The 144,179-nt window shown below is 39.7% G+C and overlaps 3 long non-coding RNA genes across 7 annotated transcripts; 2 read left to right on the top strand and 1 right to left on the bottom strand.

The window, feature by feature from the left end:
- Positions 1–61,440: 61,440 nt before the first annotated feature.
- LOC310893803 lies at positions 61,441–103,101 on the bottom strand. 5 transcript variants are annotated; one of them, XR_014579312.1, is made up of 5 exons: positions 102,453–103,101; positions 79,157–79,485; positions 75,149–75,290; positions 71,097–74,042; positions 61,441–66,235 (listed from the first exon to the last, which is right to left on the bottom strand). It is a non-coding gene; the product is annotated as an uncharacterized lncRNA (long non-coding RNA). The 5 variants fall into 5 exon arrangements; XR_014579314.1 differs by lacking the exon at positions 61,441–66,235 and adding an exon at positions 69,393–70,142; XR_014579315.1 differs by lacking the exon at positions 61,441–66,235 and having other exon boundaries at positions 69,393–72,124; positions 72,760–74,042.
- A 9,628-nt stretch (positions 103,102–112,729) lies between these two features.
- Positions 112,730–121,312, top strand: LOC310893804. The gene is made up of 3 exons (XR_014579317.1): positions 112,730–113,126; positions 113,683–113,770; positions 120,842–121,312. It is a non-coding gene; the product is annotated as an uncharacterized lncRNA (long non-coding RNA).
- Positions 121,313–121,533: 221 nt separating this feature from the next.
- LOC310893805 lies at positions 121,534–126,433 on the top strand. Its single transcript, XR_014579318.1, has 3 exons — positions 121,534–121,763; positions 123,532–123,735; positions 124,719–126,433. It is a non-coding gene; the product is annotated as an uncharacterized lncRNA (long non-coding RNA).
- Positions 126,434–144,179: the final 17,746 nt, after the last annotated feature.

Here is a 144,179-nt window from a genome sequence, read left to right as displayed (position 1 = left end):
GCTTAGATTGTAAATAGCAAGGGCTGTGTTGGAGAGTTGTTGGGGAGGCCATGAGGATCACCCTGAGACAGCTTACCCTGAGGTAGATGGAAACAATGGAGAAAACACACTTTGCAGCAAAATTCAGCCATTGCATGCCAAAGCTCTACCTTATCAGAGAAGCACATGGTGAATATTCTCAAACATATTTGAGGAAAAAAAAAAAATGATGGCCACACTCTTGGTCAGCGGTACTCAACACCAAAACCAGGGGCAGGGACACCCTCAAAGGACTGCAGCCCATGGGTGATCCACAATGCAGGAGGGACACCCCCAAGTTCCCAAGACACTGTGGCCTGTGAGTCACCCATACAGGAGGAGGAACACCAAGGAATAGATCAACAGAAACTTTGTGGTGTAGAGCAACAGGAACAGTTAAACACCAGCTTGGCCTGCTATATGGCTATCGTGTTTTTGGGGGTAATTGACAGAGCATACCCTGAGGTGAATATTAGCGAATCTGAGGTTAGGGAGGAGTTAAGACTGATGTTAATGCAAGCATTTGTGAAACTGTTTGTATCCTCCTCCCTCTAAATTCTTGAATCAGTGATTAGAAGTTATTACTGGCTGACAATAAATTAACTGACGTCAAATTTCCCACCTCTAGACTGCTTTTCCCACAACAGTGACATGTCAAAGAGAAACTGTCTCGCATTCACACTTGGACACTATGAAACAAGAAAGTGCACTCAGGGAGTTTCCTCCAGATATCTAATACACTGCACACCCACACCTTTGCTTACACTGCAGCAATGCAGTCATGGGCCAGGATACCTGTGCCCTGACAGGGGCCAGATGGGTTTTCTCTGCAATAATGCTTTAACCATTAGGATGAAGTGGATGAAGTCTTTTTTTTTATTTTTTATTTTATTTTTTTTCTGTGTGCATACTCTCATTTAAATTCACCATCCAGTAATGTTTGAACAAATAAAGCAGGGCTTTCTGTCTCTTTGTTCTTAAAGAAAGGGAAAAAACAGCCTCTCTTAACCCATGGACAGCAAATTGCAAAATGAGATCTAGTGTTTAAAGATATTTCTATAGTTATTATGAGATTTATAGACCTCCGGCTATATCAGTACCCAGATATCAGTGGTAGGGTCAGTGCTGTGTTGCTTATCCTGCTTAAGAAACATTCTTTTTAGCTAATAAAGTTTTCTGCAGTTCTTCTATTGTTCATCCCTGTGCTCTTCTGTTCCATTTAAACCATACTAGATTTACAGTAAGCTGCCATTGAGATGACATCCAGTGACCTATTTGCATTGGCTATCTCTCTCATGCTGATGTAATGGTGCATGACCTATCAGCAGGACATTCTAAAATGAATGATTGATTGAACTAAGTGTTAATTGTTCTATTAAAGGGGAAAGGAAATACCCCACAACCTCCTTCCCTTAACCTCAACTCTGATCCCTGATACTCTCTGTCATAACCCAACACATCCTTTCTACTTCCACACCTGTACAATTAACCCTAAATAGTTATAATCTCTAATGGACCCAACATGTCAAGTTAAAATCTGATTCTCCAAAGAGAATTGATAAAGTGGGCTGAGGTAATTCTATTTCAATGTGGAAAATGAAACATACATTACTACTAGAATATAAGAGATGATTCTGTACATTTATAAGGCCCCTCTGTCTGGGAGAAGTGGACATAATAAGTCACCAGGAATAAAAGCAGTGTGATAATACCTTCGATGTAAAAAAAAAAAATAAAAAAATTAAAGTATGACTATGAGACAGAACAATTGCCTAGCTCACAAGACATAATGAATTGGCAGCAGATGATGAGACCTTTGCAAAAGGCTTGTTGAGAAAGTGAGTTGCACTTAAAATACACCCAAACCTTTCCTCTGGTGGGTAGAAAAAACACTGTGTGTATGATTCTGCTTAGTAAAACACCAAAACTAGTATCAGAAGAAGCAGAAATGTTATGAAGTACATTGTGAAGTACTATATGTTATGAGAGAAAATCAGACAACTTGCAGAGTGAGAAGTGACAGTCTGCAATTTCTAATTGACTATCTGCTTTTCCTGAGTGTTCAGAAGTTGTCATGCTAAGCCTTGCAAGAGGTGTACAAAATAATAAATATCTACCCAAGTAGTTAAACACTGCAATAGTACTATGAATAACATGGGAGATCCTGACCAAATAACCATGTAAACCTCTGATCACTTCCAAACTAAGCCAGAGATTTCCGGACACCTGATCATAGTCTCAACTGAGCCTAGTATTCAAGTGTTTCGCTCTACTGTAAAAACAAACAAACAAAAACAAAACAACAACAACAGAAAAACTGTTTCCATGGCACTGTTCTCCAGATGTGCTTGGTGACTTTGCTGTCGAACAGTGGTCTATTCATAGGCACTAAATTTGGTACAATTATATCGTCTGAAAACAGTGAAAGGCTCCTTAATAGTAGATATCAAAGGTGAGTAAAAGAAAATCAGTAAGTGGGTGTTGTGAGTGTTGGCATCAAAATGCATGTATAGCTAGAGTTCGCATTATATGAATTTCAGTTCTTCTGCAAAAAGGGGCTGCAGAGGAGTTCCTTTCCTGTCTCCTAAATTTGAGTAATTTAAGGCTTTTACAGTATCTCCCAGACTACAGTATCACTTGGTAAAGGGCAGGTGTAGGCAACTGTTAGCCACTCTTAACGAGTGCATAACTGGTGCGTTCATTCATTTCCTAAATTACCCACTTGAATCTCATACTATTCAATAGATGTCAAAAATTCTCACAGATTCAGCCATACTGCTGACCACGTAACCAGAGTCTGCCATTATTTATCATCTCTGTGCAACAGCTTTTCAAATAGCTTCAACATACACCAAAATTCCTGTCTGTGAATCTAAACAATAAGGTGTAACAGAAATAAAAGTAGTTGCTTGAAGAGACATTTTGTGCAAGAGTAACATGAAATGTATCTTTGAAACTGTATCCAATTTTCTAAACTTTTCCATGGGATAAAAGTATGGGGACATGAATAATATTTTACCTTGGCATGTGCATGGTGGTAGTGTTGGTTTGTAATAGTGACTAGTGTGCAAGCTTTCTTAAATTAAATAGCTAAGTGATAGATCTTAAAAGATGTCCAGTAATCTTTAGGGGGATACTTTAACTCACTGACTTTATTCAGGATGTGAAGGGATGTAAGTGCTCCAGGAATAAAGTCTTAGTCTCTGCTGCAATGATGTATCATGGAAAAGAATTTTTCAGAAGAATAAAACTTTAAAAGCACTAAAAGGACTCAGGATGATGAATTCCAATGTCTGTCAGTGGCATAGGTTCTTAAACACTTGACGACCCAATTTGCAAAAGTATTTAGAAATCTAAAACTTAGATAAGCACCTCCTGGCATTTCAAAAAACATCCATTCCACTGTCACTAAAATCTGCATCTTTAAGTGACAAAAACCTTTGAAAGCATGTCTGAAGTTGCTTTAGAAAGGATTAGACTCTTGCCAGATAGACACTTGAAGGGTTTACCGAATCATGCATCCTGAGAGTGAGGAAAGAAAGCCTCCCAATTCCTCACCGGCTCCTCCCAAAAATTAAAGGAAAATAAAATATTATTCCTAAGCCTTTTAAAGTCACTATTGAAAAGCACACTGTGCTCAGATTGAGTTCAAATGTGACTTTTTAATGTTGACAGTGTCTATTTAAGGTAAATACTTCCAAATGGAACAACTGCCTATTCACGGAATTTTTAATACTTAACAACCTTGACAGTGTCCCTTTGATTAGTGGGCAAAAATGAAGTTGCTTTGGATAGAAAAGTCCATTAACTTAATTAAAATTCTCTACATATTAGCATGGACAATCCGAATATCAAAATTTTTTTCACTATAAATATTTGGTAGTACTTAAAATTTTGCACCAAAACTTGACCATGAGAAACAAATATCTAAGTTTTTTTTCTTTCTTATGCTATTCTAAAAGATGTGTAGAACCACGTTAAGTTTTTTATGTTAACACAGCAAAAATTGAACAGAAAGATAAATGTGATGGCCCGGTTTGAATCGCAGGTAAATAACCTCTTGCAAGAAGGGAAGGATTCCATTGGTTTAAGGATATAAAATTAATTTCATTACATTAAAATCATGTATTTCATTAGGTCCTGTGATTCTAAACAAAATTATCCAAGTGTGAAAGTTACTAACTATAAAACATCATATATACTTAGGCATAATTTGGTCAAAATAAATGAACGATAATTACAGAGGGAGGATATAATAGCAGGATAAACTGTTAAGATCTGATCTCCCTAACAAGTGAAGAGGTGTCTGGTGGATATGAAGAGATGATATGTGACAATAAAATAAATCCAAGATCAGTGTTCTACCTTCACTGATTTATGTATTTATTTATTTTGTCAGCAGTTGCATTTAATACTTAAAATCTGATCTTTATTTTGGCTTCGCTGCCCAGGAGCTACCATAAGGAAATCTCAATCTTGTCAGGACCAGGGAAGTGAATACTGAGTGACTGTGAGAGAACAGGATTTTTTGTCTGACATTTTAGGTTTTAGCTTGCTTCTTCTTTACTGATTTTGCTGACAAACTAGCTGTCTCACTTGAATAAGTGGTAGTTTGCAGGCTAGGGCTCCAAGTCTGAATTGAAACCCTGCTAACAGATCATAGTGGGACATTGTAGAAGCATGGCTGGGACTAACAGAATAAGAACATTTCCTTCTACTTCTAGATCTCTTGAATTGTTCTCCACACTCCATACTCCATTAAAAATTAAAAAAAAAAAAAGAAATCAGAATTTTGAGCAGAGTTTTGGCACCCCCAAAGAGAGGAGATATCACTTCCCCAGAGTGTAAGGGACTTGCTACAAGTCCTTCCACCTTGCTCTTGGAAGGTACTCTGGTGGTATGCATTAGGATAAAAACTTCATGGTCATTTCTGTTAACTTATCATCTCCCAGTTTCCTCTTTCTTTTCAGAAGGAGAGCTGTTTCTATAAAATGAAGCAAAGACCACAGTCTTTCTTGTTCTTACTCTCCCACTTTTCTACCCTATTTGCTTTCTACTCTATTTATTCCTTTGCTAGCACCTTCCTCTTGACAGTTATCTGCCCCTGTTGTCCTTTCCCTGTCCCACGGTTGTATGCAGCCCAGGGACATCACTGAGCACACCAGCAATGCAAGGCTATTTGTTATCATCACTGCAAGCTGTGCTGAGGGCCCATGGGACAAGAGGGACATCTGACCCAGAGGGCTGCAGCTGGACTTGTTTCTCTCAATGGTTAAGTTACACCTCTTTAACATGCACAAAGAACCACCAGAGGAGAAGGGAACCAAGGAAGAAAAGAAATAGAGAAGATAAAGCTATGGGTTGCAGGATTGTTTTTGCAGTTGTTAGTAGCTTGAAATGCTGCAGTGACTAACAGCAACAACAAAATAAGATGGATGGGCTACAATACCTAATGTCCAGATGTGAAGCATCCTCACAAAAATCTTTTGTAGGCTCCTGACCTGATCTTGGAGCCTGTTGGTAGAACAGAGGTGGCATCAAAATAGGTTATAGCTGCTGGAAACTGTATTATAGATAAGACTGTGACACTCTGATCCTTATCTAGCACTGCTAATACAAGATCTGATTTTTTAAGCTATTTATCATGCTCTTTTCAAATATTTTTCTCCAATTTGGATTCAAAGACTTATTTTTCTCATGATTGGCAATATGTCAAATTTAGAAGTCTTTGGATCTGCTGTTATTCTTTTATTGCTTCACCAATAGTAGCTTAAGTTAGGTTAAAACTGGAAAAAAAAAAAAACACAATTTAAAAGAGAAGAAAGGATTTCTCCTTAAGAAAAAATGTTTTAATGTAAGCATAGAGATTATCAAGTCCACAGGGTCATTTTCCAAAAAAATTATGAATGAGGGAAAACAATAAATTATAATAGAGGCCTGACTGAAATATTAAGTACAATTTTTTTTTTTCTGCCATGAACACTATAAAATGAAACTGTGCACTTGTCTGCCTAGCATATATAGCTCTTTTCTGAATAACATTTTCAAGGAGAATAAAAGTAGCAACATTCACAAAGTGAGAGTACAAAAAAACTTAAGCTGACTGGAATTTCAAACTGAAACAAAACATTAAATATAAAGATGAAAATATGGTCAACGTGTAAAATTCTAGTGAAGAGAGTTAACCATGCACTCAGCTGAGCACGTTTATGCTGCTCTGATGAGACAGGCTGGTAGGGTAGAAGATTTTCAGCATTTGTTCATTTAAAGATAAGGATAACTCTGTGCACAGAGCACTGCAAGCAGAATGCAAAGAGATTCCCTTCAAAGTCTGCTCAAGTCAGTAAACAGACTTCTTCAGCATTATAAGAATTCTTGCCCATCCTCTTGTAATTCCACAGGCAAACTCTGCCAAGGCAGCTACTTCTAATTTCTGTTAAATGAATGATGTCTTTTTCAACTCAGACTGATAAATAATTCTCTCAACTATAGGTCTGAACTTGCTATCTCACAGACACTCTGATGCGTTTAGTATAAGAATCAACATTATGACTCATCTGAATTATGCTACAGTAAAAACCTCATCTGGTTGATACAGATTTTTTTCTACCAAAAAGAAAAACAAAGTAGCTCTTCTGATTTCTCTCTCCCCCTCTGTCATTCATTTTCTCATCCACAATTTTAATACAGAAACTGATTTTCCGAGAATGATATGTTCTCCAAAGGCTCAAAAAGTGTCAGATGACCTTACCTGTTTTCGTTATTTCCTTTACGGAGTTTTTGTCCAAATATTGTTTCAAAACATGTGCTCACAAAATAAACATAGCAATATCAATACTTACCATTAAGGCAATCATTTCAGATGGGAGGAAAATGAGGTCTAGGATCTAAGAAAACAAAGTGGAATATATTCCTTTTGCCTGTAGCTTTGAAAGCTTTGAAAGTCCTATTATCCTAAGAATTAAATTGGCTTACTCTAATGCATACAAATGGCAATGCCCTGTGCTAGGTACAGCTGCTTTTCTTTCTTTCTTTCTTTTTTTTTTTTTGGTTCTCAAAGGAGACAGGGAAATGTCTAATCTGTCCACCTGCAACAAACAATGAGTTTTCGTAACAGAAAGGTGAGCTTGAGGGTTTATTCTATGTATGCATGTTCTGAGACATCTTTTTGTGCAACTAATAATATTTTCAACAAAGTTATTCTGGAAATGACATTTCTTGGAAGGAAAACAGAATTAAAATGTGATGCCTGCTGAAATGTTAAGGAAATAGCTGCTGAACCCTGTGGTCAACAAATAATATTTGCAAAGAAACCCAGCAAAATTATTTCTGGAACATATATATATATATATATAATATAAAAAGAGAGTCATTGTAATCTTCATTAGGTAATCTTTGGTAAGCCTTATACATCAAAACTGGAATTTTCATTTCTGGTCATTGACTATTCATGCAAATACATTTCTAACTTGTCTTTTTTTTTCTTTTTTTTCTTTTTTTTTGTGCATGACGGTCGGTGATTTTGCTTAAATTGCTATTTTCCACTCTCAAGGCAAACTCAGCATCATTTTCAGGCTCAGTGTTGACTGCAAAAACTGCTTATGAATAAAAATTTCAGGCTTTCAACTCTGATACTCACAACCTTTATTTCCAGTGAAAATGTGTAGGCTAAAGTAAATACTCACAAGAATGATTGTAGAAAACAAAAGTTTTACGATACTTGTGAATAGCTGCAGACAAAATTGAACATCTGTCTGAAACTCCCATGACGTCTCTCTCAATTTTGGTAATATAAATAATTGTCATCCAGTTAGAGGGCTGAATTAGTGGGTGTGACTGAGGTGAAGGTATTTATTCTTAGAAAATATGGGTATATGACTTGAGTAGCTCATAAGCTACATTAAGATGGTGGTTGCAAAAAATATTGCACTATTTCAAATATAAACTGGTTTTATAATATGTATATATATTGTCTCATTTACATGAAACTTTAAAGTTTTGTACAATAAGGGAATGTCCTTATCCTAGTTCCATTCATGTACAATAAACATGGATCATCATTTCTTCCTCAGAAAACTTTGGAATTATTACACATATATATGTGATTCACTGGAAGAAAAACAACCCAAAGAGAAATAATAGAGTTTGATAAAATAAAATAAAATAAAATAAAATAAAATAAAATAAAATAAAATAAATGTTAAATAAGGAAAGATACTCTTTTCTTTAACGTGTAATGAATACCAAGATGAATTCCAAATCATGAATTGTCTGAGCTGTGGGGTTCAAAGTTTGTTTGCTTGGGTAAGGTTTACTTAGAGCTCAATACTCAGAGGATGGACTTTGGGAAACAAAACAAAAGAGGAACATTTTATTGTCACTGGACCTAGGAACTTCAGGAGTTCTGAATGTCAAATTTCTTAGGATTGAAAGAGACTTCTTTCAACAATCTGTTGCTAGCCTGATTTTAAAACAACTTTGCATAATTTCTCCTGCCTTTTAAAGTGCGTACTCATACTTCCTACATGTTGTGAATGAACTAGCCATCCTCCAAACAAAGGTTACCCTCTGCTCTTAAATCTTTCTGGTCCCTTGACATTTCTGACTGATGGAAATTGGATGTAGAGGCAAGGCAAAGTACTCTGGCTAAATGCTTCTGAATAGGATGATGGTCTGCTGCTACATAAATCCTCTGTGCTGTCAGGTCCCTGGAGCATTCTTTGTTCTGGCCTTGGAGAGATTTCATGTCAGCCCACCAGGCAGTAAGAAGAAAACTGCAGTTGATTCTGTCAGAACATCACACTAAATGAACAAAATGATGATTCTCCCTACGTGTACATTCAAAATTCTTTTTTTTTTCAGAGCTCCCCCCAATTCTAGCTCAGTTACAACAGACTCCAGAACAAAGAAAAGTCACTTTTTAATTATCCAAATGTTCTTTTCAGAGAACATCTATGAGAATAATTTCCTTAAATGACATATATTTTTTCTCTGCAGAGTATTGCAAACAGGGAGAACATAGGACAGATGGGAAGAGGAAAAGGTGATAAAAGGAATAGAAATATTGTGCAATAATTCTTCTAAATCTTTCCTTCCTGATGTACTGTGTTGTAATCATACACAACTCATGCCACTTAACACTTGAAACTGCAAGCAGTAGGGATTAAACAATAAGCAGTTATTGAGAAAGTAAAGAATGGGGTGATAAAGCCTGTAGATGGGACTGTTTTTCAGGGTAGTAGAAATGACAGCCAACATGGATAAAGTGTTGTAGAAGGGCCTTATGATACTGAATGATTAGACAATATAATGGCACGTGCTTTCAATATCTTTAATGCAAAGAAATACACAGAGAAAAAAATATTCTAACTTTATAAAATGATGATCTCTGAGCTGATGAGGAATTTAGGAATGAAATTATGGGATTATAATAGACAGTTCTGTGAGAACATCAGCTTAGTGATCATTAGTAGTCAAGAAAAAAGAAAAAGATAAAAATCGAGTGTTAAGAATTGCCAGGAAAGAGATAGAAAATAAACCTGAAAATATTAACTGCTTTATAAATTCATGATTTATCTGCACCTTGAATAATATGGCCACAGCTCCTACACTAAAAAAAAAAAAAAAACAAAAAAAAAAACAATAGACCTGGAACAGATGCTGAGAAGGTGATAGGGACACCACATACACAGCCTGTATGAAAAGCAACTAAGCATATAGTTCAAATAACTCTTTGGACTGAAATAAAACCAGGCAAGAAGGGCTATGTCAAATGTGTACAAAACCATGAAAGGCATGGAGAAGGTGAGAATGGATCCCTTTCAGCAAAAGAACTAGGAGACCAGCTATACCTACAAGCGAGTAGTCAAAATTTCAACATAAAAGAAGACAAGATGCTTCATGTGGCATGTAAGCAAGCCGGGGAATTTCTTGCTACCGGATATTGCAGATGCTAAAAGTTTATGGAGTTCAGAAAATAACTACAAAAATATATAGTATGAAGGCTAATAGGTCCAAAGACCTCATCTTTAGCTAGGGAAGCTGTGCTGTAAATTGCTGAAGCTGGGACTGTACCTTGGGAAAGTGTCACTTTGTGCTTGCCTTCTTGTTACACTGCTAGAGAAAAGATGCTGAGCTAAAATGAACCACCAGTTTGGTCCAGCACAAACTTTTTATGACAAATGAGGGGTTACAAAAGTGAAAAAGAATGAAAAACCAACTCTGCTGAAACAAAAAAATCTATATTGCCTTCAGCAGGAGTATGAAAGAAGTTTCACTCAAAAGCTCTCTCTTCACAAAAAGACCTAATTCAAATACAAATATATTTGCAACTGAAATGTACATGTGGTAGTCAGTACGGATTTACATAGAGATTTCAGATCTCCCAGAAATGGAAGTACAGTTAAATTGATTCGTTGCATTATAGAGATGGAGGAGAAGTGTGTGAAGTCAGGCACAGATGTACTTTGATTCAGTGGCTTAAGCTCTGGAATGCCACTTAAACAAATTTGTTTCTGTTTTTGGCAGAACCAGGACCATGTTGTGAAATCAAGACCAGGTAATTTTAATTCCTTACTATTGAAGTTGGGATATGGATTCAAATTGTCTGTAAAGAAAAGCATTTGTAGGTGTATGTATCTGTAACTAAAGTTTACCACTTCTGTATTGTCCAGTCATATGCTCTCTCTGTTTTATTTCTTCAAGTTAATTTACTGCACCTCAGTAAGTCTAAGATACGTGGCGGGTTTTTATTTTTTATTTTTATTTTTTTTCCTGACATTTTAGCAAGTAAAATGTGATTCTGAGAACTCTGAGAAAAATCATGACCTAACCTTTCCCAGCATAATGATAATAATGATACCATTTACAGGAAAAATTGCTTAAATTGGATTGAAAACACATTAAAAGACACCTTACCAATGCAAGAGAAGAAAATTCAGAGTACATTTTCATAGTTAATTTTGGTTAAATAGGCTAACGAATGCTTTCCACATGGCAGCCAATATTGCCATGTGTCTGCAATCAGAACAAGGCTGCTGGGAGAAAATGCTGTTGTTTTTTCACTTAGATTTTGTGTCTGTCTTTTTATGGATCCTGTGCATGATATCAACGAATCTGAAAATGACTTTTTTGATGCCTAAGAAATAGAAATCTTAATATGGTGGGTGCCATGATTCTGGCTTCTTGAGATGATATATTTGCATTTACTTCACAGATTTTTACATGCCATTTGAGCAGAGAGTTAAAGCACAACATCTCCCTCATCCACCTAAGCAAATACTGGGTTCTGAACAACAAAGATCTGGGCTGAGATTAAACCTGGTGCTTCACCCAGAGTACCCAGTGCTGCCTCAGCTTTGCTGCTGGGCAGAAATTAAACTCTGAGCAGGCTAAACAGTGCATCAATCTGCTGTGACTGCACCAGCACCTGTGCCAACACCTCTGTCTTCAGCACTAATGGGGTGACTCTCCCTGCTCTGAAACTCTTTTAGGCATGAAATTTATTCTTTATTTTGTTCCTTGTAGATGTCTATTTACAGTCCAAAGGCCTTCCAAATCCTTGAGTTTCGCGTAAAATCATGATTTCAGACAAATAACTGCTAAACTCTTGTCCCTTGCCTCCTTCTAGAGACCTGCAGAAAAACTTCCCTCATGTTTTCATGACTTTTCTCTGTACTTGCCAGCGCTAATAACTTTTTTTTTTTAAAAAAAAGAAAAAGTGAATCTGGTCTTTATAATCAATTGACAGCAGGAGCTGGGATTTCTGAAAAAGCACCAGAGACAATGAAATTCATGGCAAAAATCTGCCTCAGGAGAGCTGCTTTCATCTTTTACTCATTCCATTCCTTTCCTTGCTCACGGGTTGCAGCACTGGAGCCCTGAGTAAACCTCAACTAATGTATTAAAAAACAAAACAAAACTTTCAAATCATCCCGTTATTATGGCAAATAATACTATTGGGGTGGCAGCAGTTTGTCTATTCTTGTTGCAGCACTTCCACATTTCAGCTATCCTGAAATACAAGCTGCACGTGGTGTGAAACAGACTTTGGTCTGAAACTACAGGGGCTGTAATTAAACTTAATTGAAACCATGTCTGTGAGACAGAGAGACTAATGTCTTTAGGAGCATCACCACAGCTGCATCTTTTCTGAGTAAAGACAGCACTAGTGAGGGGAAAATAAATATCAGATACTATGGCTGTATAACACCCCTGACTGTACTGCAAGAAGAATATCTGATAGAACAGGTTTTTTTCCCCCCTGTGAGTACAAAAAAAGTAAATGATGAATATTAGCTTGAAATACACGTATTTTCTTGCTGTTTGTTCTTTACGGGTTATTTAATTATATTTGTGTTTTTTGTGTCTGGACAGAGGGAAAACCTGATTAAGTGGTCTAATTTTTCCTTATCTTTTATCTTCCCTGCTTGACCTTCTTGTTTGAGGGTATTGGGTATTTCCAGCTGTGTTCTATTATAAAATCCAGATTACTTTCTGGAAGTATGTTGTTTTTGATGAACTACAACAGACACACAGGTGGGTTTCTGACAGCAACACTGAGTTCCTGCTAGCTCATTTTATGGACTTTTAGGGGCTTCAAAGCAATTGTGTTGTGTAGTATCTGCCATTTTGAGAAACCCTCAGGCTAAATTTTCTGCAGGTCTGCAGATTCCCTGCCATATATGCATGAGCCAAGGGAGCTCTGGATCAGTTTTGCAGGTGGATCTGAAGTTTTTGGGCTCATCTTCTTCTTCAACTGATATTCTTCAGTCTGCAGAGTCTTCTAACATGGAGTGCGGATGTAAGGAACCCCAGAAGCATCACGTCATCATAAGTGATGCTCTCCCATGCTAGACTGACAGTCAACAACCAAGCTCAGAGACACTGCATTGCCCATGGGATCTTCTGATATTCTTGCAGCCAGAGGGAAAAGATGAAAATGAGACTAATGGGGAGAGTTTGCACAATTTTTGTACAGACTTAGTATGATGAGCAGGGAAAGGCAAACCTCACTGCTTTAGTCTCCTTCCTCTGCAGCAAAGAGCCTGGAAGCCCTAAGGACTTCAGCCTTATTATTCAGTTTCTGGCTTTGTAACACTGTGTCTAGCATCCTTGGATGTCCTTTTCTGAGCCAGAAATCTCAGGGCTTCAGACCCATTGCTGCGGCAAAGCAGAAAGAAGTTTTCCAAACTCAGCTGCAAATTTCTAGCACTCTTAACTTCCCTCATTCAAAGGAGCCATTTCTGGTACCTCACAGCTTGTGCTTGTATCAATCGAATGAAATATTTTGATTCTTTCAAACAGAATCTCACTAAACTTCATTTTCAAATGAGATTTCTGCTTTCTACTAACCCTTTCATTCTGAAACTAAAGGTCATTTTTCTCAGAATTTCTGAAATTCTCATAAACTGGAAATGCTTCCTTTAGACCATGTAAGCTTTGGCTTTTGACCAAAAGGGACCTGGGTCTCTTCTGACTGCTTCAAACCTCTGCTGATAAAATATCCTTCTTTGTTACTCCCAGAGCATCTCTCAGCATACTGATGCTCAAATACTGTGTCTCATACTCAATTAATGTATTTCACTCCACAAATTATTGTAATGTTGCCATTTTCATTCAAAAAGTATTATATTTAATTCTGCTAACACTGCAGCATTGGTTTTACTGATGATATCAGCTCCTATCTGATTCATTTGGATTAATTTCTCTCAAATACCATCCCAAGTTTTCTCTTTGGGATGAAAGCCCTCAATGGTTCAATCATCTCCCCTTGTCATTTACTTCGACCCTGCTGTTGCTCACTTCCATTGCTTATCAACTTTTACCATAATTATCCTATAGTGTGTGCTTATAAAATACACATAAGGTCTCTAGTTGTGTAAATATTTGGCTAATTTAAATGCAAGTCATAACTACTGTTTTTTTTCTTCTTTCTATTTCTTTGTGTCACACTTGTGCTGCTTCTAGGAGTAATCAGACTCCAAGTTTTTCAGGACAGGGAATGCATTTTCTGGGTTGGCACAGTGGGTGTCAATATTGACCAAAACCAGGAGACACTGGTATGGCATAAATAAATAATAGCATCTCTACAAATCTTTTCATCACCTTAATGGCTATGCAATTTCTGTGCATTTTTGCTATTGCAGTAAGTAGCTGTAGAAAGCATTGTGATAAAGTCAATAGAAGCATGGTATGGTAATGTAAAATTAATGAGCTAGATGGTAATCTTTTTAGGCAAATCGTATTCTGTAATACAGCACACCCTCTCAATTAGTCTGTTCTCAGGAGCCAAGGAATCAGTGTATTTGAAGTGCACAGTAAAACTGACTGCATTACTCGGGAAGATCAGTGTATCTGATAGTCAAAGTACAATAACCTCATATGAAAACTAATCTTATAGTGAAGAGCATTATAGAGGCAATTCATGGTACTTTCAGGTTTGTGTTTTTAATGTCTCACAGGTATTTGTTATTAAAGGAAAGGAGACATCAGTGATTTTTGTTATGAAAATCAACATAAGGAAGCTGGCTTGATCTCTTCTGCAAGCCTGCACAGTGCCAAAGCACTGATCAAGTCATTAAGGAAAGGTATCAGCAGGAGAGGGCATGAAGATCTGTTTCTTATTCTCCATGGCAATTACCCTTCAAATCACTAACACAAGGATTCAGACTTCGTCACCTTGTGCAATTGATAACTGAATCATATTTCCTCTCAGAAAGAGCAGTCAGGCATTGTAACTGGTTGCCCAGGGAAGTGATGGAGTCACCGTCCCTGAGGGTTTTTAAGGAAAGGTTGGACATGGTGCTTAGGGACATGGTTTAGCGGGTGACATTGGTAGTAGGGGGATGGTTGGACCAGATGATCTTGAAGGTCTTTTACAACCTTAATGATTCTATGATTCAGAGTCATTACTCCATAATAAATACTATGGAGCAGGATAGCACATAGAAAAGGGAGGTGACACGCACTCATTGCAATCGCTCTTCCAGAAGACTCTATCAGCACAAAAGAGCTGGAGAAAAAGGGTCCTTGGCAGAAGGAAACCAGGGGGTTGTGCAACCATGGCAAGGAAAAAATGGTTCTGCCTTATCTGATACTTGCTGGACACCAAGCACAGTTTCTTTCAGGTTTACATGTCATTTTTGCTTGTTTATGGTAGGCTCTGAACAACATGGCCACACACATATAATCAGTTCAGCTTAATTTATCATTAACACTGAGAGCTACAGGCTGATTTATAAAACTTGCTACAGTAGCAGTGATATAAAGAATATATTTGATGCTATAGTTCACTCAGAGAAACTTCCAATGTCTTTAATGAGCTCCATGAGAGTTTGATTAAAGATTGTCAGACTGGGTTCGTTATTTGTGATGAAGGGATAGGAAAGAAATTCATTAATGGAACAGTTTCTGGAGGCTAGGACTTAAATCTGGTTTACATCATGAGACAGATTCATTTGGTCTCAAACTATAGCTCAGTGGACATTAATCTATATTACAGCTCCATAACCAGTGAAAGTAGCAATTTGTGTTTGGGATTAGAATACTGACAATGCAGCCAGCTGTGGGTCAAACAAGAACTAGTACAAAATTTTGCAGTTTTCAGAAAATTTTGACCAGATGTCAATTTTCTGAAGTGTTTAACTTAAAATAGCAACTCAAATTCGGAAAGAGGTTGAAGAAGTTGAAAGAAGTTCTATTTTATAAACAAACTTTAAATATGTCCTGATTCATTTGAATGTTTGTGGAAAGAAACTCAAAGTTAATGAAACGAGGGATTGATGTTGACTGTATAGGAAGATGCAGCTTATCTTGTTTTGTTTTGTTCTTTTTAAACCACTGCCAGCTAAGACGTTGTTTAAACGTCTCTCACAGAAGAAGCAGTTCCAGAAAGCCAAAATAGTAATCATGGTACAATAATGTTAAAGGCATTTCAATCCATATTTTTCATTCCATGTCCCCAAAAGGTTAAAAGAAAAAATACATGTTCTTATTGAAAATTGCCAAAGAGGCTAAAATAATATTTTATACTTTCTCTTCTACTCTTATGATTTTTATTGTTGTTATTCTGTTTTCTTTTGTGGGAGATGATTAACTCAAAACCTTGTGCTTCTACACTGATGAAATACAATTTAGTACAGAGGCATTACTTGGAGAATATCCAGTATTGGCCATTCAGGAATGTGCTTTCATTCATTTCAAATAGCAGGCATCCCTTTACGTCATAAGCAATTGTAGTCTACAGTGTTAATGGTGTCTACATTGATAAAGTTCACTGTATGAAAAAGCTAGTGGAGTATGGTTTATTTTATTTATTAACAGTTTTGTGTAGTCTATTCTCATTCAGGTCTTAAGCAGTGGGCAAAAAAGGAGCTATTGATTATATACTAAAAAGTTTCTGACAAGTTCAATTAGATATATCCTCCTTTGTTCAAATGGCAAAGCATATTCCTGGAAAATATCCTGCCTCTTTGAGTTTTGTCTGAAAGTTAATTTATCAGTTGGCATACCACTGGGTCCAAACCTGCTTTTACTGAAATAAGTGGGAACATTGCCATTGGCTTTGACAGGAGCAGGTGCACGCCCCTAATGAGGTGTATAATGGAAACAGCGTACACACAAAAAACCTGGACACAGTCAGCATGAGAAACATTGGAGAAGGATTTCTCAGAATCCCAGAGCATGTGAACAACGTATTGCATTGACATTTAAGCACTGACAAGAAAAGTGAAGAGATCAAGTGGAAGAATAGAACTAGACAAGAAGATATTGTCACACCAGAACAGTTCACCTCGTGCTTGGAAAAGTTTATAAAAACCTTGAATAGGGAGGGAAAGGGCATCATGATAAATGAGAGCACCTAAACCACATTAGATCAGTTGATAATGTAGTCATCTTTGCCAAAATCCCTGAAGACCTTGAAGCACTGATGAAAGAATTAATCATGAAGAGTATGGCTTGGGCAATTAGAACAGGAAGAGCTGAGTTATCCCCAGTGAAACCTGACCCCAAGCCTTCACCCTGCATTGAAATCAAGAATGACCCAAACCTTTGCAGAAGTATGGAGAAAAAGAAAAAAAAAAAAAAAAAGGAAATTTTTTCACCTCATTATTTCTCATTTTCTTTCACCAGAGCTAAGAGAGTGTGCTGTGGATAATCTCAGACTAGTAACAACTAAAATAGCACCAGACCAGCAAGACACTATGACTTTATCAGCCAGTATTGCATCCATGGTAATTAGCCCTGCTTGTAAGCAGTGAAGGAGGGCTTGTTAATGAGGCTGAGCACAGTGCTGTGCTAATCCTATGGAACCAACTCTGTGAACCAAGTGCGGCACTCGCTTTGTGCTAGTCTGTCATGGAGAAGTGCCAGATCCCATGGCATTAACTGGGGTGCCTCCAGCATAGCAAAGTCTAGCACACAGTAAGGCCAAAGTGTGCATATCCTGGGCAATACGCGTGCCAGGATGCTGCAGGAGAGGTTGAGCTTGGAGGAGCTCCATGGTATCCCTTGCTTAGGAGAAGATGGGCCAAGGCAGGGAGGAGACATTGTGTAGCTTCATGCTGCAGTCTTATTGCAATCTGCATGTTTCACTCTCAGATGAAAGAAAGACCTTATGTGGAAGACCCAGGAAGTTCACAGGGCGGAACTGCTGATGGGTGCTCCACTGTTTCTCCTGTTGATAGGCATAAAGTTTTTTTCCCATCCATGGTGAATGGATATAGCTTGTTTTGTCAAAAAGGGCTAATGACTTGTGTGATGAGTACAGGGAGTACTCATGTCCCAAATCCCTGTCTGTCTGAGTCACGGGTGGGTGTTTGATCTCCCAGAGCCAGTCTTTGCTTTGTGCAAAGAAAAAAATAAGCATTCTGTGGTCTGGAGTTGGAAAGTTTTTTTTTGTTGTTGTTTGTTTGTTTGTTTGTTTTCATACGTTTGATGGTGTGTAGTTTTTTTTGCCAAATCTGGCTCTGAGTCTGGAAGGAATCCTAAAGGGGCATCTTTGTTGGACATAACTACTGTTTTCCTATCCACTTTGTGTTTAATCTTGGCCACAAACTGAAGTACACATAAAGAGGAAAGGAACATCACTCATTATTTGTCTTCTTGATTGGCAGAGTTGTATGGGTGAAGGCAGACTTAGATCTCTTGGGATACTACAGCTATCATGGCAAGAAATTTTTCCAGTCAGATATTCGAATGAGATCTGAGAGACCAATGTAATTTGCCTGTAGTTTTATTTTTAGTGATTTCATTTTTCTGGCTTAAGTATTTCATTCCCTTTTACTGTCAAGATTTATTACCAGCACTGTTGTGAAGTGCAGCCAGTTCCAGTTTTCTGACTCCTTCCTAAACTTAATTTTTGTCAATGGAATAGTTTCCTGTAAAACGTCTAATTGTTGGCTTATAGACAGATTAAGTCCAAGAGCTTTTTTAAAACTAAGGCCAGCACCAATTAAGTGGCTCCTGCCAAGTCCCTTAGTTGCTGATGGAATAAATGAGAATTTCAGTTGTTTCAGAGCTGGCTGCGTTTTTTTGGACAGTGACAAACTTAGGAAACTAAGTCCCTGGTTCCTAGCCACAGTATTGGTATTTGTGTTCCTATAGCTCCATTCTTTGATATCTTTAACACATTTATTTACACTATCTTTCTGTTGGGTGGGAAATGTTGTTAAAATTATTTTGCAAATGGTAAACCACAACCCCAAGAAACTACAGCCACGTAAATAGTAGAAAGTACCTTACATGCAACAGAAACAAGCTTCCCTAGAAGGTACAGTAGGCTATACAGGAGTGCTTTTTTGACAAAACTTATACTGGGTCCCCCAAGAGATAGGTTAGACTGAAAAAAGGGAAGTCCATGTTGTATTTTTTGCATCTATACCTGGAGATTTTTTTCACAACAAATTCTCGGAGAAAATCATACTTCTAACTCCTTTGGCTTAAATGGCTTGCTCCAGCAATGTTATCTGGGATGGAGAATGAGGCAGAGCTTCCAGGGCTCTATTGTGAGATGTGTTTAGATCTCATTTGAGGATCTCCAGTGCTGAGAGCTCTCTCCTGTAGCCCTACTGAACTAGCACTTCCCTTGCTGCGGGCAAAAAGAGCTGGAAAAACAATTACTGCAAACAGTTTTTATGGGAGCAGTGACTTCCACTGAGTAGTATTTGCGTTCAAAATGATGATAGGAGCATTTCTCCTCCGTTTTCTGCTTCACCAAAATAACATTTCCAGCACCTCTGTATTTGGGTTTCTATCAGCTGCCATGTAGTTCTTCTGCACGTATTCTTTGAAAGTAAATTAGGAAACACACCACACTGTGAATGAATGAGCTGTGATGAACATCTTAACTCCAGATACACAGAGTTTCTCTGTAATGAAAGAAAATTATAAAAAAATCCCATGTCCCAAACTATACCTTAGGGAGAGGTTCAGCTCCTTACCCATGCCTACAATTTATTGCTCAAATTTGTGTTTTATCTCAACTTTATTTTATTCTCTACTCTGAAAGAAAAGAATAAAGAATCGAGAAATAGGGAAAAACATATGGGTTATATTTTAGCTCTGAGTTATGTCACAAAGATAACTTCTGTGGAAGTTATCTATTTTGAACTTCTATTTTCTTTGTGGAAAATGCCATCTACTTCTTTGATGAAAGTTAATTTTTAAGTATTTATTTTCCTTTAATTTTTTTTCTTCCCTTCCAAAATGCAAACAACAAGGTTAAGAAGTGAAGTTAGACTTCTGCATTCCTGAGTTTTCTTTGAAAGTCATGATACAGCTGCCAGGATGATGAGTTATTGGTTGTCAATACAGTAACTATTGATCATAATCTTCTAGAATTCATCCTTCATATGTGTGTAAAAACAGAATATGCTGTGAACTGCAGAACAGAATTAATTACTTTGTCCCTCAGGGAAGAGCATATAATTACCAAATAACATTTCTATCAAAGCTGTAGCTAAGTCCTGAGTGTTACGTGAGGCAAATTCCACACTCCTACAAAATGAATAAACTTGTCAGTACTTTCACACAAATTAAACCTTGTAACTTTTCGGTAAAAATCTTATTAGGAATGTCCTCATTTTTTATAATTAATCTCAATTTCTTTAAGGGAAAAATTAAAAAGATGTTGGAAAGAGTAAGCAAATATTCAGAAATCTTACGTTCACCTGTGGATATTTTTAACAGATCGGATTTATAGTGTTAAGTTTTAAGGGTTATTTTAGCAGTTGTTAATCAACATAGTTTCAAAGACTTTCATATTTGTGCAGTCTGTCTTAGAATGCTAAAAATACGCATTTTGGAAGCAGTATTGTAGTGAAAAGATAATTCATGCTTTCCATTAATCCCCTCCTACCTATTGACATAAATTACAGTTTTGAGACAAGGAAATGATTGAAGCCCTCATTATTTTATGTACCAGCCTATGCTCAAAGAGCAGTGGAGATTTTGCAGCTAACAGTATTTTTGCAGGACATCCCAACTATTTTGGTGAAGATTATGTTACTCTCCAGAATTCAGTGGCTCTGATTCTGGATTCCATGAATGCACTCATTATTCAGAAGTCTTTTCCAATGAAATGAAATATTCTACTGTGAAAACTGTCTACTGGTTGCTTGTGGTACAGGACTGGTCATCCCATGCCACATGGCTTAATTACCACACCACTATAACTCCCTGAATGGGTGTGTAAATGCAATGTTCAATCCACCTATCTCAATGTGCCTAAATAATAGGAAATCAGACCCCTTGTCAAGAAAATCAAACTTCACTCACTCTTTCATAATATGAACTTTCATTTAAGTGCTTTAATGAACAGAGAAATTGGAATCATACAATATCCCGGGTTGGAAGGGACCCACAAGGATCATTGAGTCCCACTCCTGGCTTCACACAGGACCACCCAAAAATCAGACCCTATGTCTGAAAGCATTATCCAAACACTTCTTGAACTCCGGCAGGCCCAGTGCCATGACCACTGCCCTGGGGAGCCTGTCCTAGTGCCCAACCACCCTCTTGGTGCAGAACCTTTTCCTAACACCAGCCTGACCCTCCCCTGTCCCAGCTCCATGCCGTCCCCTCGGGTCCTGTCGCTGTCCCCAGAGAGCAGAGCTCAGCGCCTGCCCCTCCGCTCCCCTCGTGAGGGAGCTGCAGGCCGCCATGAGGCCTCCCCTCAGCCTGCTCTGCCCTAGGCTGAACAAACCCAGGGCCCTCAGCCGCTCCTCATACGCCTTCCCCTCTAGACCCTTCACCACCTTTGTTGTTCTTCTTTGAAATCAGTCTGAAAGTTTTATATTTTTCCTATAGGAAAATAGGTGCCTATCATGGCACCCAAAAATTTGCTAACAATGCAAACATCTGAAGTAGTATTCACTTGTCATTTGAATGACCACCTCACGGTTAGGTTATAGGGATATTGTTTTTGTCTTGCTTCATGCATCCTTCCTCAGCAACTCCTTCCCACTGTTTCAACTGATGAGGATTTGTGGTGAACAGGCTGAAAATGCATCTTGAGGTGAAAATAAGAGGACAACGGATCCAATTGCTTCTTGCTGCTGCAAAGGGGCAGTTATTTCCCTGCCCTCTCACCTGTTCTCTCTGCTTCTGACTCCTGAGTCTTGTGGTGTTGGGTGCCTCACCTTGTGCCTTGTGCCCTTCCTCCTCCCTAGTTTGCACCAGTTTTGGCACCCATTTGGCTCTTCACTGAGATGATTTAGCTCACTAGGCCTGCACAAAACTATTGATGTTCTTTGGCTAACTTCATTTTCTGCTGAGTTAGTGAGTTACGTCAGTGCTTGCAAGAGATGGTTGAATGCCAGTGCTAGTGCAAGAGTGAGACGAGCGTGACCTCCCATTTTAGACAGTGGTGAGCTCCCTGATATGAAATATCTCTTAACAGACTGGCTATGCATGAATAGTGAACTTAAGTGTGTAAGAAATGACTGGAGAGAATTCCATCCCACATCTAAAAAGGAAGATCAATAAATGCCCAAGTAAATTAAGCACCTTCTAAATAGGAGTGTATATTAGAAGTAATATTCACAAGAAGTGGCAATACTCATAAGCAGAGAAAAATGAGGAAAGGCTTAATTTCCTGTTTTCAGAGCCTTACTCTTCCCTAAACCAGAGGACTCCAAGCACCCTGCAAGGGTCTTTCAAGCTCTAGGTGGCGTAAAAAGTGTCCTTTACAGGTCTAGAAAGGAGTATGGTGTTAAGATATGAAGGGGCCATACACACCATGCATACCAGGAGTGTGATGCTACTGGATTAACAGAAAAAGAAAACATCTGAAAGGGAGAAGAACATATATAGGCACAGATAAAGGTGCAGGAATCTCAGACTCCTGGGAATGGCAGAAGCTGAGGATGTGACAGACTTCTAAACAGGGGATATAACTTCTTAGGGTTAGTTCCTTGCTTTTCTTTAAAAGAAAGGAAGAATGTGCCAGGAGTACACTGAGGCTATTGTCGCTGAAATGCTCTGAAATACTCAGCACTGGTGCAGTTCCAGTGGGTAATGGCTTTTATTTATTGTATCTTACCTTGAGTGAGGAGATGCAGAAAGTCTTTGGACTTTCAAAAACCTATTTACTGTGGCATGGATTTGTACAGTGTCTGGGAAAAACAGTGGACTTGGAATCAGGGTCTCAGAACTTGGGAGGTTTCCCAATTGAAGGTTATGAAACTGTCAGGAAAAAAATAAAGACAGAGGAAAACAGCATGGGAGAAAGAGTAGAACAGAAGGATATTTCCAAAATATCTTTTCCAAGTCTATGGGAATATGCTCTGCTTTTGCTCCAACATGACTATAAGCTTTGAGGATGTGGATAGTCCAGTGCTGAAGCCAAACAAATACATTCTGCTGTAAAAAAGACGGTAGCAGCAGCAGCTGTCTTGGAGTACAGACAGCATGAGCTCATATCTGATCTCAAAAGACTGCAGAAAAGGACCACGGGAGCAGTAACAGTGTCTCTACAGTGTATGCAGAGACTTAGATCTGAATGTGCTTTCCTGTGTATGTGCTGGAAAGATGATCTTTCATATTGGATGAGAGAAAGAGGATCTGAGAGAAAGAGGATCTAAGAAATGAAGATTGGCCCATTGTTTTTGAGATCTTAGAGAGGCTTGAGGAAGAGAACATCTTTTTAGTCCCCTGGATCCGACTCCTATGTTAGAATAGAATTATATTTCTGTACACACGTAGCCTTGGTGCAGAGGCCTCCAGAGGAACGAGAAAGGTCTAGCAGCTGGTTCTGTTGCCTCAATCAGAAGCATGAAAGTGCTGTTGAAACAAGAAGAGTGGGTTATGGGATGGCGTTAAGTGAAGGGAGGGATCCAGCAAAGGTTGCCTTCCTTTTTACTTTTGTCTTCTGGGTACAAGCGTGAGCCAACAAGAAAAAGCACTGTCTGCCCATCTGAACATGGGTGGTTCCTGGGAGAAGAAGGGGCAGAGGCTGCAGTAGTTTGCTGGAGGCAGTTTTCACAGTCAGTTCAACCAAACTGCCTGGAGCACAGCTCTGCAGTGAGATTTTTTGTGCAACCATCCTAATGTGACAGGATATGAGAAAGCAGCTATTTATAGGAAAGTATTCTTTTCCTATGGACAGCTTGGCAGCTATTTCTTCTGGGAGTTAGTAATTGTTTAGCCATAATTCATGGTGCACTAACATAACCTAACCTAAAGGCATTGAGTTTTGCGACAACAGATATGTTTTAGACCTCTATGTCTCAGAGGGATTTGAGAAGGGGAGCATATAACCAAACAGACATATCCTCTGAAAGCTGCAGCAATGGTCAGATGTTGTAGTGTGGCCTTCTCAGGCCACTGTTCAGCCCAAGCTCAACCAAGAGTATATGGGATAGTTATTTTTGGCTGGGATTTTTGGCAATGAGGCACTTGTTTACTCAGTAGCACAGCTACAGTTAGGAAGACTAGGAAGACTGAAAGTATCTTTAGGCAACAAAACATAATGTTGAGGAGTTTTATGTATCCCAGATGAAACAGTGGATGTTGAGCAAGCAGATCCTGGTGGCCTCCTGCTCTCTGTCTCAGGGTATTTGTGTACAGCAGATTACAGTCAAGTATCATGTGAGAGATCTTTGTAGCCAGGGTCTGCTAGCCAGGAATGTGTGAATGTGACGGTGTTTAAGGGAATAAGGAAGGAAATAATTCTGTGTTGAAGGAGAAAACTTGGAATTGGACAGATTTGCAAAAAAACTTGAAGACAAAAACAAGGGCATTCTTCTCTGCTGTACCTGAAGTGTGTAACAGAAGGCATCATGGAGGGGATATTGAAGCTAATGTGTGGCAAGAATACACCATTTCATGAAACCCAATAGGCCAGAGGGACCAAGCCAGAGAAAAGGGTGGTGAGCCTAGGTGTTAGCTAAACATGGAGATAATTTCCCTCCTCGTCTTAGAGCCCTGATCAGTACTGCTGATACAGTATTGCTGATAGCATCAGTGGTCTGGCTGACCCATAAAGGCTCTGTAGGAATGCAGAGGATGCTTTAGGATTATAACAGCAATGTGTTTTAGGAGTAAACCAACTCAATTTTCTGCAACCGTTTCTTGCAGTACCACAGGACTGACAGAGGATCAGGACTCCAGTGCATGACTGACAGAGATTCCTACAGCTCTCTTGTTGGTGAAGGACACAACTTCCCTTGGGGCAAACAATTGACAGCAGAATTACATTTTCAGGTTTATTGAGCCCCTCTGTATGGTTTTCAGTTATGTCTTGAACAGTAGCATCTTATCTTGAGTTTCTATTACAATATAATAATAGTTGATGTGACTTAGAAATGCTTCTTTGCTTAAACTCATAAAGAATGAGATTTTCATGGACTTACTCTGGCAGAATGAGACTCTATTTGCAGATTGATCGGAAACTATTGTAAAGCTCAGTGAGTATACATATAATTATTCACACTTTGTTTTTAACTGTCATTTGGAAAATCTCTACCTTATTCTAAACTAATAATTAATTAAACAGGATTATTATTATCATTAATATTATTGGTCGGTTTACAAATGGGAAATACAAATGCTCCCACTATATAAATCTTTGCCCATACAGTGGAGAACATAAACAAATGCTATCAGCCTCAGGTGATCATTCCTATTGTATAAATAATATGATAAATTCACTGGGTATGTTATCTCTAATAAATAATTCAGGCAGCTGAAGCTATAATGAAGAATGTAGTGGAAACTCATCTTCCAAGCATGTATTTTGGGGTGTCTATTACAACATCCTTTACCAATCAGGTTTTATTCCTGGGGGCTCTCTTTGATGTCATAGAATCTTCAGCATTTATTTATATGGGGAAGATGGAAATGGAATTTTTTTTTTCTTCAGTGTACATTACTCTGCTTCATTTACTTTGACAGTGCAACATTGTGAAGAAAGATACACTTGAAATATTAAACATTTGCTAGATGCCTGATCTTATAGTCCCTCTCTGCGCTGAACTAATTCACTTTGATGTCCATGTGATTTTTGCACACAAAATAATTACATGATCCAGCCCTAAATTTTTAACAATTTGTTATACCAACAACAGAAAAAAGTACAGAGATAATTGACCTTGAGTTCTCATACATGCCTGCTTCTTTATCTTACCGCATATAATGTGCAAGATGGTTAAGTCTGTTCTCTTGCAATACCAACAAGAACTGATACTTGAGCCGTGATGCTGGAAGCAAAGTGATTGCAGCACCAAACATGAGCTGTAAGTCATTTGATAATGAACAAACTATGATAAGAAAGGCACGCTTGTCTTATTAATTATTTATATATTTGGATTGTACTTATTCTAGTGGAGGCAAGGTTTGTAGGGATATATAATTGGGAATCAATTGGGATAATAAAAAATACACCAAAATTATTTTTAATTAGATTTGAATATTATTTCAGAGAAGCTGTATTAAAGAAGAAAATGAATAAACACACACCTTCTCAACTATTCTTTTTCAGAATGTTAGGTAGATAATGGATAGTAAGTAGCTATTAGTGTCCACGTAGTAAGATGCTTCTGCACAAACATGGATCTAACATTCAGGCTTTAGGACAGCCCTTTGCAAATTCACAGCCTTGGAAAGTTTTAATACAAGTGAGAATCCTAAGTTATGTTTTGCATGTCCACTGTTTCCAGAAAAAAAATCTGTGCTAAAAAATGAATGAGAGAATAAAAAACTGAAAACTTTTTTTTTTCCTACTACCGTAGAAACATTGCAAAGTCCACTCGTGCTCATAATGGCATTCCAAAGCGGTCTAGAAAATGTGTGCTGGCTTCAACTGTCAATCACCGTTTAGAAATGTCACCAATAATTTGTACTCTGGAAGTACTCAATGTGCGGACCCCTGGCTCTAATTGGATCCACTGATTTCAGCTAAATCTTGTCCTGTCAGCAGCTCAGCAGTAGGTAGGATACTGGAGCTTTAATGAATCCAGTAATAACTTTAAATTGCCAACCTGGATTATTATTATTATTATTATTTATTATTTTTTCTGGTGAAAATAGTTATGCTTTTCTGGCAAAAAAAGAAAAATCTTGAATTAGGTCTTAAATAACTATGCTAAATTACTGACCAAGCAGATGGGACATATGCATTTTATATGCGTGTGTATCTGTATAGTTCCTTCAGTAGAGAAAAAGATTAGGGGAGAATGATGTCCAGGTATGTTGGATCAGAGGAATATGGTTTCATACAACCATACTGTCTAGCAAACACAGAAATAATTATGAAATAAAATCTTTCTTCTGATAAATAGGGATGAGAGGCAGAAATCTTCAGCAGCCTCCTGTATTGTTTCAGTAGCTGCTTCCATGAGGTAAAGGCAGTGCTGCTGTTTCATCTCCTGAATTTCTTACCCTTGTTGTCTAAGGAAACGAGGCTTATGTGACAGTGCTATTTGTCTGTTTGTCTGTCTGTCTGTCTGACTGTCTGTTTATCTCTTCCCCCAGTAATTTTAGAAGCTGCGAGAAAAGCTTAGCAAATTTATCAATGCATTAAATGCTTCACACATATCAAGTGCCTACAAATTTTATGATTATCAAAGTCTGTAGACAGATCCTATCTGGGAGAGAGCATTCACTCCCTGCTATCCCAGTCATCCCAGTCAACATGCTCACAGCAATGCCATGGCAGCCAGAAGACCAACTTGCCTGTCCAGGCCACTGACCACAGAGGTGGTGAAAGTGAATGTGTATGATGGACTGTCCATCTCTCCATCCCCTGTCTGCTGGCTAGGTGTGGCAAAGGCCTTTTTGTGGGAACAAGAAATATCTCAGGTTGCTGTGCTAGGGGTGACAAAAGTGATCCCCACTCGTGAAGAAGGGCAGAGAGACACAGCAACATCACGGGGGACAGAGAGGATGAGGAAAACTGGAGGAGAGATCAGTGGGTGCTGGGAAGTGGAAGGCAGCTACAGCTAATACAGGGACTTGATTTGAAGACGCTGGGAGTACTACAGTACAGTACAGTACAGTAACCTTACAGTACTGGTTTGGGCTGGGACACATGGGCAAGATTTAGGGACCTGTGGGTGGGTGATTACAATGAAATGTAGAGTTACTTGTGATGCTGGTGAATGTAGGATACAAATCCAAATGCAAACAGCCTTCACTAGCTCTGGAACACATGGAACGGTTGGGTCCAGTGTTTGTTTTGTTTTTTAGATTTGACTCATATCTTTGTTGCTGTATCTGTGCTGAAATGACACTGCCTTAATATCTAAAGCAGCAGGAGCTCTCAATCAGATGCAGCACGAATACTTGCAAAAGCACCTAAAAGAATGCACTTGTGAAACTTTCTTAGCTAAAGTAAAAGGTGTTGTTCACAAATATGATGCATCTTTTTATTATTCAACTTACATAAGTGTATATTGAGTAACATAAAGCTGAATAAGGTTTACACAATCTATAGCTACAATATCATCATAGCTTCCTTGTCCTGGGAGCTGAACATATATATCTAAAAAATATATGCTCTGTCTGAAGACATAAGTCTCAGCTATTTTTGCCCCAACTATTACCCAGTCATAACAAAATCAATGAACTAGAGCTAAGAACAACTTTTAAGACATTTACTTTGTCCTCGATTATGATTATGGGCCTTATTCTGTATTGCATATGAAGTAGTCATTTACATGATCATTTTGACCTGTTGTACTTTTCCACCCTATCCTCTCTTTGTTCCAATAAAAACAATAATAATTGTAAAGTAATAGGAAATCCTGACATATTTTTAGTTCCATTTTTCCTATTTTAAAGTTTTATTTTTTAAATAATTTCATGACAAACTATAGCTTTGCTTGATGATTATCTCATTATTAAGATTTGTTTTTCCGGTATTCTCATGAGATATTTCTTTCCTTTAATCTAGCCCCAGCTATAAGTTCATTTATTACTTTCAATACTCATTCTCCCTGTTGAATGTCTGCAATATTCAAATGCCAATATACTTCATCTCCCGTAGTCTCAAACAGTCTGAATTTGTTGACCTTCTGGCCATATTGAAGAAGACCTGCTTGACAGGATTTTTAAAGAGAGATAAGCATGTGCTTCCTAGACACCAGAGAAACAGAAGGAAGGTTTTGTATGTGCTTGGCTGACTGAACTACTCCCAAACCGATTGTTTGAGTGCATCTGTCATTCAGTTGTACTGCTTATAGCATGCTAAGACACTGAGAGCCTAGGATAGCATCTTTAATTACTGCTTCATGCCAAATAAATGTATAAAATGTTATTGGACTGATATCATATTCTTATGTCATAATTTACCCGGATTTTAATGTGACTTCATTCAGACTCTCAATTCCTTTAGCTTGTTTTCTCTCAGTTCCCTTTGATTTGCCCACATCCTCCTGGTGTTGAAGTATCCAAAAGAGAGGAGAGGAAAGCGATTGCAGAAGCAAGATAAACTTGGAATGTAGGAAGCTGCGGTTGAATTATTTTATGTGTAAGCTGGGTCAGAAACTGCAAGCACAGTACAGAAAGAACATATTCAGATTCTGGCTTGCAAGAAAAGGAAGCAACTCATATGAAAAATGACCACAAAAGGAAATGGGTAGCTGAAGAACAGGAGGACGTAAGCCTGCCACCTGCCTCCTTTGGAACGAAGTAGCTGCTGTATGCATGTTTTGCTTGGATTCATTTCAGTCCAGCTTTCTAAACTTCTGCTTTCCTTAATCTTGGCTCCTTTCATGGTGGGATCTCCCCAAAGATCTGTTATTATTTTGCTTCAGGTAAGTTACTTTACACTGCTGCCTCAGCCAGAGCTGCACTCCTGTGAGCAAATGTTGCATAAATTATGAACAGGGGAAAAGAGAAGGAGGAAAAAAAAATCCATTAGTAACACTTAGATTGTAAGTGTCTGATAACTGTTTTAATAACCGTACATTTGTCTTAAGGATCAAAGAGTCCAAAGGCAAGTATGTGGATTTCCAGCTTGTTTTCATTGCTTTGCATATCTGTAGGTGGAAAAACAAAAATAAACATAGATAAAACCAAATGGAATGAGTGATTGGGAATTGAAACTCCTTAGCCCTTTGAGATATTTTATCCAGCTAGCAAAGTTTTGCTAGAGATATGCAGTAAATGGTAAAGAAGTGCTGTTATTTAATTAGCTAATATTTGCAATGTAAATATTGAGAAATTAGTTAATGGGCTGAATTCCTTCCCTGTGGAGGGCTGCCAAAAGGGACAGTGCATGGAGGAAAGGAGAGATTGCAGCAGAAGGTGCCTGCAGCTTCCCTCATGCCTTTGCTGGGGATCCAGGGGACAGCTGACACAGCAGCAGCACTGGCTGCAGGAAGAGCAAACGAGCAGAATCATCTGGTGCTCTACTTTGCTGCTGCTGTCAGTTTTCCTGCTGACTTACCCTAACAGGGAATTTAAGGAAAATGGGAAGGGAAAGTGGAGAGAAAGCTTCCTCAAGGTGTGCGTGAGGTGCATGCACCTAGTCTTAACTAAGGATTTAGAAAGTGTAAAAAACATGTCAAGAGCTGGATTTTGTGAGCACACTACAAGGTTCTTCAGCTCAGGGGGATCTGGACACAAAACACTCCCACAGTCATGGCTGAGCTCTTGGCTGGGGATTTTGCTGTCTGGGGAACTGGAGCAGGGAGGTAAGGCTGAAGGCAAGATCCTATTATGGCCATGGCAGAAAACCAAAGCAAAATAGCAGTTAGGACTAAGTGAATGATGACCCCGATATCTGCAGTCTCAATGTCTGTGTGTTTTTAGGGCCCATAAAAAATGTCTGACCTGATTTCTTCTGCTGTGCTATAGCAGAATTTCCATTTTAGAGCAAAACGTGTGCAGGTGCCTCATCCAAAATGCAAGTGCAAAAAAGCAAGGCCAACACTGCAACAGAGAAATGTTTGGGAAATACTAACTGGAACATTCATTACTAATTTTTCTAAGGTCAGATTTTCAGTATTGAATTTTCTTGCAGATAAAATTTCAAATTTGTAAATAATTACAAAACCTTTTTTTCATATAAACATTCATGTTTTCATTCAAGTTTTAGAAGCTAAATACAAATGTTTACAACTGCAAATGAGGGGTCAAACCTACAGGTACTTTTACTGGACTTTCAGGTCTACTTTGCTTTGGTAAAGAATCAAACCCTAGGACATTTGCTTGTCCCATTTAAGTAGTGACAATAATTCCCACTGGTGACTAGGGTAGAAAAGATCACATAAATCATTTTCTGACTAAAAGTACCAATTATTTGAATACAAAGATCTAAGCTGGACAAAAATTAGAACAGTTTCATGAAAAGATATGTTCTCCAAATATATATATTTTTTGCAAGATTTTTGGCTTGTAGGCGTGCCTCAAAAGATTTGTCCTAACATTTAATTCAGTGTTCTTTCTTTCAAGCTTATTCCCCTGGTCTCACCTGTTCTTGACAAAGATTAATCTGAGACTCTTTGGCGCCCCTCATACACTCAGGAACAACTACTACACTGTCTCTCCTACATATATTTCTTTTTTAGTGAGGGATAATTCTATACCCCACTTTTACACACATGCCATGATAAGACGGCATCATTTTTACCTCATGGTGAATACATAAGCATGTGAGAAACAGATTTTTGGCTAGCTGATTGCTCAGTAAAGCCCTCTATAACTGGGGGTACTGTGATAACTTTTTTTTTTGAGTTCAGAGTCATAGAATCATAGAATGGCCTGGGTTGGAAAGGACCTTAAAGATCATCTAGTTTCAACCCCCCTGCTCTGGGCAGGGTTGCGAACCACTAGAGCAGGCTGCCCAGAGCCGCATCCAGCCTGGGAGTCCCCACCAAAGGTTAGCACCTACAACAAGCGATGTCAACAAGTTCACCATACCGAGCTGCAGAACCACATGCCTCAGAAAGACCTTTATCTCCTTATAACCCTTTTGTAAGGTGAACAAAATTTCTCCTGTGTGTTATGGTGTGGAGCTGAGGCTATAGCTCTTCTGTCATTTGAGCTATTACAAAACCCCGAACCTCCCCTCCAGCTTTTCGGTCGCTGGAGTTTCAGAACCCACTTTTCCCCTGGACAGCTGCCTGAGGCAGCAGGGCTGTGCCGCTGGAAGGGCTAAGCTGTTTGTCGAGCTCTCGCTCTCCTTCCTTGCCTGGCTGCCTCGGCTGGGATTTTTCTCTGCTCTCCTGCCAGTTGCTTTTCCCTGTGGACAACAAGCAGTCCTCTGCATTTGCAGTGCTCACCTGCCACTTCACGCATTCACAAATGACTGCTCAAGCACTGGAAAAACCCAAAGCGGCTGCAGAGTTTTAATTCAAGTGTTCACAGGTAGCTGGCAATTAGCAATAACCTGCCTACCCCTGCCTGTACAAAGATGATGAGAACTAACACTCCTTCTGCTTGATTGTGATTGCTAAGAAAGGCTGGCTAAAAACTGTCCTGGCTGTTCCCTCCCTCTCCCTCACCCAGCTGGCTCTATAATCACCAGCCCTTGCCACTCAGCCTGCAAAACAGCAGTTAGTTGAAGAACAGAGGTTGAAAAATGCCATTCACTTTCATAACCATATGGTAACTACATTCACTGGGTAGTTGTGAAGGGTTGTGATGTTGCCACGCATCTGTAATTTTTCTGTTATAATGTGGACAACACCAGGTACAAATTTAGCTTAAGCTATAAGCAGGTTAGAGCCCTTCCTCTGTCTTGGGTTGCACTGTGCAGCAGGGAAATGCAGATCTATTCTCACTTGTAAAGCAGTGTTGTGAGTACCTGCAGAAAGATGAGACTAATGTAGGAAAAGGTTCTGATATTCAAATCATACAAGGAGTTCTCCAGAAGTTCTCCTTTTTCCTGTTTCTTTTTAATTAATATGAAGTTTAGTATATGCAGTAAGAAGAATAATGCATAAAATGAGACAGAAGCATTCAGCTTTTCCTCTGGCCTTTCCCAAACCTCTCATCTTGGACTGATAAGTCAGACATCATCCATCATATAGGACTCCTTAGAAAACCAAGGATGTTGCTCTTGGCCTGAAAGGAAAGGTGCCCTCTGCCCCACTTCCCCCTAAGTTAGCACACTTACTCCTGCTGCTTGCCTGTTGTTGCTACCAGCACCTGTGTGGTGGCAAGGTGAGCTGAGCCATGAGAAAATTAACCCTGCAAGCAAGAGTCAGTTCTCAGGGTAGCTACAGAGTTGTGCAGACAGGCACATGGGATGGGGCAGGAAGAGCTAGGACTCTGTGGGTCCTCTCCCTGCCAGCAGCAGCACAGCCCCAGGTGGCTTAACGCTGGTTCTGTACCCTGACCTCCCACACTGGACACAAGGAGCAGATGATTAGACATGAGAAGCAGGGAGTCTACAGAGGCATGATATTTTTAAGTCACCTCCTGTATTCAGTGACCTCACAGTCATCAATAAGGTATCGCGGTTCAGAAAGAATATTTCATCTGCCATGTTTCAGAAGTATTTATCGTTATGTGGGCATTCAAAGACAGTGTAATTAGTAAACAACATGTTTTCCAACTGTTAGACTTGAACAGAAGCAGTAGGCTGGACATATGATCCCTTCCCTTCCCTTCCCTTCCCTTCCCTTCCCTTCCCTTCCCTTCCCTTCCCTTCCCTTCCCTTCCCTTCCCTTCCCTTCCCTTCCCTTCCCTTCCCTTCCCTTCCCTTCCCTTCCCTTCCCTTCCCTTCCCTTCCCTTCCCTTCCCTTCCCTGTTCTTTCTTTAAAAAAGAAATAGGTATGAACAATCTACTTTGCAATAGAAAACTGTATTGTTGTTGTGGTTAAACTGTCCACGATACATGTGAGTAGTAGAACAAAAAATGCTTGCCTATCCCTCATCCTGGACTAAACAGTTGAGGTTTTGGCAAAGTCAGTGGTTAGCTGGAAGCACAGAGATACATAAGCAGAGATTCTCAAGCTGATATGTGCAGCGTACGTGGTTTGAGAGGTTTTGGGAGAAAACACACTGTTTTAGAATTCTTTCTGGTTAAAAATGACTAACAATGAGGTAATGGTGGCTCAGAAACATGTTGTAGTTAAGGTTGCACTCTAGAGACTGTGGTTAGCTTCCCAGGCTCTGCAATGGGGCCAAGAAAAGTAATTACAGTGATTAATAATAATGTTTGATTTGCCAGTCACACAGTCCATTCCTCAGAGTGGGTTGGGCTGGGGGAGGGGGCGGTAAATTGGAGGAAGGAAATTAGAGCAACAAAGTACAGTTCTTGCAATCTATAATCCAAACACTGCTGGAGCCAGCGCAGCCTGGCATCAGCTATTTTTATACAGCTGTATGCTACAGCTATGGTTTTGTGCTGTACAGCAGGAGTTAATTTATGTATCTGTATATTACTGCTCTGGATGTATGCAGTACAGTACGGGATAATTCACACACTGTACACTACAGCTGTGGTATTGTGCTGTGCAGAAGAGGCTGCTTTGTGTAACTGAACACCACGCAGATGATGCTGTGCTTTGTAGACTGCCTATTTTGTAGGTTTGGACACTACGGCGAGGATAATGTTTTGGATTTCGGAGCTACAAGAACCTCACCTTACTGATGGAAATTTGCTGGGAATGTAGCAGCAGCCATTGATGTGCAGCAGGGCTCGAGAAGGGAGCTTTGGCTGTAGCAGCAACCATAAAAGATTTATAGCGTCCCGTTGTGGGTTTCCTGCCCTTGCCTTGGGTGTGACAGCGGGGAAGGTTGGGCAGGCAGGAGGAAGCAGTGGTGCTGCCAGGGTCTGCCGCAGCAGAGCTGGAGGGAAAAAGGCAAAACCAATCCCTTGGCAAAGTTGGGCTTCCTGATTACAGGAGTCCTTGGTGGCACCACAATGAAGAGGAGTTGCCATGGAAACCATTGCAAAAGATTAAGCATATCAAGGAAACCTGATTGTGAGAGAATGGGTGGAAGTAAGAGAATTAAATTAAAGTAGAAACGGTGTTTTTGTTTCATTCCACAAGTCATGGTAGAAACCTTTACATTCACAAACATCCAATTAAGAGAGAAGTTATAGTGAAATCTGCAAGCCCTGCTTCAGAGGAGCATGATTGCTCTATAATTAAAGGAAAATAAATAGTATTTTACTATCCAAAATGAAAATCCAGTGGTGCAGACTCTGTTATTCTTCACTTTCCCACTGTATAATCTGCCGAGTTTTTTTGACATTTTGAAGCAGACAGGCCACAGTGACCCCCTGGGATGTACTCACAGGTGCAGTGGCTTCCAGCCATGGAGTGGCCAAATGAATTTCAGATATTTGAGAGAGGAAAGGAACACTTAACTCCTCATTCTCTTTTGTCACATGCTAGCCAGGCTCCTGGACCAGCTAAGCTGTGCTCATTTGCAAGTTATGAGAACAGAATGGCAAAGGTCAGCAGTTTGTTCTGCCTGTGCTGGGCACTGCCTACGTCAGTCCTTGGCATAAAGGACTTCAGGCTGTTTTAGAGTGACGAGCAATAACTAGCACAGCTGGCTTGGGCAACAAGCAAGAAGGTGGGCATGACATCCACAGCCACTCCTCCCCCTTCTGGTAATGCACTGGGGTCAACCGGGGGTTGGTATCAGGACCATACAAAGGGGACATAAGCCAAATAAGCAGTTAAAGCTTTCATTCAGTGCCAAAATGACACAGAATAGCGTCAATACCTTGGAGAATCCAAACCACTGTTTGCTGTCCTTGGACCAGTGCTTCAACATGCCACCGTCAGCACAGGATTCCTCTTTTAAAGATAGATGTCCAGTGTAGTATGAAATCAATGACCCTGTGTTCACCCTACTGATATGGGAATGTTTCCGGGAAGAGTGGAGATTATACTCCATTCATGCAAGCACCATATCCCTTGTCAAGAAAAAAGAGTCAAATATTTTGCAGTAACACCAGACACCCCAAGAATCAGAGAGTAAGTGTGTGCAGAGGTTCTTTCTTAATTTGGAAAGGATGCTTTAGACAGACAGTGCAATTCGGGCGGTTTTGCACAGCTGAGTCTCTGAAATAATGACACTGGAACATCTTAGGAACACAGTTCCTCCATCTCCTACTTGGACTGGGTTGTATCCATGCATCTGTATAGCTGGCCACAGCCAGGGAGCTGAGGTTTTGTCCAATAGATCTTCATTCACTTTAAGCAGCTGTCCACTGACTAATCACAATCCCATTTATGTAAACACAGTTGAAATTGCTTAAACAGTGCTACTTTTAAATGAAAATGCATAGAGTGATAATGGAACCATTAAGCTGTCCTGTCATCAGTCAGGAAATATAGAGTTGCACTTCTTTGGTATTGAACCTATGTGATGACCAATGCCTACCTTTTCCATTTGCTTAAGAATTGCCTGACATGACAGAAACTCATGCCAGACAAACACAATCCTTTCTGATTCATTTTTTGTTACTGAACCCCAAGAATTTTATCCAGACACAGTGTTCTGCACTGTACTATCCCCTGTATCTTCAAGAAAAGTGCCCAAAGTCACTGCCATGAGGTGTTTATGGTAACCATACCATACCAGTAGGTGCTAGGTGATTCATCTTCATGAGGGTGTCAATGAATGACAAGAGTGTTGGTTGTTCCTGTCACTGACATATCAGGTCCCAAAGGTCACATGTTGAAGATGGTTTTGATGCTGCAGCTGACTTAGTTTAAACTCTCACGTTATAAATGTGGCTCTGGGCAGCAGTCACCTTGATTTTGCACGACCCCAGAGCTGATTACTGCATGGTGCTTTTCCTGCGATACCTCTGAGAGCCCTCTGGAAACTTGAGTTGGTGCAGATGATTGCTTTAGGTGCCGTGAGTAGAGGTGCATTGATACCAGGGTGACAAACGTAGAATAAAACCCCAGATAAAGAAAATAACTACACCAGCAGATACAAACAGCTGTACTGGTTTCCTGTTTGCATCTGGCTTCAAGTCAAGCTGCTGAGACAGCTCTCTAAAATCCCGCATGGCTGAAGTCCTGCTCTGCTGTGACTGCCTCAACCTCACGGTAACACGTTTGCACTGATATTAAAAGCCAACAGAGAAACCTGTGCTCGTATCTTGTCGCTGGGGGCAGCCAGGCAGGGTGGAGGGCTTGCAGTCTCATCTTCGCTGTTCAACAACAACAAATAATATGTTTTTAGGATCTGGCATCCAATACAGCTTTCCTCCTAGGCTTTGTCAGAAAGGGCTTGGCATTTAGTTTATTGTCTCGGTGAGATTATGCGCTGGCCCTGATCAATAGTGTGACATGTAGTTTTTGTCACTGCTGCACATGGATTCTGATTCTTGTACTTATCAGGAAAAAAATACAATGAAATTAATTCTTTAAAGTGTGCTTTCTTTTTGATTATTATAGACAAGAGAAATGTATAGAAAAGAAGTAATTCTTTAACATTATAGCTTGATGCAAATGTCTATGTCAAGAATATACAGTGCTGTAATTTTTTCTTTCTTCTGCCTTTTCCCACACTGTTGTAACTGCACACTTTATTATTGCTGTCACAATCTGCTCTCTGTCCAATATGATTGCTATCCCCAAAGGTTTATTCTACATAGCAAACATCCTGTAATAGTGACCTACTCTAATAACAGGAAATTTATTTTTAAACTGCATAATGCCTGCTCCATATTAATCTGTTTCTTTTCCAGAAAAAGTTTGACATGAAAATCTACTAATATTGCCCAGTGTCTCATTGGTCTTCACAAAACCTCACATCTTCTGGAGTCCACAGTGCTCACAAATCTGAGATGGCAACCATGCAAATTTTCTCTCCTATTCTGATCAGTAATGCTAAATAATAAATATCAGCAAACAATACCAAATCAGTCAAACAACAAAGGTCAGTGCTCATCTGTCACAGTCTTTTGGAAGCAACTTCATTCTCCTTATTCCAACCAGTAGCGACAGAAAGAAGTTAACCCTTGATGGGCATAGATGATGGTCTAAAATGTCTTGTAACTATGTGTTCCAGAATGGGTTAATTTTTTTCCTAACTGCATGCCTCTTTCTTCGTTTATGTAGCTTTGCCTTTGTGCTATCACTTTGGGGTCAATGACACTGTTATCTGGTGGGTGATAAGACATCAATGTTGATTTTTCTGTCTGTAAATGATTTTCTTGGGGAGGAAGAAAACTCATCATGTCAGATGCTTCTTCAAAGGGCCTGGTGAGTTTGCATTCATTACATCTGCTGGAATATCTAATGAATAGGTGTAAGCCTTTGGAGTTTGCTAACACAAAGAACTAATACATCTTAGACCATATTTTAATACCCTTAAGCCTGAAGGGTCACATTATCAAATCTCTGTTCCATCAAACTATTTTCAATTGTATCTTTGTATTTTTTTTTTTTTGAGTCGTTTAAGCTTGGTTTGACAGTACTTCTTCCAGATCCATTATACTCTATATTGCCTGCCTCAAGGATATCATATGCATCTCTGTCTTAATGAGGTCGAGTTCTACATCTACTACCTGGCTACTTTCTCCCAGATAAATCATTATGTCTGGTTCTGTCAGTGCATCTAAAGTAATGCATAGATGAGAACACCAGCTGACTTCCACTGGTCTGTCTCTTTTCCCCCTCTATCACAGTACTCTGTAATGCATAACTAGCCCCTAGTGCTTCCAGCATCACCACTCTGACATTGATCACCTTCATGCTTCACGATTTTCCCTTTTAGGTCATTAGAAGGGCCTCATGAACTCAGACATGTTTGCAGGAAAGAAAACTTGCCCTGTGTGTTAGGCCCTCTGAGAATTAAAATGAAAAATAAAACAAAATTTAGCAAAACTTCAACACAGTTTTCCTTCCCAATTTGGCTAAGCCCTTCTTCAAATAAAATACTCACAAAGCTGTCATTGATTCTGACAGGAAGGATGTGCTTAATGCTTCTCATTGGTGCTTTCCCATGTTAGTATTTGACTTGGACAACATTTAATAAAAAGCCTAACTAGTCAAGTCTTAATACTAGAACTGAGACAGAGTAGAGTGCAAAGCCATTAATTTTTGCATCTGGGGCCAAAATATCCTGGGGATGAGTACATTGCTACCAGATATATTTGCTAAAACATGTATGCTGTCCACTCTGTGATGGGATGCTCTATTTTTTTTAAGGGTTTTGGTTTATCAAAATAAAACAGTTACAATATACATGATTCTTTGTGCTTCCAGTCCTCTAGATGGGTAGTGATTTTATTTGACTTGTTTCTAATTAAACTTCTAGATACATACCAAATGTCTTTTCCAGTTCTCTGATGTATTTATTTTTGACATCTTGGTTGCATTTATGGAATCCTTGTTGTGGATTGGATATGGCTGAAGTTGTGTTATGTGTAAAGAGGATTCACAGCCTGTCCTTCCATGCTGTCATGGTCATAACTGGGAACCAGTGCATTAAGTCCTTCACACTGGAAAACAGTGCTTCTTAGCCCTCACACTTCCATGGACACAAGCGATAATGCTAGGTAAGCTGATCTTTACTTAAGATCAGCTTCATTACTTTTTCTCTTTTCCTCCTCTCTGGCTAGGTAGGATTTAAAAAAAAAAAAAAAAAGTCACATTTTACACTAATTTTAGTGGAAGCCACCTTTACTTTTTTTGTTTTATGATTCAAAATTTCTACTAAATGTAATAAAAATGAAAAGTAGAAACACATCAGAACACTGTGTGCTTTCTAATCCATGTTGCATATGCACCCAAAAGGAGAATATCTGTATACATGGGTTTTGCGAAAGACAAAAAATGTATAAACTACAAAATTTCTCAGACTTCTGTAAACAAACAGGGACTGTAGAATTACTGCCACGTGGACTGCTGTGGCAATGTCCTATGCAATTTCTTTACGATTATTTTCCAGATAAACAAGCTCTCTTTGATATTTTATTTAAAAAATAAAAATAAAAAACCACACCAGTTCCATATATATTTGCAGTAGATGAGCAACTGACTTCTAGAGAAAGGCCTCTCCTGCTGGAATCACCACAATATTTGTGTAAAGATTGCATCTGTTATAATCATTGGTTTACACCCTTTTTAAATAACACAGCATTTTTCCTATTAGATCTAGTTTGTGCATTTGAAATCTTTACAAAGAAAGATAGCTGAATAGCGGGGTCAAATTCCGTGGGGTGGAGCTTCCCACTTTCTGGCATGAGAGTGTTCTGAATTTTTATAATGAACAAGCCAAAGCTTGAAAAAGTAATTTATGTGCTTGGATAGGAATCTGTGCTTGAAGAGAAAACAGTGTGATTATGGACAATAATGAGAAAGGTGCCAGGATGTTCTTGAGTTTCCACTGAAAACTTATAATGAATGAGTAGAAAATGAAATTTCAAAGAGAACTTTCCTTGCCAATTTGCATTATCAAAACTGCTTTGGCTTTTACTTGATACATCCAGCACCTTTGCCTGTATCTGGGGTATATTTTGCTAACAAGGATGACCCAGTATTAAAAGCAACTACACACTACAGCCTTCTCTTGACCAATATTTGGAGCACATAAAATATTAGAGAAATATATCAAAGAAAAAACTGTGGATTCCAAAGACAAATAATGTATTGTTAGAAGAGCAGCAATAATTGGGTGGAGGAAATAAAGGCAACCACAGCAGTTTAGAGTCATAGAACAGTCTGGGTTGGAAGGGAGCTCTGGAGGTCATCTGGCCCCATTTTCCACTCAAAGCAGACAGCAGGGAGCATCCAGCTACAGATTAAGAAGACTGAAGTTCATTTGCAAAGCGAAAATTTGGAGAAGGTATTTTCATATAGTAAGCTGCTTGCTTTCTCTTTATCTGAGTCATAATGAGGTACACAAGACACACCTAAACCCCTCTGTGATACTGCTCAATGCCCAGAACACCGCATTAAGCAGCCTTCTGTATCAGCTGCTTTTACTTCCAATTACTGCTTCCTATCCCAGCTCCTGCTCTCCACAAAGACTAACTGACTGCTGAAGTCATATAAGTGCTGATAATACCAAGAATTTGGCCTGCACTTTATCAGCAGCCTTCAAATCTCATTACCAGGTGGGTAGACATCATTATCTCTTTATCCCATTGGGAATAACAGTGTGCAGAAGTTCCTTGCTCAAGGTCATACAGCAAGTCACTGGAAGAGTCTGAAAGTAGAATTGAGGTCAGTTGTATCCTCATCACGGACACTCACACATTGATAAAGCTGCTGGCATTGGACCCACACAGTTATCAAAACCATTAACCGAGCCTCCTTGCACTGGGTATGAGAGGGCTAGTGACTAAGATATGTCAAAAGTACCTGTCTAGGATGATGCTCTATTTGTCCTGAAAGATAAGAACCAAACTAATAATTACCTTATGTTTAAAATTATTTTTTTTCTAGTGTTTCATTCTGAAGTCACATTTTACATTTTGTTATATAGTGGGCCTCCACAAAATATTTCTTTTTCTTTAGAAACATCAAAAGAGTACAATACACCTAAAACAGGAACTACTGCTAAAGCCAGTACATATAACCTGAACTAAAAGAAGCTTTTCATGTGTGTCCGCTATGGAAAATTCATGGTGATACTAAGAGGGGTTGCTGAGGCTTACCTCTGCTATGATGTTTTGCCAGTGATCTAGCAAAATCTGGTAATATTTTGCTGCTGTTTCCATTGGTGAGTTTTGTTTCATTTCTTTGCCCTTGCTTTGTAAGATTAGGAAGATCTTTCTGCTTATCTATGCAATCATTTTATTTTTTAACTCTTTCTTTTCTTTGTTTCTTTCCCAGGAGACATCTACATTCATTAGATCTCTAAGACTCTTTCTTTAAATTCTTTAGTTATGAAATCCAAGATATAATCCCTCAATTTATCCCAATTTAGGAGTGAAAATCAACAGAAGAGAAGCTCAGGTTGTCTCATAAGATTTATTTCCACTTCAGTATTTTAGACAACTGATGATCCATTTATATAGCAGTGATCTGTGTCCAAGACTGGACTTTCCTGACAAATGGACATACAAGGCAAAGTTACACATTCTGAGCATGATTTCTGCTTACATATGACAGGTACCTGAGGGTGTCTGTCTCTTTTATGGTCTGAGAATCTTTGTATGGCTCTCTACATAAAAATAAAGTCTTGCTGAGTTGAACTGAACTGATAAACTCCAGGGATGAAATGAGTTCCTGACTTTTGCCAAGAAAATGGTATGATATTCAGTTATGTTATTAATCTTGAGAAAATGCTTTAGGGTACAGTATTATTGTTTCAAATACATGCAAGTATTTTAGAAAATAAGAAGAAGAGGAAGAAGAGGAAGAAGAAGAAGAAGAAGAAGAAGAAGAAGAGGAAGAAGAGGAAGAAGAGGAAGAAGAGGAAGAAGAGGAAGAAGAGCTGAGAATACTAGAAGAGAGGCAAATTGAAAAAGAATAAAAGACTTTTTTTTTTTTAATTCAAGCTGCTTAAAATAAGTTTAAATGTCTGTTCCTAGCGTCTAGAATAAGCTACACATATGCACTGTTACCAAGAAGGTGAAGGTGCAGTGAAAACACCACTGGGAGAATTAATTTCAACCTATTATTCTTCAGCATGGTATATTGTTCACAAGTATAATTCTATTGCCAGATACTATACTGAAATGGAGCAGGCAGAGCCAACTGAAGAGTGGGTATCTTGAATAGATGCTCACAATAGCACATTCATATTCACTCGCTATGCAATATGTAAATGTATTCACTGTGATTTATAATTGACCTTAAAACTTACCATCTATGTGCTACAATTCCCATATGGCAAGTGCAGTTCTCAGTTTTCCTACCAGGTTGACAATAAAGCATCTCATAATAAAAGTTTCCCCAAACCAGAATTCAGTCAGAAGTACCTTGAAATTCTTTTTCCTTGCTATTTCAGAATTAGCCTTATTTCAAGCTAATAATTATATGGTGCTTGTGGCATTCTTCAGCTCAGGATACAGCAATGACTTAATATATAGAAAACATTTATTTTTATGGTGTATAGAAATTCAACCTATTTAGCCCGTCAACCAATTTGACAGGGTAAATGAGATTCCTTTGACGCACATCTGATGTACATAGTGTTTTGTCATAGTGGGACAAAAGTAAACTGAATTCTACTTCACCAGCACTTCAGGTTCTGGTGAGATGCAGAAAGGGACAAGGATGGAGAAATCTGTTGCCATAGTCCATGGGGTGATAGTACAGTAAGTGCTTGAAATGCTCATTGCTGAAGGTGATTGATTCAGGAGGTAATAGTTGACTGACTGCCCTAATTTAACCAGGGAAGTAGTTCAGGTGCATGGCCATGATGCAATACTCTGCAGAAACACAGGCTACATGGATCCGTAAGGACTAAAGGACAGGGCTACACTCTACCTCCGACCTGCTGTATGTATGTCTAGCCTAGAAGGAATATCATGATGGATTTCCTGCTCTGATGCTCCACCTTCTCCCATCCCTAAAATAATTGTTTTTCAACTCAACAGTACCAATGGGAGTAGTAGAGGACATGGAAATGGCACTGAGCCATGCAACCAAGATACTCCCTGACCATATTGAGAGCTGGAGTGGTGATTAGCTCTATCATGCACCTACTGAATACTGTTGTCCTTCTCTGCCTCTTTTCCTCATCACTGAGTACAGTTATTGAAGATACCTGCACCAACAGGCTGAATGTACCTTTTACAAAATGTGGGTATTTTCCTATTTTGTGAGGGTCTTACAATCTGGAAGTGCCTCTGCTCATTTTATTCAAGGGAGTGTTTTTCACAGTCTTTCCTTCAGATTTCACATTTTTAATCTGAGAAGTTCTGCTTGACATAGAGAACTTCTTAATGGCCAAGATAAATAGTATTCTATTAAGCAAAACTATTCTGTGGAACTAGGAAACCTACTCAGCTTACCAGGAGGCTCAGTAAGGGATAATAGGAATGGAGATTTAAATTAACTACGACGTTTGTAAGCTGAGATCTAGCCAACATTTCTAGAAAATTAAAAATAAAGAAAATAAGGCCAGCTATCCAAATATTCTTATCCCAGTTATTTAATTTGCTAAGCATACTTGCATTGTGTTTGTATTGCATGGTGCATTGTATATTACAGGGGCCTGGAATATTGTCTCTTGGTAGAAAGGAAGTTGTTAAACAATTGTCCTTTTACATCTGTCAACTCAAGGCTATTCAGATTTATTCTAGTGGAAGCTGAACCTTTCAACTATTTCCTCACATTCATCTGTCTTATCCCTCCCACGACAGACAGAGAGTCCTCCAAAACAAAATCTGTGACTTTCGTGAATGACAGGTTACTATATGCAATTGTGAACTCCCCACACTCTATTCAATACAAATAAATAGATTAGTTGTTCTCTGATTACAGGAAACCTTGTCTGAAAAATAGTGTTATACATTTCTCTCATTCTAAATACTCTCAGGCAACCAGATGATGATGTATTACACATTTTGAACAGGCTAGTTCGTGCCTAACGTAAGATCCACTTGAACATTGTAGTTTTCAAAGTTTGATTCAGGCTGATAATAAATGACTTCATATTCTGCTAATAAAAGATTGTGAGAAAGGAGGAGAGAACAGAGAAGACAAAAGTTAATGAAGACTGAAAATACAGTCTCTGAGAAATGAAGGGAAGCAGGTTCATCCATCCTTATTACTTACACAAAAGTTAAAATAGGATAGGAATAACTGTTGAAATGTAGACCAAAAAAATTGGTTTCTGGCATCTCTCAGCTCTGCAGAAACATTCCCGATAATTTGTACTTCACACAGGAAATCATAGCCACATATGTCACTTTGAGAAATTCAGACTTCTGAGATTTGAAAAGTTCCTCTATTTTTCCAGCACAATACAGCTACAGTGCTTTAAATTATAAGGGAGTAAATCAAGAATAAAAGACTTGACTTCAGTGGAGTTTGTCTGGATTTACATTCTTGTAATTGAAAGCCTTGTTGGTGAAAAGCCATTAGATGTTACGTATACTTGTTCCAAAATGCAAGAGGGCTGATCAGTTATCTCCACAGCTCAAGTAATGAGACCATTCCTTGAATTACTCAGGGGAACAAATAATTTGTATGGGTTTTTCTTTCATTTATTCAAAGTAACAATGAACAAACTCTCTGAAAATGGCAGGAAGGAGGAACAGCAGCAGGGCTCTGGCAAAGGCATTGCATTTAGTGGGTCTATTAATAAACTTATCAAGGCCAAAGCATGGGCGCAGGCCCTGGCCTGAGACAGCATGGCCTGTTCCTGCCTTCATGTCCTCTGCCAAGCCCAGCATGGGCCAGGGCCAGATCCTGACGCTCAGGAGGGTCAAGGCCAACCTGCTTTGCAGGGAAGGAGAGTTTAGCTGTGTGGGTTTGGCTGGGCCATGCTACTTTCTGCAAAGCTCAGAGAACAGGCCGCAGCTTGTTCCACTACAGAAGTGGTCAGTGAAGCTTCAGGAGGGTTGGGGAAGGAAACGAAAAACTTTGGGAAGGGAGCAGTGGTTGGTAACAGCTCATTCTCTGTGTCAGTAAGCAGCTGGAAACAATTTGATGAAGGAATGAAGAAGGTTCAGGCCAGATTTCACTTTTTTTTTATTATTATTTTTTTACTTCTTCATTTTCCTCCTCTCTTTAAGGTGTGAACACAACAGGCTCAGAGAAACCCTGCTGTCACTGCAGTTTTGGAGGATAGGTGTGAAGGTTAAAACTGATATGCTGATATGCTGTACATACTGGCAGACTTCTTATACACCCAGATCCAAGGAGATGTATCTGTCACGGATGCCTGGATGTGAACACCTGTGTGGCCGTGGTAGAAAAGCACAAAGGAAATGCAGATATGCTGGCCTTGACTCCCTTCCATACAGCCTTTCCATACCTGCCTTACCTCACCTTTCTGCTCTGCTCCCTTCAGCCCTCTCGTCTTCTCGCTTAGCCTGACTCCACCAATGGAGAAACAAGCCTGTATGGAAGCTAAGTCGTCCCCAGCTATTTGCTTCACCAGTGAGCTCTCTCTTCCCTTTTAGGTCCGTAGGGTTCCTTCAGTTTGTAAACTTTTGGGGGCAGCAACTGCTTGTCTGCATGCAGCAACAGAGGACACTCTTCTCGGCTGGCCCCAAGGCACAATTGGAATAAATGTGAATAACAACAATAGCGACAAACAACATCAACATTAGTAATGACAATAATAATTATTATTGTTATTATTACAGAGTCAACCAGAATGACTTGGTAATTATTTGCATAATTTGTATATATAATTTGCATAAGCAGAATAAAAGACTGTTCTCATATCCAGAGACGATCTCAACCATAATGTTTTGTTCCCTGTGTGTGCCCAGGATTCCCACTGGTGTCAGTGGGAGATTTTTTTCCTTACTTATTCTCAAAACCAATTGCTCTGATGACAGAAATCAGTGGGAGTCCCAATAACACATGGCTTCATCCAGTGGGGTGCTGAAGGTGCTTTACTACCTTTATCTCCAATTAATCTCTTTACATATTAAGGTGCTTAGCACTTTTCAGAAGCTTCCCATGACATGCAGGATTTAGCCCCTCAAGACAGCTGTCTTTGGGCTCTGACTATGCAAAGCTGAGCAGAGATTTTTTTTCTTCTTCTTCATTTTAATTGTCTATTTACAAAACAGATTCCAGCAGCTCAAGAGCATTTATGGCCTAATGGAGAAAGCCGCAGTGGGTGGCTTTTTGGCTCTCAAAGAGTGAGAGCCTCATCAGTGGCAAAGGGAAGAAAGTATAGATTATGCTCACAAAACAGGACAAGGAACACAGGGGAAGCAGAGATGACTTACAGGGGTGTTTGCAGAGAGCTCTTCCAAAGAGCCTGGCAGTGCCTCCAAGCTGCCAGGCTCAGGAGGACAAACACAGTATTTCGTTTTTGTACAGAGAAACATGTTGAATAGACTGAGAGGTACCAAATGACTGCAGCAGCGTGTGCTGTCATTTCAAGGATGTAGTTTCTTGGACATCTTGCACAGCTTTTTAGTTCAGAAGCTCTTGCAGGCTGTTACTGGGCCTCAATGAAAGAGGTATAGTCCAGGGTGCATGGTGTCGGGGCACTTAGCTCAAAAAGTAGTGTGAAAATTGAGTTAGAAGGATGTTAAGGGGCTGAAATATACAAAACTGACATTATATGGGATGGCAGGGCTGAAACCTCAGGATGTCGCAGAACCATTCCAGGCAAAGGATCTGCAGATTAATGATGTGATAACTCTCATACTCTGAGACAGCTTGATTTCTCTTGCAAACAAAGAAGAAGAGCCAGCCTGACAGCTTAAAGATGGCAAAGCTAACTCTCCATTGCTTGGAAGCTGAGAGGGCCTCTCTCTGCTTCCCCATCAGCATTGCTGTGCTGGGAGCAGGGCCGCTGTGTGTTACTGTCTTCCTGCCAGGCAGCCCGGCAGAGCCAGATGAACGCACTGTGTAAACCCTCTTCATCTGCCTCAGTACCAGCCGTGTTAGATTATATGGCAGACAAAGACATGTTTTCAATGTTTACTCTCTTGTAGAGTACTCAGTGCTTCCATTTGCTCCTGGAACTGCTCTGGCTCCACAGCAGGCGTGGAACGTAACAGAGGACATGCTGTAATCGCTGCTATCTAAACACGTTATTAAGTATGGGCATGCCAGATCTTACAGGGACCTGGCCTTCCTGCACTTGTTTAACTTAGCACTAGGCAAGATGGAGCTTGCTTTCACTCCACACAAATGCATCTGCACTGAGGTGGGAATTTCAGCTGCTTAAGACTGAAAACTGATAGAAACAATAATTTGTCGTGTGCTACACTAATTTGTCTTCTCTCTCTGTAAAATTGGCTGACTTTTTTTTTTTTTTCCTCCACGCTGGAAAACTTTTTAACCCATCTACACAGCCACTTCAGTGATTTTTCTTCTTAACTACTATCCCTCACAAACCAGCAGCCTTACACACTGTCAGGTTGGTTTTCATGGAAGCCACATTACTACCCCTGTGTTCACAACTGCTTCCCTTGGGGAATGCTTGTCTGTACCTCCAACCATTAGTTCCATCCAAGGTTTTATCTTTGAATATCAATAAATGATCTGGGAGGGAAGATGTTTCTGAACCATTATTCACAACCTTTAGGTAAGCAATGTTTGCTCAGAAGAAGATTTTTATCTTGTATGTTCAGAATGCCGATTCAGCTTTAGTGGAAGACAGAGGTGAGTAACCTACACACTGACTATGGGAAAACAAGAAATCTCTATAGATTATTCCCTATTTCTTATTTTATGTATGTTCTCATAAACACATAGGTTATTCCCAAAGCTGTACCTTCTTCTTTTTCTTGTAACTGAAAAAATAGCTTACTGCCTCTAATTCAGAAAGGAATCTGTTCCCCAATTTATTCTTGAAGTAAATCTCCATTTTTATGTTGCTCTTCTGGTCATAACTTCATCTTCCAGAGTTAATTTTCTCTTTACTCTATTGCTATTTCTAGATTGCCCAAACTGATTCATAATAGATGCCTGCACAACATAGTTTTTGCATTATACAGCATAGGGATTGGGATGTGGTTATGTTATTAAATGTTATATGTGAAAGAAGTATCTGTATATGAGGAATCAGTGTGGAGGAGAGGAGAAGCCTTTGTGTCCTATATTGGAAGACTAATCCTTAGGGCTTGATTTTGTGTGTAACCTTGGTTTTTTGCACCTGCACAAAACTAAAGGCATTTACATGTCTAGCTATTATACCTGATTGCTGGCTAATTATGCATATGGGAAGGGAGCTGGGGGAGGGGGAGAAAATAGGTCTAAAAATATATTTTTTCCTTGGTATTTGAGATAAATGAAGATTTTTCCTATATAAAAATCTTTACAATAAGAGATTTTTGGCAGGGAACTGGGAGGTATGGCATATGAATACCATTACAAATACCATTTTCTAGCCATGGCATCTGAACGTAAGTGAAAACATGTTAAATATTCCCCCAGCCAAATTTCAAAGCCAATTAGTCTTGATTTTTTTTTTCTTCAAACATTCATTAAGGGCTGGGAAAAAGCTTGTGTTTCAATACAAAATGTATAGCAGGTTATTTTGCTCATGGCTTTGTTGAGCAGGCCTGTTTGCTCCACGACTGTGCTATTCTAAAGCTCCTTGTTCTCTCTCAAAACAACAGTGTTAGGAGTATGGATGATTTGCTGTCCTCAGTGCTGTAAATCACATCTACGTCAAAGACGCTTACTAGAGGAAGAGGGAAGATAGAGGAGAAAAGATTGTATGTTGGGCTTTTGTATTTTTTCTTACTTTAGAGGGGAGAAGAAAAAAAGAAATGAGAAAAAAACTTTGTGTTTGTTTAGTAATGGAGTAAGCATCCATGAGAGCTGACAAAATGCTCCCAAATATGCTCAATTTGTCTGGCATTACATAGAAGACATTTTCAGGGGTGCCAGGTGACTAAGTTTTCAAACCCATTTACTGTGGCCTGGAACAGTTGTTGATTTCCATTTCAATACTTATTAGGGTTTTATCTTTAGTCATCAACAAAGCCTGAAATAAATACATTTTATTAGAGCTGGCGAGTTTGAGAGCAGATGTGAGATCTCTTATAATCTGAAGGCAGGGAACCCATGGGACAGCAGCGTTCAGGATGAGGGCTGTTTTATTCCAGAAAGCACAGGCTGTAGAAATTCTCAAAGTGTGTGAGGTCTGCATACATTTCAGTAGTGTAAAAGGAGAACTTTGAAGTATTTTACCTAGTTTGGGTACCTGCAGTTTTATTCTCTTAATACATAATGAGAACTTCCCATCATGATATATTTATTTACATTTGTTTGTGACACCTACCCCAGATTGTAGACTTTTTACAGTATTAGACCCCAAACCCCAGACCCATAGATCATAGAGAACATGTGTTATTCCCTTGTGGGAAGGGTCTTAAAAGAGTGTCTTCTGAGCATCTCTGTTGTATATCATTTATTACAAATGGGCCCTCATCCTGGAACAAAAGAGACCTCCTACATCCTCTTCCCCAGGCAGCAATTAACTGACCTCATCTTCCCACCCCCTTCATCAGCCCCCACAATCAATTATCCCAATCAGTCCTTCTGAAGAGCAAAACTGGGCAAACAGGTGGGCCATTATTCTAAATAGTTCGGGGCACTTAGAAAAAAGTTCAATACAGCAGGATACTTATGCAACATTGGTTTCAATAGTGGAGAAACTGATTTGTATAATGGTATATGATTGCAAAGATCATTACAATATTTTCTTTCTTTTTTTTCCCCCTTTTTTTTAGTGTGTAAACTAAAATTTTGTATATCTTGGAGGTCTTTCCAATTTACTGGATAGCACTCATTCAAGTAGTAGTAATTTTATATATCTGTTACTGTTCTCTTAGAACAACATCAACAACAACAGAAAACAGTCTCTTAGAAGGGCTGTTTAGCTCCTAATTATTGTCAGAATAAGAACATGTGCATAGAGGCTGACATCAGCCCACGGGGTTAAATAGTAATGTGGTAGAGGGCAGCAGAATAGGGTAAAGTGCAGCAGAAATGTTTTTATCTCTGGGCAGTTATGGGCCACACTGATGAGTAGTACATAAGCTCTCTGTCATTCACGTGGGAGAAGCAATTAAGCTCCTCCTTGGAAGAAGACAGCTGAAACAATAGGTGCTACTGTCCAAATCACTGTCCTTGGGGCACACCTTGACTAAAGGAGATGGGGGAGGATTTCCTGCATGAGAAATAAAATTGCTTTGATTATGTCTATGTGACATAACAAGAAGATCACTGTGGTGATCTTCTCTCCCAGAGTGAAGAGAGTGAGAGTGTCTTGGGAGAAAGCAAAGAGTGAAACAGGCTCCTTTGGACGTTTAACTGATAGTACCCGGGTTTTGAATTTTACACAAGAGTCCTACTGTGCATTTATACTAATTTTAGGAAAAAGCAAAATAGAAGAAAAATTTAAAAAAATGAAAAAAAAAACCTTCTGTCATCAGTAATATCACAGCAAAAATATTACTGATTTTTGAAGTACTGATAAAAAATGTGATAGATGCACAAATGAAAATGTTAAAGTATGTTCTCCAGACATTAATTAGAGAAACCAGTCCTGTATCTTTCATGTCTTTCCTTTGTCTTCTCTGTATAACTGTCAGCTTAAAATTAATTTAAGCTAGGTGAACCTGTTGCTGTACCAATGAAGTTGTATATGGGTATAAGTTCATGTATGATAACAGAGAACTACACTGAGTATAGCGTGTACACACACACCTTTGATTGATAACCATGGATCGTGCCTTAGATCTCTGAGAACTAATGCAAAAATAGTGACTGTTCAGCTTTGTATCATTTTCCAGACAGTCAATATTTAAGTAAAGTAACAAGCTTACTGACTTCATCCTTCTTGGCTGGCTTAAATGTCTTCGGTATTCCAAATGTCCTTTCTCATCTTCCACTGTGAAATATGGGAAATCAGAAAAGTAGCTGTTTCTAATCTGATTGTTTCAAAGTTCATTCTGAAATCTGTACCCCACGAAATCAATGGCAAAACTCCAAGAGACTTAAGTGCAGCCAAGATTTTATCGATGATCTAGAATAAAGAAATTATTTTTGCAGGCTTTCACGATATTTTAATCTGTAGTTTATTTACACACTGGAAAAAAAAAAAAGAAAAAGAGAGAGATTTTGGCTTTCTTTTATTGGTAACATTTTTTGCCATTATACTTAATATTCTGCCAGTTGACAGATGAGCCCCAAAGTGCCTCAGAATGTTAGGCCTGATATTAATGGGGCCTGCGACACATACTATGGCTAAGGAAGATGTTGCCATGTTTGTTACTAAATTCTAAATATACTGGAACATTTTTACTATGCACAATCCTATCTTTGTACTTTATTTGAACTCAAAATCTAATGAAAATAGGACCCCCAAATTAGAATTTGTTATTGCATTCACATGGTAACATTGTACAGTCTTAAAGGTATTTTGAGTTTATTCATCAAAGCTTGCTTAAATATCTTCTGTATTTGTGACATTGCATTATTATTACTCATGCTGTTAGTAATACGAAGTGATCTCCACTTTGCAGAAAACACCAAGATCTTATTTCCAAAGCACTCAATTACACAGCAGATAAGTATTACTGCCCCATTTTGTAGATGTGGAAACAAAGGGGGCAAAGCATCTTTCTTCAATGACAAGAGCCCATGTGTTTTGTGTCTTAGATTAGTTGGCTATGCAGTAGGCCATACAACTTCCAGGTGGGGGCTAGTGATTAGGTGTTTTTATAGCAAGCTCTTTGTAATTCTTACTTTTTTCCTAAGGTAAAGGATTGGTGCATAGCTCTAATGTCTATAAAATGCTAAAGCTGTTAAAACACAGTTTTTGTTGTATGTCATCCAATTTGCAGTTGGAAATGGTAAAATTTGCTTAAATTGAAAACATATGTTCTGCTGGAAACTAGGTAATGGAATTGCCACCTTTGAATGTTTGAGCCCCCATGCTTTTTCTGTAATTTACACAATAATAAACCTAACTAATGAAGCTAGTTTAGCCATTATAGATCATTTTACTTGGTGATATAAGAGTCTTCATATTAGAGCTGGACAGGAAATCTTTTTCATATCTTGTAAAAACTTTCATGATTTCAAAACCATTCCTGTTCAAAATCAAGATGAACCTAGAGGCCAAAAATTCAGTGCAAATGAAGCTTCTCATCCATCCCAACATCGGTATCAGAGAAAGACCAAGTACTCCTTCAGGATATAGGGTGCTCTGCTTAGAGCAGGTGGCATTTTCTGAATTTCACTAGAAATTCCATACTTTATAACTGGTATAAACATTTTCAAGAAAAAAAAATGTTTTCAATGAATTGTTTTTCATTGATTAAAATAACATGTTTGAAAATTTCTGTCAAACACTCCTTTATATTTTCAACAAACATACTGTGGCTGAGATATGTCTCCTAAGAGACTCTGGGCTCAGACATTTTCTTGTTCTCTCCACTCAGAAATGGGCAGGTTTTCTGATATTTATTTTATGAATTGCAACCAGCCACCCTTGAAGTATGGATTAAAAATGTGCTGTGAGAAAAGCCTGTGACAAAGAACCACAATTTGTCCATTGCTGTCCTTCTCCTTTCTTCTTTATCTACCTTTGTCTAACAGTATTTGTTCAATGTATTTGACGTGAATGTTTTGCATTTATCTTCATATCAATGTCTTAAGTATTTTATTATGCTTTACTGTATTTTAGGTTTTTCTTTTAAACCTTCAATCTTACTGTCCAGAATTTCTTCCTGTTTCACTTGACTGTTTTCTTCCTGTCATCTTTTTCTCTTTCTTACTATCTCTGGTTGTCATTCCCTTTAGGACAGGAAATGGCTGCATGCCAAAAGTCAGAGAGCAAACATGAAAAGCTATCAAAGGATGAGTAAAAGATGGGAGTAAATATGATATTGTTTTCTGAAAGCATAATGACAGCAGTTATTTGGCTCACCTGGCTACATACTAGGATATCTTTGGGAGGGTTACAAGGACAAATTATATACTCCATCCAGACAAACATAAAGATAATTCTGACTGATCACTAATTATGTCTGAGAAATACAAAAATATTCCTTGAAATTTTATAGAGAAAAAAACATTATTACCACCACTGAAGGCATTTCAGATCTGTCAAGCTTTTATGGGGACTTTATTTTGAATATGAGATGATCACAGGAAAAAGAAATGAACTGATGTTCCTCCCCACAAACTGTTTAACACCACCAAAGGTGGTGACATACCTCTGCTGATGTGCTGAACTAGCAAAAGTAAGTGCAACAACTGCTACTTCATCTTGTAGCGCCATCATGCTTTGTACTCTCAGCTATCTACAAGAAAGCATCGCTTGAACATAAATAAGTGATATTCTCATAATCCATCAGTGATGTTCACATTTTAATTTCCTTGAGCTTGACTTGATGCTTATTGTCAAATTTCTTGCTCAATTTCTGCTAGCCAAGACAATCTGGCATTTTTTATGTTAATGAACATAACATTAATAAAAGCCTCATAGTGCACCAGCACCATTGTCCATTCTTATTTGAGCTGCTTTCCAAAACCTGCTGTTTACCAGTAAGGATGGCCAAACACCATGCAGATGAAGGAAAATACTCTGAACATTGATTCATACCTGTAATTCTTGGCTTTCCAGCTGAGGGAGGACCAGAACTGTCAAGCAGACCTGACAAGTGTATTGACATGGAGAAGCTTAGAGGAATTTTATTTCCTACAAAGTAATTCTCAACCTATAACACTAGAAACTGTACGTTGTTGAACAAATATTCTGACAGGGAACGTTGAAGCTTGCTAGTAATCACCTTCTCTCATTGTCCAAGAGTTTAAACAAGCCTCTGTAAATGTGAACCCATTTATTGAACAAAAATTATTTCTTTAGCTTTTTCTGCAGTGTTCTCATTCTACTGTTATCATGGTTATTGCCATTATAATTAGTCCCATAATTAGTCCTATTGTGCCACAGTCATGGTAAAAATCAGGTGCTCTTTAAGAATTCATGTTGTAAGGAATTCTTGCCATTCAACCTCAGAAGGACCCCTCTTCTTCTGCTGAGCTTTTAATCACATATACATACCTTCGATCCATATCTCAAGGACACCCCTGACCTTTTACAGCCAAATATCACACCTTTAGTGACTAAGATTAAACATGATAGATCAAGCTGGAGAAGGATAATTGCTGTATCATGCATCTGTGTCATGTATGTTCAAGTTAAATATTATTTATGCTTATGCTAGGCCATCTTCCTTGTTATATATTTATGCAATGCCTAAACCACTGGATTTCTAATGAATGGTTAAGATGTCTGGATGACAACAACACAATAGTATTCTTACACCAACTTTGATATTCAAATGACAGTTTTATTCTTTTTAAACCTAGCGAGCAGTATATTAAAATGTGTTTGAGCAACTGCTGAAGTACAAAGTGTATAGCTGATTTACTTCACTAAGAAAAAATCTCTCTGTGGATCTGCCACTTCCAGATATAACTGATCACAACTTGCTATTTCATTTTAGATCTGGCTGAGGCAGAAACCAACCCATGTCTTAGCACCCCAGCACTTGCCTTAAGACGCCAGTGTAGGGATCCAGTAATATTATGAGCCTAATAGAGATAATCTTTTCATAAAGGTGCATCAGAACTATATTCATCATGTTGGAGAACATTTTGGCATGATCTCATGCTGGAGGCAGCTGCTTGATTAGAGTGATTTCTGGAAGAAATTTGTCTGTATTCTACTTCAATACATTCCTTTTTTTTTTTTTTTTTTTTTATCATTATGCTAGAGGTGTGCTTCAACTGCAAAGACCAGATCTGTATTCAGACTTCTTCAAAGTTTGGGAGTGTTTGATGTCGAAGGGCAAATGAAGGTTCTGCACTAAATAAGGTTGCAGGCGAAGGCACGTAGCAATTACTATGAGACACAGGATGAGAGTTCCTTGAAAAATGTTGATGCTCTTGTTCTTTACTTTGTTTATGGCTCTAGGGATGAGTTTCGAGAGGCAAAAGAGTGGAAATAGGGTAGGATATGTCTCTGCTGGGCAGTCTGCTGTCCCAGATGTTCTTCCAGACTTCTTTGTTTATATATGCCCACATCTTATTTTCTACCACAGTAGAAAAAAAAAAAAAAAATCCCAGAGAAAGCAAATATCCTCATGGTCTCTGGAGGCAAAATCAATGCAGTGCATCAGACTGCGACTTTGAAGTCCCAGCACAGACTGGAGAGTGGGCTTGAAGCAGAATTGATACACAGACTGGAATGAGAGGATAAATGCACATATCTTGCTGGCTGCTGCTCTTGCTGCTGGCACTGAAAAAGACTGTCAGGTTCATGGCGAGATGTGTGGCACTGGCTGGAAAGGACCTGAGGAGGCTGTGCAGAGCCCTCAGCAGCTGGAAAGAGCACTGGGGAAGAGGAAGTCCTGAAGAGAATACCAAAACAGGCACGTGAGGAAGGTACTAACGAATGCAGGATACTACACTATACTACAGGATAAAACACTGTAGTTCTGGTTTTATGTCTGTTAATTAACAACCCTGGCATGTGCAAAATTAGCTGCTTTTACTCAGTTTCATACTAGCAATGTAAGGCACCTGGGCAGCTCTGCCTCTTCTTCCTTTACTAGCACTAGATTTTAATGGTTGCTGTATTGTTACTTGTTAGGCCAAAGACTACTTTCAGACAAAAGCCCTACTACTGGCTTCTTGCTAGCCATGGGTGAAAGAGCATAGCTGGGTGCTACAGCCCGATTGCTCATTGGAAGCTGCGTTCCCCAGAAATCTCCCCTGGATGTTTCTGGAGAGCATGCTCAGCTATGCCACACTGACAGGCATGGCAAAAAGTACTGCATTTTCCAGGCTTTAAGCTTGAGGCCCAGTCTGTCCTGCCTGACAGGGCTGTTGGGACCTTCTGGGTGGAGCTGAAAGATGGGGAGGCCTGCTTGGTGCTGCCTGCTCAGCCAGGCCCAGGTACAGCACAGAAGTGCAGCTTCCACTGCTCATGGCAGGGAGGCTTGTGAAGATCCTCATTTTCTGCTCAAGCTGGCTCGCAGGTTTTGTGTATGATTTTCACATTTGTCGCGCTTTTTTATTATTGGTACCTGAGAATGGGATTAGCTGTAGTCCCCCATCAAAAGCACTGAGCTCTGAACTATTTCCACAGTGCATAACATAGCCCCAAGTGACAACGTATGCATTATTTTCCTCTCCCAGAGACTCTGGAATAAGCCATACCAAATGATGTGTCACACATTAAGAAAAAAGTTTATTTTTATTCTGATGGAATTCCAGGAAGCCAACTCCAGTGCCCCCACACTGACTGGAAGTGCGTGACGTGTCCTAATAGCTGTAGGCAGGACAAGGCAAGTATGTAAAAGGGACATCTAATTAGTTGTTCCAGAAGGAGCTGAAGTGTTGTTACACAAATGGTGTGTTTCTGACAGGACTGAAGGTATCTAATGATTTATAACGCTAGAAGAATTTTGACATATTCAGCCTTGAAAGGCTGTGAATTTTATGAGACAGATCATTTTAAGTTTCTTTACTGAGGGTTATTGGAACTTAAACTAAATTCAAGAGAAGAGCATGTTACAAGTCATCTTAGCCTTTAAACAAGCTCCTATTGTTGGGGTAGGGCAGTATCTGCAGGGTCAAATTGTTCTGGTTGCATCTTCCCGTCCTACGAAAAAAAATTAAAAAAAAAAATCAACATCATAAATACAATAGTACAATTGCTCTAATTTGTGTTTTAGAATAATTGCAATTTATTACCTATGTGCAGTGCAACACCTACACAGCTTACTTAGTGAGCAGTGGTCTATTATTCTCAACATGCCACAGTTAGATCTTGTTGTGTCTGCATGTGTCAGACAAAAATGTGTTTGTATTTGAGCAATTTACACAGTGTATTAATGTGAATGTGGCGATGTATTGGTTTTCTGACCAAAAGTATTTGGAACCGTCTTACAGGATTCTTGTGCTGTGCCTCTTAGATTTCCAGTTACATGTGCTTGCTACAAGCCTTTCTTGAAATTCAGGATTTCTAATTGTGCCTAGCAGTCCAATCTGAGTGCCAATCAGATCCTCAAAACATGTGACTCAGGAGAGATTTTTCCCAGTGCACCAGAAGTATCAGATATTGCTGAGGTGGTGAGGGAAACTGAGAGGGAACCAGGAAAAGCAGTGGTTGGAACTGAAAATCAACCCAGTGGCCAAAAGCTTTCTCCAAACTTCTTAAATCATTTAATCTGTAAGGCTGCTCTAGCCAGATGAATAAAATGTTACAGCACAGTGTTTTCTTGTCTTTTTGAAAGCAGCTAATAGAAACAGCTAGGGTTCTTAAAACAAAATTAAGGTATGCAAAGTTTCATGCAGAGGGAGGTACCTAAAGTGCTGTGATACAAAACAGTGTAATTACACTGAAACATTTCAGACATTTAAATGTCAAGATGAGGAGGTGCTAAATGTAGTTAATAACACAATGAAGTTTTCTGAAACAAACAAAATAAAAGATGTAAAGGTAAAATACAAAATAATTAGTTAACATAATAATGCTTAGCTTTTAGCAGCTGCTTTAAATCTTCAAACTATTGCTAAATTATTAACTAATTGATCCCAGATCCTCCACATGCTAGCTCAGTGCAGAGTTGCAGGGAGGGTGCCAGCAGAATGCTGTTGTTGGCTGAGTAGGTAGACAAATGTTGCAATACAAGTGGTAGGAAGTAGTATTATTACCATATACAGCACAGTACCAGGCGCTCTGAGTACTGGCTCTAGCAGTAGTAACCTTGCTTTCGAAAGGATATAATTGCTCTTATGGGGTTGCCTTACATGGAAACCAAAATGATATCAAGCTTTAATAATTAAATTATGAAGCGAGTCAGAGGAGGACAGATTTGTTCTCAGTAGAACACAGGAGACTACTTGCTTTGGTGACCTAATTGCTGCAGTTTAAAAAAAAAAATAAAAAAATTATGATAGCTGATTAAAAGGAGCAAGGGAGCTTATTCACATTCGCCAAGAGCACACAGCAAATCAGGCTTTATGACTTGAAATCAACTTGGTGCTTTGTCCAGATTAAATTAAGAAAGGAGGTCACCAAAGTAAGTTCAGAAGAGCACTCGAGACTGGAAGTATGAGAAATGAATAGCAGAACTGAAACGAGAAAGGTATAAGGGAGAGAGAAGCCATTTTCTGCTCCTACCATTCATTTTCATGAGAGGCCAGTGATCAGAGAGAGGGGAAACTTCGGAGCAAGAAACCACAACAACCAACCTTTCTAGCTGTATCAAAAATACATTTGTGAGAATGAGTGGGCGACAACGGGAAATCTTTGGCACACATCTACCCAGTACTATGCAGGACTGCTGCTGAGTCCAGACACCATCAGGGGAGCTCATTTTGTTGCCTTCTTGAAGAAAAAATACCACAAAAAATACAACAAAATTACATGACTGACAGTACAGGCAAGCTCTCCATAACATACATAGGAATTCAGGGCCTCACTGTATATTCTGTGTTTCCAAAGAAAAAGTGGTAAAATACATCAATGGTGAAGTACACAAAGGAGAGCCTGGTGCATCATTGCAGCCTTTTGTGCCCTGGCAACTCATCCTTCCTCCCTCTGCATAGGCAGAATCTCCTCACTTGAAATTGGGAGGTTTTTGGCATGTAGGGGTCAAATTGTTTTGTCTCAGGTCAAAGTCTGTGTGAGTCACTCCTGTCTCCTTGGCAGTCAAGAGAACAAATTCCTCTGACCTGTCTTAGGTATATCCTTCAGGAGATGAATTGCTGTCTAGAAATACTTTCTCCCTGCCCATTGTGGAGTGACTTCAGGCTGACTGAAAAACAGGCTGCTAATTTTTATTTGCTCAAGTTAGGGAATACGATTAGTGAGGAGTGGCATCATCAAGCCATTTTGCAGAGCTGGGAGCCCATTACAATCAGGAAGCAGGGAGGACAGAAGTAGATTAAAGCTCTTACCCTTTAACATGATCTGTCCATGGCTCTCATAAGGATTCCTGACAAGAAATCTTGGGATTAAGGTCCTATGTCTCTTTGCTGCTTTGCCCACCTGGGTGCCAGCTGGGTGGCACATCACAAGGAGAGAGGAAGCCCCTGCTCAGAGTGGAGCTGCTGAGAGGCAATCAGCTGGGAGAAAGGTTGGTCTCAACATCTGGGAACAACTATTCCCAAATAGTTTATACTCTCTTGGCACAGTAAACTACTGTATTTCAGGTTACCTTTTCAGGGCTAGTGGGGGATAGATGAATTAGTTCAGGGCCTGTCCTGCTTCACTTGACCAACACGAGGGATGCTAACAATCTCTTTCACACTTATATACAAACACCACTGGTAAATATTTGCTCATTGCCATTAAATAACCTTGCTATGATTCCTGCTGTTCAGAAAATGTCTTAAAGGGAGATTTAATGGCATGTGAATACCAGAAAGACAGGTTAACAGTCCGCAGTGCAAAAATATATTTGGAAATGTAAATGCTTATGGTACGTTGAGAGTGCAGCAGCACTACTCCTCAGTATCTTCACACTTAATAGTCCACAAATGTTGCTGTGGTCCTCTGCACTGAAGATTTGTTCCGAAATACAGTCTTGTTAGACATTTTTCATGGACTTTCATGAACCTGGGCTGTGTTTTTCAAAGATGGGCATGGGAGTTAGCTGTTTCCTAAAGCTATGTAGCAGATGGAAGTTGACCTTTGTATTTTTGAGTGTCCATGTATAGACAATTTATAGCAGCTGTTTAAAAATGCTATTGACACTTAATCAAATAGGCAACTTTCTATTTTAAAAAATACATAAAGGCGGCACACCATCTTTAATGATGCTTTTCCATTGGTTTATGTGACTTCTGCTATTTTTTGAAATATGCACTGGCCATTACAAATTCTTTTTATTGAGAGAGGGAATCTTGGCCAGGGCCCCAAGGTTATTACTCACTGTATTCAAAAGGTACTTGGGGGATCTTTAATTTCCAACTGGAGAGCTGGCAGAAGGACAGTAGGTTTAACATTTCCTCTGAAGGATGACACCTTTGAAAGTGTCACACGCTGCTTATTACTGCAGCACACTGGATGTGAGCCAAGGTGCCAGTATGGGACTTGAACCTGCAAGTAGTTGGCTGTAAGGCAGACATGCTACCCACAGAGTCACAATGACACCTAGTAGCATCTTAATTTAATAGACCACTTTTTTCTATGGCAGCCTCTTATCTTGCATTTTTATGGTCTGGATCACTGAAAGTTTACTTTTCACTTCAACATGCATTTATGGAGAATGACACTTTGTTTTCCTTGCCTGTATTGCTGCTGGCAACTCTGAACAATATACTATTGAAAAGTTATGTCCAATGAACAGTAAACAAAAACTTAACATTTCATAACTGCTTCCTCTAAGCTCCTTAAAGATATTTTTAAAAGTTAGGAAAAGAAAAATTCTGCCATTCTGGCAATTCTGGCAATTTCTGCCATTCTGGCTGAAAAACAAAGCAAAGCAAAACCAACCAACCAACCAAACAAACAAACAAAAACAAACAAACAAACAAACACACCCAAATGGAACAGGGTGAAGCAGAAACAGGGTCTGATTTGGGCTGATGGGAGGCAAAGACATTGCTGGGAATGGTGGTCTTCAACTTTAGAGAAGCTGTGGATGCCCCATCCCTGGAAGTGCTCAAGGCCAGGTTGGATGGGGCTTTGAGCAACTTGGTCTGGTAGGAGGAGTCCCTTCCCATGGCAGAGGGGTGGAATTAGATGATCTTTAAGGTTCCTTCCAACTCAAACCATTCTATGGTCATATGATTCATGAAGGATGGCATGGAGGGGTGGGAACTGGATAAGCCGGGGCTGAGAGAAGTGAGTGGTGTGACAGGGGACAATGGGTGTCATGGTCAACGTTGCCTGTTTGTGGATTGTTGGGAAGGCCATGAGGATGGGTGGTGGCATAGGCTTGTTGCATAAGCTGGGATGGTACGGCAGTGCTGGAAATACCAAGCACAGAGCTCCGTGGTCCATGTGCATGGTCTGGCAAGGAAAAACAGCTCCTGCTGCCAGTGATGGTACCAGTACTGCTGCCAGGGGCGCTTTGTACCTTTGCTTTTCTTGGCTCTTGTTCTGTGAAAGGTTGGGCACCCCTTTCCTAAACACAGATCCAGATTTGCAGATGTCTGGGAATTGAGCTGAGGGAGAGCTGCCCCAAGCCTTCCCAGGCCTGCGGCTCCTCTTGCTTAAATGAGCTTCCTTGTATTTGAGTGTTTGCATAATCCAGGATTAAACTGTGAGAGCTTTACAATGTGTTTGCCCTCCAGATCCGAAAGTTTATTTTTGACCATAGCTAATAAATAGTTAATACTCACATTTGATTAAAAGAAACCTTTACTAAGAAAAAAACAAACCCAAAGCAAAACTCATAAACTCCTTAAATATCAGAGAGATTTAAAAAAAATAAATCTATATATATAAATAAAACATTAGTACACTCAAGGGAAAACAATACCATTTTGATCTCAGAAAATATATTTGTCAGCACTTAAAGAAAAATATAAGCAATTCTGTCAGGTAACTAACGGAATTTTTATGACTGGTGAAGATGATACCATTTCAAAAGTACCACCACTAATTTATCTGTTCATTTGAAAACATCAGTTTGAACATGACACATTCTTAACTGCAACAAGTTAGTGGGATTTTCAGCTAAGTGTAATTTCTCCACATTGCTCTCAGACTCTGCATGGACACCAGTTCTCCCAATAGCTGATTCACAAAATAACCTTCCAGTGGTGTCAAAGACTCTGTAGCTTTGGGGGTGTCCCCATGGCCTCCAAAGCTCTGGGCAGGCATGGAGCACCTATCTGTAGCTCCAGTTGGGATACTGGGGTCATCCACCCCAAGGCAAGCATCAAAAGTTAGCATGAGCTAGTTACCATAAGTGCTTTTCGTAGGTAAAGGAGGAGAAGAGTCACCTTAGGAGGTGCCTCATCTCATTCCCAGATCCCCAAGATCTGAGCCATCTTAGACACCAAAGCCAAGTCCAAAGGATTACTGTCTGATGGTTCCTGTTTTTCTCCACTGGTCATAAAGAAGACATGAAGTCATTAACACTGACGTGGATAGCTAGCTTTTAGTTATTAGAGCTAGCCTATGGTCAGTATGAGGTATTTGAAATATATATGCATGCTTAGCAAACCACATTTCTGAGAAGAGCAATCTTATCTTTTTAAAACAGCATTTACACTTCTCTATCTTTTCTTTACTTATTCTTGGCATTAAAACTGTCATAATAACCATAATAACAATGCCATCAAGGATGATATACAAGGAAAAAATCAGAGGAGGAAATTTACTTAGAGATGAAAAATTGTGTGTGGTGTTTTCTGTCTTGTGGTCTTCTGGTTGTCTTGCAGTTGAAATCTGGTCTGCACTATTGATAAGGCCATTAATTACTACAAATAATTAATAAAAGTTTTTAGAAGTCTTATTCTCACATTCTTCAATAACAATTTTAAGCACCGACCACAACTCTGCATATGCTCAGTCACAAGTGGGGTCCCTATCTGAGATGGGCTCAGTATGTCTTCTTCAGACATCTAATTAAGAAGTACATTTGCCAGCAAATTTCATTATTGAGAAGTCACTCAGAGATTCATATAACTGTTACAAGCAAAAAAGAAAAGTAATCAAGGAATTAACTGTTGGACAAACATTTACCTATGAGTCCATTAATTAGTTAACCAGGCAGTTCAAAAGTAATTCTCACAGCTTTAATAAGGAAGATATTGAATGACGAAGTGTCTATTTTAATTCCATTTTGAAGTGGTTATGATGCTACCAGTTCCCAGAAGCTCCATTCATTTGATATTCTCTGAAAATCTTACTTTGGGACTAGATTAGAATTCTAGCTCTAATCTAGAAAACAACAGGAAATCAGCAAAGAAGCAAATATTGAAACCAGGACTAGTATTCCAAGAATTCTTATAGACTTCTTATAGAAGTTAAATTATAAGAAGTAGACATTATTTTTAGTCTAATCATTTATAAGTAGTCTCTTCTATGTGAGGGATGAACTGATAACCTGAATGTTTTTGTGCACATGGAGTTGTCAATTCTTCAAAGAAGACTAAAGAAGAATAAATGAGAAGGGTGCATTAAATAGGGACAAGCTGCTCCACAGAAATATTCAGGTGAGGTGTGTGTAGTAAATGTGCCTCAATGCCACTGACATTTACAGTTACGGCATTAAACAGCTTTGAGACTCTGCTCCTCAGTTCCAAGGCATACATTGCAAGCCATAGGAAAAGGAAATGTTTCTTATAAATCACGGTGTCACAAAAAGTGCAAAAATTACCGTATTTTAGCCTAGAGTGAAAAGATTATAGTTAATGCATTAAGTATGAAATCTCTTAAATTCAGAATTTTTCACTTCAACAGCTCTCAGGATGTGTGAAGTTTTCTTGTTTGTCTTTAGAGAGAAAAAATGGCCATGGGCCTAGATTGTTACTCTGTAATTTTCACTACAATTTCTTTAACTTGGTGTTCAGGTTTATGGAATATATAATTATTTTCATTGGAACGCACATTTTAACATCTGGGAGTAATTTGAAAGAATGTAATCAACTTTGTCCTTTTTCTCAGAGAGTATCTTCTGGTAATATTTAACCCATAACTGATTGCATGATTTACCAATTTAGCCCTGACTAACTTGTGAAATTTATCATCTTTGGCTGTTACTACACAAATCTATCATGGTAACAGAACTTGGTTTTCCAATTATTTCTGTGTACAATGCCTTTCTTGTCTATGGAAGGCTGTTTCATTCATGCTTCTGTGCTGGTCAGCAGGGCTAACACTGAGAATAGGAATTCCCTAAATGTGGTGGAACCTCTTTATGGTGAAGGTTATTTTTTTTTTTGGAAAAAAATCCTCCTTTTCAACACTGGGCCAAATCCTGACATCCACCCATACTTTCTACTCTTATGTTTTCAGTCTTCACTCAATTTAATACACAGTATTATATAGTAAAATGTAACTCACAAGAACCTTAAGTTTGATCATATAACATTAAAAGGATGCAGAAGTGATTATAAATATGCATAATGCAGTTCTGCTTGTGTCTGATCCCAGGATTGTGCAGCTTCTCACTGTTTCCCAGATTTTGCAGGACTGATCCCTAAACAGCTTCCCATTATTTTTCAAGACTGTGGTGGGCCTAAATCAAGTCTCGTGGAAGTCAGTGTCAGCCTTGTCAGCCTCACTTCCCCTACCTCTCTTCTTTGAGTGAACTGCAAGGTTGGAGAGGGACTGGGAAAAAAGACGAGAAAGAGCAATATGGCAATAGAAAGTGCGATATATGTCTTTTGAATAAGGTCTAGGAAAGGTCAAATAGTAAAGAGGTGAGAAAAAAATAACAAAATAAAAGGGCAGGTGCAAGTGAGAGAGCTATTAAATCAGAAATGAAATCAAATTGGAGAATAAATCAAACGATAGAGTCTAGACAGAAGAAAAGGTTGCAGGCCCTAAAAGTGCTGGGAGAGAGCATATGTCAGTGAAGACAAGACAAATCAGGATTTGCACACATCTAGTGCAAGAGTGCCCAGCAGAGCACATCTTATAGAGGAGGGAGATACAGAGGGGAAATTTATCTGCTGTGTACAGGTGAATGTGCAGAAAAAAGATCAAAATCAATTTGTTGCTTGATGCAGAAGGACCAGATCTGATTGCTTAAATATTGAGTCTTGTGATGGAGGAGCGCAACATCCTCTGCCTAGACAGAGACCTGGTACTGACAATAATACCAAATGTTCATGCCCAAGCAGTAAACAGGGGAGTTGAGGGAATTCCCCAGACATAAATCATCCCATAGTAAAGTAGAAATTGACTCTCCCTTCCTGCTACTCTAATACCACAGGCATGCTGGGGTATGATTTAATCTGTGTTGACCCCAAACTTTTGTAAAGATAAATTTCTGCACATTTTTGGAGAGATCTCATTCACTTGGAGGTAACAGTCGCGGTGGTTGCATGCATGGAAGATGGATGGCTTCTCTGTTGTCTGATCCGCAGAGCAGTTATGCTGTAACCATGCATATTATTGTTCCTGTAATTGCATCCATCATACCTCCTGTAAAAACAAACAAGTGGACTCCCAAACTCACTTAAAACTAGATAAACAACTGTTCTTTGGCAATGTGACAGATACTTATTGCCTGCGAGTAGCCCATAACTGATAGGAAGGACAAGGATTAGGGTGGATTTGTAAACCATAAATTGTAGAAATCCACTCAGAGTCTCCAAGCCAGACTCTTCCCTTAACTTTGCTTGAGTTATGTCAGGAATAAATCTGTCCTTCTGTTGAAACTCAGTGAAACTTTGTGCAATCTCTTTACTGTGTCAGTCATTTATGTGTTACAAAAGCTAGAGCTTCAGCAAATCTAAGTTAGCTGGTAATTTTTTTTCCTCCTGCTTTGTAGAAGGATGAAATGTCGAATTTTCTGTGGCTCTGTTTTGCTGTATAAAAGGGTACTACATTAAATTCATTAGAAATAAGTGAAAATGCTGCAGAAATGTGATTTTATCCTTGCTGGTTTTGAAAGAGCTGAAAACAAAAATGCTTCTCCTAATGTATATAGAATATATATCCAAAAAGAATTCAAACTTACACTCATTTTGGTTTTGCCCACAATAATTGAAAATACAAAGCAATTAATCAAGATTAACTAGAAGCAGGGAAAAAAAAAAGGAAAAAAAAAAAGAGATTTAGCTAACACTCTAAACTGAATTAGTGCATGGGTACACTAATTCAACATTAGAACAGATGTGACATTATTCATCCTAATTTACCTGGCCCATGGGGATTTTGAATGCAGTGCCTGGTGACTAGGGGAACCCCGCAGTTTGAGCAGTGCCTTTCTTTGGGGCTATCCTGGCCACACATGCCTATCTGCTAACTCCAACTTCAGCGTGTGCAGGAGCAGATGTGATGCTTGCTACAGCATACCCAGCAGCTAGCAAGCTTTAGTTGTGATACCTCAGCATGTCACGGGTGCCCAGGTGGTGCTCTGATCTTCCAGACTTTATTTCTGAATGAGAAAGTCCACACAGGAGCTGAAAGCAATTTAGGTCACGGACAAATGTTCATCACAGGCAGCTCTGACAGGTGAAGATGATCGCTCCCTCAGCTCTTTGCTGCTCGTCATTTGCCAGTATCTTCTCCTTGGAGTAAGCTGCCCAAAAGACCAAAACCATATTTTTAAAATTGAAAACCATATTTTTTATTTGAACATAAGCTGAAGGAACAAGCTTCTTACCATGGAGGAAGTCTAGAATGAGATGTAGTAAAAGTGAGAGTTTGTAAATTAACTTCCGCCTGCACCATGTCCAGACAGAGGCTTGCTGGCAGGGGTTACTCTGAACTTCATCAATGTTCTACTAAGCTGCACCAAATTTTGGTACTCCCCCAAAATCTTTTTTTTTTTCTTTATTTTATTTTTTTTCCCTGTAATCTCTGCTGCACCTCTGTTCCCTGCACTTCTTAATGGTGTCTCGGTACTTCTGGTTCTGTCCTCCCTTACTGTGTCCCTCATGTTCATCCTGTGCTCCATAAGCCTTCCATGCCCCACCAGGCTCCGTTGTTTTCCCAGAACCTGTCTTCTTCAAGGTTCCTTCTGACCCAGAGCAAAAGAAGCAAGAAGGCTTCTGCCGTGCTGCCGTCTTACGGAAACCTGCAATGCAATAACAAATGGTTCCCTTGCAGAACTACAGATGAACTCACAGCAAGCTCACCTCAGGGAGGGGATAGCAAACTCCTCTCACCAGCTCTGGTTCAGTGGTAGCTTGGTTCAGCTACAAACCCCAATAAAAATCCATCTTTACTACCTGTCAGAAACCCAGCTCCTATCTGCGCACCCCACTCTTCAAAGCAGCTGCTACTCCTCTCCACATGTGTCCCTGCAGCCTGAGGGCATCTTTTCCCTCTAGTTTACGGTCAAATCTAGGAGCCCTTGGTTTTGTGCTCCCTGAATGAGATGCTCTGAGAATGACGGCACATTCCTGAAGGTGAGACAACCCATCTGATCTATGTTCACATGGGTTAGGCAGTTTTCACATCATGTTTTCCCTGAGCAGGATGGTTATTTCTGACCACCAGCTGGGAGCCTTTAGGAGCCGCAGCATCTGTAGGTGGCACTGCTACCTCCAGAAGTGGATCTTTGACTTCGGTGAATCTGTATCTAATTTTCCTGCATGTATCCCTGTAAACAAGCATTGCTTTGGTTAATCTGTATCTAATTTTCCTGTATGTCTCCCTGTAAACAAGCATTGTGTTTCAGTTTAACAATGTTCTTAGCAGTGATGAGCGTAAAAGATGGCAATACAGAGGAAGCCACAACAACATGGTGACAGAAACAGAAGAAAACCACCTGGAAAATCTGACACATGCTCTGACCATTGGTTCATGTTTTCTGACTTTAAAATAGGACAGGCGGGATTACATACATCTAATGCAACTAGAGGAGACAGTCAAACTAAGTTCATAAATGCAGAAATGGAACAAATGGCAAAGATGTCATAAGGAAAGGACAGTGTGAGGGCATTAAGAGAAGTAAGAGATTGGAAAGGATGCTGTTTCTCCTCAACTGCAAAGTGGTTGCAACCAAGAGCAGATTTAGTGGCCATTAGCTGCAGCTTCTTTTTCATTTTTTGTACTTTTTTATGGCCTGTGTCACAATAGTTTCTTCTTCTAAGTCACGGAAACTCAGGCTTACATCCATTCCTACTCCAAGGCAAAACACAAATGAATAATGATGCTTTCCAGAAGTAGGGTGTCAGCGCAGATCTAGTTCTGAAATGGATCCAGCTTCTTGGGGAAAATACCAAACAATTCACTTAGGTTTGAGTCTTTGATGTTTCATTGTTTTGAGTTGATAGTTTAACAACAAATAGTTATTTCTTCCTGTGGAAATGTTATTGGGTACAGATCATTTCACACAAAGGGGTTATTCTCCTTTGCCTGTCTTTTCTTTCCTGTGAAACAGTTAACAATGTTATTTGGAAAAAAATCAGCTACGTGATGCATTTGAATAGAAGGAAGGAGTGTTGTGACAGCTAGCCGGGGACATAGCAAGGTGCTTAGTGTGGTTGTTTTATTGTACATTGCTCCTTTTGACTTTTTCTGCAGAGTTCTGTACAAAGACAGCTGCTGCAGATTGAATAATGCATCTTGAGCATATTAGATGTATCGTGCATATTCAGCACTGAAAATAAATATCAGATTCCCATACTATTGCGTATTGTTCAATAAATTTGGCCCATTGTGTGTCATTTTCCTAGTGCGGTTTGTCTCTTCTCTCTTCTGCCATTTAGCATTTTATTTGCCTTTTTTCTCTCTTTAATTTTCAGATATTACAATCATCCCAGTATTGTTCAAATAGAAAAGGGTCTTCTCTTCTTGCAGAGTCTGCAGGTGAACTCTGGAATACAGTTGCTGTTGTCTGATATTTACTTGGATCTGAAACTTCATATCATTCACACCTTAACCGACCACATTTTACAGTCAGGAGGCCAAATCCATGGCTGGCACAACTCCACTGAACTCACTGGAGTTGAACTGCTTTATTGAGTTGCCTTGTGAACCTAGATATTTTAAATGGATGTGCTATAGTCCTTGGAATGGAAATATCAATGCTTTTCAATACAGCACAACTTTAACTATAACCCAACTCCTTTATTTCCTCTAGGGGCATTATGCTAGTTTTATTACTGTGTGGGGAAGGTCTTTTCTCCAATATGCTTCATTAGTCTATGCTGGTAGAGAGGCTGTTTTTTGACTCTATTTCAATTGTAAAGTTGGAAGCATGTCTATGACATAACCACTTTATGAGGGTATTTGAAACTGGAACTGTACTTCTGCGAATGAGATCACATCATAGGCATTGACCAGTGTGGTTATTTCATTGCTGGAAATACTTGGGGGAAATCACTTTTGAGAATTTGTTATTTCAAGTGTGTATCTGTGCTGCATCTCCCACCCACCTGTAAGTTCCAGTCTGACCTTTAGCTTGTTGGACTCTCCTCTTTCCCCTCCATTCAGTCACCATTAGCTTCAGCTCATACTTCTTTTTGATTTTCCAGTTTCCAAAAGAAAACATCTCTCCATGGACCTCTGTATATGTACATGTGTTCACCAGCCTACCACCAAGGTCTCTCATTTCACGTCTCAACTTTAACTCACGCCCATCTGTCATCACCATCTCCCACTTCTGCCTATTTTAGCCATGTCTATACCAATGAATAAGGACCAAGCAGTCATCCACAGTTGTTGATATTGTTAAATGACTAGACTGCTTCTGCCATGCCAGCCATGGGAGAACAGGGTGGGATGGAGATTGTTCCCAGTGGGCAACAAGAGTCAAGCAACGTTTCCAAGGAGTTCTGATATATGCACATGAGCTGTTATGTGTCCCTCATCATCCTGGCCTGTTTTATATATTAGCAGACATATAGCTGATTTGTAAATGTCTAGAGGATCTGATAATAATTTTCCTGCTCTGACTGAGAGATGATTACCTGGACTGGGACTACCCCATAAGTAACCACTACGTATGCCTAGAAGAGAACTGGAATCTCATTTCAGTTTTAGGCTGCACATGCCTATGATGAAGGACTGCCTTTTCCCTGCTTTTTGTACAATGTTAATCCAATGAGTACCAGTATAATACATGATAACAAATAATCCTATTTTAAAGACTTAATTAAAATTACATTTCACCTTTGGAAGAAAGGTTACACCTAGATGTTGTTTATTCCTCTGGCTTTCTTACACATACTTCACTGTATATTAATCTTTACCTCCAGGTGATACATATCCAGAAGTTGATGGATTTTAGAAAATAAGTTTTTCATTAAAAGAAATCACAGCCCAGTTATAAAAATATTTTGAATATTTATTGCTAGTCATAGCTAAAGCCAAATCAATGATAAAACGCAAAGCTGTTGTTGAATGCCTCATAAGTTGAGCTTTATAAAGTACTTTTTGAATGATTCCATTTTTCGTAGAAATCCCCACATTGTTTGTATCTGTGTATCCAGACACCTGGACTTCTCTGGATATATTCTAGCAGAGAGAGGAAGTATCTATACCAAAATAACAAGATAAACAAGTATGCAAAATTATGTAGCTTTTAAGATGTGGCATCTTGAACATATATCTATAAACTCTAAGTAATATCAATACAGTTAATGGCACCCATTCTTTAAAAATTCAAGAAACCTTAGATTATTACACAGGAACATGTGCTCCCCCTCAACACACACACACACAATTGCACAGACTTTTGGAGGGCTGCTCCATGTGGAGGGCTAGCTGATGATAGTAGTAACTATTCAACTACTGATCTTTGAAAAACAGTCTCATCCTAGTGCAAGCTATTTGTTCGTATGGACTGCTAGCAATTCTTTGTGTGTATGTGTTTTTGGTTGGTTTGCTGCCATGAAGAGCAAGTCTTACTCATTTATTCAACAATCTGTGCAAATTTAACATCATTTGGTTAATGATTTCCCTGCCAAATTCAGAGAGACAATTGTACTTAACTACAAACCTCATTTTAATATCCTATTTAAAAGTCTAATCGAACCATTACTATTTTGCCTTTGATTTGTTGTATCTTTGTGTTGTCTTGGAGATTTTGATGTTGCTTACTTCCAGCTCTATTGATATTTAGAACACGGATGGCATTTTTCTAGAAGCATAAGAGGATGAAGTGCTCTCTGATGGGATACAGCTCAGGTTATGAAGGGTCTAAGGGAGACACTTCACTTCTATAAAATGGAGATGCTCTGTTAATGACAATGTTAAAAGAAAATAATCAGCTAAAACTGGAGTGTATGTTGTGGCAATCATGTTCATGGAATTAGCCATGGAACTTCAGGTTCAAAACATGAATACTAAACCCAAGAAAAAAAATAAATATGTTAACATCTGCAAATAATCCCTTCTAGCAGCAAGAAAAATACATAGATTAATAATAAAAAATGGTGAGTCAACATGCATCCTCAATAAGGCAGTTTGATAGTAAAATGTTAAAATACCTCTTGTAAAACAGGTCTAGTGTCTAGTTAGTATGGGGGTAGGGTACTGGTTGGCAAACTGCTGCTGAAGAAGGCAGTAAGATCCGGTGCAGGACTTCGCAAATTCTGAAGTTCAAGAGCATGATCATCTCATGTGCCAGGGTCCTGTTAACAAGACAGTTTTGATGCTAAAAATAAGCAAATAAATCATAGAAACATAGAATGGCTTCATCTGGAATCATCTGGTTCCAACCTCTTCTAGTTTAAAACCATTCCTCCTTGTCCTAGCATTATTTGCTGGAACAAAATGTTGTTCCCCATGTTTTTTATAAGCCCCTCTTAAGTATTGAAAAGCTGCAGTGAGGTCTCACCGGAGCCTTCTCTTCTTCAGGCTGAACATCCCCAGCTCTCTCAGCCTTTCTTCACAGAAGAGGTGCTCCAGCCCTCTGATCATCCTCGTGGCCCTTCTCTGGATCCGTTCTAACAACTCCACATCCTTCTTGTGCTGGGGGCCCCAGACCTGGTTGCAGGACTCCAAGTGGGGCCTCACAAGGGCAGAGCAGAGGGGCACAATCACCTCCCTCGCTGGCCACCTGTCTGTTGATGCACCCCAGGATGCAGTTGGCCGTCAGGGCTGCAAGCACATACTGCTGGCTCATGTCAAGTTTTTCGTCTACCAGAACCCCCAAATCCTTCTCTGCAGGGCTGCTCCCAGTGAGTTCTTCTCCCAGTCTGTACTCATGTCTGGGATTGCCCCGACCCAGGTACAGCACCTTGCACTTGGACTTGAACTTCATGAGGTTCACATGGGCCCACTTCTCAAGACTGTCCAGGTCCCTTTGGATGGCATTCCCTCCTTATGTTGTACTGACTGCACCATTCAGCTTGGTGTTACCTGCAAACTTGCAAAGGGTGCCCTCAATCTTGCTGTCTATGTTGTTGAACAGTACTGGTTCCAGGACAGACCCCTGAAGGACACCGCTCGTCACTGGCCTCCACCTGGACATAGAGACATTAACCACCACTCTCTGGGTGTGGTTTTGCCGAGTCTAATCAAAAAATGAGAGATAAGTACAGAATACAGTGATTTTTACCAGTTAAACTCCTTTTTAGTGTTGTAGCAGTAGTCATGGAAAAGACCACAAAGATGTAGGTGAACTACTTCAGTGATGTTATATCCTCTGTATAGTTTACTACGCCATGCTTTACCTCTGTAACAGGAGTAAGACATCCATTTTCTTATGCCCAAGTTGAGTGAGGTTCTGCCATATTTTATTTCCAGATTAGAGAAAATGTCACTCAATGCTCTTATTTGAGTTAGAATGGAGAAAAACATTCCTTTCATGTAATTAAAAAAAAAAAAAAAAGAAAAAAAAAGTTAAATCTGTTAAATATCCACTGATATTCTTATGAGCTTAAAGCAATGCATGCATTGCATCTTGGACTACCATAGTTCATATATCATAACAGGTAACATGCATCAATTTTTAGACTGAAATATTTTGCTTTTCTGTGTGGTAGACTATTTCACTAGTCTGTCTGTTACCCAGAAGACCCAGGGAAGGCTCCTGTAGACAGGCAGCCAGGACACAGAGGTGCCCTGTGTGCAGCTCAGAGGCCTACTGAAGCATCTCACAGTAAGTGCTAAAGTAGAGGGAGGTATACTGTATCTATATGTGCATACCTGCAAACATAGAGGATTCAGCCTCCTATGGCGAGCTTGGAAATTATTTAGCCATCTGCTCAGCAGATCACTCAGCCCAAATATAAACAATTTGGACAGCACATAAAGGAGATATCTCTTGTTTTCTCTCCCACACACATTCAAAACTAATCTTGAATTTGAGGTCTTTCATTCAAAATTATAGTCCAGGCTACAGTCCCTACTGGGAACTGACATAAAGCATTACCTATAAAAGTGATTAAAGTGTTGGTATCTGCATGTACTTCTGAGCAGCTGGTCTATATTTGATGCATATCTCTGTTCCTGGCTCCATTATAGAAAGGGACAGTACAGAATGAGCTAACTGGCAGAAATCTCTGAGGATTTTCCTTTGATATCAGCAGGAATTTTAGCAGTTTTCTTTCTTCTCTGCCTGCACGGAGAAAATCCTGGCTTGAACCTGCTGTGCTTATGGCTGCATTTATCAGTGCTGGAATTTGCCAGGCATTTTGTAGGTGCTCGGGAGCACCCCAGGGAGGAGAGGTTTCTCAGCCCGCTGGTGTTGGCAGTCCTGGTGGTAGCACCGGCTTCAGGTCCTTCAGTGCATTTGAGCTCAGTTTGCTTTGAGGAAAACATGTTTGATTATCTTCTTAACCCTTCACTTCAAGACATTCTTCCTACCAGCTGTTATCCAGTCCTGCAAAATGCTGAGCACTGTCAAATATCACAGGGCTTTAGCTGGACAATTAATTCTTTGCAGTGCTCCTACCACATGCCACCACCAGAGTCAGAGGCTGAACAGCTTTGTCCAAATAGACTTATCCTTCCACTGTGAGGAAATAAAATATTCACAGTAGATTATGTTAGCTGTCTGTCTGAGTTGCTTTATCACATCCAAATAGCTGTCCTATTTTTCACACAAGCCAGCAGCCTCCACAAATTTCATTACCTGTATCCATCTTAACACTATTTAAACAAAAGGAAGGGCTTTAAAACGTGAGAGAACAAGCCTAGATATTTTCCCATGGGGCACCTCTGAGTTCAATAGTATCTTCGCTTCAATATTTTTTCTGCATCTCTTTCAAGCTAACCACATCCAGATTGTGGACATGCCAGGAAATGCCATTCTGGGGCTAATTTACTGGTACTGAAAATGTTATTTCCAGAACTGTCACTTTCGAAGGGAATTTGAGTATCTACAAGTATTTCAACTGTGAGGATCCTTTTTCTGACATTTGGGATCCATCTGCACTCCAATCCAGCTGGAACCAAATGGGCCCCATCCATCTGTAATCTCCCTGAAACTGTCCAGGACTGTCAAGGAAATTGCACTATGACCACACTGGAACCAGTGTTGGTGTTGGCTGGTACGGTTCAATGCTTTGTGTGGAAAGGGATTTAAATGAGATCATTTCACTACCCTTTTGGTAAATTCCATTGGGAAACAGCTGGAGGCAATGATTTCATAGCCTTATTATTAGTTGTATTCTAGGACACAATAGAAGCAGAAAATAATAGGGGTTGTGTCAGAATTTCAAATTGTTCTCTCCTGCCCAGCATCAGCAGCCCGGGGTCAACAAAATATGGACCAGACGTGAATCCCACAGGCAGGATAAAAATGGAAGGGTGCATCAAATGGGACTCCACAGGGGCTGTTCTTGGCTTAGTATTTTCATTAACAGATGATAGAATAGAGATTATACAGGCGATAGAAACCCAGAAAGGACTTCAAGAATATTTACTGCAGGGCAGCCCTTGAATGTAAAATAGTCTTGACAAACTAGAGGCCAGAATGTTATTCATCTGGCAGAAGCACTGGGTAATACACCTGGGCAGGGTTGATCATCTGCATAAATACATAATGGGGACCAGACAGCTTGGTAGAGCTGGAGATTACAGCGGATCAGCATCTGAACATGAGTCAATAACATCAATCTGTTGTATGATGTTCTCCTCCTTTACAGGAATGTACAAGCAAGCGTAGCTGGAAAGACAGGTGAAGCTGTCTTTCACACTCCACACAGCTCAATTTGGACTCAGCAACAGACTTGCCAGTTTGAGGCACTCTGAGAAAGATGGTGACCAAAGGAAGAGAGGCCAGAGGAAAGGAACTAAGAAAAATCAGAGCTGTAGCAAAACCAACTAATTGGGTGACTGAAGGAACAAATGATGCTTAGTGTGAACAACAGACAATGAAGTCTGTTAATATAGTTATTACTTAATATAGTGTTGTGTCTTGGTCATGAAGTAATAGGTTAAATTGTTACAAAGAAAAATGAGTCCAGACATTTAGAAAAAAATTCTCAAATTGTAGAGATAAGAAAGAAATAGATCATCTGCTGAGGCAGTGAAATCTCCAGCTGTACAGATCTTTAAAACAAGGGGAACAAACTGATTTCAGATAGGATACAGTTAAAGTGATCTTGCTTTGGAAGCCTCCAACTCTCTGATCTTTCCAATTTGGAGTAGCTTGGCTGTAGTCTCAGCAACAGTTCTGAATAGCCGCTTTGCAGTAAAAAATTAATTGCTGCACTTCAGGTCCAGTCCTAAATCTGTCAAGAAATAGAAACAAAAACAAAAATATGAATATAAATATAAATAAATAAAAGAAGTTAATTAAGATTTCAAAAAAAGGATGATCTTTCAAGAACAGAGAATCTGAGATCAACGGAAGCCAAGGTTGCTATTTATTTTAGAAGAATGAGATAGTCTCTAGCTCTACAGAGGCAGAAGGGCAGAGTGGCACCTTCTCTTGCACCTTACATTTCCGTACTTAACCAAGTGCAGACCTGTTTATTTTGCTGAGAAAATACAAGGGCTTTTTAAACCTGTGAAAATAGATGGATTGGCTAGACACTTTCCAGAGCTAACTTCCTGTAAGAGATAGTGTTTACTAAGCCAATACTCTCCTTTGCTGTACAAAACCCATTGAAGATTAGTGCTTGTCTTGGACTCAGAGTGTTATTTGGGATCGGTCAGCTGTGTGTCCCCTGGGATGTGTTCTGGCCCTAAAGATTAGCCAAAGCATATCCTGTAAGGAAAATAACTTCCCTACTGAGCGGGACAAAATAACCCAGCCAAACAAACAAAAACTTCATAGCAATCTTCAAATAACTTCCTCAGGGGAGAAAGAAAAGGCTCCATAAACATGGCTTTCTGCATGTTCCTGAAAGTCAACAGTTTTCCTGTGTCAGGTGAAGATGTGTCATTTGGTGAGTTGTGTAAAATGCAGCTACATTGCCTTGATGGCACCTGGACCAGGTGACAGTGCAAGCTATTTTGGAGTGCACTGGGGACATGTTGAAAGAAAAAATTCAATTTACATGCAGAGATCCTTAGTCAGGTTCTTATTTGGAAAAATCGGGCCTGAAAGAGCCAGGAACTACAGGAGGACCCTGCTCCCAAAAGAAAAAAAATAATCCCAAATAAATAATTCATGTCCCTTATTAAACTACATCGATAATGAATGACAGTCAGTGCCTTACAGATGGGATCTGCAAGAGGAAATTATTCCTGCAATCCACTGATGCTTCTCCTTTGGAGGGCTGCTGATTTGTTTAGATTTGTCATTTACATATTTCCAGCCCTTCAACTCTTCTGTGAATTGCCAGCTCTACCTCCTCTTTGCCCACAGCTGGCGGTCCACCTCTAAGCTGCGAGAAAAAAATTTGCCCTCCCACAAGTACAAGTGTCGAGTGTAAAAGACTCTTTGATAATTTAATTCACTTTGCTGAATTATGATTCTGCATGCACCATTAGTTCAATCACAAACCAGCTACACTAAGAATTAGGTCTGTTTTGCAACATGAGGCAGACAAGGCTGTTCAGTGGAGCAGTCAAGGGTGTTTAATGTTACATTTGTTGTTGAGTTTGAAAACAAACACATGTGCACTGATGTACAGCAATCTGAAAGTCCCATGCAGATGTAACAGCAGTGGCATCTTGGGGATCCTGAGCTTCTGTTCAGAGATGGAAGTGACGGAGTGACAGCAACACTGAGTGGGAGTCTTCCATAGCTGTGCAAGTTGTACCAAGAAAGAGCTGTGGGCAAAGTGGCTTTCCCTGACTTCATAGGAAATCAGAGGATTCAAAAGTGAAAAACTGGAGCTTCCATTTTTAGGAGATGTCTGAAGAGCAGCGGATTTAGATGAAGAGTATGAGCAAGAGCAGTTTAGGTGGGACATCACTCATTTGAATGCAGGCTTGAAATTTCTGAAAGAGGAAATTCCATGTCACTAGGTTACATTTAGTATTGAATTCTGATCAACTTTTCCTTCTAATAACATTTCCCTTGACCTTAGTAGGGCAATTTGTGTCAGAGAGGTAATCTCAACTTCTCCCTCATCACTTCTCCCTCATCACTCTTTCACACCACATTTTAACACTTACTTATGAGAGGTTGGCTGGGAAACCATAACCAAACACCACCTAACTGTGGCTGAGTGCCAGCCTACAGCTACAGTCTAATGCATATATTGCTTAAGAACCTCTCCAATATTTATTTTGGAGAGAATCATCCTGATACTTTCAAAATTAAGTGGTAAAAGATTTAGCATACTCTCTTCTACTTTCCTCTTGGAGCCAGAATTTTCAAAAGGAAGTCCCCAGTCAGAAAATTGTTCTTGGCAGGGAAATCACTTTTAACCTCTAGTATGTTGTTCACTTATGCTGCTAAAACACAGGCTGGTCAAGGGGGAAAGTCAATAACTTTATTCTTGAAGAGAGCTGCATGACATGGAGAGGGGTGAGAATTCAGTGGTGACAGCTCAGTTATCTCAGCACTCCCCTTATGAAAGAAATGGCACAAAGCCATTTTGGCTGATAGGAAAAGGCAAAGTCACCCCACTCAATAACCTAGGACAACACTAAAAAAATGAAAATGTTGCCATTTACATATGACCAAGGACAGTGAAGGAATTTTTGGTGGTAAATTTTATATCTCTTTTGTTTTCCCAGTCAATGGTGAAACAGACAGTGTAAATTGCTGGATATATATACAAGCAAGAATTTAAGTCATTGTTTGACATACCTTTTCTTAACATAAACAAGAAAATATCTCACTACCCTAAAGGCTAGTGAGCCTGTAGAGCCTTGTGTTTTCCTGCTTTTCCTACAGCACTGTTTATAGATTTGAGTTGCTTCATCCAGCACATCCGCCACCTGTAATGTCCAAGGACCTGCTCCAAAATTTATTGAAGTATGTACAAGATCTTTAGATTAGGCCCCAAATATTAAACAGGTATTGATTTTTTGTTGTTCCAGATAACGACCTGTTTCCTATCACAAGGTGGTATAGATTTCAGTTCTATCACTATTTTCTAATATTTACATTATAATAGTAGCTTGAGGTCCCAGTCAGATGCTGCCTTGCGCTAGGCTCTGCACGCATATGCCAGAAGCAAAGTCCCTGCCCCAAAGAGCTTATTGCCAATGACATTATCACAGAAGTTTCTTATTGGCATGTTTTTATGTTGTAGGCTTTCATTACGCTAAGAAGGCAATAAACCTATGATCTCCATGCTATTTATGGATTGGTTCATTACATTTCTTTTAAAAAGCAGTATAAGTGTCTAAACTCCTATAAATACATCAGCATTGCTGCTTATCTTGCTTGTTAAACTGGCAGTTTTGTAACCTCAAGACACTGCAGCTGTGTAATCTTTCACATCTATTTGGCACAAGAACCGTGTTTTTTTTTTCTCTCCCTAGTTTCCATGTATGAAAAGGTGCTTTGATACACTGCTTGTAAACAAACTGTAACTGCTACTGATTGCAAATATATTGGCTTATCCTTAGAAATGCCAGGCTGTAAGGCAAGATAGGAATTTCTGTAGTCATCTGGTATTCTGATCATCAGTGAAAACTAGCCATATAACAACAAAAACATTCTTGTCTTCAGTCATGAATCAAAATCTCTGTCATGATGGAAGTCCACTGGCAAATCCTTGAGAAGGAGATACTTTAAAATATTCAGAGTTTTCAAGCACTGATGCATCCAAAGACAAGAAGTCTAATCCACATTTCCTCTGATGTTGCTGCATTTGCCATGTCTCAGATGAAAGAAGACAGTGGAGTTCCTAGTCTGAATGAAAATGTCTATGGATTTTGCTATCCTTTGCAGGGATTTTTTTTTTTTTTTTGTGCTGGACTTAACATGGTATGTCTGCAGTTATGTGCAGCTGCAGTGAGGTTGGTGGCAGAAGAAATAAGAGTTCATTTTTACAGCTTAGTAGCTGTTTATTTTTTCTCTTTAGAAGTTTAGTTTTCACATAAAATAACAAAATGAAAAACCAACTCCTTTTAGTTACAAGCAACTTTATGAACTGCACATCATGAAAGATCTCTTATACTAGGCTGCATAAGTAAGGACCCACTCCAGAAAAGCCATCAAACTCACACTGCCAGGGGGGCAACATACCTGAGATCAGAGTCCAGCCCAGGGAATGCTGAGCTCCTGGGGAGATCCGCCAAGCTGGCCTGAAAAGCTGTCCCTGAGAAGAACCTGGATTGCTGGCTTCAAATTGCTCATGACGCCTCGAAAGTTTAAGCAGCAGCAGCTCTCTGTATGAGCACAGCTTTCTGTCAAAACTGCATGAATCTCATCAGGATGGATGTCAGCTAAACTGATTTTGAAGAACAGCACTGTTGGCTACAACCATTGATAATTGACCTCTTGGAAACTGCAGGCAGTGCGCTACACATGCACACATCCTGTCCCAGCTGCACAAATCATATCTGGAGTGTACCCTTTGGGGAGCAGGGAGGTAAGGAGGAGAGAAGGAGACAGAAAAGAAAAAAAAAAAAAAATTAATTCCATAATGTTTTCCAGAGTTGACACTGGTTTTCATTATCTGCTATGTTTCATGCCTGACTTTTACTCTGGGACATTTGATTTGCATCATCGTAGTTAATTCTGTAGGCCACAGTAAGCTTTGGCATCTTTGCTGCTTTAGAAGCCCAAGCAGTTCTTTCTTTTTTTTTGTCTGTTTTTAGCAAGAAAAATCTCTCCTTTTCTACAAAGCCCGTACTTAATGAGTAATAAGCAACGACACTTTCACTGTGGTGAACTTAGGAAATTAACTCTTAAAACCCTAATTTGCTTCTGTAAATCCATTAAGCAGCCTGGCCTCACCTTATTGCCTTACCTCAAAGAGAACTACAGCCACTGGTCCTTTTTGCCCACTGCCTACCCTACAGAGCACTAGGAGAAAGTTGTGCAATGTGCTGTGTGGTTGTGCTGTAAGGAAAATTGCACAGTGCATCTAGTTGCTTGTGGACTAAGCAGAAAGGGAGACACTGTGCTGGGGAATACTGTGCTGATCTCCAGAGTCGGAGGCCAGCCCTTGTCCAGGCAACAGCATCTTTTCTGCTTCACATAAGGAGGGGATGGAAGAAGGGGGTAGATTATGCCTGGTTATGGACTTATAATGCAGCCAGGATGTGGTTCTGAGTTCATGACATACATCTGGACATTCAAACTTGATAAAGACTCAAGGGTTGATTCTTTTTTCTCTTCTCACTATCGTATGTACTTGTTTTTCTTCTGCTGTAACAACCTGCCTATGCTTGCTTGGAGTTGGACCCCCTGCCCCTGGGAAGGCTAATCCATACATTGATGCCTCTCCACATTAAGAGTCTTTCTTTAAAGCGGAAGGAGAAAAAGTTTACCACGACTAACTTGGATCTTAGAATAGCAGGTGGCAATTTAATTGGAAGATGTAAGCTGCTTACTACTAATTTGCATGATTATAAGATTTTGTAATTGCTCTGTAAAAGTTAATTTGGCATTGGGTTTAGTGAAACTCAACTACGTTAGCATGATATTGATGTGTGTCTGAAATTTGCAGTTGATGTTTGATATGTTTCCTGCTGAAAGACCAAAGGGAAGTTTTGAGGGGGTTATTTTTAAACATATACATGTGCACACAGAGAGGTGAATCTCATTGTAATGACCCCCATGGGGCATGGATAAATGCGTGTTGTATCAAGGAGTTCAGTGAAGCAGGAGTTGGCAATTTGTTCCTTCAAAGTAATGAGGGAATATCTGGTTTGAACTGAATATCAATATATAGAAATTTTAATGAAGATTACCTCATTGATTAACATTTAACCTGCATTTTTATAATAATAATAATAATAATAAAAAGTTTAAGAATAAAATGTACACTTAAAAGCTAAATATAGATTGCACTGAGGAAAGTGAGAAAAAATATGATTTTGTATTTAGGTCAACCGTGCATTAGTGTTTGCTCTTACACAACTAATTAGGAAGAAAAAATAGCTTTTGTTTTTGGGCATGCACAGAGGGGAGTCTGAAGCAGAGCTTATCCTAGTGCCCCTTGACTCTGTGTGTTTGTGTACCTGCCTGCCTCCTCCCTGCGTATCTTGTGGGCTGCTGTGCATAAAAGGTTTCTTCTGTGCAGAGCAGCTCCCTGTTAAAGGTTTCAGGGCAGAGCTGCAGGAGTGAGGAGCCATGCTGTGCTGAGGAGAGGGATTAGCTGGAGCCTCCGAAGTGGTGCGAGCACTGGGACACGGTGTGCTAGCTCCAGAGCCAGCCCCCATGAGGAACAGATGCATCCTCTGTTCCTCGGGGAGCCCAATGAGAACAGTACCCCTAACAACAGAGCCCTTGAAAACCTGAGAGAAATGCCATGTTTTCTGCTTTCTTCCTTTTCCCTACCTGTAAGTTGGCAGTCCAGAAGGGGGTACTGAGACAGGATAGGTGTAGCAAGGGCTGTGCTAAAATGCTTGATTCCCAACATATATCTACTCTAACAGAAAGCAAACTACCCCTGTCCAAGGCGGTAAGGTACAGAAGCATAACCTAGCTAAAAACAAAGTACTGAAGGCAAACAAAGGAACATGTCCATGTGCTTCAGTGGGCTGGGACCCAACCTCTCCAAACACACACACGCACGCACGCACACACATCCATATTATTGTTTTAGCCAGTAATATTTGACTTCTGAACTCTTTTTTGGTTCTTCCCTCACCTTTTCTCTCTTTCCTTTCTTGTACTCCATCAGGTCTGAGGACAAGACATTAGGGGGTGGCTATAGGGGATGTTTGTAGCTGTGATATCTAAATTAGCCTCACCAAGCATGGAAGGGATGGGTGGATGTCCATATGCTGGCATGAAGCAGGTACATAAAGACATAAAAGTAAGAACATTTTATTTGCTCTCCAGCAATGAAAGAATGCCCTGCCAAAAGGGTGCCAGGTCAGGATAGCAGTACTGGCAAGTGACCATTGCAACTGTATTTTCTGTGTAAGAAAGGGAGAAGATTCAGAATAAATTACTACTGCAGGTGAAAGCACAGGCAAATGTATGACAAAGATTTGAATATTGCATTATAGTCCTTATACAAATTCTTTTAAGATAAAAGCGTTGGAAATCTGTTTCTGATGGGACGCTGAAAGATTTGTAGATAAAGAAACAATTAGGAAGGAAATTGGAAATCTGGAGATCTGAACCTATCTTTTAGTAGAATGCTTTAAAGTCATTCAGGTGTTCACAACTATTTAAATCCTTCACTTGTTTTATGTGTCTCAAACAAAGCAATGAAGCAGCACTGTCATAAAGAGGCCGGCCCTGCTCCAGCTGAAATCCGTCTGACATAGACAAAACAAAACAAAACCCCCAGAAGCCCAACAAAGCCATTTCATGTGCAACATTATATCTACTGAATGAGAAGAAATGTAGGCATGCATCAGAGTAAAGTACTCTTAAAAGCTCATTTAGAACGTATGTTTTTTACCTAAAGGGGAAACTACTGTATATGCAAAACTCAGATGAATATTTACAACATCCAGGAATAGGTACCAGAGGGGGGGGGAAACATGCCGCAAATGTAATCATCTTCCGAATGGTCCAAAAACAAATTGTTCTAGCTGCTGTTGCTGAGCAACAGTCCCACGGTGGGATTCAGCCTGAGCAAATGTGCGGTGGGAGAGTCCAACCTACCCGGAGTGAGAAATCAGAGCACAGGGGGAGCTGGCGGAGAGGCCTGGCGTGGCTAAGCTCCTCTTCCCACAGTTGTGACCCCCCTAAGTACATATTTTAGCCATTCTCCTGACCTTTCACTGCCTCCCCGCTCTCATATCTGGCTAAAAATAAATAGTGAAGCCAGACCGGCACTGGGGAGCAATGGGACTCAGGCTGTTGTTGTAGCGGGCCAGTTTGTATCTAGGACATTTTCTGTGAAGTAGAGCATTAGCACTTCTTCTGAGGTGTTCAAAGGCTATGAAACTCTGGGGAGGAAGAGGGGAAAGCAAATAACAAGTCTACCAGACAATTCATGGGATTTAAAAGCAGTGCCCCTCTGTGACTTCAGCTCTGAAGACCACATGTGTTCTCATTAGGTGGTAACACAGTAAAAATCCACTGTCTAAAGGGACAATAATCCACTATATTTTGAAATAAAAATTCTGGAATGCTTAATCACCTGACACAGTGTGATGTCAGTTTTCATTCACTTCCTTCAGTGGGTTATTCTTTAAACAATTTAGAGACAGAAAGGAAAAGGAAACCACAAAAAATGCATGTTCAAATAATGATAATCAACTGAAGTAAAATTTCTGAAGTGAAAAACAAAAAACACCAAACCAAACCAAACCAAAACACCGTACGCACAGACAGAGACACAGACTTACACACACACAAAAAGGTGATTTGTGGCTGATGGGACAACTTGACAGAATTCAGTGTACTGAGGTGTGGAAAATGGTACATTGAAATAAAGATATTTCAAGTGTGTGGATGGCAGAACTGGTAATTTAGTACCTAGCTGATTTTGCTGTGATTGTTCATAATGCAGTGTAAAGCTGACAGTCCTCTGGGTGGAGGAGTAAATCGGGGCTTGCCCTGGATTTTTTAATCAATACGTTTTATAACAGTGTTTATTTTAGCTATTGTTCTTAAAAAGGAAGTTTAAGATCATTATTTTTCTAGGTAGCATTGCCACTTTGCCATGGCATTTGTAGTGTGAAACTTAAACTCTGCCTAGGTTTCCTTTTTTTCCCTAAAAAATTATTATACTATTTGAAACTCTAACTTTAGACTGAGGTAGGAACAGACAGGTTGACCCTTCACAGAAAAAGGCTTACAAGGAAGGAGGGAAGTATAGCAGTAATATGAACTACTTCAGCCCCAAAATGTCATATGAAAGGTGGTTCCCAGTAACTGTTCCTAGTACGAAGCCCACACAAAGTGTCTGCATCCCAAACTGCAGAGCCATTCTGTTTGTGTGACAGCATCAAAATCATCACAGCTGGATCTCACCTCCATACTGGACCAAAACAGAGCACTGAGTGTGAACAATCATAACCTTTCACATGCTCAAAATCAAGATCTCCTTCGTGCTGGGGGGCAGGAAAAAATCAAAAGCCAGACAGAGTAACCCCTGTGATTCTACTTCCTTGATTCAAGAGGAAAACTTCCTTTTAACAATATTGGAGAATAAAGTTTTCCTGCTTGTTAGACCAAGTACCAAGCTGCTGCTGTCGGGGTAGCAGTTTAATAGAGTTCCTTGCACATACAACTGGCCAGGCGGGAAATCGCAGAAGAACACAGAGGAAATTCTCACAATATATTTCCCCCCTATTATTTCTCAACCTATTTTGAAATTAGGAAATCATATGGAAGCAGCAGGAGGATTCCTAGCCTTGCGCTATTTCCTTCCCCTGTGATCATGAAGTTTTATTGCTGCATGAGCCCTGCTGCCTACCATTTCAGAGAAGCTCAGCAAGAGGTAAGGTTTTTCTAGTGTGGGTGGTCATGTCCATGTATTCAGCGGAAGCAACAGGGCTTTTCAGCTTGAAAAAAGGCAGCTCAAGATGAAGTATGGAAGAATAATTTTCGAAGAGAAAATAATGAAGAGCTAACAAAAGCACCCAGGGAATTCATTCTTTTATTTTTTTTCCCCTTCAGTAATTACCGTTGAAGAGGCTGGCACTGAAATGACATCATTAAGTCAAGTTATCTCACTTGTACACTTGTGGGAAAAATTGGATGAAATGAAGGGAAATTTCCCCAGGACTCAGCCTGTTGCATTGGAAAGCTCTGCTGCTGCTGAAAAATGTACAAAAAGACATCTTGCTTGGTGGTGCAGGCTAACATATGGCCTATAATACATTTCAAAAGTTGGGGAGATAGATATGGAGTTTTTAATATTTTAGTATTATTTGTATGTATGGCTACTCACGTTCTTATTCACCTTTATGCGTACATTAACATTATCTGTGTCAGATCATGTTGTTCATTTTTCAGAAGGCGTGTACAAACGAGTTTCCTGGAAGGCAATTTCATCAAAACAACTCCTTAAGCATTGCTTTTCAGTAAATGCCACATAATATTTCTAGGAAAAATATGTTGATTATTGAATGTCAGTAATGTACTGCTCATGAATGAGCAACAGAGGAATACTGGCACAGTGGGTGTTGAAGAAGGAAGATCTTTCAAGAACGTCATATGATTGGAGCAAGATTTTTTTTCCCCAGCAAATTAGTGATTAAAATCAATTTATTCAGTTCAGTTGATATTCCTTAGTCTCTCCCATAGCTATACCAAAGAAAGGCATAACGGCAGAATCCTGTTCATTTTTTCTTTATAGTATCTTAAATCTCCACAAGCAGTTCAGAGATACGTTAGAGCATACAGAATACTGTTGGCATACAATCTCCACTCTGCACCTGTACATAACCTCTCTGAAGACCATGAGGGAAAGAGTACCTCCACATATGCTACTACACTTGACAATTTTTTTTCCTGAAGCATGTTAATGAAAAATTCAACGAGCAAAGGAAGAAAACATTTCCATTATCACATATCTGTGCATTTGTTTGCTTGCTCACTATAGCAATGGGAAGTTGCTGCAATCAGAGATATACTTTAAAAAGACAAGTATTACCTAGTCTAAATTATGATATTGGTCATCCAAGTTTTCAAAACACATGAAAAATAATGCAGAAAAAGCCTGGAGCTTCCAGTTTCATCAGGAAATGTGGTTAATTTTGGAATGACAAATCTCAGAAATAATGGCATGGAATAGAAGCTCTTTTCTAACAGAGCAACATTTTTATTTCAAAAATTATGCCAGTAACTTCATAACCAAAGGCACATTTGTCTCTCCTGAGCACCTGGATGCCACAAGCTTTTATTTTAGTTTTGGTCTTCACTTCCTTCCCTCATGCTGATTTTCAGCCTGCTGTGGGAGACAAGTGGTGTTGCAGTGTTCTTGAAAGCAGAAAGAATCAGCTCTTCTGATTTGAATTTACAAAGCAAAATGTTCTCCTTTTCAAGCTCCGCTCCGTGCTTCGTGTACCTTTATATGGTTATAACCGTATTAATTTATTTTCTACACTTTCCCTTATCTCTTCTCTCTTTGGGGTTGCCACATCTCTTGCTCAGACAGGCATGAGAAGGAAGACTCATCATTGCATTTAGATAGCATTAGAGGAAATATCTAGTCATATCTATAGCTCAGTGTCACACAGATCTTCGTGATTCATGAGTTCCTCATTGCTGTGCCTCCATGGCCAGGTAGGGAAGCAGCTCTAAAGCTCTAGTTATGATTTGTCCTGTTACTCAGAGTAATTGGCTGCTAAGAGAGGAGCCTAAATTGCTCCTTTTTGCAAGGGTAAATATCTCACACAAGACCCCTGCCCCCACTCTAAGCCCTCCAAAGGAGGATACTGTAGCTCTTTTCTAGCACACTGCAATTTAGTTACTCCTCTAAATAAGATATTATGTTGAGATTTCCCCACTTTGGTTTTAAGCCACCTTTTCATCATCTCTGGAGGCAGGGGACATGTCAGATCATGAGAGGGCAAAGCCAGAGCAGCCTGCACCCTCGGTAAATTTTTGCTGGGAGAAAATATCACCAGGCAGCATTTTTGGAGGTGCAGCTCAGAGCACAAGGCAGCTGCTGTCCTGGTTTCAGCATTTCAAGAGCTCCCACATGGCACAGCTACCTTACCGCCCTTCCCCTCTGCAACACAGCACCATTAACCAGGCACAGCGGAGGAGTGAGCCCACGTACATGGGATGCATACAAACTGCTTATTGTCTTTCTGTCAGAAGCATCACCAAATAGTCTCACTTTCTCCAAACAAAAGCAGATATGGATTGCAGAGCTGGCAAGGAAAACAAACAACAACCCTGTTTAAGAGAAAACACTGCCAGATGCCATGAGTAACACAGAACTAGCACCAGGCAGATATTGGGTGAGAGTAACAATAGTTTTAGTACGGGGTTTCTTACCTCTGTCTGTTTATGAGAACAGTTAAGCTAAAAATGCCCCCCCCCCCCCTTTTTTTTTCTTTTTTTTTAATGGAGAAATGCATACTCTCTGCTGAGTACCTCAGTGTAATGACTCTTTGCATTCTGTCAACTTAATGCAGTAACCTAAATATCACTGAGCAGGTTGGGGTCTGGGCCAGTCTTAATGAGATAATATCTCATAAGGGATTGATCCCACATACATTTAAGGGGTCTCACAGCTAGTTGTTTTGCAATACGCTGCAGAATCTGCATGGCAGTAAAAGAAACAGAGAATCAGTAAGACGTGTGAAGAAATGCAGAATACAGAGTCTTAGTCCCCAAGACATTTCATGCTCTGTGGATCGCAGACTCTTGTACTGGGCTTATGCAGTCATTTATTTTTTTGTCTGCCAAGCATGGGTGACATCATTTGACAGTCAGTATGCTTACTTATCGGTTTTCACAAAGTAATGCTTTTGCACATTTTTCTTCATTATAAGCTCTGAACAAGTGAGGTGCAACGTTCCACTTAACCAGCTTTTGCATGCAAACAGCAGCATCACAAAGCCAGGTTGTAGGAGAAAATACAATAAGAAATAACATTTTAAAAGCAGTACTGCAGGAGCAGGGCAAAAATATATTTCCTTAAGTGATATTTATCCTTTTCAAATAGTTCACTTTGTGCCGTGACAGGAATGAAATGTATTCCATGGTTCAAAATTGTTTCCTGGGAATGAAAAAGTGATTGACATCTACGTTTGAATTACTGTGAATATGTGGAAAAAATGGGATTTTACACATTGACAAAGCCAATCAGAGGTTTGAAAAGCATGTTTATATTGGGAGAATTTTAGCTCAGAACAACCTAGTTTTTAAAAGCAACATGGTCTTCATGCAACTGGCTCTAGTCAAGAATAAAGCGCCATTCAGCAAGAAGGAGCTGATTTAACAGCTTAGTTATTGATGACGCTGAGTCAGGAGTCTGTGGATTTAAAGGCTTCTTTTGCTTCGTCACTGGAAGTAGGGAATCAAGCGTAATAAAGAAGCCAAAGATTTCTGAGAAACATGCACTGGAAATGATGCATTTCCAAATAAGACGAAATTTCTGTAAGACAAATGATAGATCAGGTATTGAAACCCTTCCTCAGCTATAACTCATCTCCTAGCCAGGCCAGTACTGCTTCAAGCCAGTCGAGCTTCCACTGACAAAATAAAAACTGCTATCTGTCCCACACCCATCCACTCCTGGCACCACCAGGAGTGTGTGCATCCCACCAGTGCTGGGCACTCACCATCTTTGAGAGTATTTGCTAAACTGCAGTTTTTGTGTCCTCACATGTGTCGGGTTGGCAAGTACTTGCTGTCCTGCATGAAGCTGCTCCAGCAGGTGAAGGTGCAACAGCCTGAACACTCACTGTGAGCAGAAGCACAGCCTTCATGTGGAAAAGACTCCAGATTTGTTCACTCGCCCATGCATTTAACTAACACCACTGCAGTGGAAGCAGCATGTGGGTAAGTAGAATAAAATAACTGAATAGAGGAGAGCGCTGCCTCTAGTTTTCTCAAATAGAAATTGAAACTACATTGTGTGAAGGATGAAAGAAACTCTGCTCTCCAATAGAAACATCCAAAGGACAAAGACAAACAGGAGCTCATATTGACAGGGCATTGTTTGGCCACAAGATCAGCCTTTTGCATTCACAGCACTTGGGCTAAATTATGTATTCCTATTGCCTGTATTGTCTGCACACTACCAAACAAATTATTTTATTCTTCCTCTCTCCAGAAATAAAGGCCACAAGCCTTCATAGTTCTGAGAGAAATTTTTCCCCCCTTTAGACTTTTACTGGGCCATTCCTAATAAACCTTTTTACACAACTACTTTACCTTCCAACCGTTACAGTACTGTACAATTTTCAAGAATAAAGTGACCATTAGGAGGCATTAGCCAAGAAGTGAGAACCCTAATTACTTCTTCAAGTAAGCAATAAATGAAAGCGGCTGAGTTTCCGGAGGGTCAGCACCTCTGCAGTCATTTTCAATACACCTTTGCTACTGTTACCTACTTTTATACTAGATGAAGTGGAGCGCTAAATGTAAGGCACTTAGTAGCATTAGTCCTACTGTTTTGTTTTCTTCCTTAAGGAAGACCTTGATCTACCCCACAGCCTCACGCTCACTCTGTGAAGAAGCATTGAGAGTGTTGACTTGTTACTGTAAAATATCTTTCGCATGTGCAGTAAAACTTGTATGTCCATATGGCCTCCAAATGGTCCATGTCCAATTGGGAAACAATGGGGATCTGTTCTTTCTTAGATAAAAGAGTATCAAAGACTGTCTGACTTGTAGAGATAGGTCTGGTTTCTTTTACTTTTAAGTGTATGCAGTTTTCTGGCTCAGTAGGAGACTAGCTGGGTGCTGCTTTTTTCAGGTTAAACAATGTCGTCCTTCCTTCAGTATGACTTGATTTGTTGTACCACTGTCTGTTATGTGTCAGTTTTGGAGAGGAAGACAGTGTTCCCCAGAGAGCAGGTGCAGCTTTGCTCCCCACAGACCCTCCACAACCAGAGGGAAGTTCAGAACTCTCTAGCATAAAGTACTCTTGGCTGCTCTATTGCCAATGTATATATTTCCTCCATGTACGGGTTGCTTTGTCACCTAGCCATTGTTTTAGTTTATATATATATAAATATAGATATATTTTTATACATTATATATTAGTTTATATATATATGTGTGTGCTTGTTTTTTTGTTGTTTGTTTTTGTTTTTCAAATGCCACTGTATTCATGTACAAGATGTGGGTGGTATTTTTCCCTTCTTCTCCACATAAATATGTTCTATCCTGATTACAGCAAGCCTTTCGGGAATATTATAGGATTAGGAGCTCCTGAGAAGTGACAGTTAAGTACCTATCATTGGGAATAAGTGAATCAGACCAATTTTCTTTCATTTTTACTTTCAGCCAAATAATTTTTTAGGACAAGGCTTTTTAATTGGATGTCTCGGCACTGAGATAAACACAAATTTTGTTTCTCTGCATAAAGAGAATATATCACAGAGAAGATGGTAGAGTGCAGTAATACTGTCCATTACATGGATATATCTTTCTAGCTCACACTGATTCTCTGCATCTGCCAGGGGTTTTAACACAAATGAAAGCATATTAGCCTCAGAGGTGATCCAGTCAGGAGCATATATTCCCTAATTAGCACTTTGATGCAGTTTTGTCCAGGTAACCATACGTAGCTTTAATCATAGCAAGCCATTGTCTATGATGGTCAGTAAATCCCTAGTCGTCTTTTCATCTTAGAGTCTGATATCTCAAAGATAAATGCCTAAAAATACTTTCTTTTTATACCTGCTTACTAGCAGGTGCATTATGGGAGGCTCACCTTGATCCCTAAGATGCAGAAATTGCTTGGAACAAAGACCCAATAATAATGTAAAACCTTCTCCCAAATGTATCTATTTCTCTGATCTTTTCTGGCTTGGCAGCAAGTTTGCTGACAGAAAAAGAAAAAGTGAAATTTTATTTAGAGAGAGTGTTTGTAGACCAGACCCCAACTTCCGAATGTCTGTCAGAAGCAAAAATGTTATAAATTCATCATACATTAATCATATATACCCACCAGGGAATTTTCTGTTTCTGGCCTTATCTGTCATAAAGAAATTCACATAAGCCAAATTATTCCATTTATTTTAATATTAGAAAAAAAAAAAATCAGTTTTTGACTCCATGGTTTGTGATGCAGTCAGGCTGACTCAGAAGATGTTGGGAAGGTACAAGCTGAGTCTGTCCCTGAGCTTCACCAGGACTCCCAGCTGCTCACATCACACGATGTAGGGCACCATACCATAGGGTTTCCAAGACCTCATTGTAAGCCCACAGCAAGGATTGATTTCATGAGGCTGGTTACAATGACTAGTACAGCCATCCGTACTGCAGGACCAATCTGTTGGCTCGGATGAGAATTACTGTGGCTTGGGAAAGCAACATTGATTGTGAAGTGTCTGCTAAGGGCTTTGATGCAAAGAAGAAATGCTGGGTGATAGTGCAAGGTTGAATATTGTTAGCACGAATCTGTTCAGACAGAAACATGGTCAATGGTTTGCTTTTCACAGTTCAGTTAACATTTATTTCAAGGTTGAGAGGAAAACACTATGGAAATTTCCAACCCACTCAGACACTGTGGACTCAGGAAATTCTTTTAAGACCAAAAATCACACAAACTATGTAGTAGGATCTTTCTCTTTAGAAGCAGCGAGCAAGAGAGTGTGCATTACATCAGGCCAGCAAATCAAATGACACGGGACTAAAGGAGCAGCAGCTTTGGAGGCAGTTGGCAACAGACTTCAAGAGTCTGCTGGATGTGGTGTGTATCAGGGGTGGCCAAGAAGGTCCCGTTCAGAGGCAGCAATTACCCAGAGCGGATGAAAGAGCAGAGAAATGCTGTGAAAGGGTGGTGGGAAGAGAAGATGCAGGCTGGGCCTGGGCTAAGAGGTGAGGGACATGGCTGCTCCTGTGGCTGGGGAGGGCTGGGGAGGGGAGAGCTGTCAGTAGCCCAGGGAGGAAGGTTTGAGACAACTTACTGGCTGTGACAAATGGGTAGCAAGCACAGATCACACATAGAAAAAGAAAGAGGAGTGCTGGGGATGGCCGGGTCAGCCATTTCCTGAAGCAGCTGCAAGCAGCCACCCCAGCCTAGGTACTGTAGTGCAGCCAGCAAAAGGGGACGACTGAGCTAATTAGTGGCTGTTGGAAGGAAAAAAAATGGCAGAAAAGCCATGCTTCATATGGAATCCAATCCAGTGTTCACAATGATCCCTATTCATCTCTGCAGCCTCCCAGTCAGCCCCACAGACAGTGAGGAGAACAACAGGTATGGGAGTCATGTCAGTGTGTGGCCTCCTGTATGGGCTACCAGTGTACCCCGTATATTGGTCCTGCTCTGTCAATACACCTCAAACTCCTTCTTAAAATTCTTTATGCTCCTAGTCTCGGTTGTTGCCCTTGGTCTGCTACATGATTCGTTCCCTTTGCAAAGAAACCCACCCCCCCCCCGGCCCCTCTAAGGCCTGCCCTTCGCTGAAGTCCATGCCTCCCTGCCCTCACTGTTGTCACTGGCTCCAAGAACCAGGTATCGTTTCTCCTCTTTTCCCCTTAGGACTGTGTGTGCTGCAGCAAGGCCTCCTTTTAATCTTCTATCCTCAGTAATACAAACCTGGATTTCATCTCCAGTCCCTGGATAATCAAGATATTTCAACAGCTGTCAGTTTCTGGCAGAAGCCTATTCTAACATTTTTTTTTCAACAACATGTTTTTCATAGCTGGTTAGAAATATGCAATATTTTGTCACAAAACCAGCCTCATTTGCAGGATTTGAATGATTTTTTTTTTCTGTTTTACAGTTACCTTTCTCTATATTACAGCTTAGAGATTTTTTTTTCTCACTTTCTTGCTGCTGTTCAGCACTTTTGCTAACGATGTTAGAGTTTTATCCACCACTAACCCCATATACTGCACTTCCTTAATGTCTCATAATGCATGACTATTGAGTGGATTTTTTTTTTTTGTTTCCAGACTCATTACCTTACATACTTTGAAACCTATAAACTACTTATCTGTCTGTGGCTCCTAGACTGTATATTCTGAGTTTTGCTGCCCTCCTTCTTTGCTTTGACTGCCCCTTCACTTTATAACATCAGTGAATGTAATCCACTTACTGCATCTTCTTTCTTCCAGGTCACTGATATAGAAAGTGAAGAAAATTGATCCTCATACTAATCCTTGTGACTCTCTTTTAGTCACATCCTTACATGTTAAACTTTTAACATTCGCAGATGCATCTTAAAAAATACTCATGCTGCTTTGTAGCTTATTAAATTTAGATATCCAGAGAAGGCGAATATAGAGAAATAGAATAGGAAGATGGGGCATTACCTGGTAGCCGTCAGACTTTTCTATTGTACCAGAATCCAACAGTCTCCAGCCCTCTCACACCTCCATGTGCCTCTCTAGCCAGGGGCAAGCTGGCTGTGGGGAGCAGAGGCTGATATGTATCCTGCTCTGGGCTTACATCTCCTTGGTGAGTCTCACTGTGAATGGCCCGATGAGAGACTCCCTCCTTTTTAATGTTCTCGATCATGTTTTGAAGTTTCTGGAGGTTTAAAGCTGTCTTCTCATCCCCATCTCTGATGTGAGAGAGAAGTCTTTGTAGTTTCTAGCAGAAAGCTGTCATCAGCAGGTGCTAAAAGGGGATTTCTTTTGCATCCCTGTAGTCAGATGTAGAACACAAAGAACCTGATCTTTTTCTACATAAAAATATAGTTAAACAGAATGTATAGCTTCCTGTTATCAGATATTTTTTATTATCCAACCTAAAAAAAATCCCATCAGTGGATTGTTAAGCACAAGCTTCCTTTTGTGAATCCATGCTGACTTTTTGTAATTAAATCATAATTTCCCCCTTGCCTGACCCTGACTAGCATTTAAATTTCTTCCTACTGCTGCAGTTAGACAAGCAATGCAGGTCTCTTGCTTCAGAGGGTTTTCAGTCACCTTTCCAGAGGAGAAAGGCAGCCTATCATCTAGTGCAGTGGGCTGAGACTCTGGAGACCTGGCTCTAAACCCAGGCTCAGACAGGTTTCCTGTGTGAATTTAGACAATGGACCTGACCTACCATATGTTCTAGTACCACATTTCTGAGCAGAGATAATAGTTTCCTATCTTTCGGGAATCTTGTGCAGATAACTGTAAGGCACTGAGATCCATGAAAAAATAAGTATTAAATGATTGGCACGACAATGTAGAGTTTCTTTATCAAATTGTCTTGGCTGAAGATGGAACTCCTCAAAGGTTGTAGGCATCTAACTATGGATTAGACATCTAAGCAAATACTTTTGAGGCATTGGACCCAAGGTTACATCATCAGACTGGTTTTAGCAGGGGGTCCAGCCTCTTTAAACAGAGCTGGCGAAGTAACTGCTGACACTGCTGTAACTCCACTGTAAGTGAAGATGTCTTTGTAGAGACTTGTCTCTGAGGTCGCTCAGCCTGAGCTGAGCAGGGGCTGCTGGCAGGCACTGTGCTCCACTGGGGTGCGGTTCCCGTGTTGCCTTGGCACTGGCTCCTGCTCCCTTTCTCCCAGCCTCCTCAGGGGGAGGACAGAGCAAGTGCCTTTCTCTTTAAAGCTGAGGACCCGCTCAATCTCCTTGGCTGATTTTCAGAAAGATGTACAATACTGGAGTAACAGGAAGGCTTTAGCTGTAGAAAAACAAAGTAAAAAAAAAAAAAAAAAAAAAAGACTTCATGCCTGCTATTGTATCACATTCATTCACCCAGTCACCCCACAGCTAACATTCCTCTGGCAGGACACCCTGTCTCCAGCTTCTTACCAAAAAAAAAAAAAGAAAAAGATTCCTTCACTAGCAGTACATAACATTATTAGGTCTATTTTGCAGATGGCCTGGCTTAATAGAAGTAAAATTGTGTCTTTCTTAGGATACCTGAAAGTGCTCTGTGCTGAGAATCCTGGATTTTGTCTCTTTTCTTCAACTCTAAATTTCATTTACAACCAGGAATGAATTTGTCAGGCATGGACAAAAGAGACCGTATCTTTCTCTTGAACATTGGCTAGTATTGTATGTATTTCTGATCACATAGTGGGGGAGCAGCTGCAAACTCCTCATCCTCATCCCACATCTCAGATGTGTTCAGCCCTGCACAGTATTCAAGAAGTTTCCCTTTTTTTGTTGTTGTTCGATTTTGATTTTAATACCAAGTTGTAACCTGCAAATCTGCTCCAAAGAGACCAGGGTTTTTGCTAAAACATGCAAAGGTCATTCATCAAACAAATAGGTTAGGAAATGGTTTGGGTGCTTAAGAACAAAGAATTAGTCTGGCTACCAAGACAGACATTTTGAACGAGAACAATTTACTATGGAGGGCTGTGCCTTGAGGAAGGGGATAATGATAAGTGTTAGGATCAATTTTGTTCACTTTCTGTACCAACGAAAAAATAAAGAGGCAGTAAGTGGATTCATTTGCTGTTCAATTGTGAAGTGGAAGTCAGGACAAAAGAGGAGGGCAAGGAAGTACAGACTGAAATGATGAGGAGCTGGAGGAAGAAAAGCAACTTAAAAAATTCCATCTAATGTAAGCTTTTTAGCAGGAAACAAAAATAAACACAAAGGAGATATGCTATGCACTCAGAAGTCATAAATGATGAAATGGGTGCATACAGTGAACTTGGATACACAGGTGCTGCCATTATGGATGTATGTTATAAATCTGCAGGGCACTAAAGTGATTACTCTTTCCCCCATGTCTCTGAATGCCATATTTTTCCAGCATGCTGGATCCCATCTGGCCTCAAAGTTCTGTCATTCTTCAGACATTTCAATTTCTTGATTACCTGTCAGGTTATGACCCTCAATTGTTTTTCTTTTTAATATCTCTTCCTCCCCACTTGGGAGATGTCCATGTGTTTCTGACATCTGCCACCCATCCCCCTCTGTAAGCCCTATGACAAAGCACTAATTAATGTATTTATTTCAACAGCGTCCTCACCTCCTTTCAAGAAAAGACTCAGACTTTCTCTCAGAGCACCCATTCCAATCTGACTTCTTATATTTGTGCTCTTACATAGTTTACCTTAACTGTCTCCATGTTTTTCATTGGGAAAGAATGGCCTTTGAATCCAGAGGGATTTGTCTTCAAGGTCATAGCTGAAGGTGTTATGCAGAAACTACTTCCATTACATTACATCAATGGATAAACTTATTTTCAGTTCTGCCAGGACTGGTTCAGCCACAGCCATATCCCATTCCCTGATCTTTCTCTGAGATTCTGAATAATATCAATCCCACTCATTCTAGATAGAAAGGCACCCATGATTATTTTGAAAAGTAAACATTCTGATGTTAGTGGAAGAATCCAACAGCAAATTTTAAGTCTGGAGCCTGATTTCCATCTTCCTTTTCACATTCTTCTCGTTTTAATGGTTTAATAGCATGAGAAACATATGAGGAAAATCTTGGCCTAAGTAAATATACAGACAGTGTGAAATTTTGATCTGAATGTGCATTCTATTCCTTCATCCCTTCTGATGACAAAAGATTGTTCAGAACCTAGGGTTTAATTTGCATTGCCCCCACTGTTTCTGTGTTATTTTCTGTGACCACAGCCACCCTAAGTACCTTTATTTATTTATTTATTGTAGAATCCAAAGCTCAAGCTGAACTTCTGCTGCTGCTTGGTCAAGGACTTTCAGTGGAATTCAAAACAGCCAGAAGCTGAGTGAGGACTTATCAACGACAATCAACAGAAAGGGCAAGGGGAAGATGGTAGGACTCTGGTGTTTAGTACCCAAGTTCTCAACTTCCCAACTAAATGAACCTTTCTCTCACCAAAATAATCATTCTTCCTCCTTTTTTCCCCCCTCTGGTTTAGCTGGGTCTTGATTTCATCTTAATTTTGACAGATGCCATCAACTATCAAATTCTCTGTATTTTGTGGACAATCTGTTTTTTTTCCAGTGTGTGCTATCAGTGGGATCACTCCTTTTTAGGATCTAGTTGGGGAATGCTTGATAGTAGACCTTTAATGAGTTTAAGTATGGTCTACGTGCCAGCCTGCTTTTGATGGACAAGGTGGAAGAGGCTTTGAACACCGACAAAACCTTTGTCTCTAAGGGAACTTAATTTGCACAAGTGTAAGTGCATAATTCATTTTGAGAATCCAATTTTTGGACTTAGCTGCCTAAGTTCCACTTAAATCGCCCTTTGGGTACTTAGGTAATTTGGGGGGATTTGGGATGAATAGTTGTTTTATTTGTACAGCTGAAGTGATAGTGCTGCCTAATACTATGAAGATTAGCATATAGAATATACAAGCAGTAATACGTCTTTCACTGTACTTATTCCCACCTCTTCCACTGCAATGGTATTTTTCTTAATTCTTATTAATGACACTTACATCATTAATACATAAAATTATATTCTATATAAAATTGTTTGAATCTCTTCATAATTAAGGCTGTTAAAGCAGCAGATGAAAGTGGAAGAGAGATGTCAGCTTTGTAGTAAATTAAAGAATTTTCTTCATTTGTAAATAACCACAGTACTCATAGAGGTAACATTTATATTAAAGTATTAACATTACAAGCAAGAGCAGGTTACAGTGCTCTGGAAGTGAACTTGGATTGCAGTGTGGTCATACCTGAAATGAGAGTTAGTTTAGGCCAAAATTATGCCCTCAGAGGTTTACTAGTTCCTCTCTAAAAGTCTATCCATACAGAGATTAAATCCATACATTGAAACGATGCAGTTTATAGTGTTCAGGAATCGGAGGGTTTTGGAAAAGATATATCAATTTACATCATTCAATCATTTTATTTGATAGTCAGGCAGTATTACAAGAAAACAGGGCTGATAAGCAGTTGCTTGATGAGCAGTAGGCTTCAGACTGCATGCCTTAAGTGGAGATAATTTGGAAATACTGATATTTCTTTTGGCTGTGGCCTATAATAATGAAGTGTACAGGATACTGCTTTAGTTATCTCATTATCTTACAACCCCAAGCAACCTTCTGACATATTATATTGATTAAAGCAGGAGAAAGTTGGGCATTTCTGCATAATTTATGCAAACTCAAACCAACAATTAGAACAGCTAATTAGATATTGGTATCTGATTTTATAATAATCTGGGAACTAAGATAACAGAAACAATACACACAAGTCTTGTTTGGTAATAAGGAGTTTGGTTTCTCTAGCCTAGCCATGATCATTAATTTTGCTGTGTTTTGATTTAGTGTTTGTGTTAATATATTCCAGTATGTCTGAGGATATGAAAGTAACACCTGGTGTGCTCTGTGCAAATGTTTCTCTGCTTCAGGAGAAAAGCCAAAGGGGACATGCAGCTAAACCTAGAGCATCATTATAAACAGTCTGGTGGGGATAAATGCCCATAATTTCTAAGGAAAAAAAAAAAAAAAGCCAATGAAAATGTGTGGCTTTGTTTATATATCTGTATATAGGTAAAGAGAGTGTAGGGGGTAGTTCAGAAGGAGCATTTATGCTGAGAAGTTTATTTGGTGTCTATTTGAACAATACATGGGGTTCTACACGCAGGTTTTTGTTTACAGCTATGTTCAGTCTATGTTTGCAATTTGTTAGTGGAGGCAGTAAGCCCAATTAAAAGAAAAACCCTCTGTGCTTAGAGTTTTAATGTTGCTGATATTCCAAGACTGTCAAGATTTGAGCATTCTGCCTAGGTTTAAGCATGCCAGCATCAAGCTTTGCTAGGCTAGAATGAAAATAAAGACACTGCACTGCCTTTTATTTCCTTAGATTCAAAACTGTCTCTTCTCTCTCTGTGAACAATGCTCATCTCCTTATGCAGAACTGAGATCTGGTAACTCACATAGTTAGCTTATTACACACCAAAAAAAGGCTCCAAGAATAACAGGCAGGGCCACTGACCCCGAGACACAAAAGCAGAACATTGTTCACACCAAGCCAAGCTGCTAGATTGCTGGAGAAATGTGGCATAAACTCAGTCAACTTTAGCAAAGACAGAAGTATCTACTTTTTAATTTCAGTACATAAATACATCAATGTCCTTTGAAGATAGCTTTTATTCTATTATGCCTTTTCAAGAAAGGTTGGTAGCTGAATCAGACCCTTTATCAGATGGCATTTCCCACTGGTACAATACCTACAGATGAAAACAAAATTAATCTGGCCCTATCGTTCACTTTATTAAATTCATCTTTAAAATGGGAAAGTGAGCCTACCTTTATGTGACAGAAAGCCAGGAAGATTTGTGCAGACTTCCCATATATCTTGCACTTAATAGGTAAAAGCATCTTCTTTCCTATGTCCACCCACCCCATGAACATGTGCTTCCCACTCTTTTCTACTTACATTCATTATTATGCATCCTTGTAAGCATTTCTAGCGTTATTAACACATGGAAAACAGAACTTATTGCATTCAGTGTATCTCTATATATATGCATCTCCAGCACAATAGGGTGTGGCAGATCTTCAGCAGGGATTTTCTAGCCCTTGAGGTGAATGCAGTGGTTGGTGGAGCTGACAGGCTACCTACACCAGCTAATTTACACACTGCTAAATGTCTTTTGGGGAGCCGTACTGGAAGAAAATGAAAACCTTACTCTCTAACAAGTCTTTCTGCAAGACACTATAAGAAAATGATTACATGCACCATGAGTCTGTGAAACCTCAAATCTCAGTTTTGGATTATTCAGACCTAGGATTTTGACTGATGCCCACCTCTGTATAAAAGCTGAAAACCTAAGAAGACTTTGACCTATGGCAATAATACCTTCTGCTTCTTGAATAGCAGCGATTCAAAATGGATTCTAGGATAGTCCTGTCTTATGACTTGGTCCCATAACCCAGGCTGTCAATTTGAAAGGGCCCCTTTGCCAATGAATAACATATATACTTACCTATATAGAGCAAAGCTATTTAAAAAGAAAGAATGTGAAAATGACCACAAAAATTCAGGTTAAATGTCTGTCTAGGTCAGTCAGCATGTCACCAACAATGGCAAATGGCTTATGGCCAGTAGGGATGAAAATGTCAGTCAAAGGTGAGTATATGGTGACATTTTGTATAGCGTTCCACTTTTCATCAATCTGCAGGTCAGGGCACTCCTGAACCAAAGGAGGTTTCTTCCTTTTGGATGGACCTTGATGCTGCTTGCTAAGCACTTTTCTAAAAACTTCTTTAAGCCCAGAAATATCCACCATCAACAACAGCCTACAGGTATGTGTTCCATTGCTTTAACTATGCTTTATAAAAGTTGTCTGATCTCACTGTGCTTATGCAAGATTGAGTCCCTTCGCACACACACTGTAAGTCACATTTTTGATTTTCTGCAAATGTGAGGAGTGCACAGAGCTCCATTTAGTCTTAAGAAACCCTGGCTAATGATCTAGGTTGGTGAAGAATTCACAGCCAATGTTGTTGCTGCAGAAGACCTTTTGAGAAACAAAACCCCCAAGGGTTAAAAGAAAGCAACTTTATGGGAATATTCAGCTGATCACCAGCCAGCTTACATTTACAGATGGTTAACAGGGCTCCAAATTCACACGATGCAAGAGCAGAAAGGTCTCTTTGGGCCTCTCTCTTTCCCTGTATCTACCACCTAGGCAGACTTTATAAGCTACAGAGGATAGGGGAACAGGAAAACTTACTCAAAGCCATCATGGACACCTTTTTGGAGAGCAGTAAAGGAGAGGTAGCTGCTCCTGCACCATCTCCAAATGCCAGTCAGCGCCACAGGAACATGCCTGGGGAGAGTGCCATAACTACAGAGACAACTCACTCATTTCCCCAAGGACATTTCTAGCCTGTTCTGCCTCTACAAAGGCTGGGACAATAAATGCTGCATAAACCCTGAGGAAATGCAGTAGTGGCATTTGGGAAGGTTGTGGTTGCTTTCCACAACCACAACTTCCAGTGTCTGAATTTCAGCTGCTGACTCAGTGCCCAAGTTTTTCTACAAGATGAAGTGAGGCTGATTTCAACTTTTGGGTTCGATAGATGGTGTTCAAGGTGCCCCATACAGGCTCATAAAATGGTGGAACACATTGTGGATCATCTCCATCTATGTACATGAGATGTTACATTTTGGACTACATTCAGTGCCTTGAGGCTAAGGGGAAGGAAAGAGTTATGACAGGCTTACTCAGGCTTGGAGTGGTCTGTGTGCAGTCAGCTGTGTCCTCAGTTATGTGAGACTGGTTGCTGTGAATGTACTGCATATTCAGGCATGTCAAAATTTGTGAAAAAATGACTTTTTGTGAATGTTTGTGGAGGAGCTTATTTGATGTGATCGAGTACGATATTTTCATTCCACTAAAATGTGTGTGTACGTCTATATTTTGCAGTATTTGATCAGTGTTGGAAACAGCCAATTGAGCCACCAATTAGGTTTATTTTAAAAAGTGCAACCAAAATCATAAAGCCAAACAAGGCAGAATTACAAGCAAACCAGACAGTTTCTCTCTTCTGCTAAGGACCTTTGCAGCAAGCTGTTTTACTGTACCTATTCTTCCTCATAACGGTATCCTTTTTCTCCAGGGGATCATTTTAAGCTTTAGAAATTGCCGAAGTCATCCTAAAGCCATTTTTCCTGAAGGCAGTATTTAAATGGAAAAGAATCCTCTTCTCTGGATTTAGAGTGTGTAAAATGCTATCCTGATCCTACCAGCCTGAAACCTGCAGCCCTCATTCTTTCCCAAAACTCTTGCATTTGCAGAGACCCACTGAATGCAGAAATGCAGTGCATGAGCTTAGCAGCGTGCCCATGTGTTTTCCATTATAAGAAGGGGCCTAAGAAGCCATTTTCCTTGCACTTTCCAGAGGAACCTCCCTTTTAGTAAAGAGTACTTAATCTGTCGGGATGAAAATTACAACCAACTGAAAATCCACCCAGAATCTTGAGACAATCCCAAACTGAGCATTTTCAGACACTGAATCTTTTCAGTTACTTTAAAAGTATATATATATATATATATATTTTTCCATCTGTGATGGCTTTGCCTGTCTCCTGGTTTCTTCCCATAAAAAAATTCAGGATTGCCAGCATACCACAAGTGATCCTGTGCTTCAAATATTTCCTGCCTGTTGGGAAGTAGTAAACATGATGAGAGAGAAAAATTGTCCCTGAGAGATTTTCAACCTAATTTTGCGGACTTAGGATATCTGATTGTCCTGGGAACTCTGTGCTTGCAGTTCCCATTAACTTCAATAACAGGTGCCTGAATATTTCTAATGCCCATAGGTTCACATATTTGTAGGGGGATGCAGATAAGTTTTGGATAAGCATATAGCAATTCTCAGGCTAAACAAAGCAGAACTCATTGCCTCTTGCAGTTCACCTATTGCTACTTGTTGTTAGACATAAAGTAAGGAGGTGATGAGAATGTACCAAGCTGATCCAAGAGAAAAACAGAGGATGGTGTTCACTTCCAAATGCATAATGACCTCTGTGTAGGACATGGTTTGCTATTTGTAAACACTCTTAGTGTATGCACTGCAATTTCTTCACTCAGTTTCTTAAAGTTTGGGAGGAAAAAAAAGGGAGGGGAATGAAGGTCATTGACCTTATCCTCTGTTTTCAGAGATTTGTTTGCTTAATCCAAGCCACTTTTCTCATTCCCTCACCTCTTTTTTGGTTCTTGTTGGGAAGGTATCCCTATCCCACAATAAACTTGCTGTGATTCAGAAGAAAGGAAGCCCACAAGTATCAAAAAGTACATGACTCACTCTTCCAAGGAGACCTCTTGCTACTAACGTAGTGCAGTGGTTTTAAAACAGCTCTCATGAGTAGGATGGTAGAACAACTTTTCTCTAAAAGTTCATGTTCTCCTTTGCTGGTGACAAATAAATAAATAAATAAATAAATCATACTTACTTTGCATCTGATGGCTTCCACTGAGCAAATAGTTGTGAAATGACAAATCAGCATGTCTTAGCCCTGCACAGCAAGGGGATGCACATATGTGTCACTTCCCCAGTGCCCTCAGATCAGGGAAAGCCATCCCCAAAGCTGGCTGCGGGCTTACCCGCAGATGCAGCCTGTGAGTTGCACATCCATGTCAGGGAAATGGTGTTTAGCAGCAGCTGCAGTGCAGCAGACACTCAAACTGAGATGACTATATTTAACTTAAGGAGTTGTCAGCGAGAGTTTGTCTGAGTGGGATGAGTGCAGCCTTTTTTTTTCCCCTTTTTCGCCAGTAGGGAAGAACATGTGATGCTCATGTCCATCTCCTCTTTGACTTCCTGGGTTGCAGCCTTTGGCATGCCAGGATGAAAAGTGCATGTCCTTAATATTTCTGGGAGAAAAACATTACAGATTCTTTCCTACTGAGAATTAAAATTGCGGATTCAAGATTTGATTCATAAAGTGAGCATTACAACCCTGTCTATATACCCAGATTAATCCAAGGGGACCCTGGTCATGTAGCAATCATTTATTTCTGGCATGTTAAATGATCTAAGAAGTACTTTTTTTTTCTTTTCTTTTTTTTCAGTTGAGTTTGGTTCCTTGCTATTTAGTCAGTTGTTTTCCTGTTATCACTGAAGAAAGTCTTCAGAAGGATTGTTGTAGAAAAAATGCCTGATAACAATACTGGAGCTGATAAAGGGAGGTAGCCTGAGAAGCTGGTTTTGATAGATGCAAAGCTAATATTCAAGTACTTTTTATTAAACAAAACAAATAAACAAGCAAACAAAAAGCCCTGCAACATGCCTGAGTATTGGATATGTAAGAGTCAAATTTTTACTCTTTATTTTGATTCTTTTTATCTCTCGTGATTTTGTTTCTTTTTTACCTCCTTAAAAGTGTTGATACACATTAATGATATATTAACGCAAAACTGGATAGGGCAGTCAGAATGATAAAATAGGGTAATGACAATGAAATAAAATGCTTCAAAAAGAGACGTTATTTTAATATTTGTGGTTTTGATCTGGATCTAGGCTAGTGTGTCACTGGATTCCTTTTTTATCTGTTCATTTCCTGAGTCTCCTTCCCGCTTCATTAAGACATCCTTTAATTTGCATTAAGCAACTAGAATCAGGCACTAAGAATCATATAATAAAGGTGTCTTAAGAGTTGGGCAGTTCATGTACTTGCTCATAAGTCTTACATTGCCAATTTTCTCTGAACTCTGTGGGATAATGGTGAGATATTACTTAGTTTAAAATAAATAGGAAATCATAACATGGGCCATGCTTCTGTGACTCTGAAAGACATTGAAGAGGTTTTTATGCTTTTATGATATAAAAGTATTCTTTTGATTTGTTAGATTTTCTTGCCCTTTAACTTCAGATGTATCTTGAATGTCAAGCTTGATTTTTTCACGTTTTAGTCATGTGCATTCATTTAGTGAGCTCAAATAATTTTCCTGCCTTTCTGGTTAAATTATGCCTTTTTTAAAAGGTGTCCTTTCGACAAATAGCAGTCTTAGTTAACAAGAACCAAAATTTACAGACAGACTAGTACTTTTTTTTCCTCCGAAATCTGATTGCCATGCTCCTGACTTTCTTTTGAGTTGAATTTTTATAAATTTTAGAGAGGAAGTGTAGATACTGATAGTATATATAAGCTTATTTATTTATTTATTTATTTATTTATTTATTTATTTATTTATTTGGTATGTACTGATGATTAGCGGATGGACTACAAGTTGAAATCAATTATTCCTACAGGAGCTTTGGAACACTAGTTACCCAGTGGCTAGATCTGTTGCAGATACTCTGTTCTACGTTTCAAAGCACAAGCATTGTAATTCCCCTCAGTGAAGGACTGAGGAAAGTGAGTGAACTAAATTCATCCATTTGATGCAAGGTGCAAAATAGCTATGGGATATATAACAGTAAGAATCTAGTGATGGGGAATCCCTGTTGAAGAAGGATCCCTGGATGATCCCGGGATGATGCACATCTGCTGAACCTCCCGCAGACGTGGCCCTGCTGGCTGGACCACTGCAGCAATTTGTGTCCATTAACAGTAGATGAGTAGATGAGAAATCACAGTGGTATAACATGTTAGATTGAGAAACACCAGTTAGTTGAGATATAGCTGGGACAGGGCAAAATCAGTTCTTTTTTTTTTTTTTTTTTTTTTTTTACAGGGCAGGTAAGGAAAATCTTACTAAATTGCTATATATTTTTTTCTGCAATTCCTGCCTGTAAAAGTTTTAGTTCTTTGCCTCATGCCCTTGTCCTACCCCATAAAATGGATCTTTCACAAAACAATATCTCCAGCAATGCATATGGGTCTCCTTTTTGGGCCAATACCAGCAGCAGGTTCACGTGGTTACTGCATGTTTCTGAAAAAACAAAACCCTGGCTTTGCAGTGCATGCAGTAGTTTACTGTTGTCAAGAACAACAGAAACATAAATCTGCATTTAAATTAAATCCTACAAATGCTATGGTTCTTTGACAGTTGTTTCTGGTTTTTTTTTTGGTTGGTTGGTTGGTTTTTTTTCTGAGGGTTGTAATTTCTGAGTTAGCTTAAATATCAGTATTTTTCAATGTATTTAAAAAATAAGATATAACGGCCATTGATAAGGAAAGCAGTGATGAATCCTGGCACTAGAACCACTGGCACCACGTTCATGCTTTTCCGTACAATGCATTACACCTCTCTGAAACACTCAGTTCTGCCCAAGGACAGTGCAGCAAAGAATTAAAATTCAAGCACTAGAGGCAGTCTCCTTCTTTCTTGCTGAATAAATGAAGGAAAACAGAGAAGAAGGAAAAATACAGAAAACAAAGCAATGGATGATTCTGCCAAGATTCACACCAAATATTGCCGTGCTTATTCAATACAGGTGTAATGTTTCCTGTTTGAAAATCACAGTGACTATGAAAATGCATGGTACAATAACCTAATGCAGACTGGTGGTTACTACTGGCTGCACTGGGATTGCACAGAGCGCCACTCAGAAGGGGGCCCAGGCCCTCTGTGTTCGACACATGAATGCATTTGGGTAGCTGGTTACATATGAGATCTGCCTTGCCTACATATCTGAGTACATATCTACTACATATCTACATACCTACATATCTAATCCCATCTGAGTACGTACGACTAAAGCAGAGCGAATAAATCAATACGTGCAGCATTCTGCAGGGAAAGCAGAGTCAGCTGAAAGGTGCCGTTACACAAGGGCTAAATCATTTCTCCCCGCCCATCTGTGGGGATGCCAGAGGAGGGAAAGCAGGGAAAGCCCCCGGGGCAGGGGGTAGCAGAGGGAAGGGAAAAGGGAATAACCAGCAGGAAGGCGAGGGCAGGATTGCTGGAGGGGCCGGGACAGGCAGAGCAGCACACCTGCCCCCCAGTACCCCAGCGCCTTGCCGTGCCCAGCAGCCAGGGCATCGCAGCTTTGGCAGGGGGCCCTGCGCCTCCCTCCCCGAAAGCGCCTCTGCCTCCTGTGAGGCTTGACTGAGCCTCAACTGTCCTGAGGCAGTGGTGTTTTCCTGGAAAAACACATCTTTATTGCTTTACAAATTCATTATAACAAGGGACTCATGTTCAGACTGAAGGACACACTTATTATCGTCCTGTGGTTTTCAATTAATAAGTTCACAGCTAACAGTTTTTAAGTACAGTGAATCATGCAAATTTCCATATCACAGCAGCTAATTTATTTGTTTATTGGGGAATAGCAGGCACCACATGAATCTGTTTTTGAAATGAATTCCAAGTAAGGCAGACAATTTTGGTCCGAGCTGTGGGAGGGGGGAGCAGGAGGGACCAGCAGGATAATGTAACGCAGCCTCTGCACAGCACAGGGTGTCTAACGCGGGATACGAACATGAAATGAGCAGCAGCACAGACCTAATATCCAGGGGACTGATCCTGAAGCCCAGCCCTCCCTGACTGGTGGATTTCTGGCCAGAGCCAACGTGAGTGTATCTCCAGGTCAGAATGATAAAATCCAGGTGCTTTTGGTATACGATTGCCGATGACTTCATTCCGTCTTCCACGTACAGTTCCAGCTTTTGTTCCCCAGGCAGTTTTCAATGCTGGTTGCAAACACAAGGATCATTAAGTTACAAGCTGGATTTATTTACCGTTTGCAGCTAGATCTGAGAGTAGTTGTCTGTTATACCAGATTTTAATTTCAAGCCTGTCTGATGGGCATATAAGATGTGTTCTTACCTGTTCTTGCAACTTTGCACAATTATGCTTTGGATTCTGTTCTGCCTCTAAGAGCCATAACAGAGCTCAGAGGAAGACTCAGGCAAGAAAGATGTAGCAGAGTGGCGTGCCAGAGGTTTGCAGGGCACAGGAATGTTGTGACTCGAGGTGTTGCTGCTGCAGAGCTCAGGCATGGGCTTGACACCTGCAGATAGCTTTGTAGAAAGCGCATTAATCTGTGGCCATCGCTAGAGATTTGCTGGATTCCAGCAGCACAACGGCTCTTCTCTACGTGCATGGCTTTCATTCCGCATTCATACAAATAATCTTCTGCAACCCATGGGTCTGCTCTCAGATTGAAGCTGCCACTGTGCTTTTGGCCTGCTCTTTGTGGGGAGGGAAACCAGGTAGAGATGGTGGTGACTTTTTCCAAGGGAGCAATGCCTTAGGCAAGGGGCTGGGCTCCAGATTCGTCAAACTAAATTTTAGGCAGCTGAGACCTAAGCTATATCATTGGTGAAGGGAGGTTGAGAGGTTATCTGTCAGCTATGACCTCGTGCCTTGATTTCAAGTTTGGCTATCAATGCAGTGCAGGAGGACTGAGCTCCAAACAGTGATTTGGTGAGATGTCAAAAGCAAGGGGGTGGTTCTGCACCAGCAGTGCCCTTCCTGCAGGTGGTGGGTCACAGGATCACCTTTCTCAGCCCTCTTCCCAGTCATCTTTCTCTTATTATTTTTTCAATCAAGCTGAGATATGGGCTAAACATGTCCACGACCTGTGCATTTTGGCTGCTCTATAAAACGGAACTAGTCTGTCTTATTGTAGTCGTTTTCACAAATTATATCCCTTAAATGCTTATACAATGAGGCTATAATTTAAACCATAATTTAAATGTAAAAGTGACAGGGGGCCTTAGCAGGCTATCTAAGGGAGAGGTTGACTGATGTACATGATGTTTGAAAGGAGATGAAAGAGTCCCTGATACAGAGAAGCCCATTCCAGATAATGGCAGCGGAAGAGGAAATGGTTCCTGCAACATGACAGATGAAAGTGGAAGAGGGAAACACTTATGTAGCTGTGAGAAGGAATTTGTCTGGCTGTGACTGAAAAAGAAAAGATGCTGAAAAGAAATAACACCATGAAAAGGGAGAAAAAAAAAAGATGAATATTTTTTAATAGGGAAATAGACCATTGGTCAGAAGTAGGCAACAACTTCAGCAGAGCGATACAACTCAAAAATTTCCCAATGCCTTTCTTCATGCAGGATGGATATTCACATCAAATGCTGAGATTTAATTAAAAACATATTCAACTGAAGAACTCTTCTGTCCGATATATGTATTTTTTTTCATGTTTTTCATTTTCTCTAACTATCCAGAATGGAGAAAAGGCATAGTTCCTGCAATTCAAGGAACCTGACTTGAATTTGATGGTTCCTTTTACAACCCATAAAACTCATATGGCTAATAAAGAGCATTTCTGACCTTTCACATTAAGATCACTCTGACTGCTTCCCACATATTCAGCCCATCTGTATTCCTCTGGATCTGTACTTCTTCTCATCGGGGAAAAAAAAAACACACACACAAAAAAACACACAACAACAACAAAAAACATAACAGAAATAGGTGACAAAAAAATGTGACTATTTAAACTGCAGAAAGCAGCAAAATACTCAAATATAGTCTTCAGAAGTAGATTATATTTTGCTGTTTAAAAGAATAAGACTCAGATGTCCCACTGTTTTCACTCAGCGAAGATGAATCCAGAGCATCATGGCAGATAGAGTCTAGAATACCCCAAAAGCTAACATCAACATATTTTCACAAGCACAGGGTTGCTGTAGCATCATTTTTGTCAGGAAAATTTGTTCCTTTTAAACAGAATGGAGCATTAGCAGGTCCCCAACTCAGACCATGTTTCTACAACAAAATTTCACGTGTTTTTAATAAGAAATAAATAGGTAGCAGGAAAAAAAATATTTTTGTTGTGAATTAAGTGATCTCAGTGCAGCACACTGAGTGCAAACTCTGGCCACAAACATGCTTAATATGTAAATAGTTCTGTTTGTAATCAAAGCCTTCAGAAATTCAGTTTCTGGAAGAAAAGAAAAAGTCATACAAGCTTCAGCACTCGGGCTGACCCACTGAAGTCAGCGGAGGTACCTTCTTTGCCAAGATGGACTTTGACCCATGGATTCACAATGAACAAAAATTATTTCTTGAAGAGTTGTTTAAATAAGTAACAACTGGCTCACACAGGAGAAGAGAGCATGAAAAAGAGAGAAGGGGAATGAAACAATCAGAAGGGAGGAAGGAAGGGAAAAAAAGAAGGAAAAAAAGAAGAGGCTAGAAATGATCTAGAGGATAAATAAAGACAAAGGGCATGCTTAAAGCACAGGAGAAGAAGATGACAGACAAAAGAAACAGGAATAATGACAGGGAGAGAGTGGAAAATTAAAAGAAAAAAGAAAAACAAAGGCCTAAAATAAGAGTGGGTACTCGGAATGCTGAAAAAAGAGATAGAAACAATAGTAAGAGGGGAAGAGAAGAAAGACTGGCATGAGGCCTTGGTGGCACTGTGAGGAGAGAGGCTTGAAAAAAGCCTCAGCACAACAATAGAGGGATGAGAGACAGAGGCGTGAGGGGGGCAGCACAGATTAAATGAGAACCAAATGTAACCGTAACAAAGGTTCTGAGATGTAGGCAATGAAAACATCTTAACAGGGAAATGTTTTGTATGTGTGTGTGCACGTGTGTGTATTTTCACATACTCAAAAAGATTCTTTCTCTCAGCCAAGAAACACTCCCTCCCTGCTCCCCCCCACCAACCCAGAACAGCTCAGTCTCAAAAACAAAGGCAAGGAACACTCAATGTCACTCTGGACTTCAATTATTATTTCTTTTTCTTTTCTTTTCCTTTCTCAATTTTCAAACAAGCACCTCTGTGGAGGCTGCCCCTCCTTAAAATCCATTTTTAAAATTCTCTCTTGCTGTGATGGCTGCAAAAGATGTGACAATTGGCAGGCTGCTGCTGTGCTGAAACTAGTGTTTGTTGTGCTGACCAGTTTTCTAGCTGTTTCCTTGTAATTCTTAGATAGCTTTTCATACCCACTTATTGTCTTTTCTCTTGGAGTGGAAGAACTTTAAGATGGGGCTGTCTCTGTGCCTGCGCAGCAGCCAGTGAAGGGCAATATTAGCAAAGGTTCTCCCGTGATTTTTGCAAGTCACTGTTGAAAATTTGTTCCTGTTCCTGAGGGATTCAAAAATGGCCTTTATCTTGGTTGAAAAGAAGCATTTAGCTGTAACACCGCATTTCTGTTTACACATGCCACAGCAGAGCTCCCACAGAAGCCTCCAGACCTGAAGGGAAGTCATAGCAGCACCTACACGGACTGATGGCTATGGCTCCTGTGATGCTGGTGCAGTGGGGTGGCAGGGGCTGTGTAGCGTGGACTTGTCATGCCAAACCCTGCAAGCTCCCTTCTCACTTTCCCGTGACCCACTCTGGCAGGTGAGTGTCCTTGTTTGCGCACAGTCCCACAGGGTGGGCTTGTGTTGGCCCAGTCACCCACAGAGCACAGCAGGAGCCAAGAGAGCATGAGGCAGAGAAACAAAAAGTGTTCTTGTTTATGGTGTGTTGTGTGCTTGGGCGGAGTAGTAAATCCTGCTTCCTTTGTGCCCTTGTGAAGTGTGCAGGAGAACTCCCTTGCATGTGGACCTTCTCTGGAGAGGGTTAGATTTTTGTCCTCTCCAACCCAGGTGGCTGTCCCCTGTCACACAGCTTTGATCTGCTCTGCCCTGACTACCATTTTGTTGCTGGTGCCTGGGACAGCAGATACCTCATGACCATATGACAGGAATGCATCTATACAGCTCAAACATCTGATGGAAAAGACGGCTGTTGATCCTGCTGGGGAATGAGCGGCTTTATGAAGCACGTGCAGGGTAGTTGTTCAGTTCTCTTCTGTAAAACAGCACAGAAAGATGGCAACACCTTCTGCTACCTGCTGCTCAGACAGGTGGTACAAGAGCCCCTAAATCTGTGTGCAGCAGTACGGGGATATATTGAAGATGTACCTTAAATATTGACTGTCACTGATATTTCATGTCGATTTCTCTTTTTCAAAAGACAGCTGCTGCCAGACTCAAACAGGTCACTTGGGACAAGAAGGAGAACATGGGAGAGGAATAAAATGCAATTATTTACAGTGTAACCGAGCAGTTTTTACACAGAGGGTGATATAAAAGTGAGGGTAGCAACAGGAGTGAGGAACAGTTGCTATCTTAATAGAAGGGCAGCTTCCTGCAGCTTCCTGGTTCCTTAGATTTTTATTTTAATACTTTTGTACCAAGACCAAGCAAAAGAAACTCTTCAACTACTAAGTGCAAATTACGGGGCAAAGTGGGGAACTGCCGTGAGTACTGTGCTTCAGAGGAGCCAGTGCTCCTAATGTACTGCTCAGGTACCGTTCAACACACAGGTTGAAAAAGGCTTAAGTTGTAAAGTTTGGATAAAAAACTGCAGAGAATTCCAAGTTTCTCTAAACCTGCTTGTGCATATGTTACGGGGAGATTGCAAGAATGAAGTTCTGCAAGTAAATTTGAATTTCCCAAAGGTCCGGGCTGTATTTTCATGCCAAGAAATCGCATTATTGAGTTTTTAAACAAATGATCATTAATGATGATCTTAATGATCATTGACATTGTTCTTGTAGAGGAGCCAGGGAAATGTCATCCAGTGCAATCCTTGCTGCTAAAGGGTTAAACACTTTCTTGGCTGAGGCAGCTTGCTGACCTAGCTGAGAGAAAAAAGCTATAGGTCAGCGAGTGAGATTGCCCTTCCTTTAGAAGAACTGCCCAGACAGTCCAGGAAGATTACAATAAGTGTGTAGAGACTAAGCTAGGAATTAGAGACTAGGGAGTGCTGATTTCAATTCTTTTATGTGCAGTCTTTGGGCTGAAATCCAGGGAGTTGAATTAGCATAAACTGTTCCAGTAACCCCGAGGATATGTTGCTCAGCCCCACCTAGCTGGAGGGCTTGAGCACCACCATACCTGGAACTGCTGACACTCAGACAGGGAGCTGACAGACAGAGAGATAGATTGGTCTGATCGGGTAAGCGGAGGCATGGCTAAATGATTTACACAGGGCAAAAGGGAATGAGGAAGGGAAGAAGACGTTATTAATAATCTTTAGATTTCTTTCATTCTTCTCTCATTGAGGCTTTCTCTTGTTCTCCACCTCTGAGATAAAAGCAGGTGGTGAAGGCAATGCTGAACACATTCAGCACATTCAGGTGAATACAATTCACAGAAATTGAGTTGCATTTCGGTCAATGCACAGGATGGTAGGCTGTATCAAAGAAATAAATTCTGAATAATGCAGGACATGATCCTACTGTTGGCCCATTAAAAGGGTTTGGAGCCTTGGAACAACAGCAACAGAGAGGGTCCTCAATCTACTACTTCACTGGGTGGAGCAGTAGCAGAACAAAGAAAATGCGGATGCTTGACAGTTGTCAACTGTAGATACTAGAGCTGATAATTTACCAGCAGCACTATCTCCAAATTAGCATCCTGAGTGTTTGGAGATGCCAGACAGCCAATGGCAGCCAGATTTACAACTGATAAGCTCGCTGTTTGAGCTCACAAGTACCCAGCACCCTGTGTCAGCTGGCTGGCACCTGTTCTCACAAAAATAATGCAACTAGTGTATTACACTCTGCAACAGCAGTTGACAATGTGACCATGAGTAGCACCATGTTTAATTACAGTCATACTTCACCTTCTGGAATTAAACAGTGGGAAATACCAACTGTGAATTCATCAAGAAGAGATTTGGTTAGGAGAAGAGGGGAGTGGCTGTGCATTGGTTCAAAACTAAAGTCACAGATGGAGCTGATAAGGCAGAGGCCTGGAAGAGTCTGTAAGAAGCTGAATGGGGAATCTGAAAGCAATTCCCTAAAGTTCTGCCAGCTGAAGAAGACAGTGCAAAGCCCTAATTAGAAGTCTGGTGAGAAATCTTTCTGGGGAAAACCACCTGCAGGCAGATTGCTTTCAAATGTGGTCTTGCAAATCACTCTGAAACCAAGGGAGCCAGCCCTAGCCATAGTGCTTTTAATGCATGGAGACAAGGACCATCTCCCCTCCATGCTGACCTGTGCTCCAATGCAATTACCTCTGCAGCTGATTGTACAAGTCTCTTCCTCACAAGTGGGAGCTATTTTCATAGACCTCATTGTTTTAGACAGTTTTAGAAATGATGGTCTATTTCTAATGTAAGAGAGCCCTGACAGTGGCATCCCTGCTAATGGACTGTAATTACAGGATTGATCCCACATCCCTGCCAATATGAACCCTTCTGTGCTTTCTAAGGCAACAACAACAGCATAAATCAATGGTCTGCCACGACAAGCTTCAGTGGATTCAGGGTGAGTAGACCTTCCTCTATACACAGTAAAGCTTGCTAAATGGGGACAACACACACCTGATTAGCATAGTATCATTAGCTTATCTCCATGGACATGTGAAGGACTGTCCTTGTATTGTACTTCATTTAACAGCTGGCAAGAAGCTGATCGTTTTCAACATAGGTCTTTACACTTGAGAGTGGCGTTATCTGTGTTAGAAGCAACAGCAGGAGCTGCAGAAGACATAGAACAGATGTTGAACAAGATTCTCCCCTTGGGGGAGAATGATCTTTTTCTTCTGTGAAGACATGGCACTGACATGTTATTGGATAGGAGCAGGGGAACTATCAGAGCACAGACATTGGCTTTACAGCCTCTCATGGATCAAGCAAGGAAAATCATGCTAATAAAGAGAAACACTTCTTTATGGAGCAATAAAGACTTTTTTGGTATATTCATGAAAAAGGATAGCTACTTCATATTTTTGTATTTGAAAGTGAGGCGCCTGTTATGTCACATTACTAAAACTAAACTTGTAAAGGATAACAGATCTGATTCACCCTATATGTTTTGACAGGAACCATTAAACCTGTTGCTCAAAAGCCTTGGTCCTATTCTGAGCAAAGTTTCAGCTGTTCCTGTTCCTGGCTATACAACCTACTGAGGTAGGTTCTGACCCTGAAAAACAGATTTGGCCTCCTGGTTTGACTTCAGACCTGCCTGGTCACTACAGGCTTGTCTAGTAATCTTGACTCTTAGCTGGAGCCAGCTTCTGTCCCTGGACCTGTTTTGCCCGCATTGCTGGGGTGCTGCAGGGCTAGGTTGCTGAGAGCCATGCCCTGCTTGCTTTGCTGCTGTGCTCAGCTCCTGACTTGCCTTCCTTTACTGAGCAGCCCACTCTCCCGTTCCTTGACATCTAGGGTCTTTTTGTGTGTGTGTGGTCACTTGTGTGTAGCCAGCAAAGCCACCTAGATGCAGTAATTCTCATTTCATTGACAGTAGTGTCCTTGACATGATGGGGTCCTGTAGCAAGCTTATGCAGAATACAATTCTTTTATGGTCTTTTACAGTCAGACCTGCTACTCAGTAACCTAGCTGGATCTAATAACACCCAATGTCTTCGTCAGATTCAAATGTTCTGAATGTCCTAAAGGATGATCTCTAAGTGAACAACAAAATAGTATGTGCTTCTAATGAATCAAGAATCTGTGTATGCTGTCATGTGAATCAAACTGATGAGTTAGTGCAGTGGTTCAATTAAACTCAGAGGGAAATGATCAAGTGATTTATGTAAACCGATTGCTTCAACCAGAAGATATTGCTGCTTATTAGCAGATAGAATAGTTTCATCAGGCTTTCCCCTTTTTGGCATCCTATGTGGTCCAAGTCCAACAAAAAAATGTTGTCTGAGGGGACAGGAAAACAATGCCCCTGCCATCATGAAGTATACCCAGAAACTAAAAGGTTGGCTAAGGAATTTATGAGACTTTGCACAACATCATGTCTACTGGGTCCAGATAAAAGCAAGAACAAACAGATCAAAAAGGGGCCAGAGAAAGAAAATGTGAGTCTGGAACTGAATCTTGGTGTTAGTGTCCAGCTGGCCACATTATTAGACAGATGGCAGGTTCAATATCAAGCCCTTGGAAGGGTCATCCCAGCAAATTACAAGATCTGCCAACTGGATATGGGAAAAGAAGAAAAAAGACAAAAAGCCAGATCTATCATGTCCATCTGTTGGGCAGACGGACAGCCAGAGAAGAAGTTCTCATAGTCCCATGTAAGTATGGTCCAGGGCTGGACCTAAGTGATAATTCCTCAGAGTACAGATTATACCAAACAGATATCTATCTTTGCACAATACAAAATGATGTCTTGTAGACGTGTTCCAGGCAATCTTTTTCTAGATCTATTAGATGAAGTATCTCCTATCTTCTAGTACTCATTTCCATACTCCCATTTGGTTGTCCAGTCTCCTTTGTGAGGGCACATGAGGACTGGCAACAGAAGAACTGTAGAAATGTAGAAAAACAAAGCATTTGGTACAGGGTCATTGATCTTAGTACTAGCCCAAAGTAGCAGTGGAAAGTTCTGCAATGGCCTCCCAGAGATACGCATTTGAATTAACTTGTTCCCTGTGCTGGGCATAGGACAAGCATGGTACTTGTCCCTAAAATTAACATACCAAACTTTAGGTAGATATCCATTCCTTAGGTACCCCTCTAAAAAGGCTTTCTTTTTCAATCAATATTTCTCTGTCCTGAGGGCTGTTGTCCATTATACAAAACACAGCAGCAATATTTCAAAGGAAAAGTGTTACAACCTCACAGAGATTACGTGGGACTTCAAATAATGGTGTGAATTGGAAATATTATCTGGAGAGGAGATCCCATTGCAATACTCCCTGGAAATTTTGTTCTAAGCAGTAGATCCTTCAAATAAGTGACTAGAGGATATAGTACCAGCAATACCAGTTAGGACCATGATCACTGCAAACTTGCCATTCAAGGCTGCTTAATCTTTGTGGCTGAGTGAGAACTATTGTACAGCTATTATATGATTTTTTTTATGCTGAACTTGATGCATCTTTTGCAGATCTAACCTAGACATCTTTAGTTTGGAGCACAAAGGTTTAGTACATTGAGCCTTGAGTTTTTAGATGGCACCTTTAAAACCTTAACCATTTTACACATGATAGCACTGTTACAGGGACATGAAGAAAAAGAATATCAAATGTTGTATTCAAGCCCCAAGGCTCAACGTGGTAATGAAGGTCGCCTCCAATGTTCAAAGGTACATTGAGACACTGAAATACTTTTTTTAACAGTAACATTTTATTTTGTTTTACCTACCATAGCTAGTAGCTTGGGAATTATGATACTGTCACTAACTTACAACCATTTTATTTCATGGTGCAGTGTTGCCCTTAATGACAGAGAATATTTGCACCCTGTATTTTGTTCAGGATGGGATTTAGGGTAACAGGAAACTTTAATCAGGAAATTAGTTTCTAATACACACTTCATATCTGAACTAAAACACTGATGTGGATGCACCTGTTGCCAACTGATACAGCACAGTTCATGTCTACCTAACCTCTCTCTCACTCTGTCTAACTCCCAGGCAGGGTAAATGTATCTACATGGAGAACTGGGAACAGTCTCTAGCCCATGCTGAACCCTGAGCCATGCCCACAACTTGTCTGAAAGAATGTTGGATTGTCTGATCCAAAGACATGTCACGTACCATGTTAGTAGTTTTACAGTATGGATAGTGTGTGCCAGTGCTTGGGGCATGCCCTAATCTTACTCAGTTTACTGGCACAGGTGTAGCTGTAGCATCCCAGAAAAAGGGTAGGGGTTTTGAGGATAGAGAGAGGCAAAACAGATTCAATTACCAGCTCCAGTAGATGTGCTGCTGAAGCCTACAGAGATGAGTGGTTCATATTTCATGGGGCTAGAAACTTTTAACACTGTAAGAGATTATGGTCATCCAGATCTGGCACAAAGAAGTAGAAAGAATGATTTTTATGGAGGTCTAGCATAATAACTGAAAATTTGAATAGGAAAGTAATGGAGAGCCCATGGCAAACCTTTAACTTTCCTCTGCTTTTTCTGAGCTGCAAGAGGGGAAAAGCTGACAAAGGCAGACTCCGAATGAAAGAGAGTTGGTACTCAGTTAAAGGTGCTTTATGATCTGCACTGCACACTGCTGCATCTGTAAGACAAAGCATCTTACATGCACGTTATTAACATGCACTTGCTAGGGACCCAAGGGTCAAAGACTGGGGGGGAGGGGCCGGGGGGGAGGTGGAACGACAACGACGCTGTGAAATAAACAGTAATGAACTGAAGATTTTTAAAACACTCAGTAAATATATGATTTTTATAAGGCTCATGAAGGCATCAAAGACACTATTTCTCAGCTTTCCACGTTTTCACATTCACTATGATTTCCCGAGATTTCTGAGAATTTTTGGGCTTGTTAAGAAGTGAATGAAAGTGGGGGCAGTGGCTCAGTTTCTCAGAGAGGACAAAGAAACACATGGGTTGATGTGCTAGTATCACAGCAAGCTAAGATAGACACCAACCAAATTAGGAGAAACAGAGCTGGGGTTGTGCCTCCTGAGCAGGGGAGCAGTTGCAGACTTGGACAAAGCAGCGTTTCTACACCAGTCACAAAGGATCCCCCCACTGCTTGAGTCAGCAAGAGCAATGCTAACTTGTCTCGTCCAGAAGAAATTCTCATCACTCTTGACTCAGTGAAATCCTTCAGGAGGCAATATTTATCCAGGCAGTATCTTAGTGTCAGTAGGCAGAGCAGCAACACAGCAGCACCCATGTAATTGAAGCCACAGCATGCCATTGCATGTAGTGAAAGCAGCTCCAGACAAGGTTACCAGATCTGTGGAAGCAAAGCCCATATGAGATATTGTGGCCATTAACTTTCTTTGTCTTTATCCTTTTCATTATGTTTGACAGCAGCAGGCAGCAAAGAGAAGGTTTTGCCATGATGCAATACCCAGAGACAAAACGTGTGACAAAATTGTACTCAGTAGGCAAGGTCCCATTTATAGTTTGATTGGGGATGGTCTTATCTGTTTTCCTTTATGCACAGAGACGGTGATTAAAGACTCATTTTCATTTCCTTTTATACTGTACTGTTATCATCCAGATAATTTCAGTATCCTTAATCAACATTTGGAGGAGTAAACAATGTTATGCTAGTAACAGTCTTGTGTCATAAACATTTCTTAAGTCACACAACAAGACCACAAGGAGGGTAAATAGCAGATTGTCCCATTTTTATAGAGAGAGAAATGGAAAAGGAGACTGGTAAAGTGACTGGTCTATGATTATAATAGCATGTGTCGGGCTGGGGATTCCCAGCTGTCCTGTATTTAAAAAACAGAGTTCTGCATCTCAGGTTTTGCCATTCTGCATGAAAATCTCCTAAGTGAATTAGTCTATAGATTTTAGCATGAATTAAAAAATCCAGCTTATGGAAATATTTACTCCCATTCAGTACAGGACAATTGTTTCAGTAACAGCGCAGTGGATGACTAGAGAAAAAGATACACAAGTTACCACTCATTACCTGTTCCACAAGGAAAAAGCAAAGATGATGAACAAGCTTGTTAACAGATATGACACCCCAAGCAACCATGAAGCACTTGCTGAAACAGTTGGGATTTTAGTGCCAAACATCTTGATCTTATCACTATCACATTACATGGCTAAATAATACAGAAGTGAATGTGATGTGTTCCCTCCAGTGACAACGTTATCCCATAAATGGAAAAGTGTGGAAGAAGGAATGTGCTATATAAGCATAAAATATAGATGTAGGCCTTAATTTCTACTAAAATCAATGAGCCTGGCCTGTGCTTTGCACTTGTGTAGCACATTCCATCTTCCCTATGTTATTGCCTCACCAATTAGAAAAATTAAAAAGCCAAGATAGGGCAAGCAGCTGCAATGTCCAACAAACAACACAGAGTCCAGCACCTCAAGAAAATAATTCATATTCTCCATAAAAGGAAAAAATAATAGCAAACTTAAATGCCTAAAATATATGACTAGTCCATTATCTTTATCTTTATTTATCTATATTCTTCCAGTTTACTTATCGCTCAATAATCATGGCACTCCTGACAAATCCTCTGAGTTTGAACAGCCTAGATAGAATTTTAGTCTGCATACAGGTCTCATCTTAAGAAACTGGGCAAGAGATCTATTTTTGACCTCCTGTAATGTTATGATTTACCTTTCTAAATTATATTCTCTTTTGCCTGAAGTGCTGAAGACATGACATTTTTTTTCCTTTTCTTGTTTTGTTTTGAATGCCACTATGACTCAGCTTGCCTGTAATCACTAAACAATGGGAACATGACAGTTTCTGGCAGAGCATGTGAGACATTTTATCACTGTAACAGACACTCAAGATGGTATGATTGCAAGGGGAAAAATATGTCGGGTCAAATTAAAATACGGACCAGACAAGAAAAATTAGCATCAAACCTATATTTAAGACACCATGCAATGAAGTTTCATTACATGTGTATACATAAACAGTATGAGCCACAGGAGCAGGATACAAAACAAGGAAGAGAGTGCTCTCTTCTTTCACAAAGCCAGATATCCTCCTCCAAGTGCCTGCAGGAAAGACATCCTAGCCAGTGCAAGCACCTGACCTGTGCATGCTATTGTACAGGTCAAAGCAGCACTAGGGATCCTGTACCTGTAAACAGTGGGGACCAAGTCTTGATCCTGTGCTCAATGACTGTTAATTGCACAGTATAGACACAGTCAAATGTTCAAACTGTCACGTAGGTGTCCATCCCAGCCCCACCAAGCCTGCCTGTTGAGGCTTGTTAACAGATATGACACTGAACCACTGGGGCTGCCCTGGGTAAGCCCAGGCAGGTTTGCTGGTTTGTAGGGTTCATGCTGATGCTGGATGCATTGGATATGGGCAGGGCTGGACATGTCCAACAGCTGGGAGTCTGAACTCAGTCACTGTGTGGCCCCACTGAGGCTGGTCAACAGACCAATTGAAGCCAACGGTGAGGAAAGGAAGATCACAGTCACGGTACTTTTATCTATTTTACTATTTCATTCTTCTGATACAGCGGACATGGCCAAGAGATCTCAGTGCTCCAGCTAGTGACTGGGATCTGGACATACAGAACAAAATGGACAGGCAGAACTAATTCTATGTTCACCTGAACCTTTTGAAGATCCTTCTGTCATAAATGTTTTCCCTAAGTTCCAGAGATCCCTGAGTTTATATGGTTCTAATGACAGATGAGGTACAGTTAGGCCTAAAACTGCAAACCCAGGATTTTTTGTGTGGATGCCTCTGAGAAAATATGGTTAAAATTGTGTGAAAATTAAAATGGTCTCTACACATCCTGATTCTTGTCAGAATTAGTATCTAGCCAGTTGGAAGATATTTAGATGTTATTCTGACCTTGTTGTCTACAAGAACTGTCAGAAAGCCTGTTCTTACAGGAAAAACAAACAAACAAACAAACAAACAACAAAAAAAAACTATTCCAGATAACCAAGTAGTGGAGACTTTTGTGGGCAAAAGAGCTCTCAATTCAAAGCTCTGTTAAGACAAAACTCTCCTTGGCCTTTATGAACTTTGAATAAACTTAAAAGTAGATCATGGATATCACATTACTTCAAATACTTTATTTTCTGCATAAATCCAGCCTACAATGTCCATGAAGGAAAAAGACCTAATTACTATCTGGGAAATGACTGCCTTATCCATTGGGGAAGAATGCCACACATTCCTCCTGTTCTTTCCTACTTTGATTCTTAGGAGACAAAATATTTGGTTTCATTTTTCTTTTAGTAGATAATATGCCAACATTAGCTGATATGAGGCTGTCACCCGCTCACTCTTTATAAGTAAATTACTACAAGCTTACTGTTTAATCTTGCTGATTGGCAAGTCTAAGAAATATATATCTGTAAAGGGACCTGAGCTGTTAATCAGTGTGCCAGCATCAAATTAAAAAATGTTCTCTGTCATGCAGACGATTGGCTGGCTAAAGCAAATAAGACAGAAGTCCAAGAAGCTGCTGTGCCTTTTTCTGTGAAGTGAACAAACTCTTTCATGTCACGTATTTCTATACAACAGAATCTAAGCAGAACACCCAGGGAAACCACACAAGAAAGGCAGATGTTTGGACTGACTTCTAATCACTACTTTTTGATTGACAGGTTGGTTGGCTTTGTGTAGCTGCTGAGGAGACCTGCATGGGAAGTGGGACCTTTCCCAGGAATTGTGAGGCCACCTGCGGCTTTAAACCTTCCTTCCTTCTACAAGCTAAATGGTACCATGAGGATTCCAGTACTAGGAATGCTGGTCTGTCTGATCCCTCTGCTTGAGTTCAGGGAAATGGTTTTAAATGGGTTAGAGATTGAGCTCATGCAGTAAATCACATGCAAGATGTTGTTAAATTATTTCATGCAAATATTTAAAAATCAATTACCCATATTCTTCCTTGAGTTCTGTAGCTGGTCAGTCGGTTGCCAATTTAGGTTGCTATTGCTGGCCCACGAGCCTGCAATATATCAACCAGTATGTGGTAGTTGGTATATTTTGAATAAATTAGGTCTAAAGAGAATAAAACATTGCAGATTGCTTTTTAGCCCAGACATTCCTAAAAGACATATTCAGGGAAGTGGTAATTCAAGAATAACTGGATAGGAAATTGCCCAATCAATGTAGTTTGATGTTTACATATAATTTCACAATATGTTATTATGCTAACCACTTGATTGGCATATATTTATATTGTCATGCTTTCCAAGCACTCAGGAAATGTGGACCTAAGGAAGGGGTGATTTCTTTGGGAGATGAAATAGTTGTCAAATACAAAGAATACTGATTGCTGCTCCACTTTGCTTACCCATTTCTGCCATCCTTAACAGAGAAATAAAATGGCAAAGCCCAGTGCGGCTGACAGGTCACAGATGAAGAACAACATTTTCTGAATCCAAGAGAGTTCAGCATCTTTGTGCTAATGGCTTTTTACCATTTTGACCATAAAGTGCTTCCAAAATCTGTTGCAAAAACTTTCAGCCCTAACCTGCTTTTCACACCATCATACAGCGTGGAGTTGAGTCTATGTTGACTCCGGTAGGTCTACATTTTAATATAGTTTCCATTAAGCCTGTGCAATAGTGCTTTCTCCTCACAAAGGAAGGGTTTCCACTCTAAATAAGCAAGCAAACATTTCATATTGGTCCTTGCTTATCACAGTTAGTCCTGTCCTTATAAATAACATTAATAGTTCAATAGCTTTTGTACTTTTGCCACACTACCACTTAGTCAGTTTCCATCAATCACATGCTGAAATAAATCACTGATAGAATCAAATTAAGTGCTCTGTGAACAGTTTACATCACTTCCCGAGCTTGGTCCCTGAACAAGGACTCTCCAGTGCCTATTGAATATTTACTTCATGCTACCCACTGCACAATACATTCTATTGCTCTTATCCAGAATCCCCATCCTTAATGAGTCTTTTAGCATGTAGAAGGGAAAGGTTTATAAATAACTACGCTATCAGAAAATGCCCTCAAGCACTTCCTTTTGCAGTATTTACTAACAGCTTTTCTATGTTATTTTTTATTATTTATCTTGAGTTTAAAATCAGACTTTATTGTGTCATGTTCAATATTCTACGGGAAAATATATATAGCAGATCTTGTCTCGCCAACTGCCATTCACAAATTGCCTGTAAGATGCAAAGCAAAGTGACATGTAGCCCAGAAAGTCATTATATGCTATGATAGATCCAATTGTGTCTGTCCCTAATGGATTCTTATATAAGTTCTACCCTTAAGGTTACTTCCATGAAAAGCAACATTCAAGAAGCAAGTCCCCATTCTGGAAATGGCTGCATGGACATATCTCTCAACAGGTGGTTCCTGTTCTTTGGCCTGAATTCAAAGTAACCCCTACAGAGCAACTCTTTGCAGACTATTGTGATAATTAGGAAAAGAATAATATCGCTGAACATATTCAGAATAAATGAACCTAAATGTGGCATGAGTAAGCTTAACTAAAAGTGTTGCACTACTCTCCTTCTGCCTTTGATTATGAGCAGGAATTGGTGTTAAAAATCCCATCCATGTGAAAAACTAGGAATCTGTCCATCATTCTAGAGTAAGTCCAAAACCAATTTAGAAAGAAAGGCTTATAACCTGCAGTTCCCATTTCTCCCATTATGAAACCTATAGAATAAAGCCATTCCTTGGAGAAGAATTGCTGCCATTGTTGATTAATTTGACTGTTCATATTCTTGAAGTAATTATCTAAAGAGTTAAAAAAAAAAAAGGCAAACAAAAACCCTAGGTTTAGAATGAATGCTTGTATTTACTTCTATCTTACACAATATTAAATAGTCTTAAGTAGAAAATAATCTCTCCTTTCATTTTTCTAGCAGCATTTATCTGTTGGCTTTTACCTGTATACAGCATTTACCTGTATACACCTATTCATTTAAGGGGGAAGAAATATCTGCTTCTGCTTGTTTTTTATATATTTTTTTCCTTTTATTCCTTTTACACAGGTTTCCATCAGATCAGAACTGGAAAGATTGACTATAGGTTCATAGAATCCTGGTTATGTTATTTCTCTTGTTGTTGTAGAAGATATATATCATCTGATGGGTCAAATTCATAAACATTTTCAGATTAATCAGATTTTTTTTCTCTGATTTTGCAAATAATTATCATCATAGCAAGAATTATGAATATTATAAATGGAAAATCTTCCTCTTTATCAATAAAGTCATTGGTTTCTTGCAGAATTCGAAATGAAAATCTTTGCTGAATACAGTAGAATTATGTACAAATGCATCTTATTTTATTTTACTTTATTTTTGTTTTTAATCCTGTAGAAAAATGTTTCACATTTTAAAGCATATTTGCTAGAAGAAGGAAACCTGAGGTGGAGTTTTTCCAGGAATTTCCATGAAGAACACGGACATGGAATTTTGTCACCTTTATTCTTCTCAGAAAGTGTTTTCATGTTAATATGCTAAGGGACTCAATTTTGCACTTTTGCAACACATTTTCAAAGAAATGTGTTCATATAAAAACAGGTACATTTTGTTAAGAAACTCTTGGCTTTAATCTTTTTACACATAAAGATTTTTAGGTTTTGTACAAATAAGGACTTTTAATGTAGCTTTATGTTTACTTGATATTATTCTGCACAGTTCTATATGCAAACTTGCCAAAAAGTATTTCTAGATACATTTTGCTTGATACAATGTAGGATCTTCAGTTTCATGTCCATTACTGCAATGTATATGTGATTCAGGTGTGCCACTTCACTGTACAATGTACTTTGCTATTTCACAATGATGAATGGAATAGGATGGTGGCACAAACTTTTAACAAAGTTCAGAGACCACAATAAAGGTGGATCTAAGAGCTAATTCCTTCTGTCAAAACCCCTTACATCACTGAAGGACCTAGGCATTGCTCTTCCTTTGCAACTGCAGTAAAGCCACTAAGATGTCAACTCAAAGTGATGGGAAGGTCCTTATTCTCCACTTCAACTGTGCTAAAGAAGCTAATGATTATTTATTTATTTATTTTGTAAATAAGTCCACATGCAGCAGAACCATAAAACATCATTTTGCTCCTTCCAAAAGTGCTACCATGTAATGTCTGTAGCTTTGGTTTTTATTTAATTTTGTGATTAAAGTTTTTATTGATTTCCCTGCAGTGTAGAATATATCAATATATTTGGTTTCAAAGGAGCTTTCAGTAGCACAGAAACACAGAAGGACTCAACATAGAAGCAGGTGCTTTATTTTAAATTTATGAAACCTCCATAGCAAATCCCCTGAGCATGCTGCCAGCAATACCTTTCAGTTGTGCAGCTCAGACTCTCTTGTTGAACCAAGTCCCTTTGGTGCCTCCCCATTTGCAGGCCTGTGTTTTTTAACTAGAAAAAGGCTTGTTTAGGAGTCAGTAGGAGCTAATATTGTTATATAGAAAGCTTTTAAGCCATCAAGTGAATTCCATTAAAGTTACTGTAAATCATGTGTGCTTATCCCTTCTTTGCCATTGGCAGGTTATCGCATGCTGCCTAGGAGATGCTGCCTGGGAAAGGAGGCGAGAGAGGTCCTTCTGTCAGAGCCTATAAGGATGAGTATGCTTTGCACTTCTCCTAAAGAATTATAGCCTGGGCACAGCATGAACAATGACACCAATGTCCTGGCCACTGGTAGACACACACCTATACATTTTATGATGTTTTACACCTGTGATAAAAATTCCATTTGTTCATGTTTACAAGACTTCAGACAAAGCCATTGTCCAATTTCCACACGTGTTCTCCCTCCAGAGCTCAGCTATTGTATAGTAACGTTTTGAAAATGAACATACTGGCAACCTTGTATGGGGAAATCATTACAACTCATCTCTGAGTGCATGTACACAACTCCTGGTATGTCATGAGGAGACCAGGCCATGGAGGATGAGTGAACTAATAAATAACATAGGTAGAAAACCCTTTCACAGAAAATACAACCCAAATCCCCTACAATACTTGAGAACTTTATTGAACAAACAGAGAAAAAGACAAAGAAGAAATAAATAATACAAATTAATAAGTATTTATTTATAATAATTATTATATTAAACTCTTTAATTTATAGAAATTAAATAAATAAAACTGGAGCAGAATTTACCTGAATGAACATACGAGATCATTGATGTGGTTTCTTTGGACAGGAAGGAGGCTGCCTAATAGCCTCCTTGACAGGCCTCTGTCTGATCAGTTCCCGTTTCTACTTGAGAGACATTCCACGTCTAAGTGGTTTGTAAAGGGTTAATCAATTATTAATGATGTCTGAATAAATAATAGACACAAGCCATGCCACAGCTGGATGTAAGTGTTCTGGCATACAGTACTATTGTTAGTGACGAACCATGGATAAAGCAACCTGTTGACCCATTGGACTGCTCACAACCTTATTAAACATCTATGAACAGCTATGAAAGGTGTTAGCAAACCTTTGAACGTATTTTGCAGGTAAATCCTCAGTAAAACATGTAATCCTTTTCCCTTTCATTTTATCAATCCATTGCTTTTAATCTCTAAAATCAGAGTGGAGCATAAGACAAGGTGGCAGAGGCGTATGTGCATAAACAACAGAGAGAGAGCGAATGTTAGGAGGGCCGAAGCAAGCGTGCTGTGGCCTGTGCTGGGAGAGGAGGCGGGCTGAGATGGCTTCTCTTCAGTAAAAACAACATGCTGAAAGAATTCCATAAACACAGATGAACTTTGTTTTACTACAAGGGTGGCCATTCCTCTTGGCCCTGTGAGCCACGTGCCTGAATCTTTGTGTGGCTGAGGGCCATGAGACGCATACCTCAGGGACCCGAAGGGAAGGGGACCTCCAGGAGAGTTTCAGAGGCAGGAAACACTTGCTGCTCCCCAGGGCCCTGCCATCACGGCCGAGGACTTGGTGGTGTGCAGAGGCTGCTCTGCTGAGTTTCCCAGTGACCCCCCCCCAATGGCAATTTTGGCTGCCTCTGCTACCAGGGCTCTGGCTCGCTCAACAGAGTGCAGCTCACATACCACCTCCCTGCACAGTCCCTTTGCCACATTTTGCCCAGGTTTAGCCCCAGGACAAGTACCACATTTCAGCTGCTTGCCAGCCTCAAGCCACCACTATTCTACAAGAACAAAAATGAAAAATAACCTGGAGAAAGGGAAAAGTGCGCTTATATTACTAACTATGGCTGTTATCTCATGCTGTCTTTGTTAGTTCATCCCATCTGTCTATCTATTTCTTATTGTGTGTAGATTAGGTGATCTGGGCAGTAATCCTGTTTTCATGATGAGATTATCCCAATTCCTAAACAAATTGATAAAAAAATCTGCACATCCTTGTATCTTCCAAAATCTAAGAGGGGACCACATTCACCTGACTGACCACTGCACTGCACTACAAGACTCAGTCCTCCGGTCTTGACAAAAACCATTAAATTCCTTGGGAATTTTGTCTCAGAAGTTATGAGGTACTATTCCTGTTATGGCTTTTAAAATGAATTTGTTCCACTCTCAGGTCATGTTCAAACCACCACCAACTAGTTAGTAATATTATTATTAAGGTCTTAAAACAGCATGTTTTAGTGCACAGATGCATGGTCTCTTTTTAAGCATTGGCAGAATATTTCCATCCTGCCAGGCTTAGTTTCAGATATCTTAACCCCACAAAAACCTCATCACTCTTCACTGGAACACCACAAAAACCCCTAACAAGCAGACAGGGAAACATTTGTTCCTCCTTTCCCCTTCCAGAACATCTGATTATTCAGGACCCAGCATAAATATTTCCTGGCTGACTTCACCTTGCATATGAACCATCCTTTGAGGGTTTTTCTCCTTTTCTTTTTCTCTTTTTCTTTTTCTTTTCTTTTTCTTTTTCTTTTTCTTTTTCTTTTTCTTTTTCTTTTTCTTTTTCTTTTTCTTTTTCTTTTTCTTTTTCTTTTTCTTTTTCTTTTTCTTTTTCTTTTCCTTTTTCTTTTTCTTTTTCTTTTTCTTTTTCTTTTTCTTTTTCTTTTTCTTTCTTTTTCTTTTCTTTTTCTTTTTCTTTTTCTTTTTCTTTTCCTTTTCCTTTTCCTTTTCCTTTTCCTTTTCCTTTTCCTTTTCCTTTTCCTTTTCCTTTTCCTTTTCCTTTTCTTTTTCTTTTTCTTTTTCTTTTTCTTTTTTTTTCTTTTTTTTTCTTTTTCTTTTTCTTTTTCTTTCTTTTTCTTTTTCTCTTTCTCTTTCTTTTTCTCTTTCTCTTTCTCTTTCTCTTTCTTTTTCTTTTTCTTTTTCTTTTTCTTTTTCTTTTTCTTTTTCTTTTTCTTTTTCTTTTTCTTTTTCTTTTTCTTTTTCTTTTTCTTTTTCTTTTTCTTTTTCTTTTTCTTTTTCTTTTTCTTTTTCTTTTTCTTTTTCTTTCTTTTTCTTTTTCTTTCTTTTTCTTTTTCTTTTTCTTTTTCTTTTTCTTTTTCTTTTTCTTTTTCTTTTTCTTTTTCTTTTTCTTTTTCTTTTTCTTTTTTTCTTTTTCTTTTTCTTTTTCTTTTTCTTTTTCTTTTTCTTTCTTTTTCTTTTTCTTTTTCTTTTTCTTTTTCTTTTTCTTTTTCTTTCTTTTTCTTTTTCTTTTCTTTTTTCTTTTCTTTTTTTTTCTTTCTTTTTCTTTTTCTTTTTCTTTTTCTTTTTCTTTTTCTTTTTCTTTTTCTTTTTCTTTTTCTTTTTCTTTTTCTTTTTCTTTTTCTTTTTCTTTTTCTTTTTCTTTTTCTTTTTCTTTTTCTTTTTCTTTTTCTTTTTCTTTTTCTTTTTCTTTCTTTTTCTTTTTCTTTTTCTTTTTCTTTTTCTTTTTCTTTTTCTTTTTCTTTTTCTTTTTCTTTTTCTTTTTCTTCTCATTTAATTTTTCTTTTTCTTTTTTTCCTTTTTCTTTCTCTTTCCCTTTTTTCTTTCTCTCTCTCTCCTTTTTTTTTTTTTTACAAGCATCGTTGTAATTTGTCAGCAAGCAACTTGGGCCAATCTCACAAATAGTTTAGTTAACAGCTTATGAAATGAAATGATGTAAGGGACCACTCTAAACAGGGTCAATTTAAACAGGCTGCCAAGTCTATAATCTCAAGGGACTTGGATTGGGTTTAGGGGAGGAACCAAGCAGTGTGGGCTTGCAAAGATTGCTGCCAGGTGGGCTACAGATGTTCAGATTCAGTCCACTTGCATGGCATTCACCTAGGGAGATGCTAATGCAATCCTACGCATGTAGAAAATTAGCATGCATATACACATTTACCCCGCAAAGGCCTCTCTCCAGCTCTGCTTTTTAAAGCACCAAGGTTTATAGGTACAGTAAAATGGCTTCATAGGAAGCCACAGAGCTGCTTATATCAGCCCTGAGATTGAATTCGTTTAGTCAGCTATCTCAAAAAAACAAAAACACAGCAACCCTTACTATAGATGGAAGCTGGGTTTCACAGCACATGCAGCTGCGGTCACTGTCTTGCAGCTGTTAAATGAAGAAATACCATGTGAACACTTGGTCTGGTTTCAAAAGACCTAAAAACACTAGCCAAGAAAAATGGTACATCACGGTGCTGCTTGGCCACTTGCCAAGACAAAGAAACTTGTAGATTTCTAGGGACAAGAGGCCATGTGAAAGGAATTTTCCTCCTTTCAAAGGCACATCAAAATATACTGGAGGATTTATTTATTTATTTATTTTGCGTGCTCTTGGCAAAGCTTTGATTGATCACTAATGCAGTATCAGCAGTAAACTCGCATCACTTAAAGAACAACCAAGAAAACAAGGCAAAGGGGGATATTTTAAAACTGTCGGCCCAAGGTGCAACAAAGAAGTTTAATGCAGAATTATTTTACATAAAGAAAAACAAGTAAATGGATAAGAGTCCCCAAAAGGCAATTAAAGCTCAATGTTTATGGGGAGAAAAGGATTATTCTGTGGCAAAGGCTCAAGAAAAAACACTATTGGAGTAAAAGAATTTTTTTTTTTTGACTCAGGCTCAGACATTGGTATGAGTATGTCAGCAGGCCAAAAATGCAGTGATGCAAAGCAGAGGTTTACAAGTTGTCTCTGTAAGACCTACCTTGGCTCCCCAAATGATATAGATGCAATGCTCTGCTAATGGCCAATATTAATTTGGAGATGACAGTGCTCCACACAGGGCTTACCACACTGCCTGAGCTGATGCACATGCCCCCCCATGGAGCTGCAACTGTAACCTCCTTTCGCCACCTGCAAAAGAGGTACTGTTCCAGTGCATCTCATTTGCATGAGGAACAACCACACGTGTATCAGGAAACTGTCTTAGAGTCAACGGGAAATTTCACTTGAAATGCAGCACAAAGCTTTCTTATTGCTTTTGTTTGGCTGTTTTTCCAAAAGGATGGAGAGGGATGTTTAAAAAGCCAGGCATAGGAACATAGGACACCCAAAGACAGATCAGGTTCTGCGGGGAGAATTATCTACTTCATTGTAAAGCATCTTCCGCAGTTAGCTGTGCAAAATGTCTGGCTTGGGCCAGCTCCTGGGCTTGTTTATGTACTGGAGACTGAATGCCAAACTCCCCTGACAGGAAATGAGTGAGACTGCAAAAAGGATAGTTCGACAATACAAGAGAAACTCATAAGTTTCAGTAACCATGTCATTTTATTGGTTTGCTTGCTTAATGTTGGTACTATATTAAAGGTCAAAGGTGCGTTAGATGTTAGGGGAAATAAATATGCTGGTGAACAGATAAACACTATGGAAGCCCCAGTAATTAACAAAGTCCGTATGTATACGGACTCATAAGAGAACAAATTATTCTTCCAATCTGAACAGACACATCATTTTTTTGCTAAATCTATGTGCAGGGTTTATGAGCCAAACCTTGCCGCCCTTTCTTAAGGGAAACTCCCATTGTGCTCAGGGGGAGTTTCCTCTGAATAAGACTTCAGTATTTGGCCTGTTTTTTTGGCCTTGTTTCTTTACCTTGCCCTTGAAAGGCCCCTTCAGCCTAAGTCTCTATAAAACTCAGTGCTGGAGTCATCAGATACTGAACACGCTTCTGTAACCAGAGGACAAACTCCCAGGCCCTTTGTCTGGTTCTCAGAAATAACATTTCCATTTCTATTCCATTTTCTTGCTTGCATTCCTCTGAGTGTACAAAGTTAATGGAGGAAGTTAAACTTCCTGGACACGCTAGTCTGAAATAGCATCTGAGGACTGGAAGCATTGGTTGCATTATGGACTTAGTCCAAAGCCCTGAGAAGTCAAGGGAAAGATTTCTGTGATATCTCCAGCTAGGAGTAGCTTAGGAGTAGAGTCCACTTGCAATAGAGAACTCAAGAAAGACATTTGTCCTGGTCACCGTACACTGGCTGGATAGTCTTTGCCAAGAATGTCCTGCAGATCTTTGGTAGAAGAAAGAGGCTAAAATGAAAGCCATCAGAACACATGGTTAACTGCATTACATCTCATATGAAATATGCTTAGGAATCACCCACAGGAGATTACTATGGAGGCAAAATGCTGTTTGGAATTGAAGCCAAATGCTGATTAAAGGAAGCTGAATGTTTCATTCAGTGATCCCTCCCACAAACACATCCTGCATTTACATTCCCTTTGCGCTCCTGCAGTCCTCTATGTCTGCACCATTATCCCATTCAAAGTGCCCACCCCAAATGCTGAAGAATTAGGACTGGTCAATAGTCTCATTTTCTCCCCAGCATTCCCCAGAGCCCTTGTGAGCTGAGCTGGGATTCCAGCCTTCAGCTGCTGGCCCCCCAGAGCCCTCCCAGCCATGGCTCTGGACTTGTCTTGGAAAGTTAGTTCAGCAGCTGAACTTATAAAAATAATGTGAAGAGCCAAAATCAGTATGGCACCTAACATTTATAGGAAAGAAATTTAAGTATTGTATTACGCCCTTTAGGGACAAATAATGTTTTTTTTATAAAACCCTTCAGAGGTGTCATGTTCTGTGAGGAACTTTAGAAAGGGAAGCCCATGGGTTTTGGATGACGTTCTTCAGTTACCAAAGCAACAAATCACAACCCTTACCAGAAGCATCTCAGAGCCCGTACAGAGGCTAAGTGCTAATTCCCTCTCCCCCCTCCCTGTGAGCAGTTGCATCAGACAGGCCACTGGGACAACTGACCTGAGGGGCTGGTAGGGGAGCTGAGGGGGCAAACCGCAGACCTTGTGTTCAGTGGCTGAGGACTTTCTTTGAAGGGCTGCCAGGCTAGGATCTTTCACTAGTAATAACATTTGTTTCCTTAAAATAAATAAATAAATAAATAAATCCAAAGGTAATAAATTACAGGGAGTACAAGGTATTTTATGCTTTGTGGTGTGATGATCAAAAGATGTTATCGTTCCCTTTCACATATTTGCAGACAGTTAGCTGTTACTCTGGGAAAGCGAAAGCTACAGGCAGCTTTTGTCTCCCTTGAAAACTGAAATTTTATCTTCTTGTTAACGGATGGACTGTGGGTGAGTGCACAAGGGAAAGAAGAAGCTCTTCTCCTTTCTAGCTCCCCTTACTTCCCTGTCCAGGATCCAGCCTCAGCTTCTTCTCCAAAAGGAAGACTGACACTGAGAGCAACAGTGAGAAATTGAGAGAACAGAGGCAAAGATGCCTTTCTGGTTAGTATTTCCAGCTCCCCCTTGAGAAATTCTGCTGAAATATCCCAAGGGCTTAGGATGAGACACAGTTCTAGAAAAGAACAAATATTGGTAAAGCATTTGCACAATGGCACTCTGGGCTCCATTACTGGACTATCAGGGCAGACCTCCTCCAAATGCTACATCCTGACAGACACTGTGGTTTAGCCATTACCAAGGGCTTTTTTCCTTAACCCGAAGTCATCAGAAATCTTTAATTTCAGGGTGTTTTGTTCTATTTTTTCTGTTGTTCTGTATTTCCAGGTTCCATCTGGTACCTGAAATTAAAATGTTGTGGGAAGCAGTTCTGGTGGTACAGCTGAGATGGCAAAGAGCAAAATTAAATCCCAATACAAAAGCCAGACACATCTTAGGCTGACATCTAGTCTTGATTAGGTTTTTAACAATTCTTTGAAAGTTTCTACTTTGCATCTCAGAAAATAATTCCTGCATTTAAGCCATTGGATAAACTGAATCTTAGGGGGGGAAAAAAAGATACATTTGTAACGCAACATCAAACAATTGTTCTATTGGCACACCTTCATAATGGTTTCTTTATGCAAACTTTATAGCCTTCGCACCGTTTCCTGATTCTGTTGTTTCCAGTACATTTATTTCAATGAAAGCAGCTGTAAACCTTTTAAACAATTCTGAAGATTGGTCCTTATTCTTGTGCTTTAGGATGTGCAGTTATACTTAGAGCTTGTGTAAACTGCTAGTGGATAGCATAAATGGAGCATTCTCCTCTTCAAGCTACACTATTTGCAATCCCTGCGTAAATATGTACTGTTTATGGTACACTTCCATGCCTCTTTTTATTTTCTACAGAAATCTTTCTTTATGGTGTTAGATGAAGAACAAAACAAGAGCACAGGGTAAATTGCTTTGAATAAATAAAAACTGACTAGATCCTTTAGCTGGACCTTGAACAGAATAAAACCTAAACCTTTTTAGATGTTTACATAAAAGTGTTCACTGCCTTCTACTTTCTGGTTTGATCCAGCCCTCTGAAGATTAATCTGTCAGTATACTGATCCACTCACAACCCAACAATACTGCAACCTTTCAGGATACTCTATTATATCTGGTTTTCTAACCTGGTTTCCACTCCATATGTTCTAAATTTGCAGATATTTCTCTGGACCTCCAAACCTCAAGATATGAATAGATGTAACCTGAGCTTTGGGTAAAATCGTCTGCTGAATCTCACGCTATGGCTTGAGTCCCATCTCTAGGTTTAAGGTTTGTTTGTCATCAAACCAGAATAGTGATAATATCATACAAAATATCCTTCAACTTCTATCTCAGCAATTTCAGTACCATAATATTTGTATAATAGCAAAATTTACATTGCTTTCTTGTCTTTGCTACATCTTCAAAGCATGTGGGGGATTTATTATTATCATTATTCTTCTTTGGTATTTTATCTGTCTCCTCATCTTTGTTTGTTTTGCTGAGAATGAAAAAGTGAGGTAGACGCAATAAGTTTTGTTCCTGACTTTGAAAGTTATGAGATCTGCAATCACACTTACCTTTTTCAGAAGAGAACATTGTAATCTTTGGCCATATGTTAAGAGGATTCTGTGACTTGCTGAACTTTAACAGAAATGTCAGCTTCCCTAATCAAAGAATGTGTCAAGGTTGCTCTTTATAATACTGGAGATACCATCTCAAACACTTCATTTATGGTGTCAGACTGTTGAAAAGGATTTGCTTAAATTTGCTAAGGCCATTGAGAATCACATCCTTAATGTTGTGTGGTTGGTATTGTCCTATTTGTCTTAGTAACCTTATCTCTCAGCAAAGTAGCCAGATGACAAAGATCTTTTCTCTAAGGATCTTTAACCTCTTGTGTTGCATGTAGACTGTGTGCAGAGAGCTTGCAAGAAAGTAAATTAAAAGATATGGTTTCTCTTACCCTTTACACAGGCATTAGTCGAATATTGCTGAATTCTACCACTCTGAATGGGCTACTCTATGAATAGCTGCAAGAAAGATTGGAAAGATACCTGGGTGAAGACTTTGCAGCATTTTCCCCTGAAAGGTGACCAACTACTAGAGCTATCCCAGAGTCTCTTTTCATGATCTGGTTTAGCTCAACTAGCCAGCCCCTGGCAGTACAATGGTAGCAGCAGATATAGTCCCAAGTCTGCATCCCATATAAAATGTCCTGAGCTGTGCTCAGAATACAAGATGAAGCTTTAAAACAGTGTATTTCAGGGCATGATGGTGTTTTCCCTGAGTGTTTTCAATTTTTATTGAAATCAGTATGTGTGAAGGCTGCTCAGATCCTTAACAATTTCCTTTTGAATTGATGAGTTTGCATACTGAAAGCAGTTTTACATACGTCTTCCTTTAATTCACATGGGAAAGATATTCCCTAAACTATTTCACTTCTTTTTCTCATGGGAGAGAGAGCTGCTGCACCCACCTGTACTTCTGTTCTCATTAACTGTTTTCAAAAATCCAAGCTTAGATCTTGTGGCTTTCATTCAGGAAGGAATCCAAATGAAATATGGGTGAATTTAACCTGACCAGAAAACATAAGATTGGATTTTAAGATTTTAATGGAAATGCAACCCTGTCCTTTGAGAGAGATTTTTCCCACTCAGGATTACAGTTTGTTGAGAACTTTATAACAGAAGCATTCATATCTTCACCTGTTGTGGAATTATGTCAGCTTCATTAAAACCACATTTTAAGAAATGTCAAATATTTAAATAGCTTATTTTGATGCTGCTTTTCCTTTTAAATATTTGGATTATAACAGAACATTTATAGAAACAAAACAAAAATACATTTTTCTAATAGTAATTAATGTGAAGAATTTTGGACAAGCCATAAGAATTGTTCTTGTTTTGTAATATGCCAAGCCAAAAAAAAAAAAAAAAAAAAAAGCTATTTTTGAGATATCTAAACAATTCTGGAAAGGTTTTTCATTCCTGGCTCCACTTTACCTGCAGCCTTGCCAGGTTCTTGATGGAGTCAATGGCACTACATGGCACCTGGGTGTTTCTACGCAGCAGTCACAGAAGCCCATGTAGGCATGGACAAGCCAGCTCCTGGAAGGTTAACAGCCAGAATACTTACTCATCACTCTGCAGCACTAGCCAGCACAGCCAGCTCGAAGCCCCCTCAGATAGATACTCCAGTGCATATTGCTGTGACAGCAGGCTATGTAAGGACCCGACTGAGCAACCTGCTCTTGATCTCCAGAGGCATCTTCACACCTCAACCAATTCCATGATTCTGGAATATCTCATCTTTCCTCCCCTCTATACACATGTTCAAATGTTTAAGTACTTCACCTTATTTCATGAAGCAGATTAACCCAGTATCACCTTATAAAACTAACATCTTCTATTCTCGGGGCAATTCCTGACCCTCTCCATCCTTTCCTGCCCATGGCTAGTAGCAAGGAGCCCCAGCAGATCTGTTTTTAGGGTGGCATCCATGTCTGCACCACCTCAGTGATGCAGAGCTCCAGAGCTGGACCCCGTCTGCAGTTCTGAGGGCACGAGAGGCATGGCCAGGCTGCTGCTGCTCCTCCAGTTCATCCTCTTGCAGATGGTGTAATGAGGAATAAATTGGGACCTGCATGAATGCTCAATAAAAGGATGCAAGAAACTGTCCCTCTGTCAGTGGAGCTTTTGCATGGCCCTTATTTTGATTGCTGAATCCATTTAAAGTTTATCTCTGCCCTGCGGTACTAGTAAGCAAGGCTGGCAATTCCCTCAGTCCAGCAGCCTCACTTTGCTGCCCTTTTCTTGGATGTGAGCATTTCCTTTTAAGAGGATTCAATTTAAAACCCTGCAAATTATCTAGGGTGGAGCAGAGCTATTTATTTTGTAAGCCTGATGCTGTGGATTGAAATTGCTTTTCTTTATCATGGCATGTGCCAGGGGGGAGAGCATCCCCCTGCTCCCACAGGCCCCCAGCACCCTGATGCAGCCTGCCTTCCCCAGCAGGTAAACCTATGCCTGGCTTCTTCTGGGGGGCAGGATGAAAAAAAAAAAAAAAAAAAAAAAGAACTGATGTGACACACACAAGCAGCTGTTTGAAGAGGCTCAATTCTTGAAAGAAAATGAGGCTTCAGTCTGCTTAACACTGCCTGAAGGAAAGTAAAGGTTTGAAAAGGCTCACCCTTCCCACCTGGGGTTTGTACCCAGATATATACCCAAGTCACAGTTCCATGTTCAAGGAAATTAATTAGGGGTCCTGGCACTGCCCCTCCCAAGCCAAATGAATGCAGAGGAAAATCACATAGGGAGATATTGGTGTCATTTGCTTCATCCAGATTGCTTTATAAACTGAAAAACATTAAATCTGGAGGAAGGAATCCCCAAACTTCCTGTTTTTCTGAAAGCAAAGCTGCCTTGGAGTCATCTCAAATTAGAAAGAGGATACAAAAGAGCAGACTCATTTGTTTGATATAGTTTAGCAAAGAACTCCACTGCAAAATGCATAACTCAACATTTTCGTTTGTGAAATACTTGCCAACATACAAAGGAAAGGAAGTTTAAAGCTATATGAAGCACACATCTTTCCCCCCTCCTCCACATATTTGTTTCTCTACCACCATTTATCTTTATGGGAATAACTGAAAGCTCCAGCCAAATTATACCCCATAGCATAGATATAATTCAAACAGACATTAAGAATCATTCAACAGAATGCATTTCCACATTATTTAGCAGCATTTAGAAGGGGATTTGGTATGGATATGAATAACGATAACAGCTTGTAATAGCTAAAATAAATTTGTCCAGATAGAAAACTTCATGCTTCATGGTTTAGGTCAATCTCTAATTTCTAGGGATTAGAGTGAGTCTTTCATAAAGGTGGATTATGCTACTGTTCCTTTCCCTGGAGTATCTTGCACAGTCTTCTGAAGATCCTCTCTTAGTCACTGCCAGAGGGAAAGTATTGTGTTTGATGTGTTTGATTTCATAAGGCAGTTCCTACTTCTTCATGATTTATATTCAAAGTAGGCCAGAAAAGTAAAGAAAGGGAGAAATAAAGTAATATCATTCTTTCTTTAGCAATGGAAAATGAAGGCTCACACATACTTGTGGCATTTTTCAAGGGCATTTAAAGAATCTGTGGCAAAGTCAGACCTCTTGATTGTCTTATCCACAAGAACAATGTCATCCTCAAATGTTTTTACTTTGATGGAACAGCATCCTTGTTTTTACTCCTGTTCCAGAATGAAAATCACAAAGAAGATGCCTTGTCTTGAGACTCCTAGAGTTCAACAGAGTTTGATTTTCAAATGGGATGCAGTAAAGTTGGAGTTATTGACTCCAATTCTAGAATGTGAATAGCCATGTGAACACTCATTTAAAATCATGAAAGTGATGGAATCTGAGATTCATGTCATGGGCACAAGAGATATGGACTGCTGAGGAATGAAAATATGTTTGTGGGTAATTCGTTAGAGAAACTACTCATAGAAGATGTAGTTGACCATGATTTCCCTGTAGTGTTGTGAAAATTAGTATCTGCCTGGCCTCTATCTGCCCTGTAAATGAAAAAACCTCAAGAGAAATGTCAACTTCAGCCATGTTTTAAGAATGTGTAAATCTGGGGGGTCTGAATAACCTAAGTTGCTTTGATCCCAGTTCTTTCTCTCTGTTTCTGTTCTTCAGGCAGAATTTGAACATAATTCAACATTGTCTGTAACACAGGTGTCTGCTGCCACAAGGAGGAAATAAATTCCACACTACCTGTTTTACTAGGATGAGCTCACTATCTCACTAACGGAAAAAAATAATTATATTTTATTTTCAAATAAAATTTACATTTTTTTTTTACTAGTTTTCATGTCATTTTAAATTATCTCTCGTCTCATCTTTCTCAGTCTGTAAAATACAGTTAATACAACTAACATGGGAAGTTCTGTGCCTAGAGCTCTTTCTTAACATGAAATGATAGTACAATACAAGTTGTGCCAGGTATCAAGAATGGGAAAATTTGTTCCAGTTTAAGACCCAAGAATAAAGGTGAGCCGAGAAGAGAGAAAAAAAGAGTATATATTTCTCTGTCTCTCTTAATTTAGAGAGGATTTAAAGCTAAACTCTCTACAATATTTTTGTAACTATGAGCTATCTTTGAGCTATGTAATGTATGTCTCATAGAAGACATACTTCAAGATAATTGATAAATTTATTGAAGTAAATACTTCAAGGTAATTGATGAATTTTAGTTTAGAATACTGATTCTAAATTTGTATTTGAAGTCAAGAAGAATCGTGATTTTGCTACCTGGTTTTTCTTCCAAAATCTTTGGTTTCTACATCTTTCTTTACTCATATCTGCCTGGTTTGTGCATGGGAAATTAAAATTATCACATAAAACCAGATGGAGTTCGATGAATGAAAACCTCCATGTAGAGGAAGCCTCCAGCCTCTACACTGTGCGGGAGAGGGCAATCAGCGAGTGTGTGCCTTGCACAATCTGCAGATTTGACAGTGAAGCAAAGACAGGGAAGTACATTTCCTTTCCCTAAATATGCATTGCACCAGCCTTGATGCTTTGGAAGCAAATGAAGTTCCTTTCCTCTGGTCTTACTGTTGTGTGGAGTGGCTGAAGGCTGCTGCACAGCTTCCATTCACAGGGCTTTACATACTCAGAGGTTACTGAAGGGTCTGACTGGTCTGGTTCTTCACCTAGTGTTTTTCCAGGATTAAGAAATCCCTGGTATTTTCCCTATGATATACTGGTACCTATTCACAGATAATGAAACAACTGTGAGGTGATAGATGCACAAGTGCAACTGCTGTTACCTGCATATATCCTGAGCTGAGGGTCAAACATGCAGGTCTGTTGCAAGCTTATTCCTTTTCTCTGTTTTATATTTCATGACAGAATGGCTTGAAAAATTTGGAGGTGAAATAAACAAATCAGACTAACTGAACAGGAGAAAAGCAGCTTAAGAAGAGCCTGTCAGCACAGCCTCCTCCCTTTTCTAACCTGGCAGCAATTCCCTCTGGGATCCTGCCGTTCTCCCATGTATTTCCCTTTCAGCCCTTGTTTCCCTATGGAGCTCCCTCAGCCCATCCAATTTGGAACATCTGCTGGCACTGAACTCCTGCAACTCTCAATCTGTTTCCCCTTGGCTTCCGTCTTCCTTCCAGTTCATCCTTCTTATTTTAGTCTTGATGAGACTTCCTTTCTTCTCTCAGTCTTCCTGCTGCTTTCACTATTTCCATCTCTCTGCCGTCCAGGTGACACCAGTCCAAGTCTCACCATGAGGAGAGCTGCATGAACAAGTCCTCCCTACCATCCAAGGGTCAGTCCTGCTATTCTCCTCCAGGCTACCAGGATCCCCTTACTCCCCTTTTGCTCGTTCTAATTCTCATCTCACCTTAAATAAACTGACAAGTCAACCTCTGGGAAACTAACCCAGTATAAAAGAGTGAATAATTTTCTGCCTGCTCAGTGAGTTAAACTGGTCATTGATGGATGAAGGAAGTGTCAGCACTGTGTGTGGAAGGAAAGGTGCCTTGCTGAGAGGGGGGACACTGCTGTTTCAGGAGGTTTAGTTTTCTTGCCCAGTATACTCATAGTCAGTCCCTAGTGGCAAGGTCACATTGCAGAGAAACAACTGCAGTTTGACTTGATCTGTCCCACCACATGGGATATATTCCACAGTCTGAGAAATGCTATGATATTATACACACAGGGCCAATACATTGCTGCCTCAGGCCTCTCAGGTGGTGTAGGGCAGCAGCCTGCACAAGTCTGACCAGGCTGAGCATAAGCCCGGGAGTGCTAGAGTAACCCAGGCCTCGGTCTGGAGGAGCAGAGGGCTTCTATAACTGCTATCTTCGTCTGAGGGTTCTTCAGACACTAAGTTGTGTTTCATCTCATCAAAAGGCCAAATAAACATAAATATCCATGTTAATTTTATTATAATTCAGCCTTAAAGTGTAAGAAACTGAGACTGCAGAGGTTAAGTGATCTGTGTCTACACAGAGAACAGCCTGAGATCGGCCCCTGCCTCCACTGTCAGAAGTCAGGAGGTTAACTCCTTAGCTGGGAGAAATGCTATTAAAGTCAGCAGGTTCTAACAGACTAAGCATAAAGCCTGAGTTTGACTTTAAGTTCTTCCGATAACTTCTTGAGTAGCCTCCAATAAGCAATTTACTTCTCTAATGTAAAACAGTAAGGGACAACAGTACTCTGACAGGCATATCATTCTTATTTCAGTACAAATGGGAAACCTAATGTTGGGAAAAATTAAGTAGGGGAATTAGAAATTAATATATAGAAATAAGAAACTGATTTTAGAAAGCATATATAAAGTTATATTAGAAGGGTTTGGGTAAGGCAGATGTACATCTTTCCCAAGGAACACATTTAAGGCCTGTTGTTCACCTATTCATTTCTTGCACAGAAGCACCAGCCAAGCTTGTAAGTTACCCCTAAACATGTAGCATGATGATTTTCTTCCTACTACTTCAGGCTTTGAAATACTGAAATTAGACTAAGCTATTCCTGATTCATGCCAATTTAAATGAGAGGAATTCAGCCCTGTTAGATGTCTGACCTGAAAAATATTATGCATATTTCCAATGCAGCAGTCTGCCTGATATTCCTTATGTCATGTAATACCTTGTTGTACCAACAGGCAGGTAAGCAACTTGTCTAAAACACTGACAAATATACACAAATGTATTGTTAGTGTAAAGTAGCTGTACTTAATTTTTATTTTATTTTATTTTACTCTATTTTTTGTGGAATCTTTTGTAGTCAGCCTTTTCCATTCCTGTATGTCTGCAGTTGATAAATTATTTCTGTTCACTTTAATCCATTTTTTACAATTCCTCCAGATCTTTTTATTTTTCTGGTGTTGCTGAAAATAACTCCTTTCAAGAACTCAGCAGTATATTCAGAGGTATATTTTGAACAGTGTGGGTGCTTCTCCTAGGGATTAATGAATTAGAAAATGAGGAAATAGTGATTTGAAATTAGTTAATTGTCTTAACTTTAAAAAACACATGTATTAATGAATGTTGTTAGCTAAATTGTCATGTATTGTTTTTGACATACTCCCCACTTGAGTTTTCTTGCTGTCTCTTTGTTTCCATGCTGAGTGCATGACCGGTATCCTAATGCACCACAGATCTGCAGCCCCGTTTCCTATGGAAACAAGGCTTCTGCAGTCAGCTCTCAGGCTTGTACTCGTCTAAATTTTGAACCTGTTGACTGATTCTGGCAGAGAGGTAGAAGTCCAAAAGACAACCAAGTTCCTAAAAGCTTCAATAAATCAAGTCGCCACATACAGAAAGACCTTCTAAGTCACTTGACTGAAGGAAAGGTGCATTATACATACATGTGTGGTCAGACTTCAGAGAATCCAAGCAGAAGAGAGACCATATGAAAATGTATCTCAAGCAGAAATAAGCTTTAGTCAAAAGCTCCTTAAATACCAAAGTCAATCAACCGAGAAACATAAATCGTTACAATCAGACTTCATTAATGCTAAGGCTCACCAACATTAATTATTTTCTTGTGCCAGCTCAACACTCTCAGTTTGTTTCCTTAGGTGACCTTACATCTATTGCCAGTGTATTTTTATTACTGTTTATGCTCAAATCAGATCCTGTTGCATCTGCACTTTTTCCCAGGCTCCCGTTGGTTTCACCTCTACTGCATTTCCAAGTATTTATTTTGCTTACAATGAATCAAGCTCTATCTAGATTTTAATAGACTGGTAAGTCAACTGAATCAGCACTGTGCCCATGAATAGGACCTATGGCTACATCTGCATTAGTAAATTAAGCGTGCCCAGGAACATTTGCTGGCACTGAGGCAAGCTGATGCAGAACAGTCTGTGTCCGTACTATTGAGTTAACGTGCCTTCCAGAACATGGTGGCTGAATGCAAACTGCCTATGGAGGAGGGCTCCTTCCCCATGCTGTTCTTGGGAATTACTTGGCAGTGTGTCAGCTGGCAGTGTTCGTGTCTTTGCCAAAAACATGCCAGCCATCATCCTAACAATTTCATAGTATAAATAATCAAGCTCCAGTGCCTGGGAATGTCCCCTGACCCTGCCTAATTAACCGTATAACATGAAACTCCTATATCCTTACCCATGGGCAGTTTGTGCATAGACATCTCTGCTTCCAGTGTGCCAATTGAGTGCTCAGTGTGCTTATGTCAGTTATGCATAACCTATAAGCTGAGCATATGAGCTGAGCATGCCTAATCTGTTCAAATAAAATAAAAATAATAATAATAATAATAAGCTCAGACCTTCCCTTTAAATGAGCTCAGCATGTTTTGTCCAAAGCAAAGAGCTGCATCTTATGCAACTGGGTCATCGGAAGGCTAAAAGGGATAGGATTTCCAACAGGGAGTCTGAATGAGAATGGCAAACCAAAGATATGTGAGTAAAACTGATCCTACAGAGTCCTGAAGCTACAAGTTCTCAGGTGGCATCCTCTTTTTTCTCTAAAAATTATAAATTTCCTCAATTTTTCAATGCAGTTATTTTGATGTAAGGCCAAAGGTTGTTGAATCATTTCTGCAAGTATTGTATATTTCTCTTTGGTCTCAAGCAGAAGCAGTGGATACTCATCTCCTCCTGTGATGCTCAGTTTGGGTTTGTTGTTTTCTAACCTAAGCCAGGCTTCCTTCCTTCCTTCCTTCGTTCCTTCCTTCCTTCCTTCCTTCCTTCCTTCCTTCCTCCCTCCCTCCCTCCCTCCCTCCCTTCCTTCCTTCCTTCCTTCCTTCCTCCCTTCCTTTCTTCCTCCCTTCCTTCCTTCCTTCCTTCCTTCCTTCCTTCCTTGTACTCCTTCCCACAATACAACAAATATAACTAATCCTTACACTCCTTTTAAAAGCCACAGTCCAGAAAAGCACCTGACCACATGCTAATCTCAAGTGAATAGGCTACTCATATACTTGAAGTTATGCAAGTACATAAGTGTTTTTGTAGATCAAAGTCTGGATTTACTGATGTGTATCTGAACATCAGAGGCTGATCCATTACTCCAGAACACCTTAGAAATAGGTTTTATGTTTGCTCCTTCTTCTCTGTTTGCATTTCTGTGAGGCTCAGGTAACAAAAGAGACTATTTTCTCACTATTTATGTTCTCGACTGGAAAGCAGAAATCCTATTTTTAGTAGTACATTATTCTGTTTCAAAAGGGAGAAGTAGAGGGAAGGATGGAAATTGTTTATGAATATAATATACCTTGGATTCAGATATAAGGCTACTTTATCAGGGCTTGTTTTGTTACAGATGTTACAGGCACCTGCTAAGCATGAAAGGCATTAGCACTGAGGCTCATGGCATCACAGTGCCTATGCCTGAATCAGGGCTCCTGTGCTCCTAAGTACCATTTTTCAGGGCTTTCCTCCTCAGCAGCAAAAGCCACACACTCCTCAAAGCAAAGGAGCAAAGTCTTGGCTCAGGGAAAATATTTTTATTTTTATTAATTTGTTTCTATACCTTATTTTTCTGTAATTTATTCACATTTTAGAAGAAATTTACATGCCTTAAATACTAAAGCTGATTTAATTTTATTCTTCAAGCCTAAGTTAATTAAAAAGAAAACTTAACTAGAAAGCAAACAATTATTTCACAGTCACTCAAATCCATATCTGTCCCCTGTTCTGTGAGCAGCAACTTGAGGAAAGAAGTGGAGCTGGCTGATCTGTGGGAGAGGTGAAAACAAGGCAACCTGCTCCCTTAGAGCCTTGAGTCCTACCTGGACACAGGGGAAAGTCCTCAGTGAACAAACCATGGGATCAAAATTTTCCATTAAGCTTAGAGGCAGAGAAAACCTTTGTCTTTCTTCTTTGTAAACATTCTGATTTTCCTGTTGGAAATGGCAGGGAATTAATGGAGATGTAACCCTCAGATCACTGACTGTAGAAGGACATTCCCTCCTTTCCCCAATTACTCAGTAGGTATTTGTCTTCTCTTGGCAGGCTACAGTCTTTTCTGTCCTATAGATCTGCTCTCATGTTTAACTTGTGACTTCTGAGCAGGGCGTCCCCAGTCAAAAAGTCTGGCATGTATCAGGCTGTTGTAATGCCCACTCTTCTCAATGGTCCCTGTGGTTTGCATAGATGCTGTATTTGGAAGCAGGATGATTCTGCCTATGCTGGGATCCAGGCATGGCCAGAAAAGAGACCCAGGGCTTCGCTCTCGGAGCAGCCACCTGGGCTGTAGGTCTCTTCATAAGGGTTCATCAGCACGGAGATGAACAGTAAAACAGTACAGATGTTCTCTTGATCCTTGGAGGGGACCTTGCTTGCTTGTGGCAAACAAACAGCTAAAATCCAGCTTGAAGGGCATGCTGAAATCATCCCTTAAAGCCTGCAAGATCTTTATCAATAAGAGG

This window comes from Anser anser (genome assembly GCF_964211835.1).
Source record: "Anser anser genome assembly, chromosome: 2".
In the NCBI taxonomy this organism is placed as follows: Eukaryota; Metazoa; Chordata; class Aves; order Anseriformes; family Anatidae; genus Anser; species Anser anser.
The sequence above is the reverse complement of the archived record's forward strand: the minus strand, read 5'-3'. Positions and strand labels throughout refer to the sequence as shown.